Source organism: Stegodyphus dumicola, chromosome 6 (genome assembly GCF_044657685.1).
Source record: "Stegodyphus dumicola isolate Sdum_Otavi_A_Nest chromosome 6, ASM4465768v1".
Classification (NCBI taxonomy): domain Eukaryota; kingdom Metazoa; phylum Arthropoda; class Arachnida; order Araneae; family Eresidae; genus Stegodyphus; species Stegodyphus dumicola.
Genome location: NC_140773.1, coordinates 71,387,166 through 71,531,344, shown reverse-complemented (window position 1 = coordinate 71,531,344; position 144,179 = coordinate 71,387,166). Strand labels below are relative to the sequence as shown.

At 33.0% G+C, this 144,179-nt stretch overlaps 2 protein-coding genes across 4 annotated transcripts in view; one reads left to right on the top strand and one right to left on the bottom strand.

Moving 5' to 3' along the window:
* The window catches only part of LOC118196558 (calcium-activated chloride channel regulator 1-like), a 66,192-nt gene extending 8,452 nt beyond the window's left edge, over nucleotides 1–57,740 (bottom strand). The window contains exons 1-11 of one of the 2 annotated variants that reach the window (XM_035368020.2): nucleotides 57,323–57,740; nucleotides 47,684–47,966; nucleotides 44,331–44,490; nucleotides 39,225–39,372; nucleotides 37,267–37,385; nucleotides 27,090–27,192; nucleotides 22,388–22,588; nucleotides 20,393–20,686; nucleotides 17,786–17,968; nucleotides 6,181–6,318; nucleotides 4,737–4,866 (exon numbers count right to left, since the gene is read on the bottom strand). In XM_035368020.2, coding sequence (XP_035223911.1) covers nucleotides 4,737–4,866; nucleotides 6,181–6,318; nucleotides 17,786–17,968; nucleotides 20,393–20,686; nucleotides 22,388–22,588; nucleotides 27,090–27,192; nucleotides 37,267–37,385; nucleotides 39,225–39,372; nucleotides 44,331–44,490; nucleotides 47,684–47,966; nucleotides 57,323–57,511 — 1,948 coding nt within the window. In that variant the 5' untranslated portion in view covers nucleotides 57,512–57,740. The remainder of the gene's footprint in view (nucleotides 1–4,736; nucleotides 4,867–6,180; nucleotides 6,319–17,785; nucleotides 17,969–20,392; nucleotides 20,687–22,387; nucleotides 22,589–27,089; nucleotides 27,193–37,266; nucleotides 37,386–39,224; nucleotides 39,373–44,330; nucleotides 44,491–47,683; nucleotides 47,967–57,322) is intronic. The other variant, XM_035368025.2, reaches the window with a different exon arrangement.
* Nucleotides 57,741–61,125: 3,385 nt separating this feature from the next.
* LOC118196560 (calcium-activated chloride channel regulator 2-like) lies at nucleotides 61,126–121,015 on the top strand. Of its 2 annotated transcripts, none has more exons than XM_035368029.2 (14): nucleotides 61,126–61,759; nucleotides 70,451–70,727; nucleotides 72,893–73,067; nucleotides 75,007–75,121; nucleotides 80,565–80,692; nucleotides 85,731–85,830; nucleotides 87,215–87,436; nucleotides 92,753–93,052; nucleotides 96,021–96,260; nucleotides 96,377–96,514; nucleotides 102,856–103,006; nucleotides 106,322–106,453; nucleotides 107,021–107,263; nucleotides 113,627–121,015. In XM_035368029.2, exons 1-14 carry the CDS (start codon nucleotides 61,604–61,606, stop codon nucleotides 114,583–114,585), a joined length of 3,336 nt encoding a protein of 1,111 aa, XP_035223920.2. In that variant the 5' UTR covers nucleotides 61,126–61,603; the 3' UTR covers nucleotides 114,586–121,015. The 2 variants fall into 2 exon arrangements, with proteins under 2 accessions (XP_035223920.2, XP_035223921.2); XM_035368030.2 differs by having other exon boundaries at nucleotides 61,133–61,759; nucleotides 72,893–73,052.
* The last annotated feature ends 23,164 nt before the right edge of the window (nucleotides 121,016–144,179 follow it).

Here is a 144,179-nt window from a genome sequence, read left to right as displayed (position 1 = left end):
ATTATGCCTAAGAAGAGTAAAGAACTTTCTAAGGCAAGTTGATTTTTACTAAAATGACACATGAAGAAATCTGTGATTCGTATCCAACTCGTATTAACTTTAATTAGCCCGATGAACCAACTTATTCATCGAGAATACTAATACTGTTAAGAATCGCTGTTAGAATAGGTCTTAGCAGGTCTTAAAAAGTGTGATGTACCATCAAATGACCTTATTTTCAATAGCAACGAGCTTTAAGTGAAGTATCACTTTCGGTCGATTCTTTGTAAGTAAAACCTAATTTGTTGTTCTAGTAAACAGAAAAATCTGTAATACGAAATTTCGAATTATATTATTATATTTTATCAGTTTTAACTGATGATGTGTAAAAATTGGTATTTTTCTAAATTTATATCAACATAATCAAATGTTTACACCTTTGTTTCTTTTTTATTAAAAATTACATTTTATTGCGCAGTGGAATTCTAAGGTCAGTACGCTCGGCGTGTATTTGAGTGGTCCGAGGTTCGAGTCCCGGCGACGGCATTGCTCATTTTTCCTCTATCCTGCTGTCAAAAAGCTTCTAATATCTCTACAGTGGCGCGCGAACTAAAAACGGTGGTGGATGATGATTCTCCACCACCAAGATTTGGCGATTGGGTGCTCTAATTTCCAATCGCCCTTTAAAAGGGGGGATATATAAGGTGAGTGAGTGAGCGCCACCAATGAAGACCACTGACCTGGCCTTAGCCTCACAATGTGTTATCTTTCTGGCAGAAACCATCTACTCTCTGCTCCACCCTGCTCCGGGAACGCAGCCGAATAGACAGCTAAGAGCCTCATAAAGTCTACATGTAAGCTTGGATGTCGTTGTTGGGAGAAAGAGTATTCTGTTAGGAGCTACTTAAAATTAAGCAAAGAAGTAATCAAAAGACTTTTAAGAATCGCTGTTAGAATAAACAGAAACTTGTGTTAGATAAAGCAAAGAAAGGAGGACTCTGCCTGAAAAATTAACTATCGTGGATTTTCTGGACTTGCCAAATGTCTACATGCGGATGCTAATCCTGACACAACTGTCATATATTTATTGGGCTTTTGTAAAATCGTTGGGCTTGCATGAAAGAAAGACGTAACCTATTAAACTATTGCACATAGTAAGTAATTGAAAAAAAAAAAGATTTAAAAAAAATTCCTAGCGCCAAAACGTAATTTAACGCAGATTACTTTCCATGTGCCTGACTCTTATGTAAAAACATTTAAAAAATTGTGTACCTCTTATCACTAAGATAATATATTCCTGCATAATTTAGTTCTTTGCGCAAACTTAAAATGGAGTTGTTTTACAAATTGAACCATGCATCGACATTTTCTTTCGTACCACTTGCAGACAGGATAATAATACATACATAAGTACAAAACTGAATATTAAAGTGAAAAACTAACATGATACTGAGTACAGAAATACAGAAAGCTGCCTAATACAGAATACCTAATACCTGCATACATAACACTTAAAAAATGCATACGTAATATATGTAAAACTGATGAACATAATACATAAAACTGGTTATTAAATATTGCTATGTAGTCTAAATCCTAGTCAAGTACGAATTAACCTTCATAGTACATGCCCAGAAGTAATAAATACAAACTTGAGTACGTTAAATTGAACATTTAACTGCAGCACCATACTCAGTAAAACTGATATCTGATTCCAAATACTTAAATACATAATGCTGATGCAAAATTACAAAGAAAATGCTACCTAAATTAATTCCATAGTTACTTTTATCACCTTAGAACATGCACATAATTTATAAAAAACGTAATTAAGCATTAAATGCTGATCACTAGGGAGAGATTCAAATATACAGCTGATCACATAAATACAGATATCTGTTCCCTGACATTTACATAAAAAGTTGAACATTTATTAAAACTAAGAAGGCAAAAATGCCATACCAAGAATAATATCATTCACATACTTAAGTTGAGGTGATAACATAAGTTTACCTTGTTCTTCTTGAACCTACTTATCACAAACTTGTAATTTAAATATACAATTAGTAACTGTGGGAAAAACTCATTGCAGTTGAAGATTTTACTGGCCCAATCTGTTCTTTCGAGTCCTAGACCTCTAAGTAAGCATTAATTCCAAAAGTAAAATTTTTAAAAGAATATAGGCAGGTTGTTGCCATAGTCCTAATTATCTAAGTTACTCTTCGGCTGAAAGGTCCGAGGTGTGTGTGCCACGCATAATTAATAGATTGATTTAGTGTGTCTTGTTCATTTTATTATTCAGAGCGCTAGGCGCTTGATTCCTTTTGTTTTGGGGAAACTTATCGTCGTATTAGAGAATACTTTCTCTGATAATGGCTGATTATCGCTTGTAGCTTTTTATTTGCTGTTTTGTTTGTTCTCATATTTGCCGCCCATTGTGGCCAGTAAGCTTGACTTGGCTTTCTTATATGGTATTGCGCCGTGTTTGTGCAGTGGAAGACGTAGTGGTCTGGATCCCCCACCTTTCCCCATTGACATCTTTCTGTGTCACTCAGGTTGAATCTATGCAGATAGGTCAGGAAAGGGTCATGACTTGTAAAAAACTGTGCCTGACTGCCACTATTGCAATTTAACTCTAGCGTTGTTTTGGGGAAGAAGATATATGTTCTCCTTCCTGTATCCGCTGTGTCCAATCTGGCTTGCCATCTGTCTATCAGTTGTTTCAGAATGATCTTTTTGAGATAAGACCTGATGAGATTTGAATATATAAGGTATTTATCCAGCCTTCTTAGCATGCCTTCGTGGTGTAATGATCAGCACGCTCGGCGCGTATTCGAGAGGTCCGAGATTCGAGTCCCGTCGAGGGCGTTGCTCATTTTTCATCTCTCCTGCTTAAAAAAAAATCCTAATATCTCTACAGAATAACATATAATTTAATTGGTTTTCATCCAAAAAGAATTAAGTGTTTAAAAGATATTTAAAATAAATACTTTTAAACAAATAGCGTAACTTAAATTTCTTGTTGTTGCTATGATATCAACAAATCTAAATTCATTTTGATTTGCAAGTATATCCCCGCGATATTTAGGTATCAGCAAACAATGCTTGTTAGTTTCTGAATAGTGACTACCGTGCGTTCCAAGATCAGTAAGAAGTAAAGCTATAGCTTTTTTTCCAATTTGTTATTTCCTCTTGTACTTCGGTTCACCAACGGCCGAGCGGTAAAGTCGCTGAACACTGGTAGTTCGGTCCGAGGTTCGAATTCCGCGAACGGGCTGGCTGCATGGTGTTTTCGTGGTTTTCCCCGTGTGTAACGTGTATACGAGCCAGTTTCCCTTAGAAAGTCCTCCACGAAGGCATCCCTCCCCTTAGGCAGATAGCCCTCGAGGCTTTGCCATGATTAAATAACCTAACCTCTTTTACTTCGTCATCATCAACTGTGCAAAAAAATAACAAGCACATTCTTTGGTAACATGTCTGATTTCAAGTGTTTTGAAGTTTCGCAAATGAAATGCTGTTATAAAAAATCATTCTCTTCTACAACTTGATATAAAGAAATGTCATGTCTGAGAAATAGCCTTAGTACTTGCTGCAGTATTTTGGATTAAGCTTTTACTGTAGTGATTGTATAATTTTCCATGTATAAAGAAAATAAATCCGTTAAAAGTTCCAAGTAAAATACCACTTTCAACTTATACATAGGAACAAACTATCATGACTGTATGTGCATTTTATATGCCCATACGAGTTCTATATAAAAAATTTGAGAACTTTTGGATTAGATCAGAACATATTTTTGCATGGAAATATTTTAAGAGTTTTAATAAACTGTTACTTCCGGTTCATCAGTTGTAGCCAAAATCTAATACGTTATTCCCATTGATATAAAAGTCTTAAATACTAAATGTGAAACGTTTTGGATTATATTTTAATATAACGTTTAATGAAAAGTTATATTAAAATATAATCCAAAACGTTTCACATTTAGTAATAATAAGAGGTTTTAATGAACTTATTGGCTTCACGTAAAGTGCTATTTCGGGTTCTTCATTAAAAACGGTTATAGGCTTCAAGTAAAGTACCACTTCCGGTTATCCAGCTTTACCCCAAAATTTATGGGAACTCATAAACTCTACGTAAATGCAAAAAGCTTCAGTACGGAAAACAGAAATTTTTGGAAGTTTGATGTAATAATTATTGTGCACGAAATAATCGTCACATACATGCAGACACACAGCCAGAGGCACATTATTATAAAAATAGTAAAAACGCGTTGTGGGGACCCAGATTCATGCTTATTCACGGAAAACTTACGATCGAATTTTTAGACAGAAAGCATTACGTTCTTATCTATGTATAAGCTGGCGAGAGATAAAATTAGAAAAGCTTCAAGGGATCTAATTCACAAACCGAGGTGTCGCGTATCCATCGAAATTCATGTACTGTATCTACAAAATTAATATCAGTCTCAGACTGTCGTTGGTAAAGACGGACAGAAATAAGAGCGTTTTACGAAATGGTGAAAGCAGGAATCGTATCAATGCTAGTATCCTAAAGTAGCGATACCTCCGTACGGTCGGGAAGCTGAGTCAGTGTTATTGTTACCAAATGCCGAAAATGCTTATTTTCTATGTTCTAAAATGAATAAATTTAGGAAAATTCAATTTTCAATTGCTGCATATAATTCTATAAACTATTTTAAGATTTTTTTTAAATAGTTAACTTGGAAAATAATAATAATATAACTCAGCGCTCACCCCCTAATCCGTCATCCAGAAGATCAAGAATACTTTTATGTCCACTCGGTCTAATCACTTCAGCCTTTACACCAGCACTTTGCACAGGTTGACCTCCACACATAATCTGAGCATATATTATCACAGGCATCTGTAAAAAAGTAAATAACCACATTTTTCTTTCAAAAAAGTGTAAGACTTGAACAAAATTACTTTTAAAGGGAAAAAATTCTCTAAATTTCATTTTTCATTCTCTACATCCCGAACATTATGGGATATGTTACAACTGAAGTCACCTATCTAAGATATATATTTAAGGAAATAAAGTCTGTAGCCACCACTCATGAATACTCAGTATACTCTATCATGATATGCATAAACAGAAATTACAATCGTACCCTTGTATCCGGGATTAATAAGGAAGGAACCGATTTCTTCGAAATTTCAAAATGCACGCCAAGTGATGAACAACCTTTGTCAAATGTGAAGCAAGCTAGTGAAACAAGCCAAGCACTATAGTCCCGTTATAGTCACACTAAATGCGCGTGGACACACTTTCCTATCGGATATAACTAAATTCGAGGGGGACTGAAAATGATCAAATGGTCGTTTTCAGAACCTTTTATACATTCTCAGGTTACAGGTCGAGCTTCAGAATTGCTCTTTCCGACAATGATCTTTCCCCTCTAACGGTTGTAAAAACTGTCGGTAGGCTAATCGCGACTATCAGTGATCAAAACATCTGACTCCTTTCTCTCTGCCTTGTACACATATTTTCTCTCATTTAAAATTTATGTTAGTTCTACTTTAAACTATCTCACTGTTCTCACAGGCGACATTCTGTCGCAGATCTCAGACTCAGAAATTTTTTATTTACTTTACGATGGCTTCCAAACATAAAAGTAGTGATGATAAAAATACTCCTAAGACTTAAGTCGTGATGTTTTAATACAAAATTATTATATAGAGTAAATTTTGCATTACTGTATTAATATTTCAATTTAAGTAGTGATACAGTACCTAGCATATTTCATTAATATTTATTAATATTAATAATAGTTTACTGTGCCAAATTTATCAATTACCAAATTTATATATGTTAAATGTATAACCTTTTTTAACATAGCTTTCGCTATTATCCACAGTATATCCCGGAACAAATTACGCGCGGATACAGAGGAACTACTATAATTCCACTTGGAGAATATGAATTATAAAATAAAGTATGTATTTATATTTTCTCTTTCTTCAAATAGGTTTAGATGACAGAAATCTCTCACCAAAATTCATCTCTAACGATTATTTAACTTAAAATGAATACCAGAAATGTTAAAAAGCATTGTAACAATTAGAAAAAATGAGTCGACATAGTAAGAAGAATTATGCAGATGAAGTTTTCTCGTTTTGGCCAAATATTTAATTATTTTCCATGCGTTTAAGCTTGACATGACAAATTAGTACTTACTTGAATACTAGAGTCTGAAAGTGTCGTATCTCGTATCCATACAAAGTTTTCAAAGTACTCATTAGGATCTGATATCATCTGAATTTGTGTCAATACAGGTTCAAGCTTCTCGCTCTGTAATGTACACACTACCTCATCCTACAGAAAAAACGCATTTTTCAATTTGAATCCATATAGCATATATAAAAAAGAGTCTTTGCTAATCTTCTAAAGTTATTATATGCTTAAATCACAAATATTTCTCTAATGCAAGAATTCATTATACAGTGTTCCAGCTGTCGGTTCTTCGCCTAATAAAACTGCTTAATATTTTAACTACTGGGCTCTTAGGACAAGACAGATCCCTTTTCAGTAACGACAGATTATCCCCTTTTCTGTTACGTATTCACCAATTTCAAATATGACGTAAAACAACGTACATATAAAAACTAAATTTCAACTTCTGTTTAACAACCTTTTGCAACATAACTGAAACTGTGTTTTAAAATTATTTCTGTGACAGACAGTGACAATTCCCAATAACTTGAGACAAATCAGAATTTTTGCTGCAAATATTTGCTTAAACGTGAGCAACGATAACGATCTCTAACTAGCCGTCTTCGTTCTAAATTAACTATCAAATAAAAGTGTACTATTATCACTTGATTTTATTATTTTATGTTAAATGACTCGAACTAGCATCTGAGTTACGAAGACCAGATCTAGCAGAAACGACGCCAACAACACAGTTGCAAATCATCCAAAATTAAGGCTACTTTTGTTTTTAAACATAATTTACCAGATTCAGATATATGGAACATTTTCAGACACATAATTTCATTGAATTTTTAATAATAATTCTATAGAAGTACTTTAAAGGGACTCGTACACCTTAAAACCCGTAAGACCTTCAACTATGTTACTGTTGCAAGAATTGGAATAACCTATTTATTTTAAAAGCAATTACTTCCAACTTTTTACGGCTGACTACATAATATAGCTGCTTTCTGAACTAGTAACCACAAAGTTTGTGTTACAAAAATATTTTCATAATTTGATCTGCTTTGTGACAAAATTTTTAACCCTTAGCCTGTCGAGTTATTTTCTACAAATACCTTTAAAACTGTCACTAATTTTGGACCGAGCTTCCCTTAAAATGTCGGGAAAATAACCCTAAACCTCTGAAAAATGCCAGCTACTGCTATTGTTATTTCTTTCCCCTCCCTGAATACTAGATCAAGGGTTCCGACTGTAAGTAAGATGGATTACTACCATAAATATTAGTACCTGTAGATGCGAGTTGTCAAGAAAGTTGCAAATGACTATAATAGCTTCTCCGTGATGACCGTCCGAATGCCGCAGGCTACAGGTGCGAATACTATCTTAAAGGTTTTTCTTTCCTAAAAGACTCTTATTTTGAAATAACTTGATTTTAAAATTTACCCGCTTTTCTTTTATTATTATTTTTCATGTTTAATCTAAGTTACCTAAATCGCTGGGTCATTGATTATCATCAGAATTTCAACGCAGATTGGTTAAACTGCTATTAATAAAATCCATATTAAAAAATATCTGGTGCAATATTCATTCCTTCTGTGAGATTGCTGAAATATTTGAAAAGCAATGTTTATAGTTCGATTGCATTTGATATTATTTCTGATTTTCCATGTTTTTGTCATAAATTAGAAATGCATTTACATGCAGATAATAATTATTTTAAATTTCGTTTTACTTAAATATTACCTATAATTTAAGATATTTAGCATAATATTTGAATAATTACTATGAAAAATATCTGTTTTATTATTTCTGGCAAATTTAATCAACTTAACTTGATGTGACTTTTAAACTTGCTTTTAGAGAAACTATAGTTAAATATTAAGGAGATTTCAAAATTTAAACTTTTAAAGCATATTTAATGCTGAAATTAGTTTTTAAAACGGATGTTATTTTCTGAAAAGATTTCGTTTTTTGAATGAACAATATATACTTAATGTATACCAAATATGTTAAGTAAAGTTAATTATTCAGCGAGCTAAGATTTGGTAACTGAATATCTTAATTTCAAGAGCGGAACAAGATTTTCATGATTATACCTGGATAGCTAGCTGATTTGAAAAAGGGATGGGTTTCAAATGCGACTTTTTCATCTGATTTATGAGAACAAAAAATTAGGTGATTTCAGGATATAACATAAACATTTGCTTTAAAATATCTTCTCGATCTCAAAGAAATTAAATTTGCCTAGGTATAAATAAATAATAATGCCTTTGTTTTGGCTTTTTCTTTAGCAATAATTTCGAGATCTTTTTTAATACAAAAAATTATGGTATTAACTTTTAAACACCTGATCTGTTTTTAAGAGCAATAAACAAAACATTTAGGAATTATTTAAGGGCTGAAACAGTGATAATATCAGTGTCAAATTTTCATTTCACTTTTTTATATACGTTCAAGGTATTCTGAAATTGAATTTTAATCTGAAATAGTTTTTCTTTATGAATTTTCAGGTGATCATAAATTTATTGACTAAATTTAAAAATTCTTGCCTTCCCGTCCTTGAAACACCAGTACACGTTGTCTGAAATAGGATTAAAAACATTATCCTATAACAGAAAGCTGAAAAGGAAAGATGACACATAGTTAATAAGAAACAATACAATGTTGTTATTTTATTGGCTTATAATATAATTGTTCAGTATGGCCTTTTTGTAAATAAAGGGTATTATTACTGTACATTTTGTAAAAAATAAGTAAGCTTTATATTTAATAATTATAACAATTATTAATTATTTAATATGTAGGGTTTATATTTATTTTAACTAACATTTATTTTAAGTTTAAACTATCTTTTCTGTCAAGCCTTACTTTCCCCTGGAACTGCCAATGCCAGAATATGTAAATTTGAGTAGAACGCGCAAGCATTCAAATTATCAGCGGAAGTAGTATGATTTAAATAGAAGGAAACGAGTTCGGAGAGAGAGTTATTCTTACTTCGCGAGCGCGGAGGTAGAAATCGAGAATTAAAGAACCCCGCGTTGCGGCCTATGTGCTTGGCGGGAAGTAGTTGCAATTGTTCCAGTGAGCTTCAAGTCTGCTGAATTAGCTGCGGTATTTGTAAAACGCGGTGAGTTAGTTATTTTAGAGAGCCTCGTAGTTAGAATCTTGTCTTTATTTTCTTTTCAGGTTATTATTTTATTTTGACTGCCTAGTTGGCAAAGTTTGTAAGCGTCAAGAGAACGCAATTGTAAATTAGTACGTTGAATAAAAAGGGACTTAAACCCTTTATAAGACTCTGTGGTTTATACAAGCTTTCACAGTCACCTCTTGGTTGCGTGCTAGTTAGAGGCGCGCAACGTTATAAATAAGTCATTATAAGATTATAATTCAATATATTTTGTGGAATATACTTTTTGAGGATATTTTCCTCCCTAGGAATCCCAGCATTCAATTGTTTGAAGCATTAAGTTCTAAGAAATTGTCTTGCTTCAACGTAGAATTAATTATTCACATGAAGTCCCTTAACCAAAGAAAATGCCTTACAAGGGTGTATTTTTGAACAACAGCTTTTATTAGAATAAATATATTTATTTTAATACTATTACTAATATACAAACAAATATTTACGTTCACTAGAGTGAATAAGAGTACTGGATGTTGATGTTTGTTCTGGATTTGTCGCTAGCAACCAAACAAGTTAGCGGCTTGGTGTCTTTATAATTTTTCCCATGCGTTATGCGAGTTCAAGACAATTTCAATTTGAAAATTTTCCAAGAAGGTATTCTCTTAAAACAGATAGTCCAGGACTATTTTAATAACTGTAAAAAATAATCTATGAATATTTTTTGTTATACGACAGCACGAGCAAAATGATTTTCTCTGCAAAAACATATGCACCAGCACTGATTATCGGCCGCTGTTAAGTTAACTATATCTCTTATTCTTTGCAATACTTTTATTTTTTTTTTCAAAGAAAGTTTTGTCAGTAAAATGCACTATTTATAATCTGTATTTTGTTCTTCTGTTATGTAAATAACCAACTTAAAATATATATTTCGTAAGCTGAGAAAGGCCCAATAGCGCGCGAGCGGTTTCTTTCTATTCAAAACTGTTTAGCGCATGTTACCTTATTATAAAAATCTGATGTATACACCACATGACTTCCTTGTACAGAATATTAAATTATACGCATTTTTTCTTGCATTTCTTTTAAACTTATTGGATTGAATTAAATCTACTTCGCCGACAGCGCATAAACCACAATAGAAAAAATGCATTCTTTAAAATTCACTCTATTTGTTTACCATAGCGACACTCTGGCGCTAAATTCACTTAAGTATTATATTTCGTTCATATTATAACACAGAATGCACAAAATTTATATCATTTAAAGAATTATCTAATCGTTGCCTCATGTTCTATTCAAATCCTATAATAAAGCTAGAACGTTGTATAAAAGCAATTAAGCAAACAAAACAAAAAAGGAAACAGTTTTTCACAGGCGATTGAGTATTTCTCATTCGATTAATTCAGTTCTCACTTCGCGACAATGCAAAAACACATAAAAACTCAAAATATCTGTATTAAAATTTACTAATTATTAAAAATTAAATTATAAAAAATTAAGTAAATCTTAAACACTTATTTCCTCGAAAAAATTCCAGAAAGGATTAAGCATGATTTAATTCGCAATAATAAATGAAGGCGTTATCTTTGTTGTTGCGAAGCTACGTTTCTCTAGATTGGCAACAAATCCACTACTCTGCTGTTTCAAACGTAAACAAGCAATGGCCGCCATCAAAAAAATTATTAGGCTAAGCGGCACTTAAAAGAACTTTAAATTTGTTGATAATTCTAAAAACATTGCATAGAGATTTACTAAAGGCATAAAAACCTTAACCGGAAGATAAGAACAACATAAGTCAATCATTTTTAAAGCAAAAAATGTACAATTTACAAACATATAAGTGTAAAGAAACTGAGATCACTGAGCCGGGTAACAGAGTGGATATATATAAAATATGTTACGGTGAAACACCGAAATCTGGAGAATGTCGACTTTCACAGGTGAATATCAACATTCACATAGTCTGTTGGTGTATGTCCGAAATATTTTTCAAATACTCTTATTTCTGACTTAACCGGTCAATGTCGACATTCACCATGTACTAATGGTGAATGTTGAACATATAACAATATTATATTTTCTTCTCCGTAATTCAGTCGCGAATAAACGCACTTGAGACTTGAAATAAGAACTTAAGAACATGAGAACCTAAAACACACAATACATTCAAAATGAGAAAGGAAAATAATAGACGTTAAAAACTTACTTAATTATACAGTACGTTCTAAATGAGAAAATAAAATAACAGTAATAAAAAAACTTACTAAATTATGTGATTCAAATCTTATTTATTGCAACAACTTAAACTATTATGGCACTTTATGATCTCTCTTTTCGACTTTCACCATAGCATATCTGTGATTTTCGACATACACCGGTGATTAGAATTGTTCACAGCACTGGAAGATTATATTCCTAAAAGGAGTTGCGTCTCGTAAAGGACGTTTAAAGGGAAAGAATTCGTATTCATTCACATGAGGAAAAAACGAAGAAACCTCCCCTGCAATAAACCCATTTGCCGAGATTTGAATTCCTTCAAATTACCAGTCTTTAACGAGCTTACCGATCTTAGCGCTCAGGGGTCACGCATATTTATAAAATTGCTTATGTATTATAAGAAAAGGGGAACAGAAAAATTTAGAAAAATGTAATAAGAGTACAATAAGAATTTAATTCACTTAAAAGAGCATCCTTTTTGTTGGGGGGGATTTACAGAAAATAGTAACGTGTTTTCAGCTGAATTCTTCATCAGAGAAAAACTTTGCATGTAAAGCTGTTTTTTGAAATGTTTCACTATACAAGTAATACAAAATGAAGCATAGAAATATTTTTTTTCTCACATGCACCCAAATGCACGCATTACCCTATCCTGGATTTGAAGAACTCACAGAGAGAGAGTAGAAATACGGACAACAGATTTTTATTGGTGTCTGACTAATAGCTTTGGGAATATGTAGTCTTTCAGTCATTCAAGCTCCGACGCATTCAAATGCGAACGGTTCTCAGAAGCTATTCGAACAAACAGGGCCAACGGGTTTAGTTATACTACATTACAAAGAAGATAAAAGTGGCGTCCACTATGTTAGAGAAAAGGCCTTTTGGTGGTGAAATCTGTCAATGCGTACATCAAGGGTTGGCTTCTTATCTGTTGATCTACGTCTGTAAAGAAATACCGCAGAAACATGTGTTCAAAAAGACCACTTTTATACTTCTAAATACTTTCGTTCTAACAGCAAGATTTTTAAAAAAAATCAAGTTGTTTTCAATATAGAAAAAAAAAAGTAATAAGCTAATTTAAATTGTTTTTCACAGAATCAAGTAGGAAGATAAAGTATTATTATATTTTCGCAGAGATTATTTTGCGAGTAATGTTTTTCAAGTTACGAAAATCTCACCTAAGTGCATGTATTTTCAAATCAGATTTATTTAATGCCTAATTTACTAAGTTGTCTTAATTTACTAAACAATCGCACTTTCGAACATATATACATTAATACATACATAAAAATGAAATAAAATTTGAAAATAATGGAATTTAGGAATTAGTGTATTAAAAATAATAAAAAATTTGTTGTGATATCACTTTTTACGTTATATGCATTTATTTTATTTTTGTAATATGCGTTTAAATTTATTTTATTTCGGTATATGTATTTATTAGCCTTTGTTGTCACATTTTGTCAGATTATTTGAATATGGCAAAGCAAACGGGATCTGTCTGTCTAAGGATAGACAAGTCGCCGTGGTAGGCTTTCTAAGTAAAACTCACTCATATCCATGTGACTCATATTCATGGGAAAAACTATGAAACCCAACTATGCAGCCAATGTGTTCGTTTTGGTTTCAGTGCGAGTGGAATTAGTAGTAATCAGCGGTCTTAGCTAGGTGGGCCATTATCGGGCTCTGATAGAATTTGAAAACCTGATAAATCGTATTTAATAAACATAATATCAGTAACGAACCAGATTTATAAAACAAAAATAAAATGCTGGTATAGGACATAACTAAATCTCGATATAACACATAATTACACTGATAAAGTGAGTTGTTATATCACTGAATTCTAATACTAAGCGGAATATACATTAATTCTACATATAGAAAATTTTAGCAAATTTCGCGGGGAATGTCTGTCGGCAAAATCCTTATTATATACATCGTTATTTTAAATTCATTGCATATCTCGTATTTTTACTCTTGCCTCAAAACACATTTAATTTACAAATAACTTTATTTTTTATTTAAAATTAATAACTTTATTTCCCTGTAGAAATTTCTCATGATCTTTTCAGTTATAGGATAACACGCGCGAAACAATTTTCTCTTTACAAATATATGCGCTAGTACGAAAATGCACTTCGACAGCAACTCATTTCGATAATGGTAAAATTTTTCTAAACATAAGAAATTTGTTACTTAAATTCATTTTTTCATTAAACAAAAAACAAAACAGAATGAGACATTATTAAAAATGTTTCATTGACATTTCATATTCTGAAAGCAAGAACATTGCTATAAAAGCAAAGAAAAAAAAACAGCATATTTCATTTAACGGGGACCAACTTTGACGCATAAAATTTTCAATACAAAATATTTTAAGCATGTTTATTTAATTATGGCAAAGCACTCCAGAGTTATTTACATAAGAGGAAGGATGCCTTCGTGGAGGACTATCTAAGGGGAGCCGGCTTGTGTACACGTTACACATGAGAAAGACACGAAAGCATCCACGTAGCCGGGATTCGAACCCCGGATAGAACTACCAGTATTCCATTATGGGCTAGCTTGGATAACGGAAAAGATCAAAATCTCATAACAAAGGCAAAATGATAGCCTGTATAATACAAAGTTATTGCCATTTCAATAGCATAAAGTGACTTTCGCGATATTGTATTTTATTTTACTTAGCTCATGACAAAATATACGAGGACTATTTGGTAGTTTGACTTGGATTGAAACCTCTGTGAACTGGCTCACCACATCTGCGTTTTCGTGAATTTTACCTATAACACCGGTACGAGATAGTTTCCATTAGAAGGTCTTTCACGAAAGCATACCCTCTTTAAACAGATTGCCCTTTGAGAGCTTTGTCATTAATCTAACAGTCCAAACGTAATCCCAGCGAGGACTCGTAGTCAGAGCACGTCTTCGTGAAGGACTTTTTAAATGAGATTGGCTTATATTCGCGTTAAAAATAGGCAGCAAAAATCCACGAAAACTGCCATGTAGCCTAGCATCGCGAACACACAGTTATTGGTTTTTAATTTGGTTTGGTTTTATGTGATTACGGCAAAGCCTCGAGGGCTATCTGCCTAAGAGGAGGGATGCCTTCGTGGAGAACTTTCTAAGGGATACTGGCTCGTATACACGTTACACGTGGGAAAAATCACGAAAACGCCCTTGCAGCCAACCCGTTCGCGGATTCGAACCTCAGACCGAATTATCAGTGTTCAGCGACGTTTACTGACCAGCCTCTGGTAGGTGACAATTATTGAGTACCAACGGATTAATTAAGTTAGGGATTTAATAACTTTCATTCGTAGTGCTGCTATCAGCACTGATATTTGGAGACGTTATTTTCTAACGAAATTCTTTTAATGTAATTAATTTAATTCGTTAGCTAATTGTTCCTCTGCCTAATTTTTGTGCGCAGTATATGTAACTCTTCCATACATTAACTGTTTCACTTAACTTACACTCCATTGATTTTAAGCGATTTTCTACCGGTAGATTTCTTTCCAAAAAAGTTCCAAGAAATGCATACTCTTCCCCTAGATTTTAAAACTAATTTGTATTTCAAATCTTAATAATACAATTTTTAAAAACAAATATTTCTAGAAATTCCTGCGGCATATGAATTTATTCGATTTAATTGAAGTTTTCGAGTAGAATATCTTCCTTTCGACATCCAAGAAATTTTTATATGTCAGTTCGCGTTTACAAGGAACACACAGCCACATATTCGAATTCAAAAATCAGGCATACTGAAAGCACATTTTTAACATTTCAAAATGTAAAAAGGAAAAATATACTATTAGAAATACCCGCACTTGAAATACGAGGACAAACAAGATAGTTTGCAGCATTTTATATTTTATCCTGTTCTTGATGTTGTAGTCAACTTTTAATGCATTGTATAATATATGGTTTATTTAAAAGTACGTCTTACGTTACAATTGTTACTTTTTCCTGTTTCTTCTAAATTTCGGTAATGTATTATAACAACGAGCGATTCTGTTTAACTTTCATTTGTATAAATAACCACAAGACAAACTGTTGTAAAACGATTTATCTTCATTCACAAGCTTGCAGTCGTTGTAAAGATAATGCACACCTGCTCTCTGACAATGATTCTTCATTCTCAGGACCCATCCGTAAAGTGTTCTTTTCAAACAGACTTCACACCCTATTAAGACCTTTGTGTCAACTGACAGCCGCCTGCAGAAAGGTAGGGGAAGGAAGACCAGATCGCCTCGTCTAAACACGTCTTAAGCAATCTTCGCGAAATTCGGGCTTCGTGTATACACGTCTTAAGCATTTTTCGTGAGATTTGAAATTCGTGTAAAGACGTCTTAAGCATTTTTAAAGAAACTCCAAAAACGTTTAAACACGTCTTAAGCAGTTAAAGGGTTAATGCGTTCACATCATGTTTCCACCTTGCGCGCACAGTTTAAAATATTCTGTTGCACAGTTTAATTCCATATTTAATATATAGCTTTTATGACATTTGGAAACTACTGTTAACCAAAAATCATAAAGAATTTCCAGTTAATTTTTTATTTTATTTGGAGTTGAGTTTATATAATATATTTTATTAAAAAAATCTGTAATATTTTCGTGGATAAAATCTTTTAATATTAAAATATTCATCAGATTTTTGGTTCAGTTAAAAGATAGTGCCCATATAAAGAATTCTATCAAATTTCAATTATGCATCGTTAGCCATTTTTAAAATATCATGCTCGCAAGGTGGATACAAGACGTGAACGCATAAAAAATTTTGCCGCAAAGCAGATTAAATTATAAAAATATTTGTGGCACCACAAAATTTCTGGTTACTAGTTCACAAAGCGGCTATATTATGTAGTCAGCTGTAAAACGTTGGAAGTATTTGCTGCTAAAATAAATAAAATATCTCAATTCTTGCAACAGTCACATATTCGAAGATCTTAGGGGTTTTAATGTGTACGAGTCCTCTAATAAGCATTTAAAACAGTGTAGGTTTATTTAAATTAAACATGAGATTTTTGCCCTAATAAAACCTACTATTCGAAAGTGAGAGATTGAAGCAATACTGGCACTTTAGGTTTTTTCCCAGATATACAAAACTTTCCTTCCCGGGGTTTCTGGAAATATTTTTGGAGGTCACGAGAGCTATACAAAGTTGGAAAAGTTGAAAACTTAAGTTTATATAGTTAAAAGATAGGCACTTTACAGAGAAAGAACATTATTTATCCATTTCTAAAATTGAGATAATTATGTAAGGTACTAACACAAAATTAATCATCTCTTAAGCAGAAAGCAGAAAACCTTTTTGTGTAAAATTCCAATACTTATAAATTTTCATGCATTTCGGTAATTACTCCCGATAAATCCAAATGCTACTGCTTTTGTAACACACATTAGCTTTTAGTTTCGTAATAAAAATAACTTTAGAAATGCTGAGAAGGAATGAACCACGTTAAACAGACTAGAAGAAATAAAACTTAAATAGTGATAGTAACCCTCTGGAATTCGACATCTGAACGCTTGAATTTATTTTTGAAAACTCAGATTCAAGTGATCGCAACACAGCGCTTCGTCAAAAAGTTTTTCATCATTATCAAATTATCTGAATTCAGTCATATATGATCGGTCACCGTGTAGATGGTCCGCTTAATGCCTAAGTCTGTTACATATACATTTTCTTCCCCTTCTGTAAGAGGGCAATAGATACAAAACTCGTAAGGGGATAGCAGTTAGAATTAGCTTAAATATTTCTCACCCGTTGCCCTCTTTATAGACATCATAAGGTGTCTGGCGTAGAAGGACGCTTTTATACTGTTTGAAAGGAAGAAAGTTATCGAATGAAGGTTTTTTTCTTTAGTGTTTGAAAAACTTTATACACAATCTATTACTTTAAAAAACGTCCTTCAATGTCGTAACAATTCCTCCTCACATATACGATTATAACATGTGTCGTCGTTACCGTATATAGAAGGTTAGGAGATTTTTCACAAATTATATGACACGAATTTTTCTGTAGCAGTCGTTACTGTGGTTGCGAAGCAAAGAAGAAGTTGAAAAATGACTCTGAAGCGCCAGTTCTAAAGCAATAGACTCTATAAACAGAGAAAAGTTATCAAAGAGTTATTTCATATCATTATACAAAATCAATTAATTTAAGCTAATCTAATTATTCCTGTGAAACCTGGGGGAAACACTAAAATCTCCCAAGAACTGGAAGATATTAAAAATACTAGAATTCTGTTTCCTCTAAAAATTAGAAGGAATACATACCGCTTGAGCTTCAAAACTGAAAGATGAAGATGTTTCCGGTTTCAGCAGTACTGTAGTATCATGAACCTTGCACGACAAGGACTGGAGTTCAACGGGTCTGCTCAATCGAAGAGTAAAACTTGCTGCATTATCATGTCTTCGAATTTTCAAAAGTTTCCCATATTCCAGATATTGTGTATCAGTCTACATGCCGCGCACACACACAAAAAAAAGTTAATTATGGATGCCGAATATATAATCATAAAATACTAGAGTAGTTTGCAGTAAATAAAAAAAATACTGGAAACTGCGATGCTTTATAAAATCATGAAAAAATAGATAAAATATATTTTAAAATAGCACATTTTTAATTAATTGCACTAAAATTAAACCTAAGAATCATCAAAAGAATGTAATCATTCCTTATGTACGTTATTCTTATATACTGTCACTTTTATTATTGTTTGAAACTCTGTGATGTCCCAGTATAGTTCTTCACGAGATCCCACAATTTTTTTTTTTTAGTTGCATATGGTCAAGAAAACTAATGTAGCTAAAAAATTATTTTTTACAATTTAGCGCATTTTATTAAAGCCTTAGTTTTGAAAAAGATTTTTTTCATAGTTTATTTTATATTTTTTTGTCTAAAGAATGCGGGAAGTTAATAAAAAAAGATAAATCGCTACTTTTGAACGTAGGATTGTTGGCAACTGCATAATATTAAAGTTCTTTGCTAGCAGCTGCACGATATCTAAAAAATGACGGCAGTGTTTTAAAAACTGCCAAATATGGGAAAATAACGTTAGAATTTTTGAAAATTAACTTTCGATTGATTCGACAACAAGACTAGTTGAAAAAAATCAGTATGCAACCATTTCGTAACGGTAATATAAAGCTGGGCATCAAGGAAATTTTTATGAAACATATGTAATGTTTACAAAATGTTTTCCGTAAAATAGCTTATAAATAAATAAATAAATAAAGATCACTAATCTATTAATCATACTGCCAAAATTTTCACAGCCTCTCTTCTCTAAGTGAAAAGTTGGCTGAGGAACTTTATTATTTTCCTGAGCTTTCATCAGCAAAATGCAACAGAATGACAAATACAGTATTAAGAGTGCTCTTCTTCTTGCTGTTACTAGCAGTGAAACACTATAATGCTAGCAGGAAGTGTGATCTTAAAAATCCGGAAAATCCGGTTATAGTAAAACAAAAGTAAAAAACTCTAATTATTTGAGATGTTTATCTCATTTAAGCAACAAATGTAATAAAACATTTATACATACATAGATCAAAAGCACTCTTGACGTTCGCATGGCTTTCATAAAATGCGTGAGTTGAAAATTATTTCTTCAATAGTCACAACATTCTTGACAATATGCAAATAAATATAATATTATTGGGCTTCAGAAAATAACGGATTTCTGTAAGTATTAAGAGGTATTAAAATAAAAACTTTAGACTGGTATTTATTATTTTCACTAATTTTAAATTTTACAGTGGGAGTGTTTCTCTTCCAATTTCTCAAACAGTATTTAAAAATGCAGTAAATGTAGTCATTCTTGGATAGGTACTTTTCATGTTTACACTTATTGCTAAAAATTCCACTAATATTTTACCATAGTTCTTTTTATGATGGTTTTGTTTTTAAGCAGTTCGAAAGCACAGCAGTTGCACCTAAGAAGGTAATTTACTGATATAGCATTACAGTTCAAAAACAGAAAGAAAAAAAAAAGAAAAACAAAATCTCAAAGGTTTCAGATTTTAAATTACGTCCAAAGGGGCATTTTTTAACATTTTGTGTGTTACCTTTATTTATTAAATATCACGTATATGTATACACCCTCAGTAAGAGTAAATAATAGCGTATTTTATATCTTTCGCTCGTTTACAAATGGAAGATACCAGTGGAACACAACAACAAGTAGCTATTTGTGCTAAAACTTACGATATGATTTTATGTATTACAGTGACGACTGATGATCAGTAACTTACAAAACGAATTTATGGCACATCATTAAGTAGGCTATTACCGAAAGCACTCCAAGAAAAGAATACCCCTCACCATCAGTCTCTTCGAAGAACTTTTAAAGAGACAAATTTTAGATAACCCTCTTTCAAAAGACATGACACTCGCAAAGTTTCTAGCCTTATACTGAATATGAAACCAATTTAACGGCGTATGCAATTAGCCCTTGCTAAACGTCGTGTTCTTGGAGCTGGATACGCATGAGAAAAAGTATATCTGTAAATTAGAGAGCAAACGGTAATGCGTGATAGATTATTACGCAGAATTTTTTCCGTAATCATTTTTGTATTTCCCCCCTAACTATAAGAAAATAAAAATGTATAAAAATTTATTATTTAATTACGGTCGCAAATTCGAGGTGCAAATACGAGACTTATTAATGACAACCTCACAATTTTTTCTTTAATTTTTTAAACGCGTGAATGGCTTTTAGGCTTTAATGAAGGTTTTGCGTTGTTTCAGATGGCGATTCGCTGCAAAAACAGGAACATACTCTATACTTCAATAACCAGCCTTGTTTATGATTGTTTCAGTCAGGAATAATAACATTGGTAAAACTCTTATTGTTTCATCGGAATTATTGGAAATGTTCTTACTATTATAGTTTCATAATTAAGGTCATTAGGTGGCAGAATCGTAGCCATTGCATTATACAGCCTGGAAAATGACTTAAGATTGTCTTCTTCGATCGGTGCTTCGTAAAATGACCCACAATTCGAAGCAGATATCAAATCTTTGAACCCATCTCTGGTAGCTCCACGAAATCCTATTACAATGAGACAGAGATCTGACGAATTTATATTCTTGAGGACTTCTTCATAGTTTGATGGATTTGCTCCAGCTATCATAGCAATGAATCCTCTTCTGTCATTCATGTCGGTTGTGAGTGCCTGTAAAAATTAAATTTATTATTTACCGGCAATATATAAAAAAAGGCAGTCTGGAAAACTTCTACACAAGATATAGAATGCCTACTACAACCATATTGCTTTTAGGCTAGTACGCCCCTTGGCCATTTCTTATAATTGTCACATCTTTTAGGTTTTTCCGAGTCAGCCTAAGTTAGCCATACTTTAGCGTGCTAATTGTTATAATAGATGGTGTATTGCGCTGCTAAATGTAAAAAATGAAATAGAATTAAGTGTAGTGAATTAGAATTACTTTAGCACCAAAAATAGTCACTTGGCGTTTTTTGAACTAAAGGATAAGCAGACGTAAATCAAATGAATTGCTTACTTAGTAAATCGTATTTTGTAGCAATAACCCATAAATACTTACTAACTTGCAGATCAAAATGTGTGATCTAGAAGGAAATACGAAAGTACTTACCCCAAAGTATGACAACTGTATGTTACCAAATCAATTATATTTTATTCTTCATCTTTGATATTGAAATAAGCATTGATATAAATAAAATTATCAACCAGACAGACGAATAAATTTTAACATCAAGCACGAGTGATGCGCATCACCAGAATTAACGTTACACTCAGAATAAAGTCAATATTTCTCCATCCGCTCGAAACTTCTTCTTGTCTTGGTGTAAAACTTCTAGGTGTAAAAAAAACAATCAAATATTGATGGCAGTCATTAAGCGTACTTGATTAATCCTGGTATTTCTGCTTTTTCTTCTTTAAATCAGGAAGTTTCAGATCTCACAAACACGTGTGCGCGAAGAGTTCTCGAAAGGAGGAAGAAGCTGATCAAAAATTATTTTCTGCAACAATGTACAGGAAACAGGAGTAATTATTTTCTTGAATCTTCATGTAAAAATCTCGCTAAAAAGGATTTTCTTGTATAGCAGACAGCATCGAAGGAACAGCAAAGAGAAGCAGGAAAATGACACATAGCATCGGCCAGGGAGAGGACAGACCGAAGCGCGTCCTACACTCTCGAACGCCAGCAGCAGAAGAGCGAGAAACCCGTTGTTGCAATCTTTTTCGTATTGTCCTTGAGCGGTTGCGGTTAGCACACCATCTATTATAACACTAATCCAGCACTATTCTAATTAGTCTTTGAATTGATTTATATTCTACGTTTAAGTTTCACCGCAAGTTGACGGTCTTATTGTAGAGTACGAAGATCGTGCCTTTCTGTTATTAGTTGGAATTAATAAAGGGTTATTTTTCACCCTTCTTCTGTGCTGGTATTTCATTCACGCCTGTGCGAGAATTCGCCAGGTTCATTGTAGGATCTATTTTAGTTTTATGTGGAGTAGAAGAGACAGATCTTACACATGTTTCTTTTTTGCCTGAAGAAAATAGGGAACTAAGTTATGGTTAGCTGATTACTGCAAAGTGCTACCTGATTTACAGAAAATATTTTTAAGGAGGACTTTCTAAGAGAAACTGGCTCGTTTTCCTGCAGCACACTGGGGAAAAATGAAAACCCCATGCAGTCAATCTGTACGTCGAAAACCAAACCTGAAAATTCGGTGATTTAATCCAATCTGCTGCTGGCGAATCATAAGTAGGTGAATAACAAGCAGTTAAACACAAAAACAAGAAACTTGCATAAATTTATATAACGTCTAGCATTGCAAATAAACATCTTCATGCAGAAAATGATTGATAAAATTCATTTGTACTTACATTTACGACGTCATTTAAAGCACAAGTAATGCAAGGTGTTTCTTCGGAGATAAAATTAGAAGAAATAGTACTAGGCCAAGGAGAACTGTCATTTAAATATCTTTCAATATGGACTGTATTGGTAAACCAATAGAGTCCAGCTTTACTACGTTTCGGAAGATCATTCAGTAGTCTCAAAACTGAACCTGTGATAGCTTCTTTCTGTAAATAATCCATACCTGCCAGTTATTTTCGCTATGGATAAATAAAACAAAAGCAGAAACAATAAAATTTTGTATTAGTAAAACAAAAAAGAAGCCGCTTCTTTCAAATATTTTTGTTTCAAATGTACGATCATAACGCAAGTTTTATTTCTTTGAAGTATTAATCCAGAAAGTTTAAAATTTTGTTTTACGTCGCGTCCATACAAGTCCTTCTTCAGCCTTCATTTTCACGAATATTGGTCATAGGTCACAAACATATACAGTAGACTCACGACTAACCGGGGTAATACCGTAATTAAAGGAAAGAGGAAAACCCATATTATAATTAACAGAAAAATATTATTAACAGTTTACGTGTATTCTGCAAATTAACTTTGTAGAGACATCAGGTTAATTGGAAGCAAGAGAGATTAAATTCGCCGGGAATCGAACCATGGACCCCTGGAATACGCGCCCAGTGAATACGCTCCATGAAGGCATGCTAGAAAGGCGGGAGAAGTACCTTATATACCCCCCCTTTTAAAGGGCGACTGGAATTTTTAGGAAACCCAGTTGCCAAATCCTGGATCGGGAGAATCATCATCCACCACTCTTTTAGTTCAGGCGCCACTGTAGAGACATTAGGTTAATTGGAAGCAAGAGAAAGTGAAAAATGAGCAAAGCCTTCCCCGGAAATCGAACCAGGGACCTCTGGAATATGCACCCAGCGTGCAGACCACCACACCACGAAGGCATGCTAGGAAGGAGAGAGAAATACCTTATAACTTGAAGAATAAGTTGGTTTAGTTACATGAATGAAATCAGCATTAAAATTGTATTTTAAAACAGAAAAATTATAATTTTGTCGACATCACGCTTAAAACTATGTAATAGTCAACGGGAAACATAATACTTAATGGTTGTACACTTAATTTGTTTTTACGAATATTTAACAATTTATTTTTACAAATGATTTATTAGCGTTTATGTAATACGTAAAATTAAATTATGTATTGTTATGGATAAACTATGACTTTCAGTCCATCTCTGTTGTTATTCCACGCGTTATTTTTCGTAGAAATTTTTATTTATTCCAATGGTTGTGATACTAATTTTTCCTTCATTCTGCATGCAACACATAAACTTTATTTTTCCTAGACAAAAATTGGTTTATTTGTAATAAGACTAACCAGTCCCAGGATAATTGGGAATTACCTGTATTTCCAGTTACAAAATAAGTTAAAATAAGCCAAATACTTATATTTTTGTGCTTTTTAAGTTTAAAAATTTAAATTAATGATTGCTAGCCCTACGTAATTGCTCGCTGAATCTATTAATTATTTGTTATACATTTATTTACCACTTGATTTTGCTATTAAGAGCGAAAGTTGTTTCAGATATACAAAACAGAAAGTCAGTTTCTTTTGGAATTTCACTTAATATGATTAAGAAAGAGAAGGAATGATGTGGACGAAATCCATTTTCTAGCAAGAATGTAAATAATCTAGAACTGTCTGATTTGAATTTTGAAAAATTAATGTTTCTGCTAATATTATATTCATAGCATTTGCACCTTTCTTTGGAGCTAAAGCCCTGTTCCTGTAGATTACTGTAGAAAAATTCTGCATGTTTCGCGAATATTTTGATTTATGAAACTAAACCACTATGCTTGCAATTTGTATGATTATCAGCTAAAAAGGAATCATAAAAAGTTAAACGGAAAAGCTATCGAAGTTTATTATCTAAGGTAATATATTTTACGTAATCTATATAAACTATAAGCACAAACTGTATACGAAAACAAAGCACAAACACAAATTTTATAATATTGAATAGTATCTGTATAACAAAATATTTAATATCAATATAATCCATTGCAAGATAGTTATCGATATGTATTAAATGAGGAAATCGAATATTTCAAATTAGACAAGTTAGTAAAAGAAAGTGACTAAGAAAATTTTATTTCACCGCATATAATGGTAATGATGAGGCATGCGATCTACCGCTTTTAATTAGTTTGTGAAGTTCTTTTAATTTGAATAACCAATTATTTTATGACTGACTTTTGATGAAGTTTGAGGAAATTGTAAAATAACTTTGAACAACTCCGATACATGTGATATAAAATGTAACCTGAATGGATTTTTTTTTAATGAAAATGTACTATAATTGTTTCATGATATATATTTGCTATGTTAGTTTGTAAAAGTTCTAAAAAATAGAATACTTGGAAAAGTTGAACTATTAATGTGTGAATAAAATGCTTAAGTGCAAGTTAGCAAAGTAAGATAAAATAAATTAAAGCACAAGCTAGCAGTAGACATGAAACTAAAAGTTAAGCTCTCCAGCCAACACAAAAAGTTTAAGGATCTGTTTTGATTAGCACATTAGATACAGCTTTGAATTTAAGATGTTTTTTAAGTGCGTTTAAGTCTCTAACACCTAGGATTCCGGTTAGATGGTAGTGTTGAAATACTTGTACATTTTACTGGAAAGCAGAAAAATTAATTCTAGAATAGTTACAAAATATATGAAGGATTCTGATAAAATTGAATTAAAAAAAGGAAAATTATGTAAAATGATTTGGATTTGTCCCTACTGATAATATCAAAATGTAATATGAAGAAATTGTCTTTCGGAGACCCAGCTGTATGTAATTAATTTTAAGCTTAGTTTATCCGTTTTCTAACTTGTAAAACGTTGACTCTTGGTTAGTTAAAGATCTTACCAAGGTCATCAAAGACCTTCGTACTTTACTTAAATTTTCGTGAAGAAAGATGTGAGGTTTTTTTAATTTGTATAACCAGTTATTTTATGTTTATAATCCTTATTTCACTTCTCTCTTTTCGTTTTCCCCGACAAAATACAAATTAAAATTTCACGTGTATTTAAGTGAGAGTTTGAGATTGTTAATCCTCTAACCGGCACGGGGTTTCGCTAAGAAAGTCCAAATTTCCAAAATCTTCTGCGAGGAAGTATTTTCTAGATTTAAATTCCAAAATGAGCCTGGTACTTTGTACCTAAGATAGAGCGTGTTCTGCCACCCATGGCCACTTAGATAAGAGCTCCTGTCTTCGGCTTTACATTATAATTGTTGATAGCTGAACTCGCGTCGATGAATTTCTGAGTCAACTTTGCTTTAATTGCTCTGCGTATCCTTTAGCTATTAGTTTATTTAAATTTAAGCTTTACGTTTGACTAATTGGCTTTGAGTTTCTCCTCATTAATGCTGGTAGGAATTGCAAGCATCACGAATCCTTCTATTCATTTTACTTATTTCTAAATAAAGGCCTTTTACACCCATTTCAAGTCTCTGTGATACTGCTAGATTTAGTGAGCCTGCGTAGAGCTTAACAATGAATGTTACCCAAAAGAATTAAACTTTACAAGTTATTTAATTCTTAGACGCGCCTTTAAAATTGGGTATTGTTTTAATAATTCCTCTTTTCCCCACATTTTTATTGCAAGTTCGAATTTCGAATATGAAAGCTACTGAATTTTTTATCTTATGAAACTATTATTGAATTATGGAAATACTGAAATTTAAATTTAATGGAAAAAAACTGAATGGGTGTAGCAAAATTTTAGGAAGTAAATCACTAACTAAAAGCGGTAGATCGCATACTGTATCATTACCGATGTAACTATCATTTCGATGCAAAATAATGTGATAAATTAATAATATTGCATTTACTGTATGGTAAGTCTCACAACTGTTAAAAAACTTTTATAACATGATTTTCCCAGTTAAAAGATATTAATTTTAAAATTCTATTTCTATGTTTTAGGCAAAAAAAGTGCTAGCATAAAAATGTTTCATACATTTACTAGCAAAAATTTCCTGACATGTTCAAGAATGAATTCACTAACTTAGATCACTCTTCGATTCCTATTTCAAGAATTTTCTATCAAATTCAGGAAGAAATTAAACAACGGTGTAAGCTATTTTATTCCTCCTAACTGCGTATCTTCAAGGCGTAACTGGAAACGTATCCGGCTAGCAGTGGGGAAGATCAAAGTTCGAATCCTAGCGTGCACGTTGCTTATTTTTCATGTTTCCCGAAAGTCTTAATGGCTCTACTATGGTACTGCTCGTTGTATTTAAACATAATGAATATTTTACATACTGAAATATGTCCATGTTTGTCCAGAAACTAAAATAAAATTAGGATTAGCAGATTGGAAGATTCTTTGTTCGAGTCACGGCGAGAGCAGAGCTGATTTTTCATAATCCCTTCTCAATAAACTAACAGTCTCCACAGCTCGAACTAAAAACTGTAGAGGACAGTATCCCGCTGCTACTGGATTTGGTAGTGTCTCTCCTGAGTCGCCTTTTAAGTGGAGGGAGAATGCAAAAAATTATCTCCTTCTCCTTGTGTTCTTCTTGGCGTAAATAGTTAATGCATTCAGCTAGCAATTATGAAATAGATGGCTGGAATTAAAGCGGTGACACAATTGATTTTGCATGCTTTTTGCACTAAAAGGCTTGATGGTCTTCCACTAAGTGCAAAACTTACCTTTTCATACAGATTACCAGTATTCTGCCACACGATAATAACTGTAGGATCTTCTTCTTGGACGTAAGCGAAGGTGATTTCCTCAGTACTTTGTTCTGTTAACCTGAATATAACACGAAAGTATTATTAACAAAATTTCTGTAGTGATTAATGATAATTTTAAATTTCATACATGGCTAATGCATATACCTCAAAATTTCTTAGAATTCTTGGCAACATTTTGTTTGTTTGAAATGCAGAATTGTGGTGGGTGCTTGAAATACTCCTTCAATCGATGTACTCGTATTTCTTTGAACTCTATAACTGCTTCGTGAGCATTTTATTAGTCTCAATTTGCGATAGATCCCCACACGAAGAAATCACAAAGCTTCAAATTAGCGAATATGGAACCCCATTCACTGATCGAGATAGTGATGCGAATGATCGTAAGTTCAACTGAGCAATGAGTTAAAAACATTCTTGGAATAGGTGTTAATTGGCGAATCGACATATATGTTGAAACGATTAATAACATGTTTGTTTGTTTATAACTGTTGAATTAAATTTTCTAACATGGAACAAGATGATCATAATCTATTTTTTATATGCTAGTTCACAATTTTCGTTGACATTTTCTGATTTAAATTCACGACAAGAATTATGTAGTTTAGTTGAAACTTTTGAATAACCAAAGAATAACTTATTTTTAAGTTATGGAAAACTTGCATTAAAACTGTAGTATATTTCAACAGCGTGCGGTTCCGCCCAAGGAAAACACCGACGTCGAAAGAACGTGACTCAAATTTAAAAACATAATCTTGTAAAATCGAAGAACCTGCGCTTTATTAGCTAACTTCTCCTTCCAGTTTGAAAACATCTCTTTAATCCAACATTTTAACCCAACATTAAAATTTTCATAGCTGACTATTGGATGTATAAGAAGGTAAGATAATCTCTTTTGCTCTTTCATTTAGGTAGATATTTTGACAAAAAAAATGCTCCCATTATCAGGTTCAATGTTTCTTCTAACCTTCTTCGGAAACATACAATGACCTGACTAGGAACAGAGAGCTTACTAAAGCTATGTTCACTAATTGTAGTAAGTAGACAGGATACAGACGAAGGGTATACAAAACCCTTTATTTTTCTTTATATACAATGACTTCCGTACTTCGGAATACAATGACCCTCCACTCGGGGTCTAACGTAAAAGGTATAAAAAATAAAACTAAACTCTAATTTAACTTTAGAATAACACACGTGGAAGATTGGCCTTATAATAACAGGAAGCGTATGTAGCACAGAGACTGTGAACACTACAATACGTTTAATTTATTAAGAGGATTAAAACCTCTGGCCTGGAAGGCAAATAGCAACTGCGTAACTTCTAAGGTAAGCGGCCTGCTTCGAACTCACTGCTTCCTCTCTCTCGCTCGGCAAAAAGGCCACACTTAAATACTTGGCGTTCGCCAGACAAACTTTGCATAAAATCCTTAACGCTTATAATTCTGGCCGGAAGTAGAAAATAAGAAGTGATAGTAAAGATTTAAAATAAAATAAACGTTAGTAAAACTTAAGATCCTTACATACTTCCCACCAGAGTTAATTAGTTTGAAACTGAGGTCTAAAACGACCTTGTTGAAAACTTTTAGCTCTAGAATATAACGCGAGGCCAACCTTTTACAATCATAACTTCGTTAGAAACTAGAAAATTTAAAAGAAAGAAATTTGTTACAATAGCAGCTCCCAGGATCTACAACAATCTTTTTTTTTCATCTGTACTGCATCTAAACAGGAGCTTTATTCAATTCTGGTTCCTTCCAGAGATCTGGAAGGAAAACTAGTTTAATGAAATGTTACACAATGACATTGCAAATAACATATACAATATACTTCTCTTAACATTCTTATTTAATTCATGACTATTTTAATTATCTCTCCCCGTGCTCTCTGACATGTGTTGTAAAAGAACACCAAACACGAATGTGTTTCTGTCTACGTGTGCCACACTTCCTCCTACAATCAAAACACTAACGTGTTAAAATTCAACATAACGAGACCTCTTAACACACCCTACTTTCAACTCTAAACCCTGAGGTACTATTCTAAAAGTGGCTAACTCTAAAGTGTAGCGTCAGAGAGCCTAACTACATCATTCAACCTTTACCACATATTCGCCATGATTTAATCTTTACAGTCACACGAATAACAAATTTTTAACATTACTTTCACTTTTACCATATCACGGTATTTTTTAACATTTAAAATAACAGTTCACATGTATATAAGAACATATCAACATGCCGTTAATTTTACACATTTGAAAACATACGTTAGTAGTACATTGTTAACTTCTATTCTTTTGAAAGCAAGTGCCAATTCTTTCTACATTGAAATAATACTACATTTCAAAAAGTCTTTCAGACTAAAACTTCTTTCTTGCTAGAATGTTTTAAATAAAATTTATACAATAACTTTTTGCAAGATTTAAGTCTTTACACAACGCTATTATACATCAACTTTAGTTTTACGCACGAGTAATTTAAAAACATAATAAGAAAATCGGTCACAACTCATTTCTCGCCCTTTTGGCGATAAAGGTAGACCTCGCATGAGGTAAAACTTCTTGAAATCTGCCACTTGCAGTAAGAATGAAAGATTAACTTAAGTTTGCAACGTAACATAAAATTTTACTTATCTTTGTAATATTCGGACATCCTTTTCTGGGCCCAGTCTTTAAAGGTATAGCAGATAGTAGCTTGGTTGATCCTCCTTCTTGTACGGGCTCGCCCTTCAGTGCTTTCCTCTGGAAGCTTCCGTTTGTCACCAGTACGGCCACCCTTGAACACCTTCCTTTTGTCCTCTGCTTGTGGTCTTGGCCGTTTGAAGGCAGCTGGTCTTGGTGGAACCGGGAAACTTCTGTCGTGATCCTGCTTGGACCTCGTTGTTGGCCGTTCAAATTTTTCTTGTACTTTTTCCTCCTCCGCTGATGGCCCTTCCGCAGTTCGGCGACTTTTGCTGCGGAGAGTTCTGTCGGATGAGTCGATCTTCCGTTTTAAAGCCGGGTTATAGTTGCCGTCATTTCTCCTGGTCCTCTTCACATACGTCGTCCTTCTCCCTTCTTCATTCTGGGGGTGTTCGTGAACTCTGTTTTCTGGACGGTGGAACGGCTTCTTTTTCTTTTTACCTTCAATTTTTCCGCGGGGCAATTTTCTTTTCACTTGCTTCTGTCTCTCATTGGCTTGCCGTTGTACTTGTCGTTTTCCCACCTCTGGAACTTGTACCTGCGGTGTCTGCCGTGCCGGATCCTGCAAAAGATCTGAAAAGATTTGCATTTTATTACGATCGAAGTAGGGCTTAATTTGATCAATATTTGCGGAACAGATTTCACCATTTCTGGCCTTTAACACTACAACAGCGTGAGTTATTTTTTCTATAACATATGGTCCTTCAAATCGTGGAAAAAATTTGGCAGTTTTATCTTCTGGTGCTGAAGAAAGTGAATGCTTAATTTTTAGTACTTCATCCCCTACTTTATAAGTTACTCCCCGTCGTTTCAAGTCATAATACAATTTTTGTTTTCTCTGTGCTACTTCAGTATTCTTCTTTGCCTCCTTAATTAGTTTTTCTATATCACCCATTTTAAATTCTGGGGCTCTTTGTTGCACATAAAATAATTTATCTAACGGTGTTATAATCTTTCTGCCTAGAAATAACTCAGCAGGAGTTTTTCCCGTTGTATCATGTTTTGCGGTCCTAAGGGCGAAAGCAAATTCATTGACATAGTTATCCCAGCTTTTATGAAAATTTTTAACATAACTACGGATAATTTTCACTATATTTCTGTTGACCCGTTCCGCTATATTTGATTGCGGCCGATACGGGACCATTTTTAAATGACGTATGCCCAGTTTTTTGCACATGTCTTCAAATATATTACTTACAAATTGAGGACCATTATCCGATATAACTTTTAGGGGCGCCCCGTATTTTAAAATATATTTATTTAAAATAGAATCGGTAACTAATTTCGTGGAGGCTCGTTTTAAGGGAACAATTTCGGTCCATTTACTAAAATGATCAGCCATAACAAGGAGATAGCGACTTTTGTTTAACTGACTTTTTGGGAAAGGGCCCAATAAATCGATGCCGATTATTTCATTTGGAAATTCGGATTTAATACTATTTAGAAACCCGGCCGGGCGGAAATTAATATAATTAACGGCTTGACATGTTGGGCAGGACTGGACATACGCCCTTGTTAACTTTTGCAGTTCAGGAAAGTAGACTGCCTCGCGTACGCGTTGGATAGTTTTTCGAATACCAGCATGAGAAGCTAAAGGGCTGTCATGGAGCTCTTGCAGGATATTTAATCTAAGACTAGCTGGGATAACAGGTCGAAATTCGTTGTTGGAATTCGTAGTTTTTGTATAAAATAATAGACCATCTATTAGTTCGTAATGGGCCGCCCTATTTCTTATCGCCACAATATCTTGGTGGCTAAAATTTTCAGGATCCTTCAAATACTCATAAATACTTCCAAACTCAGGATCCTTACCCAGTTCGGCTATTACAGTTTCTCGGGAATTTATTGTACACGCTGTGAGCATTGCCACCTTTACGGCATTGCCTTGTTCGTCTATTTTAATCCTTGATAGGGCATCTGCTACGATATTTTCCTTTCCAGGGGTATGCTTGATTACCAGATTATATTCTTGCAGCTTGAGTGCCCATCTTATTAACCTTGGGGATAAATTTTTCCCTGAGTACAATCTAGTTACCGCCGCATGATCAGAATATACTGTTATCGGCGCCTTTCCAAAATAGACTCGGAACTTTTGCACTGCTAACAGAACTGCAAGTGCCTCTCTCTCGGTCGCGGAATAGTTTCTTTGTGTTTGATTTAAAGTTCGGCTAAAAAATGCCACGAGCTGCTGATTTTGCGAAAGTACCGCTCCTACCGCATAATCCGAAGCATCCGCTGAAATTTCTAAATTTTCATCCTTTTCAGGAAATTTCAACACAGGGGCTTGCGTTAATGCTTGTTTTAATTTTTCGAAAGCACTATTGGCTTCGGCCGTCCACGAGAATCTTGCCTTTTTCCTTTTTAATTTTAACAATGGCTCAGCGATAGCCGCAAAATCTTTTATAAAGGACCTATAATATGAACAAAGTCCTAGAAAAGAAGAGAGCTTCTTTGCCGTGTTTGGAGTCGGATACTTTTGTACAGCGATTATTTTTGATTCATCTGTCTCGATCCCTTTTTGCGATATTTTGTAACCTAAATATTTTAATTCAGGGGCTGCAAATTTGCACTTTTCGACATTAACTTTTAGACCGGCCTCATTTAATAAAGAAAACACCTGTCTTAAATCCTGTATATGTTGGTCGAGATTATCACTAGTAATAATGATATCGTCTAAATAGATAAATGTGGACTTTCCAAGAACAGGTCTTAACACAATGTCCATGCATCGCTGAAATGTTGCTGGGGCGCCTGAAAGGCCAAACGGCATACGCAAAAATGCATAAGTGCCAGACTTGGTTATAAAAGCAGTCTTAGGCACGTCCTCAGGCCTGACCCCTATTTGAAAATAACCATTCGTTAAGTCTAAAGTCGTCATAAATTTGGTTGATTTTATGTTCCTTAAAATTTCTTCTATGATCGGTAACGGATATACCGGATATTTCGTTATGGAATTTAATTTACGGTAATCAATAGCGAATCTCCACCTTTTTGGATGCTCCAAAGGATAATCATTATTTTTCTTACATAAAACCACCGGGCTAGCATAACTACTTGAGATGGGCGTTATGATCGTTTTACGTAGCATATCGGTAATATGCCATTCTATAATTTTTTCCTTATTCTTATCATACCGGTATGGTTTTTGACGAACCGGCAATGCATCTCCGGTGTCAATACTATGGTTAGTAACCTGAGTAAATCCTGGAATATCACTAAATAAGGAAGCAAATTCACTTACCACTTGTCGGATTCTATCTTGCTCGTCATTAGGCAGGTGGTCAAGATTTAACCTTGGCCGTTCAACCTTTTCTACACGCACTGGTTTCATTGTCAGCCTAAGGGACGCTTCATTAAAATCCAGTGTAGCTTGTGCGTCTGAAAGAAAGTCTATTCCTAGGATTAAATGTGCTTGCAAATTCTTTACTATAAAAAACATCACCTTTACTTGTTCGTCCTTGATACGGATATATAAAGGTACTTTACCTACGCACTTACATTCTTCTCCTTGCGCCGCTAATACTGTCGTATTATCCGCATTATATATGCGGTATTTGCGAAAATACTTTCTAAAAAAGACTTCTGCCACACAGGAACACTGCGCGCCGGTATCCAGGAGTGCGGTGGCCGGGATATTATTTACCAAGACTTCAATCTTCGGAAGAGTTAAATTTTTCACCATTACTGTATTTAACTTGTAGGAAGAGGGATTTTCGTGGCCTTCGGATTTCCGCACCCTCTCGTCAGCAGAAATCCGTTTTAGTTTAAATTATTTTTCCTTTCCGTGCTTTCCTTCTTTCTCCACTGGCCTTGAGACTTTTTTCCTGGGTTGCTATTGAACTGTCGACGTTCGCCGGCTGTTTTTGAATGCTCGGGTTTCCTTGCCCACTGATTCGCTTTTTCTCCGTAGCCATGTGCTTGAGTTTGCTGTAGTCTTGGCGTACCAAATTGGTTGCGCTGTTGATATTGGCGTCTTCTTTCGACGTCCGCCGTTCTTCTACTTTCAAACTGGATTGCTAGCTCAAATAACTTTTCCAGTGTAGTCGGATTTCGTAATTCAATAAAGTCTTGCACTTGGGGTAGTAACCTCGGCAAAATCACTTGAATTATTTCAGGATCCGGACGGTTTCCATACAAGAGCTTGAAAACGTGAATTTTTCTTAAAATAAAGCTCGACAGGTTTTCGATTCTTTGTTGATATATGCTAAAAAGTTCCGTTTCTAATTTCGCACGATCCCTTACAACAGGGAAGGCTTTTAGTAGGGCAGTCTTGAAATTTTCATAAGTATAGGTGGGACTTCCTGCTTGACCCAAGAGACTTCTGCCGATACATTTGAACCAGTTAAGCGCTTGGCCCCTCAAAGCGCTGGTAGCTAAGGTAACATTTTGAAACTCGTGCACGGGGTAGAGCATGAAGTGGTCATCCAATTTTTCCAAAAAACTGGTTACCGGTGAGTTTCCATTAAACGTTGCTTCTGGTTTCATCGAAGCGCGCATGGTCTGGACGATGTACCCAAATCCTTCCAGGGCGGCAGCTGGCATTTCTGGATTCTGAGCCGTTTCTGCAGGCAGCACAGGTTCTTCTTGAAATTCGGCCATGGTTATTCTTCGTCGGGCGCCACTATCAGGTTCAATGTTTCTTCTAACCTTCTTCGGAAACATACAATGACCTGACTAGGAACAGAGAGCTTACTAAAGCTATGTTCACTAATTGTAGTAAGTAGACAGGATACAGACGAAGGGTATACAAAACCCTTTATTTTTCTTTATATACAATGACTTCCGTACTTCGGAATACAATGACCCTCCACTCGGGGTCTAACGTAAAAGGTATTAAAAATAAAACTAAACTCTAATTTAACTTTAGAATAACACACGTGGAAGATTGGCCTTATAATAACAGGAAGCGTATGTAGCACAGAGACTGTGAACACTACAATACGTTTAATTTATTAAGAGGATTAAAACCTCTGGCCTGGAAGGCAAATAGCAACTGCGTAACTTCTAAGGTAAGCGGCCTGCTTCGAACTCACTGCTTCCTCTCTCTCGCTCGGCAAAAAGGCCACACTTAAATACTTGGCGTTCGCCAGACAAACTTTGCATAAAATCCTTAACGCTTATAATTCTGGCCGGAAGTAGAAAATAAGAAGTGATAGTAAAGATTTAAAATAAAATAAACGTTAGTAAAACTTAAGATCCTTACACCATAAACTCTATATTCATTGAAAAAGAATCTCAATAAATTCCATACCTATATTTCATTCTTTTGGTTTTTAATTGCCTAAATTGAAGCCAGGATCTTACGACAAAGCGCACGTTAAACTCAACAAGTTTAAACATTAAATGCAAAATAAATTAATTAACTCTGAAATAATTTCAAGCCTAACCTTAAAAAAAACTTTTATTCTATTCAACAATTTTATCATAACCGGTGTTAAACTACCTTATAAGCAAACAGGAAATATCACTAAATATTTACAGTGATAGTCTCAAAAATTTCTATGAAAGATATAATAAAATTTGTTTCAATAGTGAATAATAAATATTCACAAAAGCTTACTTCCAAGATTAGATATTTACTATTTACTAATCATTTAAACTAAATTATGCTTGTTTCGTTAAAATCTAGCATGTCAAACATATTCACGAAATTAGCAACAACAACCAAAAAAAAAAAGTGTCCAAAAATGAAGTTAATACTGTAGAATGTTACATTTTAATACAAAATTTTATCAATAGATAGCCCTGTACAATTAATATCGCAGAAATGAGCAGATTAAAATTCTTTAAACAAACATTATTAATTGAGAGCTCATGATATGCTAGCTAGTACCGCAATATGCTCGCAAGTAAAAGCGAATCATTTGTCGTTTAAATTTTAAATTTTCTTATTCTACTCTTACAGTATGATAGTAATAGCGTCATCTATAAGTGAAAACTTAAATTAAAAATTATTCATCAAAATCGGTCTCTGTGCTAAATCTTGACAAGTAAACCGCATTCTTGTACGCCATTTCGTTGATTTCATATGGTTTTTGTTTTAGAGCTCACATTTATGGAACATCTATATTTTGTACTTCAGCTCAGATAATCATTTGTTTGTCATTTAACAATGAGTTTACTGTGAAGGAATGCAAAATAGAAAACATTTTGATAAGAGAATATGCAATTTAATATTTGGTAAATGTATATTTGAGGGTACCCCTTGGCGAAACTTGGCGATACATGGATACCGGGTTTGTGCAACTCTTTGACTTGTTATTTTGGCTTGCGTAGCGGCGATTTTTGGCGCAAAAATCACCAAAATACGCAAGCCAAAATAACAAGACAAAGAATTGCACAAACTCGGTATCCATGTACCCATCGACCTATTTTCACTTAAAACAAAATTTCCACAATTGCTCAAAAATGGCATTGCGCACTCCCTTGACTTTACCCATGTACACATCGACCTATTTTCACTTAAAAAAACATCAGAGAATTGCACAAACTACGCTAAATCGCCGCTACACAAAGCCAAAATAAAAAGACAGAGAATTGCACAAACTCGGTATCCATGTACGCATCGACCTATTTTCACTTAATAAAATATCCCAGAATCGCACAAAAATGGCATTGTGCACTCCCTTGCCTTTATCCATGTACACATCGACCTATTTTCACTTTAAAAATATCAGAGAATTGCACAAACTAAGCTTTGCGCACTCCCTTGAGTTTGTCCATGTACACATCGAACTATATGCACTTCAGAAGTCAAAGGAGCAGCCAATAAAAAATATATATAATCTCAATAAACTACATTTTAAATCAAACACTGAAATAAGATGAAAAAGGAAATTCATCTTTGCACTACACAAAGGAAATATCCACTTACCTTATTTACGAATTCACACCTCTTCAGTCAAAGAAAACTCCTTAACAGCATCCAAAAACTTCCTATATTCCTTCCTTTCATCAAAATCTGTATACTGGCGTCGCCACGTAAATTCACTAAATAAGAGTCAAAAATATCCTTCGTAACGACGTTCGATCATATGCATTTCCTTCCTACAAACAAGACACTTTATAATAGCTACTAAGTAAACCTTCATTTACACACTAGTCAAGTAATGCTCTTTTCCCCTTTCTTTCCAAATCGTACAGAAACTTAAAATGAATCTTACCACATTTGGCCATTTTACCGTCTAAACCACGAAACAAGCAATATACTTCCTAACCAACACACACAACCACAAGCCCTTACGAATTTACCACAATGATTACGTCATAATATTCCAGAATATTCAACTACTCAGGCTACCATAAATGAAACAACAACTTGGCGATAAATGAAACAGCAACTTCGCGATAATACAAGGGGTACCCTAAAGTCAACTCTAACCTAATATTTTTATACTTCGAGAATAGAGAATTTTCGTCATCATTTAGAGAACAACTACTTGAGTAACTTACTGGAAATCAGAAGAAAGCTGAACGATTTCATTGCTGCTTCTTCCGTTGCAAAGAGTGTTCTGCTTGTTAGGAGCTCTCGAATTGTAGGGATGATTTTCATCCCCACAAATTTTGCTGACCTGAGAAGCATATTGGAAAAAGCATATCACCACTTGGTTAAAAAAGTTACAGATCAGATCGTCTTAAATATTACTTAAAATTTTCATTTTTTTCTTGCACAAGTTAATGATTTTAGTGCTTCGAAGAATTATTATTTCTCCTATCCCTATGTAAATTTCCACATTCCCTGGTTTATAAGAGAAATCTGAAGAAGCTTTTCAGTTTTACGAAAACATGGAATATATCCTTCAACTTTTGTTCTGCATAATAATTCATAAAAATAGGAATTTGATTATGAAAGGGAAGGTAGGTTTAGAACAGCTTTACACTAGGGTTTAATTGCTTTTCAAGAACTATGTGGTACAAAATACAGTCAGTCTAAACAACCAAGCACAGTTTCCTATTTTTAGCCACAGAAACTGACTTCATCTCTCCAATAACTCAGTTCGATATACCGTCGTTATTGTCTTCACTTCTTGTGCATTCCCGATATGATCGACCTCTTTCCAATTTTACCCTACACTATATATGATTTTTCAGTGTAAAGCTCTCACGATTCTTGTTTTTAATGTTGTTTTAGTTTGCTTTTTCTTAGGGAAGGAAACCTTTTTTGTTGATCCTTCCTTCGTTTTAACTTATTTTTTTATGATGAAAGATTTCACAAGAACTCTTTGCTTTTGTGAAGCGGAAAAACTTGGTTTTGATATGCGATATGTTAAATTATCAAAACATTATACTTGCATGAGTAACTGATAAAAAGTACCGTTGCTTTGAATTATATATGCTGTATTACTTGTTACCATACTTTTAACGAAGATTTTATTTGGGCAATTTGTTAACATTTAATTTTAGTTGGCTTAATATATCATTTATATGGTCCTAATTACCATAAATATTTATTTTACGGAACTCATCTGGAATTTTTTATATGCGTCTTGGAAAAAATATATTTCAATCCGAAACTTTTCATTCTTTTGCCTTCATATTACTAATAAATATGAGCAATTATATTTTAAAAGCATTATTTTTTAACTAAATATGTGCATTCATAGTCGAAACTCCCCTTACAGACACTCCCTAACTGCCATTCCTCAAAGAGACGGGTTCTGAATATTCAAATTCTCAAAGATAGACTAGTGTTTATTACAGAAGATGTAATAAAGAGTCTTTCATACACATTATTATAAGAATGTTGATATAAATATTACAACTGCATTTAGGATACTAAAGGCTTAAATTAAAACTAATATCAATTGCACTTTATACTAGATTTTTAAATTAACAAGAAAATATATTGTTACGGATTTGGTATTTAATTTTAGTTAATGTTAGTAGAATTATAAATAAAATTGTTTTATTCCCCGTGCAGTGCAGCGCGTGAAGAATATTAAAAGCAAGCTAAGCCGGAAAATTAAAAATACAAGAGCACGTGCATTTAACATGTAATAAAAAAATATCTCTTTTTGATTTCGAGAAAATAACAGAAAATTCTCGCGCATTTAAAAAGCTTATATAAGCGGCATGAAAACCTCTCAGTTCGTTATTTAGTTAGTTGTTGTTTTAAGAGTTTGTTTAGAAAACTGCTCTTGTTGACTGTAGCGAATTCGCGGATTAACTTTTTGAAGCTGTTTTGAATCAAGTTCTGTTCAACGTTTAAGTAGTTAAAGGATAACTTCTGTGAGATATTGTAATCTGCACGAATATCTGAAGAAATTGAAGCATTTTGTTTTATATTTGTTGTGATAATAATAAATTTTGTTCATTTTTCATCGGACTTGTGGATTCAATTCTAACGAACCCGTACGCGTTCAACAATATTATTAATAATATAGAACAAAAGGTATCATTTGCATGATTACTTGAGTCAAATTCGTATGAAAATACATCAAGGACGATGTAACAAGATTAGCACTCTTTTCTTCAATCAAAATTCGACATTCCGAAGGAAGCATGTCTGGCAAACCAGTCTGCTCATCCACTGATAAAATACAGTCTTCATTACCCTTCCTAAATCAATAGAATATGTTTCAACGCAAGTATATGTAAGTCAAGTATTAAGTGCAATAGGCAGATCACAATAAGTAAATTTGTCTCTAAAAATATATCATATATTAATCCAAGATAATTTCATAATAATTAAAGACAAAGAAACAGCAGTTACATCCTTAGATATGTACTTTTCGAGAAACATTAAGATCTGACTGATTTAATTTTATTTTCGATTTAATGTAAATCAATAAATCACTTAATATCGCGAACTCTTAAATTGTAAGAATAATACAGCTTGTAACCTACTCTGTTTAAAAAGTAAATTAATAAATAAATTTAGCATATACAGTGGGAATTGTTTGTACGCCTTTTATATTTATACGTCGTTTCAACTTGGTTCCGATTCAATACTATTTATTTTAGTATTAAAATACTTCTTTTATACGTCGTATAACTTCACTAATAAGTCGTTTTTGCTTAACTTGCTGCGTTCGTTCTACATTTCGCAGTCCCGTGATCAAGTTACGATGTTCCTCAATACTTTGTTTTCCCTGTTAAAATGTAGAGGAACCTATGGAACTAAGTAGCGACTTATCGCTGAGTTCAGTATTTACGACAGAGTCTGAAGAAGGGTTAAAATAACCTTTTATTCACTCAAAGAAATAATAACAGGTGGTCCCTTCTCGGGCTTACAGGAAAGCCTCAACTCGGGCTTTTAACTCAAGATAAGAAAATAAGAAACTAATCTACTACTAAATTAAACAGACTTTGCCAAAACTAGACACAAATGCTTAACGTAGTTGACCCTTAATTTAACCTAGCCGGCGATTATCACCAGGCACGTACAACACAGCCGAGCGCAGTAGATTTAAGAAGAATGAAGTAGTCAGACGGCTAACACAAGCCAATAAAGACTCCTAAGCTTTCTCTCTCTCAAATTAAGTTCAGCCTTTCTTAAATACTACTTCTAATTTATTTGTATAAAACGCCATATTAAAAACCATTCTGGTAAGGAATAGTAGATGGCAAACGAGGATAGACAGTAAAGTATGTTTAAACTTAAAATAACTGTTAGAAACTTAAAGCAATCTCTACAAAGCACTTTTTCAAGAAATGGAGCTAGGAGAAGGAAACAAAGGCACGACATAACTCAGTCTGGTACAGGAGTTGTAAAACAAGTTCATAAATAGCGAGGATACTTAAAAGAAAAAATAGAAACGGTTTTTTTTTTTTTTTCTTCAGAACAGGACGTTGTGTTAAGTAAAGAAGGTGGATCAGAATTATCTGGTACAAAATGTCACTAAAGCGGAGGACTCTCAAAAAGTAAAGATATAAAATTCAAATCTTTACAGAATTTGATGAAAATACTGGTTTGAAGAATGTTGAGTTAGCAGAGAAACTGGATATTAATGTGACCACACAAAAAATAGTTTTTCACATTAGAAAAAAAGTTGGAGAAAGAGCAAAAATTTGTGGGCAGTGCGCTTCAGAGAAATTAAGTGTTCAAGATAGAATTCCTGAGGTCGAAGCCATTTTGCTAAATTTTATAATTCAGTGTCGTGCATTAGATATTCTATTCAATGGCCACATGTTAATCAAGAAGTCAAATTAAATAGTACTTCGAATAAATGTGAAAGAAGCTTGTTTTTCAACTGGATGGCTGAATAAATTGAAACTATGGAATGGAATCTCATTTCATATTATATAAGGGGAATATGGGGAATCAAAAAGCGTTCCTGCTGAGTCTGTTAAATAGTGGTTCAAGAATTTAAGCATTAAAATAAATGGATGTGAATTAAAAGGAAAGAAGTCAAAAGAAATAGCACTTATAATGAATATGAGGAAGCCTGCGTTTCAAGTGGATGGCTGAATAAATTTAAACTGTGGCATGGAGTCACTTGTTATAGTATAATAGGTGTGTAGGGTTTATATTTATTTTAACTAACATTTATTTTAAGTTTAAACTATCTTTCCTGTCAAGCCTTACTTTCCCCTGGAACTGCCAATGCCAGAGTATGTAAATTTTAGTAGAACGCGCAAGGATTCAAATTATCAGCGGAAGTATTCTGAGTTAAATAGAATGGAAACGAGTTCGAGGTGTGCTGTTCTTACTTCACGAGCGCGGAGGTAGTTAGCCAGAAATTGAAGAACCCCGCGTTTCGGCCTGTGTGCTTGCCTAGGAGAATTGTTAATCGTTCAACGTGATATTCAAAGTTTGCTGAATTAGCAGCGGTATTGTAAAACGCGGTGAGGTTAGTTACGTTTAGAGAGCCTCGTAGTTAGAGTCTTGTTATTATTTCTTTTCAGGTTCTTATTTTTATTTTACCGCCGGGTCGGCGTAGTTTGTGAGCGTCAAGAGCACGCAATTGTAATTTCTTAAGTTGAATAAAAAGGGATTTAAACCCTTAGCAAGACTCTGTCTATTTTCCAGTTTCAACAGTCACCTTGGTTGCGTGCAGGTTGGAGGCGTGCAACTCTACAGGTGAAAAATCAAAAAGCGCTCCTGCTGAGTCGGTTGAAGATTGATTCAAGAAATTATGCACCAAAGTAGGTGGAAATGAATTAAAAGACATTTTCCATATTGATGAAACTACTGTTTTCTTTAAAATTATACCTGCAAGAACCTTACTGTTGTACTTCGTGTAAATGCTGACGGTACATGACTCCTTTAGTTATAAGAAAGCCGCAAAAACCAAGGTGCTTCAAGCATGTTAAAACTCTGCTGTTGGAATGTAAAGCAAATAAGAAAGCATGGATGACTACGGACATTTTTACAAAATTGGGGGGGGGGAGGGTTCAATAGACAAAACCGCAAAGTTTTACTATTCATGGATTAGTAAATAGCCCATCTTCAAACGACAGATTTCCTGCAAAGTGTGAAATTTGGTCTAGTGTAGTATCACCTTTAGAATTAATTCAAGAAGCTTTGAGAATGTGTCATTAAGAATTGTAAAATGTTTACAGGCAAAGTTTGATTCAAATAGCCTTTGCTTGTTTGTAAACCCTTTGCTTTTCTTATAGATTGCAATTTAAGGAAAGCAAAGCGCCTTTTTTATTTATGATTAAGAAAATTTCTATCTCAGGACATAGGTTCATCTTCTTTCCATCCTTAAACCTGAAATCTATCAAAATTTCATATGAGAACGAAACATTTCTATCTTTTAATACCACCATTTACCTTTATTTCCGATCAGTAGAACTTCTGTTTCCTTTGCCAGTGGAAGCATTCTTGAATCGTTCAGAATAAACGGCGTGTTAGTTGATACATAAGCTCTAGAAGGTATCTTTCCTTTCACGTATATTCTGCCATGTTTCTTTTAATATTAGTTTCTCACATATTGTTTAATAGACCAGTCTATTATTAGTAGCTTACCGGATTTCTAATTCATACAATGGGGAAAAAAAGCAGGTCATCACAAAATTACGCCTTCCTTTAACATATGGATATCCAAACTTTCAAAGATTCTGGATCGCATGACTCGACAAAGATAGCAAACAACTAGATGGCCGAAATGCCCAACAAAAATAATCCAAGCTCCACATACAGAATGAAATTTCTAATAATAACCGCAATATCACACACATTACTTCTGCAATAAAAACCACTTTTTCTCTTTATTTACGTAAAAAACGTGATAAAGAGAGAAAGATAATCGATTGTTTCCTGATGGCTATAAATTACATTCCAAAAAAGCATTTTATTATTTAATTAATGATTAAGCGTTGGAGTGGCAGGAAACAGTACACAAGGCAAGCTATTTCAGTTACGTAATGGCACGTGACCTATCAGCAGTTCCGTAAGACATAAGGTCTTTAATCGATGATCTGTGCGACCTAGAGAATTAGCAGCTGTCAGCGGCATCTCCTTCCGATATGACTTAAAATGTTTAACATATATTTCAAATCAGAATTATATACGTTGCTTAGCAAACTGAAATATAAGAAGCAATAGAAGCAATTTTTATTATATTTTTGTTTTATTTTTCAAATTTCCAATTAATGTTATAAGGTATTTCTGCCACCTCCCTAGTGTGCCTTCGTGGTGTAGTGGCTCTGCACGCTGGGCCGGTATTCCAAAGGTCCGTGGTTCGATTCCCGGCGAAGGCGTTTGCTATTTTTTATCTTTCCGACTTCCAAAATCCTAATGTCTCTACAATGTTGTTAATGACTCATCTAATTAATATAGTTCGCAACGCATCTCATTAAAGACATTTTAAACCCTTCTACTTTCATTATAATTAATAGAATGTATTCTAATACGATATACGAGTATAATAAAGTTACTCTAAGCTCATGTGCAGAGTAATCGCTGACTTGCTGTCCAACAAACATTTTGAAAGGATTGGTAGTCGCTAGTCTGTGTATTACGGCAATTACAGTGGAGACTAAGAGGCGAAATTAAGAATTATTTAAATTACATTTTGATAATTGGACTTTCAAATGCCAACGATTAATAGAAAATTCTTCTTATATAGGCGAAAAAAACTCCGAAAAAATTTTTCTATGTGATAATGAATATATGCTGCATAAATGCCTTGCTGTAATCTAAATTAAACAAAAACAAACAAACAAACAAACAAAAAAAACCATGAACTTCTTCCCATTGTGTGAATTCTTTGTAAATAATTTTTCAAGGAATGTAGAAGGTATATTTTATGAAATGTAACAATGTATAGTAGGTGCGAGCGAAATGGCTACGAAGTAACCAGTTCACACTTATGTTCATTTACATAAACACTGCGAGTGATTTATTATGTCTAGTGTAAAGCATATTTAATAAATCCCTCGAAATGTTTATGTAAATAATAAGATAAAATACTGAAATAAGTATATTTTGAACTATATTCGAAAAACTGCTTCTTTTTAGTCAAAACCACTCTATAATAATGCCAATTCAAATTTCTATACTGTTAAATTTCTTAAGGCCAGGTGGTATTTCGTTGAATAAGAATAATAGTACTATTTCATGATCTTACTTGAAGTAATATTCTGCAGGTGGATGAATGCAGTTCGTAATTTGTATATCTGGTTCGCCCGCAACTTTGTAGTACAAAGGATACATTTTATCTGCCTCAAATCCATGTTCATCAAACACCCCATAACGAAATTTCAGCCACTCTCTCGCAAAAAGTTTACCTGAGAAAATTATAAACATTCTAAATATGATGATAAAGCATATAATATGTGAACTGTATTTGCAATTATTACCAGTTTATTTTATAATTTGTAACATTTCTTCGAGAATAAAAAGTTAAAATGGAACTGAAAGTTTTAAATAAAATTTTCAATTCTATTTCTAAATTTTCAGTTAAAATAGAACTGAAAAAAAAAAGCGCTTTTAGAATATGTCTTAAATATGTTAACTATGCATAAAAAAGTTCTTGGCCGATATAATCTTCAAAGGAATACCAAACATTTAAGGAACATTAACATGAATAAATCAAATTCTAGTGAATAACCTTCAGTGCATAATCATTCATGCAAGCAAAATATGTCAAGTAGCAATATATATTTGACTTGTATAAATCATATCTATACAAACTTGATTAAAATATAATTGCTTTCTACTCTTAAGGCCTCAGATAATCCATACATAATTATAGAAGATGAATCTGCAACTGACTGAATGTCAGTTCGCGTTTGCTTCGTTGTGATTGGTTGGGTCTTGTATTTTGTTGGAATAAAGTTCAATACTTAGAACGGAATGAACATTCTTAGGTGGGTTTTTTCTTTTTCCTTCATGAATGAAATTCTTCCCTTTCTTTACATTTTGCAATTTTCCTTGTCCACGTTTAACATCACTTTTCTCTTCCTGAGACACACCTTCCTTTAATTCATCTTCAACTACATCTGTTTCTTCTATACGGTTTTCAGTTTTATTAAGAATATAGCATTAAGTCGTTTACTTTGGATTTATATGCTTTATTAATATCTGAACAATTATCTAACGCATCTTCTTGATCTACATTTACATACATTAAATTCCATTCATTTTCGTCTTTCTTTTCATCATCTGCTACTTTCATAGATATGCCGTTCTTGTTTATAATAATTTCCATTTGCGAAAGCAATTCATTTCCAAGAACAGCATTTTCTTTCATTGTTTCTTGAGGCACAACATAAATATTTGATTTAATTTCGCAATCATCGATTCGTATGGAACCTTTAAAATAACCAATAGGTTTTACTTTATTGTTACCAAAGGCTACTAGAATCAAACTGGAAGAATTAATATTAGGTGAACCAATTATTTTGTAAATGTTTTCGGATACTATATTTATATCACTTCCTGTATCAATGAGAGCTTTTACTTCTACATTATCTATCGATACAATTTTATGCATATCATTTAACTGCTTCTTTACAAATATATGATTCACTCTGGCAAGGTCTTTTATATGTGTCTTATTTTTTATACATTCTACGGCTACGTGACCAAATAAATTACAATGAAAGCATTTTTTTCCCTTGCTCTTATTTTTGCAAAAATTCTCCGCGTGACCAAGATTTCCGCAATTATAGCAACGAATATTTGTTTTTATTTTACTTTCAAAATGATCGCGTCTGGTTTTAGAATTAGGCTTAATGGATTTGTTTTTATTATTATCAAATTTAATTTTTTCATATATCTTAAGTTTTTCCTGAAATTCTGCCAACGTTTTACAACCATAAAGAATAGCTTTATTAAATGTAGAATCATTTATACCTTTAATAACATATTCAAATAAAGCGGCGTTTTCAATATTACCTTTGGAACATAGATTTTTAATTACCAAAAAATATTCATATAGAGATTCTTTTTCCTGCATTTTACGTTTCGATATTAATTCATGTAACTGAGCAGAGTTATACTGAACACCATATTCATTTACTAATAAAGCCTTAACTGCATTCCACGAATTAATTTTCGTTTCACTTTCAATAAATAATTTTGCTTTGCCAGTTAAAGATCTTTTGGCGAATATCAGTTTCTGTAATTCATTTAGTTTTAACAAATTAGATACATCCTCAAAGTTTTCAATGAATTTGTAAACCGAATTATAAGCATTACCATCAAATTTAGAAATCAAGCTTTCAATATCATTAAAATTTATATACATATTTGAAAACTGTGAAAACGGAAATTGAACTGACGACTTACTAATATTTTGTTTTACCTCATGATCTTCATCAATAACAGCAAAAGAAGAGTCGTTGAAAATTCGAGCAGTTGATGCATCGATTTCACTATTAACAGAAATATTCCTTCTTTCATCCAATATTGCTTCATATTCCTCCATTTGTTGTTTGTAATTTGATCCCGATTCTGACACCAATTTTGTGGGTTCTTTAGTTTCAAAATCACAATTCATATTCAAACAAAACACATTTAATAAAACATTAATACATCTATAAGATCGTTCATCTATTAATACAGCATATATATCATCTTACATCTATAAAACAACATCTATATCATCGTATATATATTAAACGCAACATCCATAACATCTTATAGCTCTTAATAAAACAAAGTGGCTAGAGTTCTATCAATTTCACTCGTGCTAACAGCTAAAATTTAGACAGCGCGCGAGGAAAAATATTAAGGATTTAAAATTATGGATTTAAAATCCCATATATATATATATATATATGTAAGGAAGAATGTATATTTGTACGTTTGTTTGTTTGTTCGCGTTATTGATTTTTGATTAATTATGATAAATGTTTTGCCACATTTAATCGACTAAAACTGAATATAAGTGAAATATTGGATGGAACTTGAGCTTTTATGACCATTTGATTAGAAAGACCAAAATCATTTAAAATGCGTTCCATTGTTGCTGATATAATGAGAGAGTTATTTTTCTATCGAAATTTTTTATGTTTATTTTTCTATCGAAACTTCTACTAAGAATAAGAATTAGGCAATATTAATACCTATTCTTATAGCAAGTTAATGCATGTAGATTATTCGTTCTCCCCCTCCAACTCTTTTTGCAATTGACAAAAACCGCATTATTTAGAGGATGATCCAATACTAATTTTACTGGCTAATATCTTAGCTCAAAACAATTAATACCTATAGCGATCAGTTTTCTGTATATATTTTTATCGTAGTTATATCATTCAAAGATTAAAAATTAAAAGTATTGTCTTAGTTAATGCTCCCCAGGTATGGATTCTTTCTGATATACTGTCGTTTCAGATATTACGCGACTATTGACTCAAGCGTCAAAATCTTGCTTTTTGAAGAAAGCAATCTCAAAATAACACGTTTAGTTTCCTACAGACCACATGATAAAAAATTGGAAAATAATGGAAAGAATATAAAATAATTATTAAATACCTTTTGGGAATTCTTCTTTGGCTGTAAGAAAGTTTTCTTGAATAAATATATAACGTCCGGGTACAGAGCATCCTCCATACTGTAATGTAAAAGGGTAGTTCCCATAAGCACTGTTGGGCAGGTTCTCTACAAAAATATCTGGCGGTAAGTGAGTATGTTGTGGAGTTGCTTTCCCGACTGTCCAGTTAGATACATCCCAAATTCTGGGCAGAAGAAAAACTACGTTGGATATCTTCAATCCGATGGATGTATTCAGTACTTCTGATGCATCAGTCAGGACTTTCTAGAATTACAAAACAATAAATATAGCCCATAATTATGCTTATCAAAGAAATAGTAACAGAATTTAGTTCTGTCAAACTTAATTTCATATTATTTCATAAATATTTTAATAACGCTTTTCAGTATGATTATAATTAATATCATTGATAAATCGATTCTTGAACCTTATAATGATTTCTGGACGTGAAATGGGTTTGAAGTTTGCTAAGTTGTCACAAGTGCAACTACAGCTTAGGTTTATGTAACGGATTGGGTTAGGTTCTAGTTATTTGAAAATGAAAAAAACCTAGGTCTATCTGCCTAAACACAGAGATGCTTTCGTGGAGAATTTTATGAGAGAAACTGGCTTGCATTTACATTGTAAGGCGTAAAAGATGAGAACCTACCATGAAGCCAATCTGTTGAGTTCGAACTCCTGGCAAGCTATCACTATTCAGCAGTCTTTGACCGCACGGTGACTGGTGGAATTGTGTCATGAATAAGAAAGAATTAAACCAAGTTTATTTTCACACATTTAGTGTAAAAGCGAAACTTTCTCCACTGCAATCAAGTACTTTTCAGTCTTCAATGAATTTTCAATCTGAAGACTTTTATGTTTTCAGAAAGGGAAAGCTTATTAAAAAATGACAAAAGTATAAAACATAAAAATTCTAAGTTTATTCCACACTAAATGTGATTGCAAGAACAATTTTAGTTATATTTTTAATATTTAACTTAGAAATGCAATGTTAGTTCACTTCACAAAAGAATGATTTATTCAAAGGCAAAATGACCGCATGCGCTGGGCCCCTACTTTCAAAGGGACCTCCAAATCCTTCAAAACTACAGATATGTTTTTAAATCGATGTTAGAAATTTTTTACACTTTTAAAACATCGTAAACATAGCAAGAGGAACAAAATTTTAAACTTTTCCCATGTCTTTATGTGTTTTTACTTTTTTAAAGCAAGAATGGGAGTTTTTCTGCCATCTCTTTGCATTTTACTCATACCCTTTAATCATTCAAATAGAAAAGCTTATATTTTGTGAAATTGCGAAAGCAAAGCGTATAATATGGATGAAATATAATTTTTGTTTAAATAATTTCAAATAAGAATTGTTGAATGTTTAAATTATTTCATAAAATTTATTGCATAATTTGCACCCATAATATCTGCATATGTTAAAAAGAAACTAGAGAAACTAGAAAAAGAAACTAGGCGAGGCTCTCCATAAAAATTTTGCCCCAGACGTCCACTAGTGCAAACTGAGCCTTTCACTTCTTTAGTGATTTAATTTGTGTAACTGATAATTGGTAAAAATTGATAATTACGCTGATATTTTTCCTTCCTTTTCTTAATATGCTCATTTCACAAAATAAAATGAATTTCAACACTGCACGTTTTTGGAAACTAATTATAATTTTACGTTTTCCCTTTTAAAATCTTTACATTATACTGAACAATATTTTCATTCTGTTCTATATTATTCAGATTCTTAATGTTTATTCTTCACAATCTTCTGCTACTCATAAACTCAGCTATTTTAAAATTATTTTTTCTCATAGAGATTTTTTATCCTTGTGCTATTAGCAACACTTTAAAAATATGTTTGTTTTACCATAATAAATAACATTATGCTCTTAAAATCTATATTATCTTAATACCGTACCTAGAAAATTGCATTTTCTTCTTAAGCTCAATTTTTTAATTATTTTGTCTCATGTTAATAGCTTTCATAATTCATTCTGTAATAAACCCATTTTAAATTTTAATTGTTGGAATATTCGTAAGATTTTTTGTCTATGTCACTTAATATGACCAGGTAAAATTAAGCTTTAAACTTTAGCATTTAAAGATCACGAATTTTATACCAATGATTAAATTAATGAATCATCCTAAGAATGCATCCTTCAAGGATCCTTTATTAGTGACAATTATATATTGTTGCGTTCTACGGGTTCATGGATTTGGAGTGATTGATGGCAACACTTGATATAGAATCAAAACACAATTTATTCATTAGTATTACAGAAGGCAGTTCCAAAGACTCGTTACGGTCGTCGAAAAACTATGTTAAACACTCTGAAACAATCAGCAACACAGACTCCAGCCTATCAAGCTATAATGGTGAAGACAGCTTAAGTACGTCAAAGCACTTAAGTACAGCTTAAGTACGGCAAAGCACTTAAGTACAGCTCCCGACTGAGTCGATCATTCTCGGAGCTCAAGACACTACTACTGAACTCAACGTACACTTGATACTCTCTCGAGATACACTGACGATACTCTCGACGATGCAGTCGAGATAGACTTGACGATGCACTGCTACTTCGAGTACAAGCAGGGTTTATATAGCTTTTTGACCTGCCTTCGAGAACACTCTGGAGCAAATTGGTAATAATTCGCTCCAGAAGGTTCTCGCTCCATCTACGGCATATTGCCAAGTGTCGCCAAATTGGCGATCTAGCGCCAAATCTGACAACCCTGCCTCTCCTTGCCATTTTCTGGCAACCCTAATCCCGCTTTGTGGGAAAGCTACTTTACCATGGCTGGGCCTTTCGTAACAGTGTACAAGAGCCGGTTACTATCTGGAACTTTTTTAACGCGCATTTCCAAACATGCAATTCATGAATAGTCGCAGAAGGTCAGCTGAGAATTGAAATTCTCGAAATCTAGTTTTTAGAATATTTAAGAGTAGCTTCCACTGAAACATTCGTGAATTGGCTTTCCATCTATTAACTATAGAACCGTATGCATTCTACAGAAGTTGAACTTTTGTGCCATTTTTTTTTTCCTTCTTTAAATAAAATTTACAGTTTTGTACTTAAAGACCACATTTCGAATATGAACACTTGGGTATATATAGTATTCCTTCCGAATGTGGTTTAATATTCATTGGTCACAAACTACGAAAGCCTAAAAACTTTGCTCTAAATGTATGCTAAAGAAATGTCAAAAAAAAAAATCATAATATCCACTTTTTTGCAGCCAAAATTTTTAAAAAAATCTTCCTTTGCGAACTTGATTTTCTGCAGGCATTTCATGTTTAAAAAAATTCTTTCAGACTCGTTAATCCTCAAACTGCCAATCTGAATTTATCTTAAGCTTTTAAATAAATTATTTCATAGTTGTTTTCAGTTTTCATCAATATATAGTGCTACCAGCTGTGTTGCCGTTAGTTGGTGGAACTTTCTCAAATTTTCTAGTTTATTGTTTTTCATTAATATCTTCTGAGACCTGACTTTGTTTTTCGTCATTTTCACACCTGCAACTGAAGAAGCAGGTTAAATCGCAGAATAGGCTGCATCAGTCGATGCTGTCTTTACTTCTCTTATGCTTGGACACGCCTTTTTATGACGTAATATTGGTTACGCCTCTTCTTAAAAACAAGTATGCTATAGCTTCGTATTTAAAGAAAACTTAAATTATATTTTAACTGAGTTGAAATGGTAGGTTTATAATGTTCTGCGCGAGATTTTTTTAATTATAAATCTACTTTTGTGTGTTGTGTGGTAGTGTTAGCATTTAACGCAACGAATTATCTCTCACAAATGTATTATTAAGATACCAAACGATTGAAAATGATCGTTACCAAACGATTGAAAATATTGAATGCATGAGTTAAAAATTATAACCGTAACTTCTGAAAATACAGAAGAGAATTCAATGTTTTGATTATTGATGAGTGTGTCAAAATCGGTGCTTACTGCAGAATGGATGAGTATCTGAATCTGGATTTTTTTTATCAGTTGGAGCGAAGAGATGAAAAGAACGTTATTGAGTGGTGTATGGAGAAAAGTTTGATTGCAATGTCGTATAAGTGCCCAATTTGTGGAACAAATATGAAACTAGTAGAGCGAAAAAACTGTATAGACGGTTTTGAGTGGTGCACAATGCCGAGTTTGTGCAACTCTGGGATGTTTTTTTAAGTGAAAATAGATAGATGTGCACATGGGCAAAGCCAATAGGGTGCGCAATGCCGAGGTTGTGCGCGATGCCGAGTTTTTCAATTCTGGGATTTTTTTTAAGTGAAAATAGATCGATGTGCACATGGGGAAAGTCAATGTAGTGCGCAATGCCGAGTTTGAGCAATCCTCTGATTTTTCTTTAAGTGAAAATAGATGGATGAGCCCATGGACACCGAGTTTGTGGAATTCTTTGGTGTTTTTCGAGCGAATACTGATCGTTGTGTAAATGGGAAAACGAGGTTGTGTGTGATGCCGAGCAGTAATGTAACTTTATTTATGTGCAATGTTTAACATATCGTTTGTGTATTTTAAATGTGTATTGTTGTTTTAATTGTGAATTATATTTAAGACATCATTTTTCATTTAAATTGTATTTTTAATTTTTTGGCTTGATATGTTCGTAACGCTTTCCGACTTACGATATATATCGATAGCCCGATGATCTACTCAACAGTAGCAAAATTGTTAACTTTAACTCTTGAAGTAACGTTTACCTCATATTTTAATAGGTAGTGTTTGGTATCGTAATTGCTCTTGATAATATGAGTTCATTGATAATATGTGTGTGTGGGCGCATTTGAAGCATTGCTTAGTGTTCCAAGTTTGTAGTATATATTTTATTATATTATTTTCTTTCATTCTGAGAAATTAGATTTTTTTATTTATTAATGCGTAGAATTCTAGCATGCCTACACAGAATATGGCGTGATTTAGGAATTTTAGAAACTGATATGAAAGCTGTGTAGTGATGTTCATATGCAATAAAAAATATTCTTCTTTTTTTATTAAAGTTTAAAATTTTTAGAAATAATGAAAATTGTCTAATTATTGGTATGTAAGGAATTATGTCGTTATGTAGCAAGAAGGTAATTTGTAAAAATGATAAAATTGAAATGTTCTACAATATGAATTTAAATTAATTTTTTTTTTATTTGTATAAATGTTTAATAAAAATCTTTGAAAATATTGAAGCTCTACAAGTATTAGAGACTGTGGCGTTGTTTATCGTTTTAATAATTGGTAGAATTCGCTCACTGTATCATGGTAATTTTAAATATAAACAATTTATTATACTTATTATCAGTAACGCCTAAGCTTAAATGTTATAAATGTAAATTAAAAGTAAAGAATTTGATATTAATTTACAATAATAAACAATTTATTATTGTTATTTTTAAGAGAAAATAAAAAGTACGCGTAGTGTAAATGCGAGACTACATTGTGTCACAAGCTTAGTCCCACCCATTTATGGACGTCACAAGCTTAGTCCCACCCATTTATGGACGTCACACAGTTCTGCCTACTGAACTTTGTTGATGCAGCCTATTCTGCGCTTTTAGCCCTCTTTCAGTAATGTAATCCACTTCCGCATACGGAGAATATCGCCAGGATGTCTCTGCGTACTTTGGACTGGGCCTGCCTAATCTGCAGACCTTTCTACAATTAAACAAGTCTGAAGCACGTTAAGATGCTTCTTACAGCCATCTCGAAACGAGCATAAAGATGGTGAGCAATTACAGAATTTTTAATAAGAAATTCCATAGGACATCGATCGACTTTTGTTCGACATTACATTAGTATGTCATGGACATATGTTTGCTCAATAAATGGATTGAATGTTATCCGGTTTTAAATGGTTCATCACATTTCTTTTCACATTGCTCATGTTATATGTGAACTCGACAGAACAGTTTATAGCGAAATTTTCTACCAAAGAACATTAGGATTTTTGTCGTCATTCACTTTATATTAATGTAAAATCATTCCTTGAAATATAAATCTTATCAGTTTACTTAATACTCGAATCTTTTTTATGGAATGTTCCCCGATGTACATAAATGACATGTCATGTGACATTTTTTTTTCACTTTTCCTTATATTGGCACACGGAAAATATTTAATTTTCGGTTGTCTTGTATTGTTTCAAGATTCATTTTTAAAATATCAGAATTTCATAAAATATAATACTTAAATAGCATATTTTAATGTATCAAACTTATTTTTTCGGTAAAAGCGCAGAATAGGCTGCATCAACAAAGTTCAGTAGGAGGAGCTGTGTGACGTCTATAAATGGGTGGGACTAAGCTTATGACGTCACAATGTAGTCTCTCATTTACACTATGTGAACTTTCTATTTTCTCTTAAAAATAACAATAATAAATTGTTTATTATTGTAAATTAATATCAGATTCTTTATTTTTAATTTACATTTATAACATTTAAGCTTAGGCGTTACTGATAATAAGTATAATAAATTGTTTACAGTACCATGATACAGTGAGCGAATTCTACCAATTATTAAAACGATAAACAACATCGCAGTCTCTAATACTTGTAGAGCTTCAATATTTTCAAAGATTTTTATTAAACTATTATTTTTTTTTATTAATTTTTTTATTCATACAAATAAAATATTTTTTAAAATTTAAATTCATATTGTAGAACATTTCAATTTTATCATTTTTACAAATTACCTTCTTGCTACGTAACGACATAATTCCTTACATACCAATAATTAGACAATTTTCATTATTTCTAAAAATTTTTAAACTTTACATTAATAAAAAAAAGAAGAATATTTTTTATTGCATATAAACATCATTACACAGCTTTCATATCAGTTTCTAAAATTCCTAAATCACGCCATATTCTGTGTAGGCATGCTAGAATTCTACGCATTAATAAATAAAAAAATCTAATTTCTCAGAATGAAAGAAAATAATATAATAAAATAAATACTACAAACTTGGAACACTAAGCAATACTTCACATACGCACACATACACATATTATCAATGAACTCAATGAATCAATGAATGAGTTAACAATTTTGCTACTGTTGAGTAGATCGTCGGGCTATCGATACATGTCGTATGTCGGAAAGCGTTATAAACATATCAAAGCCAAAAAATTAAAAATACAATTTAAATGAAAAATGACGTCTTAAATATAATTCACAATTAAAACAACAATACAAATTTAAAATACACTAACGATATGTTAAACATTGTACATACATAAAGTTACATTACTGCTCGGCATTACACACAACCTCGTTTTCTCTGCTACACAACAATCAGTATTCGCTCGAAACATCAAAGAATTCCACAAACTCGGTGTCCATGTGCTCATCCATCTATTTTCACTTAAAAGAAAAATCAGAGAATTGCTCAAACTCGGAATTGCGCACCACATTGACTTTGACCATATGCACATCGATCTATTGTCACTTAAAAAACATCCCAGAATTGCACAAACTCGGCGTCGCGCACAACCTCGGCATTGCGCACCACATTGGCTTGCCCATGTGCACATCGATCTATTTTCACTTCAAAAAACATCCCAGAATTGCACAAACTCGGCATCGCGCACAACCTCGGCATTGCGCACCACATTGGCTTGCCCATGCGCACATCGATCTATTTTCACTTAAAAAATCCCAGAATTGCACAAACTCGGCATTGCGCACCACACTGGCTTTGCCCATGTACACATCGATTTATTTTGACTTCCAAAAACATCCCAGAATTGCACAAACTCGGCATTGCGCACTACATTGGCTTTGCCCATGTACACATCGATCTATTTTCACTTAAAAAATCCCAGAATTGCAAAAACTAGGCATTGCGCACCACATTGGCTTTGCCCATGTACACATCGATCTATTTTCACTTAAAAAAAATCCCAGAATTGCACAAACTCGGCATCGCGCACAGCATTGGCTTTGCCCATGCGTACATTGATCAATTTTCACTTCAAAAAACCTCCCAGAATTGCACAAACTCGGCATTGCGCACCACATTGGCTTGCCCATGTGCACATCGATCTATTTTCACTTCAAAAAACACCCCAGAATTGCACAAACTCGGCATTGCGCACCACATTGGCTTTGCCCATGTACACATCGATCTATTTTCACTTAAAAAAATCCCAGAATTGCACAAACTCGGCATTGCGCACCACACTGGCTTTGCCCATGCGTACATCGATCAATTTTCACTTCAAAAAACCTCCCAGAATTGCACAAATTCGGCATTGCGCACAGCATAGGCTATGCCCATGTGCACATCGATCAATTTTCACTTAAAAAAACATCCCGGAATTGCACAAACTCGGCATCGCGCACAACCTCGGCATTGTGCACCACATTGACTTGCCCATGTGCACATCGATCTATTTTCACTTAAAAAAATCCCAGAGTTGCACAAACTGGGCATCGCGCACATCGTCGGCATTGCGCACCACATTGGCTTTGCCCATGCACACATCGATCTATTTTCACTTAAAAAATCCCAGAATTGCACAAACTCGGCATTGCGCACCACACTGGCTTTGCCCCGTGTGCACATCGATCTATTTTCACTTAAAAAAAAACACCCCAGAATTGCACAAACTCGGCATCGCGCACTGCATTCGCTTTGCCCATGTGCACATCGATCAATTTTCACTTAAAAAAAATCTCAGAGTTGCACAAACTCGGCATTGCGCACCACTCAAAATCGTCTATACGTCTCAAAACCGTCTCTCTACTAGTTACATATTTGTTCGACAAATTGAGCACTTATACGATATTGCAATCAAGCTTTTCTCCATACACCACTCAATAACGCTCTTTTTGCCTCTTCGCTCCAACTGATTAAAAAAATCCAAATTCAGATACTCATCCATTCTGCAGTAAGCACCGATTTTGTCACACTCATCAATAATGAAAACATTCTTTAAGCAAAAGATTTCTTTTCTGTATTTTCAGAAGTTACGGTTATAATTTTTAACTCATGCATTCAATATTTTCAGTCATTTGGTAATGATTGTTTTCAATCGTTTGGTATCTTAATAATACATTTGTCAGGATAATTCGTTTCGTTAAATGCTAACCCTACCACACACCCCACAAAAGTAAATTTATAATTAAAAAAATCTCGCGCAGAACATTATAAACATACCATTTCAACTCAGTTAAAAGTTCATTTAAGTTTTCTTTAAATACGAAGCTATAGCATACTTATAACTTGTTTTTAAGGAGAGGCGTAACCAATATTACGTCATAAAAAGGCGTGTCCAAGCATAAAATAAGTAAACACAGCATCGACTGATGCAGCCTATTCTGCGATTTAGCCATTTTTTCATTCAGTGTTCACTATTCTATGTTCTTCATAATTATAATATTTTATTCATTAAATATTACTACAACAGATTTTTTTGATGTTATTCATTTTAATATATCAAAAATTCGTTGAAGAGTTTACAAAAATACCAATTTTGGAAGAAAACAAATTTCTTAATATTTATAAAAATGATAAATTCATTAATTCAATTAAATTAAAACTAATCATTATTGTGTAATATTACTGCAGCTTATTATTTACACAGGAGAATAAAATAATATTTTTAGAAATCAGAATTACTTACTTGTATTTCCTTTACTAATGATATTCCGCTTTCAGCTTTAACTCTGGGTGAAAACCGTATCAGAATATCGTTATAAGCTCCATCTTTTGCAGTTACTTTTCCATTTGTAACAGAAGATTTCAGCAAAACCAAAATAATACACAATCTAAGGAAACTGCCATTTTGATACACATTCTTCGTTAAAAACATAGTAATTCAAAAGAAATAAAATAAACAATTTTTAAGGAAGCGTATTTTATTTCTTCATTATTTTAAGGCACAATGAATTTCAGACATGAAAAATTCAAGATTTTCTTTAGTTATGTTATCCTTATAAGAGTGTAGCGTAATTTAGAAAGCTACAAAGACAGCTACAATCGATTTCAATAAAATAATTCAACTTAAGTATCACACTTACATTTATCACGTAACTCAATCCATTCAATTAATATTTTCGGTTTGGCATCAAATTTAATTTTTTTTTTCTTTAGCACGTGTAGTAGTAATAAAAATAACATTTTCATAAAATATATTTCTATTAAGATGGGTTCTTTTGTTAAGGTCTGATATAAACACGTACCATATCAAAGACTGTATGATATTAATTTATGAAGTTGAGGTAAATAACAAAATAAACTTAGCATTATGAACAAATACAGAAGCATTTTACATACATATCATAACCGTAAATGTGAATAAAACTCTAAACATCTAAACATTAACTCTTATGTGCTTATGAGACCGGGCGTGAAAAATTTTGGCGTACGCTTTTGGAATCACTTCTGCTTTCAGTAATTTATATTGCTGTTTTATAAACTACTGCCGCTACGTGGCCAGCCTTCATCTGGCTTTTAAATGTACCAAAAAATGCCTAGAGGGAACACCAAACATTAAATTTAAAAACTGCACAAAATTTTATTCTGCAGATTTTTAAAAAAATGTATTATATAGTATAAAAAATTACAATGAAATAAGCAATATCCCTTAACACAAACATTAATTATCCTAATAAATAAATTAACCAACTTCCCGTTGCAAAATCTTAAGAGTTCAAATGGTGTAAAGGAAGTGCAGAACTTCTAAAAAAATTATGCAAAACTTTTTATATAATTAAAAATATATAATTAAAACATAATATAAAAAAATTGCAATGAAATAAGCAATAAATCTCATATTTCCAAGAGAAAACAGTCAGCAATCCGAAACAATGAATGGAAAACAGTTGCCAAGACCAAATTTCTAAAAGAATGAAACTATCATCAGAAAGCAATAACCAATCAAAATTGTGCTTTGTGGATGACATAATTAAAAATATACAAACTTCTTTGCCATTAGCTAATAAAGAAAGAGAGAGAGAGAGAAAGGAAAATTCTTTCTGTTGTGTCTCGCGAGACACATGCGCGTCAGAATAAGAAGATAGCGATGTGCGTGTTGTGTGTATAATTAATAATATTTTATCTCATATTTTCAACAGTCAGCAGTCCAGTATACAAAGCCCTGAATGAAAAACTGTTACCAAAACTACATTTCTAAAAGAATGAAACTATTCAAAATGGTGCGATATCATCAGAAAAGATGAAATTAAAAAAATCTGATTTGAATTTTGAAAAATTTGCTTCGATGTGGACTGGCTCTTGTCTAGATGCACCTATGTACCAAATTTCGTAAGGTCTATTAGCTTACGCGCAGCACGAACAAAAGACACACGCACAGACAGACTCTTTCTTTTCTATGTAAAGATTTATGATCTATGCAGTGCATCAAAAGACCGAAGGATTAAAATCTTCTGAATAATTGACCTTTAGAGTTAAAAAAACAAAACGAATAAATTCCAGTTATGAATTGGAAGAATTTTGATGATTTCACAGTTTTCATTTAAAATATGCGAAGCCTAGAAACAAATCTGTAAAAGAAAATTTCGGAGACAGAAACTGTTTCCAATCTTTATTATTCCGGTTAGAAAGGAATTTTTTATAACAAGTAGTGTTGAGCTTTATTTCAAGCAGTGTTCAAACTAAGAAATAAAACAATTAATTTCACACAGCATACACATAGCTTTCTTTCAAAACTAACAATTTATGTAGAGCAAACAAACTTCTAACATCTTATAACATTATCTTTAACATTATATTATCTCATCTTTTAACATTCTGTTCAATATTCTAATTAGAACAGTGGTTCTCAAACCCTTCTTTTGTCCCATGCACCGCTTTCACCATTGCTAAACCTTCATTCCTCCCTCCTTCCTTTCTCAAACTCGAAAAATACATATATATTTATTTAAATTAAGATGATTTTTTAATGTCTTTTATAAATTAAACAACAAAAAGTATAGAAAATGCTGATAAATACCAAAATTTGAACAAAAGTAGTTCCCCACACTCATAAACTAAAATTAATACTTAACAGGTAAATAAAAAGCTAACCTCATTTTCTCCTGAAAATAGGAAATTCCCTCCTAGGAGGCATTCCGCTGGTTGAGAACCCCTGAATTGGAAGATATATATATATTATTATTAAACATTATAAAGTATGATATATTTTTAATATTAATAAAAATTTTATTTAATCTTTGAAGACCAAACTAATGTACGTTTGATATTTTGCCTAAAACAGCCTGAATTCATTAGCAGCGCTAAACTAACAAGAATCAGCGTAATAGTTTCGAAGGTTTAAATGTAGAACCTTCATCTTCAGCTGCAGGAGTCAGCTGAATATTAAGCTTAGCACCTCTAATAATTGTTATCTAGTGTGTTATCTTCACTCAGCCTGAATTTAATGTTTAAAAAAGTAATAAAGCTTTTATCTAGTACTGGTGGTTTAAGCATTCTTTTAACTTTAATTCCACTGAAATTTTCAAAATATTCAGTTAATGTACAAGATTTTCTTGAACTTTTTCGTGTTCATGAAAATCTACCAGCTTTAATTAAGGATTTTAAGCTTGTTAGTGCTTGCTGTATCTTTTTAAGAACCTAGTCTTAATTTTTTTTTATTCTTTAATTTATATTTCTCAAAGTAGATGGAGCTATAATATTGCTTCCTTTATTTACATTTTTTATTTCACCCATTCGTCTGTTTCTGACAAAAACTTTATGTTACAGCTTGGCTGTCTTTTCCTTCGTATGCGATTTCAAATAGTGAGAGTAGGTTGGCTGTAATTTATTTAAAATATCTTGTCCCAAAATACTTAAAGAACTGAAAAACTGTTAAACACTTTTGTTTATTTAATTGACTATATATTATTAGAACCGTTGCACAAATTTTATATGCATCTGCATACTGATAAGAAAAAAACAGCAGTAAAAACAAAACTTCTAACAAACTTGTTGTTATTGAAACGAAAAAGAATAAGACAGATACAAGCGGGAGTGTGACTCTGCATAATGAGTCTATCACTATCACAGTGACGCATACCGACGAACGAAGCATACAATGCAAGCGAATTTTTGACCACGTCCTGTCATTTTTCTCCGCCTTCACATGTGTTTCGTTTTTTTTTTTACATACAATCACCAGTTACCCATACTGAAATTTAATATTTGTAGAAACGCTTACTTAGAATGAGTGTTATGGTGCACTTAAAATTATGTATCAATAACAAAACGTTGGATGAAGCTTTTCCCGTGAAATCCTCACCTCTAATGCCATATTTCAAGGTTACTTCCGAAGTTTTTTTGAGAGTTTCCCAGAATCAAAAATTTAGAACAGTTATGAGTTGACATTGGATATGCCCCGGACATTGTATTTTGTACTTGGAAACGGTCAAAAGGAAGCGAGCAGGGCGAACGCATAACGAACTTTTCACAAAAAACCGGAAAGCATCAAACGAACCGTATATGTGAGTTGGTGGCGAAAAAGAGGATTACATTTTATTAAGTTTCAAATCTACACTATTTGCGAGAGTTGTTTACTACGCCATCTTAGTCTCTTACTTTCAGAACAAAAGATAACGTCGTGTGCAAAGTACAATAGATATCGTCAGTGTGACTCACAAAAGAATTTTACGTGGATAATATATTTCAACGGTATATTTAAAAGAATGACATCTGGAAAAATTACTGAAGTAGATTCGGATTAGAGCTTCTTTCATTACCTTCTTTTATGACCAACAGATGACCTCCTCCCCATTAGCCACACATGTCAGTTTTAATTAGAAACAGCTATCCCCCCCCCCGTTTCGTCGCAGTCGGAGCTTATCGCAGTCGATATGTTAAGTCAACAAAAGGAAGGAAAACTCAGCTTATTGCATCGCACAAAACGCTTAGACTGGTAGCGTAGCCCTTGGATTTGTCAAAAAAAACGATGTTTTGTATGTGTTTTACATTTATCTTTTTGATATATTTTGTGACATGCGCAGAAGTAGTGATAGATTTTGACGGTGGTTACAAAAACGTGCTGGTGGCTGTAAATCCCGAAATTTCAGAAACGAAAATACAACAACTTCTACTTGATCTCGAAGTAAGTATTCCTTATTTGGTTTACATCTTAATACAATTAGCTATTACTAACACCATGAAATAGAAAAATCATTCGTCTAACATTTCTCTACATTCTAGAGATCTTTTTTTTAAATTTCATGGGATATCATTTGCCTGACCATGAATTATGATTGAAGCATTTGTGTATTTAAAATTTTAATATCTATTTTGATTCTATTAACCTTTTTTACGACATTTAATCGAAAAAATTAATTTTTCTTTGTTTATTATATTTCACTGTTCATGTAAAATCCATAAATTTGTGTATTTGTTCAATAATGTTTACTTTTTATATATAATCGAAGTAAACCTGAAATTTTGTAATTCCTAAGCAAAGTAATAATTAATTGTTAAACGTTTAAACATGCTTAATTAACTAAACATAGATAACATACCTACAGCATTTAATAAAATATTCATTGATTTGAAAAAGTTTTCATTAAAGTTTGAATATAATTATTGATTTGCGCATCAAGTAGAAATATTATTGAAAGATTAATTGATAGTTAAATTTAAACTTTTCGTAAAATTTTAAGTATATTTTAACTTTAGGCCATGAATGGGTTCGATGAACTTTGGCCCTGAATTTTTCAACGTATTAAATTATTGATTATTGATTTTTCAATTTACCTAACTTCTTTCTGAAGACACTTTTTTGGGAGGAGGGGAATGAGGCTATTTCATACAATTATGTGGGAAGTAAACTGCAATTCCTTTCATAAATTCAACAGTTTATAGCTAGAAATCTTCTGGGCTTTTGTCCTCATAATGCAAGGTAAAAGATTTCAAAATTTTACGTTAAGTGGTCACGAAAACTCAAAATCATTTGTAAATGCTTATTTAGATTTTGAAAAAACTTCTCTAATTTTTAAAATCTTTTATATTTATTGAAAAAAAATTGAAATTTTTATTTCCGGTAATAAATAATTGGTAAAAGTTTACAATTGGGTGCCCCTTGTTTTTTGGCGATTCTTTTTTGATGCCAAGATCAGCGCCAGGAAAGCACAATTTCATAATGGCCGCTACACAAAACCAAAATAAGAAGTCAAAGACTTGCACAAACTCTGTGTCCATGTACACATCGATCTGTTTTCACTTAAAAAAAATCCTAGAATTGCACAAACTAGGCATAGTGCACTGCCTTAAATTTGTGCATGTAAACATCAATCTATTTTCATTTAAATAAAATCAGGAAGCTAAAACAAAGTTAAAACTATCATGGTAACCAGAAATGAGGTTTCGTCGCCAAAATTTTAAAAAAAAAAAATTTTGCTAATCGAAGGGGCACTCAATTCTACACTAGAGCCAAATAATTTTGTCCTGTAGTAAGAATATACCTTTGTGCAAATTTCAAAAGTCGTTCTTGAAATGTTTCAGTGAACTCTTTCAAAAAGTGCGAATGCTGGTTATCTCTGAATTTAGTTTGACTAATTTAATAATTGGCTTCATGTATATCAGCTGAACAGACAAATTTTATTACCAAACAAAGCAATGTAAGTCAAAAGTATTCTTTACAAAACATATTTGTCAAAAGACACAAAATTATGTATAAATGCTTTATTAAAATATAAGATTAAGGAGCATTTTAGTTAATTCTAGTTGAAAAGAAATTCGCATATGCATGGTAGACAAAAAGATGTATATATTTTCAAATACAGTTTAATGGTTTATCAGAATTTTCATAAGAAAATACAACATTTTTTCATGTAGTTGATTTTAAATAACTTCAATTAACTTATAAACAAATTCATTTCAAATTCTGTAAACACAGTTTGAATTAACTTAGTCTATATTAACCTGACACTTACTTCATTAAACAGCGTATGTCGATTATTTAAAATTCTTCTCATGCCATTTATCTAAAGTCCATTTCTAGCAATTATTGAGCCAAAATATGTTGGAAATGCATTTCTGAGACACATGTGACACGATTTCTATTGGCCGAGTGACTCAGGCAGCTGAAAGCGGGATTTAAATCTGGATTCGAATCCAGGCGAAACAGCTGGCTGCGTAATTGGTTTTCGGGATTTTCCTCATGCGCAAAAGGATCACCAGCGATTTCTCTTAGCTAGTTCTCCACAAAGGCATCCCTCTCTTTAAGCAAATAGCCCTCATGTGTTTTACCATTTTGAAATAGCCTAAATTTACACAAAGAAAAATTAAGAAGTAGAATATAAACATCCTGATCATTATTTGCCAGGTAGAGATGTAAAGTTTATTTAAATAATTTTTTTTATTTATGTTACACTCTGTTCTATAATCCTGTTATTTCGTCTACCAAAATGTGTAACTGAGAGGAATTTCGAAGGTAAGTATATAAATTTAAGAGTAAAGATTTTCAGTTTTAGCTTACCACTGTGAAACTTCTATGTTTGTGTCCGAAATTAGCGAATTTTCTACCAGTTGGTGAATCTTCCCTTTGCTTTGAATATTATGCAGTAGTTTGTGAAGTTAGTGGATCCAGATACTATAGCATAACTTGTGAATCGTATATAACTGAATTTTGCTCTGGTGTCTTCTCCGCAAGTAGAAAAAAATAGGTTTGTGTGAATTTCTGTGTACTTCGAGCTGAAGTTAAACAGTAAATTTCAAGATTTTTTTCCCTTCTGTATTCCTTTGACATTTGTATTGTTATTTAAAGCAGACCCCAAAATCCATATGCCATCTAGAAGATCAGAATGATATTTAGAATCCTGCCAAAATGAATTTTAACTTTGCAGAGTGACATATACAATGTTGACTTTGAAGCTGGCTATAAAGATAACATGCATTATGATAATCAGGGATATATGATAAAAACACATACTATTTAATCTACAGTAAATTCTTCATTCATTTCATTCTTTGCGATAACTTGTCACAATTCTTCCACTTGGTGAAAAAATAAAATCAACTTTTTTTTGTTAACTTGTCGTATGAGCAAAGCATAATTTAGATGTTTTTTTACAAATCTACCTTGCAAGTACTGATCTTGAATAAAATTTTACTTCATCCACTTACTTATAGCCTAACTCAAGGGTCGGCAACGTTTTAGTAAGGGCTATATTGTAAAAGATTTAGGCTTGGAAAACCAAGTAGCAAACATGGATATGAATGGGAAATTTTCTCATAAAGCCAAAAAAAGAGATTATTTTTTTAACTATAATACATTTACATAATATTTATGCACATTTTGCTAAGACTTACAAAAAAAAAAGCAAAAGATTTATATTTACATATTGAAAAACGTTATCACTAAATACATTAAAATTTCTAATGCGAACAATGCTTTTGTTTTTTCTGAGATAATATGCCATCAATCGAGGGCTTAATTTCTAAAATAAGAAGTTTCACAGCCCTCTGAAGGACCGTCAAGAAGAAGGGGGAATAAATAAATGAAATAAGTAATAACTCAAATAATTAAATTAAAATTAAATAAAGACATAAATAACAATTTAATAAATTATTAAGTTACTGATAAACGGTTAAATAAAAAAATATATAAAATTAAAGCTTCGTCTTATTTGGGGCTCTGATTGGACTTACAACTTCATACAAAAACTATGAAAAAGTTCAGCCGGCCTCCGGCTGAATTTAGACCCTAAATATACAGTATAGCATACTGTTTCAATGGGGGAAGGAGGGATTATTCTTTTTCCAGCACACCAGTGGAAAAAAGTAAAACTATTAAAACGTTACTAAAAATAGAGAGAATGCTAGAAACAATATGAGAATATGGAAAGAAATTTTAATGGAGAATAGTAGCTTCAAAAATAAACAGAGAAGAGTCCAACGCTTTCTGACCGCGATGCCCTGCCAATATAATTCTAGCTGAAAAGCAGGATACGACTGGGCAAAAAAAACTTTTCCCCCGAATCCGATCTGATGACAACATGAGAGCAAACTAAGGTCTTCATAAGTGACAATATTTGTTACCCTTATCTTTTAATAGTTCAAGTTTGCAGGAGCTCTGCTGTAAGAGATCACTAGCACTGGAGTTGCAAGACCAAGGTAATCACCGTTAATACTTTCGGGAACAAAACATTTTATCCGCTTTCTTAAATTCATTGCACTACCTAGAGAATAAGCCTTTGACATGCAGATGGGGCTTTTCTTTCCTTAAGAGTCTTAACTTCCGTCAAAGTTTTGTTGCCCAGAGAAAGATAGGTATGAATTTGGAAATTATAATAAATTTTAAGTCATAAATGAAGTAGATAAATGACCGCTAGTTTCGGCCTTTCTGGACAACACTTTAACTGGCAGAATGTCCGTCCTTTGACTTTCTGCTTTTCCCGCATTTGTTTGTTTTTTCCACTTTCTTTATCAGCAATTAATTTTTTTCTGATATTTATTTTTAACATATCCTTTTTGAAACTGCTCGAATTTTGACCAGTCCAGGCTAATATAATTTTGTATGATTTGTTTGAAAAGTAGCATTTTTAACGTTGTTGACAATTTGTTTCGTGTTCTAAAATTTAACTGCTGCAAAATCTGGACCAAAAAATACATTTTTTAACTCCATCACTTTATCTGCAACTGTTATTCATCTTTATTAATTTAGACGTCCGTAATAATTTGCTCTAAGAATTGGTAATTTCTCTTGCTCTTAATACTTAATTTCAAGCAATCAAGACTTTAATTTTATTCTTTTAATTTCTTAACTAAGATTTTATTAGACACCAGTTTATTTTCCTAACTCTATCAGGATAATTTCCTTTTCAAATGCGATGGAAGGTTATGCAATTAGAAAAAAGACACAGAATTGAAAGAAGAAGGGAATAAAACTAAAAAATTATTTATTTCATATTACAATGTGTCACCCTTTTGAGAAATGTTGATATTAAAAATCCATTGCTACAAGCTCTAGCATGTGAATAATTTCAACTGCTAATAGAATTCTTTTATAATGTATAGTCGAGTGCGACTGTAATGAACTTCAAAAGACCAGAAGTATTTTCGCTATATGCGATCCGATAAGAAAAATGGATTATCCCACAAAAACGTTTAAAAAATGAATGATGAGTAATAATAATGAAAAAAAAAACTTATTGATAGTGTCATATCTACCATAGACGTGAATAATAAATCTAGTTTAAAAAATCATATTAAAATTTAATTGCAATGATTATTACGTTCAGTCATTAAATTTGTTGATTTTCTTTTCGACTATATTTTAATAATTTTACACGATAACTTACTTCATTCATAACTGTGAATAAAACAATATAAAAATACTAAACTGAATAACAAAAACTATTGACGAATTTATTTTTAACTTTTCCTTAGTTTCATAGGGGAAAAATAGCATGTCATTTTCTTCTCTGGTGATGCAGATTGCATGAAAATTTTATGGAAAGCATGAAAATTTTATGGATATATTTTATGGATTGCATGAAAATTTTATGGATTGCATGAAAATTTCATGGAAAGCTAAGAGTCAATAACCTATGTAAAGTACTATATTCTATATCGTGTAAAAGAGCTAAATAATGCAATACCCTTATTCGAAAGATATAACTTGAAGAGCATTTATACTCAGACAAAAGAAACCGATCAGCATCTAAATTTCATTTTGTAAAAGACGAATCGATTGCATAGCCTAGCTCATCAGATTTACTCCTTCTTTCCCTGAATAGAAAAAATCGCAAAATTTCCATCATAGCATCAGCCTGGAGTAGAGCTCTATCTAATAGTTCAGCAAAGAATTTAAATGGAATCAGAGAACCCACTGAAGCTCTTTGGATCAGTGCTCAATACTCGTTTCCTAAGTCATGCATATTTGCTCTCTCCTAGACTTGGTTTCACACTTGTCCTGTAAAGTCTTTTTTAGAACACAGAGAAAATTGGAGATGAAGATAAAAGAAAAGTAACGTAAAGGATGGAATTGTTGATCCTAACACCCTAACGTGAATCGCTTTAAAATTTAGCAAATTTTTTATTCATTATATCCGATTTTCATACTTTTTAATGTCCGCTATAGCGGCATAAAATAACGTTAAATATACAGGAAGTTGGCCGAGACCAAGCGGTTCCTTCGTTATCTCCTGAGGCTGATTAGCGGGATTCAACTGAATCTACCTAATCAATCAGATAACTGGAAATCTCTAGTTTTATCCACAAAAGTTCTATAATTTCAAGGTTTAGCGGATCAGTCATTAGTCTGTGGTCAGTCAGCAGCGCATAGCAGGCGACAGACGCTTAATTAGTGCAGGAAACAATCTTAATTAAAAACAAATGCAGTTAAGAAATCACATCTGTGTTTAAAGTCACTCTCATGTCGCTGACATTTTTACATAACTTCTGATTTGAGCAAAATATTTTGATAAAGGGCAAAAACAGTAAAAATTTTAATTTAAGTGTTATGAAAATTAATCGAATTGGCATAGCTGCCGGAATGTTTTGACTGAGTGCAACGCAATTAAAGAAGCCTTCAAAATGTAAATAAAAAAATTAATCTTAGCTTAATGATAAAAGACCCGTTTACAAACGTTTTTCTTCTAAAAAAAAGTTGCGTTTTCTAATAAGAAAATTCTTAGTCCGTTAAAATATTTCACTAAATTTAAGTTCATTTTTTAATTATTATCATTAATTCGTACATTTATGTATTACGGTACCGCCTTGCATATTAAGTATGTATTAAGAGCTTGGTCTAGCATGTGAATTTCATCATACTATTACCGATTTTGTTATGTATGTAAACCATCGCAGAGAAATTTTATGCAAATTGTAGTATCTCTTGTACAATGCAACACGTAAGGTCTCAGAAAGCGAAGATCCCCCTGAAAAATAAGGTTACAAATGTAAGTCCGTTTAACATTGAGGTTGTCCTTATACGGCTACGTTAAGGTAGCGATTATTTTGACCAAGTGTCACTAAACTTGGCTACAATTTAGCGACATTTTGGTCCGATACTTATGTAAGTGTAATTATATATGCCTTTCAGCCGTTTCGAGAAATCGAAGTTAACGGAATTTCTCGGCAACTTAACTCGACGGGGGAAAACTATGTAACACCGGAGAGAGCATCAATTTTTCACTTTCGCTCAGAGTATGAAGAGATCACCGTGTGAGCTTTCGAATTTGGAGACCCTTTGTAGTGTCTTATGTTCAGCTTGTTTAGTAGTTTGAAGAGGTAATCACTTACTGTGCTGTCATATAGAGGACAGTTGTACGAGTACTTTTGTGTGCGTTTTTGGAAAAATTAATTTCATCAAGCTTTCATTGTTTGTGGTGCATTCATTCCATTACGAACCCGTATGCACGTAACAATACATTAATCTCGGGAATAAATGTAAACAAAGACCACGAATAAACGTGCGGCAATAACATATTTCTTAATATTATATTTTCACGGAAGAACTACAAGCCATCTTTGACCAAAAAAGTCTGGAAACTCTTTGAGGATAATACCACAGCAGTCCTAATGAATACAAAGCATGATCTTTTTTTTAGTGAAATTTTACGCTTTGCGACGCTGTCGACGGTATAACCGGGCGCAGACCAACCCCCTTTTCGGCCTGTACTGTTGAAGTAAATTCACTTTTCATCACAAGTGACGATCCGGATCAAAACTGTGTCCATGCGCTAATATTCGAGCCGATTAGTGCAGGTCCGAACACGTCTGTCCTTATCTGTTTAAGTCAGCTCATACGGCATCCAGCCATTGAACTTGTACGTCAAGTTTCTGCGATGCATAATGCGACTAATGGACATGGCACTAACATCTAACGCTTTAGCAAGCTCTCCGAGTGGTTATATGCTGATCTTCTTCCACAAGTTCTCGCAGGCGGGTCTAATCTGGTAGCGTCATTGCTCCATTTCAGACACCTTGTCCTTAAGGATAGCGATATTTTTTTACAAAGTTCACAACACAGAGTTCTAAAGCAAGTCTCTTTCTTTCAAATGCCAAAAATCGTTTGACCAAATATGATTAAACACGCCAACGCAAACTGTTTGCGCACACGATATTTCCGGTAGCGGAAAACTTTCCTACAGTTTCCTACAAAAAGCGTATACTTCCCTACAGGTCACATAGAATTTAAGAATCAATAATACCAAGTTGTTGTTTACAAAAACGTCGATAAGCTCCTTGATAACTTTGCTTCTGAACATCGATTGTTCCAGCTGGGTTCAAATTCTTTTCGTTGACTTGGCTGCTGGAGTATTTTCGTGGTTTTCTTCATGTGTAATACAAATATGTGCAAGTTTCCTTTAGAAACTCCTCCCTTTGAACCTACGCATAACTTCCCTCACGCAGATAACCCTCATATGTTTTGCCTAAATCAATTCACTTAACCTAATTTCTGTTGTAGCAAAGCAGAGAATCTGACATTCCATTTGACTAGCAGGGAAACACGCCATGTTAAATATAATACTAAGCAATAACCGTAACTGACATAAATTTTAAATAAGATTCTATCAATTTCGAGCGTGATTAAATCTTTAATCTTCTTAGAAAATATTCATTATTATAACTTATAAGGTATTTCTCCAGCCTTCTTAGCATGCCCTCATGGTGTAATGGTCAGCATGCTCAGCGCATATTCGAGAGATCCATGGTTCAAGTCCCGGCGAGGGCATTGCTCATTTTTCACGTTTTCTGCTTCCAAAAATTCCTAATGTCTCTACAAACTGATTTTTGGTGTTTAATTAATATTAAGCTGTTAAATTCCTTTTTTTTTCTAATATTTTAGAGAACATTCAAAGAAGCTTCCGATATTCTTCAGTCAGCAACTCGTGGACAGGTGTTCTTTAAAGAAGTAATTTTCCTCATTCCGAAAAGGTATTCTTCAATTTCACCTAGCCGGAAATGGATAAAGTACAACCAAGAATCAAAACATCCAGATATATTCATTACTAATAATGATCTTTTTGACAATCCATATACAATTCAACATGCCGGATGCGGAAAGCAAGGTCTTCGAATACATATTCCTAGTAAATTTTTAACCAGCGCCAAAAGCAGTAAAGGTATGTTTCTTAAATATTAATTTACATTCTCTTGTTTATGATTATTTAATATGGTAAGATACACGTTTTAAATTTTAAGAAACCAAAAAAATTATTAAATTACTATTTTTATGTTCCTACTGTGCAAATTTTGTTCCAGTTTCTTTCTTTTATTTCTCTTTTGAACTTAGTATTGTCCAAAATAGGAAAATATAGACAATATGCTAACTTCATCGCTGCATGAATACGGACTTCGCCGACATGCATTTCATCTATGAGGCTGCGGCTGAAATGAGCAAGCAGCTGACCCCCCCCCGCCAAAAAAAAAAGAGAGCCTCCTTTGAGATTACTTTCTTTGAGCTATTATTGCTCTATTTCTGTTCGAAGCTTCACACACATTAAAATATATATATATATATATATATCGGCAAGCTACGTTTTCGTGTAACTATGTATCAAAATCCGCACGGAGAAACGGAGAATGACGATTTATGTCTGATTTTTTTTCTACCGCTTAGCACCGTTTTATATCTCCTCTATCTGCCATTTACACATACATATTCTATTACAAATCTGCTTTTATCTGTGTCTTCTAAATATTTTTACATTTTTGCCAGAAATTTTTGAATCACTATATGTGTGAATCTTTTTGTGGAAAATTGTTTGCGGTGTGTTGTTCTAGAGCGTAAAATACCAAAATCTTTTCATTATTTTCACAACTAAAAATTCTTTAACTTCATTTTGAGTCACATTTCTGTCTGTTGTTTTTCTGATTTCTAAATTATTGCAGTCGACTTTTGATAAGCTCAAATTTAAGGACAAGGAGAAAACCTTAATCGAAAATACAAGGTTTCAGTGGATCCACACACGCTGGCAGTTCAACGAAGAACAGGGACAAAGGTTCTGGAGCTGAGTGTGCACAGCAATTTTTTTTTCTAACATCTAGGTGTTAACACCGCGGTTAACTGGAAGCAAATCATTTTTTTTTTCCAACGCAATCATCCTTTTGGATTCTAGATCTGTCATTTCGTTTCTTAACAATAGCAGAACTTGCGACTCGAAACATAATTATGAGGGCCGATATCTCTGAAATACTCTTCAGTGTGTACCAACGCATTATGGAGTACCAGAGAAATGAAAGTGAAGATAATGATAAATGTAGAATTTAGTAAGATCCATTATCCAGATTTGTGCATAGAAACTACGGGAAAGTCTTGGCATTATCTTCTGGACAAAAGCGTATAATATCCCTTCTCTTCGTGCTACAGCTATGGTGCTACAGCCGTCTTTTGATCTTTTGATTTGACGCGATTGCCTCAGTGCTTATTGCTTTTACATTAGACTCGGAAATTCTCCAGTGTGTTCCTTTTGTGACTCTGGATAACCTATTGCCAGAGAACATTTTAAACGTGCTCTGTATTAAACAGTTTTAATTCTGGCACCTGGATGTGCTGAGAAGAGAGATGACTATAAAGGCTAAGTGCCAAAAGCCAGGCATTTGTAAATAAATACGTAATAAAATAGTTATTTTCGTTAATGCTTCGTTTTTTGGTTTACCCTCGAATTGTTAATGCAAATCGTTGATCGCGATATGGTTAGTGTAAATCCCAGACTTCGAAAACTTCGCAAACGTTTTATTGCTCACCCAGCAAATTTTGTTTTTTATTCTTACGACGAAATTCAAGCTTTATAATTAATTAGCAGAACTTTGTACTAAGAGAATGGCGTAAGAACCTTTTTTGAGGGGAGGAGGACTTTCTTCTCTTTGATAAATGCTTCTATTTTATTGAAATTTTTTTGTGTTAATTTCGATTTTATTACCATTCTGAGTGTCGGCTGTGCAAGCTGCAGTAGTCATTATTGAGCTGTGAAGTTGTTTAATTTTATAATTCTACGAGGAAATCTGCATTCTCATTTCTTTCTACTCCACAATGAGCCGGCACACACTATAATGCTGCAGAGGTCGCAAGAGATTTTTTTTAAATTTTTTTATTTATTTATTTTTTTAGCCAGGTAAAGGCCACCGGTATTCCACTCGAATTCCAGAAAATGTTTAATGCTGTTAACTCGCCATTAGCTAAAGAAAAATACTATTAAATATTAAAAGTTTATTGCCTTCTTGCATAAAAATTAAATTATGAAATATCTGTTAATTATTAAGAATATGTTCCCATTTTTTGTTTCAGCTAAAGCTCTGGTTCGTGAATGGGCTCATTATAGGTACGGAGTATTCGATGAAAATGGCTATCCAGGCGACGAACTCTTTCCTTCTTGTTACAAGATACCGGGATCAGATATCACCCATGTCACCAGCTGTACGAATGAGAAAGCTATTTACGAGTTCAGGTACAACAGAAATCAGTACGAAAACATTCTATTTTTCGAAAGCTTAATGGAAATATTTTCATTACTAAGTTTGTGTCTCTACTCAGAATCGAAACGGGAATTTTGTAGATTACATGTAAGCCTCAGCGCTTAATAGATTGAAATATGGCTGAACTAAAAAGTAGAAAAAATAATCTGAAAATTCAAAAGTGAATACATAATATAAAATATAAATTAATAACTATTAATAGTGTTTTGAAATAAAACGAGATTCAAATTCTTATCATCTGAAATCTTTATATGAAAATGGAATTAAAATCCATTTTTTTTTATCTGTCTCTTCCGGAAGAGATTTACTGAGTTAAAGCTGAATTTATCTTGCAGATTGTAATAATATAAAAAGTATTTAAAAGCAATTATTTTACCAAAAGAAATAAATAAGAATATTTGTAAAGTAAAAATTTAGAGGGTTAATTTAAACAAAATATAAAATTTGTTTCAGAAAATAATATTACCTCTACATAGATAGGATTCGATTATTCAGTAATGACCAAGTACATTGCAGTATGCAAATTCATAATGAAATTGTTATTTTATTATTTAATACCAGTTCTCTATAAATGAGTTAAGTTTCACAAAACCTTATCGTTAATTAACTAATTAATTAAGTTAATGAACGGAATTAGTTGAAAAAATTGAAATGAAATTAACTAACATTTATTGAAAAAAATATACACAAAGGCATCTTGTAACAGCATTAAGCTGTCAAACGAATATATGTAACCTTAGCCTTGCAAAACAGCTGATATTTTAATTAATTTTGGTATTGGACTAGCTCGTGTCAAGGACATGGGACTTCAAGATATAAACTTCTAAGCGTATATGAGAGAATACGTTAACTGCTATTCAAGCTATTCAGCGTGTGATTTTTGACTGCTGGCGACATTAACGGACGAGTAAATGAACAACGCCGATCACTAAAATAGCTTAAAAGTGTTATTTTGAGAGAAATACTTATTATTCAAACCTCAGGAGCAAGAAATCCAATGAAATAAATGCATAGCTACGGCTTGATTAATTATTTTCTTTATTAAATAAGTCTTCACGTTGCGTCAGTTAAAGATGGATTTAATAATGTAGCAATTTTTTCAACAATGATTTCGCATTTTGTTTTCAACAAGTTATTTTAAATATATAATTTTCTGTTCTGTAGATCTCCTCGAAAATGCACCTGAAAACTGTATGTGCTTATTGTAACTGCTTGGCTTAAAACTGTTTCACGTGTTAAACTGAAATACGCTTATGAGGATCAGATTGCAATTTCTTTCTAATCTTATAATTTTTTCATTTCTCATTATCTTTCTTTTAACTTTTTGAATTTCTAATGTAAACATTTCGAGGTGTAAGATCATAATCTAGACTGCAGTATTTCATTTTCGTTTTTAATGCAAATTTATTGAAGCTGATGTGATTACTTCAAAACATGAATAATCTAGGAAAATGATAGATACCCTAATGAGATAGCTATACCACGTTATGAGAAATAAAGGAAACGAATAAATACCATGATAAGTCCATTCAGTTTTCAAAAATTTTACTTTGCTTCTCTGTTATTTTAGGATTTGAAAGTATTTCTAGATTTCTAGGCAAATAAATATGAGAGTTGGAAAATTTCTTTAAAAAATATAACGTCTAGATTTACTAATAATCACACACAAACTTACGAAACAAAGATGAATTTTATGACGAAAATAAGCACGAAAAAGTAGACGATGAACATGCTTTCCCAAGACATACAGTACCATGGTGGAGATTTAAAAAACTGAAATACTTATTAACAAACGCATTTTAAGAGAGTCTATTCCAACTTTCGCCTCATATGACCAACTGAAATTTTCATTATTTTTGCTTTTTAATAGGATTTTCTCCATTACAAAACTTCTTCATTTTTATTATTACTTATTTTTCCCCCTAGGATAAACTCTGAAGTAAAAGAGGATAACATTTCTGCTACTTGTAATCCGATTCCTGTACGTGGAAAAAATGATCGCATTCAGTCATCCCTAATGGATAAAGTGGAATTCCCTAAGGTATTTGCAATAAATGAAATAAGTGTATTTGTACAGATTATCATTAGAGTTAACTAGCCCATTGTCTTGCCTTCCTCTGAAGCTTATTTAAATAAATTGATTGTAACATTTTTAATACATTTAAATAAGCTGCTTAGATTTAAAAAATGTCATGTTCAGCTTTAATGCATTTTCTCCCTCCTTTTCGCGTGCCTTCGCTGTGTAACTGGAAGCACGTCCGACGCGTACACGGGAGGTCAGGAGCTCGAATTCCGGCGACGGCATTGCGGATTTCTTCAGTTTCCTGATATTGAAAAATTCTAATGACTACTCAGCATCTGCATGTAAATCGTCACAAGAACAGTTACAGTTTTTTTACATTCAAACATCTGTAGTACATCAGAAAATGACAGTGGATAGTGTACATTTGATGACAGAACTTATTACCACTGCATCATTGAATATCTACTTTTGGATTAAACAAAACATTTTATACTCCTCTTTCTTCATTGCCCCCTCTATTTTGGCAGTGAAATAAAACTTTTCGTTTAATGTATCATTAAATGCATTATATGTGGAGGGGGTACGTTAATATCACTCATACCTTTTCCTGGTTGCTATCATAATTAGAATAAATATCATTTCACATGTCAACTCATTTCGATATCCCCTCCCCACACAAAAATGTATTTTACAAATATATTTAAGATCTACTGAATCAAATCTATTTTTTGCAATATTTGGGGGCCTGTTCTTTTTTAATCCATAATTTTACAAAGAGTTTGTATTCAAAACATAAGCCATCATGTCAACGTCTTAAGAGTTTTTTAAGGTGAGTTGTATGTGAGATTTTTCGATGACGCGGCTGTACTAGTTTTTGCCCTCGAACATAAGCACGCCTTCATCCTAGTTCCCCCATTTTTCAGATTGCTAAAGTACCATGCATAAGGAAAGAAGACTACACAGTAAACATTCCCTGACTAAAAAGTTTGGATTATATATTGGATAAGGCATAAGCTCAAATCTATCAAATTTATGAAGGTCTTTGCGATCGGGCTACCAAAAAGACATTTATTGTTATCGTGCTGTAGAAGATTTCGCTTTCTGTTCATTAGTGCTAGGGATTTCTGTTTACAAAACTGTATTCGTCTGCGCTAGTTGTTCAAACTAAAAGTTGGCTTAAAAAGGAATGTTTGCAATAAAATCGTAGATGGTTATACATTTGAAGTTCCATATGACACTGTGACAACACGTGTCTGTGATTAGTGAACTTTCTATTCTCTTTGGAACGAACCCCAGTATACACTTAAGCTCTGATGTGGGGCCGCTGAAAGTGATCAAGAAAGATTCCTTAAGGACACCTTTTGCAGTATCTGTTTCTCATTTTACAAGACTAATAAAATAAGGCTTTTGTGTGAGGAATACTGCAAAAGAAAAACGCGCTCAGGCGTCGGGAAAGCTATGAAACTGGTTAAGTTTTTAAAGATAACATAAGTTATTTCCATTCTGGAAGTTCGGCGACGTTACACCTTAACTTTATTGGTGGCAGCGGGGAGATATGAATTCCACGGAGGCATTTTTAGTAGTCGTGAAACGTTTAGTTTGGTCATAAGAGTATATTAGTATTGTGTAAAGTATATTAGTATTATCATAAATCCTCAATTTGACCAGTTATAACTAATTGCATCATGGGCATGTAATAGTGCAAATTGTCTTGAGTTTATGTTTTAAATCAGTCGACTTTGTTGCAAAAAAATTAAGGGTAAATTTGACTCCTAATAGCTGAAATTGCTATTTATTTTTTAAAAGTAGGAATCGTTAGATTTTGATTGTACTGATATCATGGCGTTCTTAGCAAAAGTTAGAAAAGAGGATCTTAAAACTTTGTATGGAGAGTTAGGGGAAAATTCGGACCTGAGTTTAGGATAATGGAGCTAAGACAGCGGATTATGATAATAAATCCTACGAGGAGGAACTTGGAAAAAATCTCTTGGACAATTCACTTCAATGAGGCTTGAGAGGGAAGAAGAGGGACAGAATAGAATTAAAAGAGAAGCGGAAGAGAGACAACATAGAATTAGGAGAGAAAGAGAAGGCAGCCAGGATAGAACTAGAAGAGAAGAAGATGAGAAGCAAGATAAAATTAGGAGAGTAGAAAGATAATTCGAACTGAAATTGCAGATGGCAGTCGTTCGAAAAGATCTGGACACCGGACGCTATTTACTAGGGAACCAGATTGCTAAAAAATTAGCAGAAAATCAAAATGATAGAGTCTTTTGTCAAGAACCGATGTACCGGGTTCGATGTCAAAGAAACCGCAAAACTGTCAATACCGAAATTGAAAACCCTCAAAGTTGTCCTTCAGAAAATAATTAAGTAAAAGAAACGGAATGTTATTTAAATACCAGGAAGACCTGGAAAATGATCGGAAACTATGGGTCAGGAAAGCAGTTCAGAAAATGAATATAGATACGTGTAAACTTTTAATGCACACACCTAGTGAAAAAAAAAAGGTACTAAGATCGGACTTTGTTTAGCATCCCAGTACCCGGCTGCTGTTCCGGTAACAGATACAACTTCTATTATTGTGGTGGATACACTTAAATTTTTCCACCAGAATAGGATTTCCTAAAGGAATTTGGTGCACTCAAGGATTTTAGTTATGTCAGTTTTGGCCTCTTATAAGCAAGTCAAATTCTCGGTCCATTCGACAGGGACTGGGAAACTCGGAAGTGGGTTGTCTGAAAAAAATTGTATTGTAAATTTAACAGAGAATTAAAGAAGATGCACAGATGGTCATCTCATTATGTTAAAGCCTAAAGGGAATAATTACGTTTATTTCATAGATAATGTTAATGAAATTGTCTTCTTATGTTGATGACAATTCATATATTTATGATTATTTTGATGTCATTAAGTTTCAGTAATTCAGGATAAGTTTCGGGTCTCCTCAAAGATATTTCTAAAAACTGATAAATAAATATCGCAAGGACTAGATAAATGTATAAGTCAATACAAGGTTTTAAAAATTTATATTATTGCATAACACTTGCTTGCAGAAGAAAACTGTATACTTTATATGTGTAATCAATAGTAATTGTACTGTAATTTTTTTTTTTTTTTTTTTTTTTTTTGTACTCTAGCCTCAAAGTTTCATTTTTAATCTTTGGTATTTAATCCAGAGTAGTGTAAATATTTGTGTTTCAGATTTTTTTATTGAGTTTATGCGTCTCTAACAGTGATAATTAAGCAAAGATATGTTGAACTTCTACGACAGTCTTCCCTGTGAGGGAAGAAGTTGTGACAGCATGTGTGTGTCATTATTGAACGTCGTATTCTTTTGAAAACGAACCCCTGTATCCACTTAAGCCCTGATATGTGAATGATTAAAGTCCCAGTTACATCATGTTTCGGCTACGCGGGACTTGACGTCGAAACGGACAATTCTCAGTACCCACACAATTCCAGGAAATCCACGTAGCTAGGTTACCGTTTCCACTTACTACAAAGACTTGAACGCCAAACACTAATCGATTATCGCTCAGATTGGGATCATGTGAGGCTTCAGAAGCAGAACTTTCGTCTGATTGGTTGTCTCTACCCGGGACTAAGATCGAGCCGAGACATTTTCGGCGAGGTTTGAAAAAAATCCCGCGTAGCCGCAACATTGCTAGGCGGGACTTCGCTTCAGGCGGGGCTCATTTTCTAGGAATCCTCCCGTTTAAACCAGTGCTACCAGAATCTCGTTTCTCAGAAAAGTTCCGTCTAGCAGGAACTGCAGCCATGTGTGATAACCTCTTAAGAAAGACCTTGTTAACGACGCCCCTCTTTGGCGGTATATCCGTTTCTTATTTTGTAAGAGTTAAAAAACGAGTCATTTGTCTGCGAAATGCCAACACAGGAAGACGTGCCCGGGCATCGGAAAAACTGTTGTCCTTTTCCCCTTCTCTAATAATGCTAGAATGTTATTTTGTATACTATAGAAATGATCCTATGAAGTACGATCTTATTCCAACTCTGTGATTACCCAAAAATGAAAATGTTAAGTTTTTAAATAAATCTAAAAAGAAAACCTGTCTTAGTTATTTCCATACCAGAAGTTCGGCGATGTTATAATGTAAATCATCATCTTGCTTTTGAAGCATCCTGGTTTGGCAACAGGTTCAGAAAGCTGCCCCAAGATTAACCGCTACCACTGCGTTTGCACATTATGCTTTGAAGAACGGATAGCTTTGAAGTAACTCACTTACTTATGATTAGCAGGTACAATAGCATTATTAGCAATTATCGCCTTTAAGGTATTTTCAAAAATATGTTTAAGACACAAACTTAAAAATAAATACCCTTAAAATACATAAATATCGTTTGAGACATTCCAACATAAAGTTTTATGAACGGCTTCGAATTAATTTATAATTTATTATAATCTAATTCATTAGCCGCCCAGACGGTGTAGTAGTTTGCGGAGCCTACTGCGGCACCGAAGGGCCCGGGTTCGAATTTCTGAGAAGGCATGGATGTTTGTAAATGTATAGTGTCTTTGCGGTATGGGAATACCCTAAATATTTAACGAGCCGAAAGTCCTTTCGTGGGGCTCGGTGATAGGGGAGTGGGGTGCGACCCATCCCCGAGGTGCTCTCCTTCAAAATTGGAGTGGAAATACAAGTCCAAACTCCTTGAGATTCCAGCAACTGCTTTTCCGTGAAATTCATGGACAAGAAAAATACACCATCTAGTTCATTGAGCTTAGATGACTGGGCTTATATTTTTCAGGTAAAAGCATAGAGAGAAAAGACTCATTGATTAAAATTTTATACATATGTGTGCAGTTACCAGCTTAACACATCGCACTTACCATTTAAAAGTATTATTATAACAAAGCCTGTTTAAAATCACTTTGTCTATAAACTAATTATAATATTGCTGATATTTATTATAGCAACCTTTCCATTACAACGACAGGTACAAAAGTCTCCATCGGTGAGAATCTATTAAACTCTTTCCGTTCTAAGGGCCATTTGTTATGACGTCATTTTTCTTTAAGACACAAGGAATCGTTATAACAAACGACAAATAAAGTTCATTTCTCCTTTCAAGTAATGGTTACATCGCCATAAATAAAAGCACAATTTATAAACGGATCATAAAATTTTCTAAAAATGCGAAACATCGATTTCTTAATGGACCAGGATTGTACAGTGCAAAGTCAAATTAGCGAGTAAACCTGCTGCTTTTAACTTCGTAATCTCTTGTTAATAATTAGAAAATTTCTTTAAAATTCTTACTCACTTTGTAAGTGAGTAAAAAATTAAAATTCGTAATAAATAATTTTGCGCATAAATTTTGTACAAAGTTCTCTAAATTACAAATTTTGTCTGTTTCATTGCATTGTAAATTAAAAATTTCTCTCTACTATTTAATTAAACTTAGTTTTGATTTTTAAAATCTATTTTATTTGTTATAGGCGACTCATTTTTGCGACGATGAAGGTTACCCTCACAATAGAAATGCCCTATCAAAGCATAATGCATTTTGCAAGGAACAAAGTACATGGAAAGTTATTTCCCAGCATGATGACTTCCGATCTAAAAGGTAAATTTTCATGTTCTACTAGTATATCTTTATGAAAGCTCATTATTTATATCCCGAAATAAGTGAACTTTCTATGTTCATACTGCACACGCTTTTTACCAGCTTTAATGAAATTTTTCGACCATTAAATTGAATTTCGAATACCTATCCTAGAATGTAATCGTAAAAATTTGAAGCTAATTCAGAAAAGAAAAAAAAAATTCTTCATATGATCAAAAGCATAAAAGGATATTCTATTTATATTCATTTGTAAGTCCACCATAAAGTGAGTGGATAAAACCTTTTGCACATTTATATATCCACTCGAGTTTGAACCCTGGCGAACGTGGTATTGTCTGGATATTTTCTTGATTTTTTCCACGTGCAGCATAAATACGAGGCACTTTCCCTTTGAAGAGGGCTTCTATGAAGGCAATTCTCTCTTATCGAGTGCCCTTGTAATCAATTTCATTAACTTCTATAGCAATACAGTAGACTGAATTTATTAGTTTCATCAAAAAAATAAGATTTCTAATCAAATAAAGTATACCAGATTGCGATAATTTTAGCCAACTAATACTTTTTAACACTTACATTTTCTAAAGGAATGAGTACTTGAGGCTGCTTCCTTGTGTAATGTGAAAACGAATTCCTTCCGCTTAGAAAGTTCTTCTCGAAGACATCTCTTTAGGAATAGAGCCCTCGCATACTTTGTGTTAAACAGTCAAACGTAATTGTTTTTAAAATTTAAGCTTTTACGTGGATTTATTAATATTAGTTTCATTTGGTATGCCGCTCCATATTCTATCAGGATTTTTAGAGGAGTTCAAGGCAAACCGTTTCTCTAACGTACAAAATAGGCTCTCGTTTAAAAGAAAATCAAAATGAGTTAAACCACTTTGGATTGACAATAAGAATGACGAAATCTTGAGTCATGTAAATATTAGATATTAAATCTCATGAAACCAAATACATAAAATTTCATGGGACTAAATTCATAATATTTAGATTACTGAAAACCGTTGGATAAAATTTGTCAAGAATCCTTCGCGAGTTTTTTCAAGAGACTGCCGGTCTAAATATCTTATCAACATTTGGCTGTAAATCTATCGATGCAGTTTAAGAAATTAATCAAATAGGATAGATTTTTCGTACTAGTACAATTTTGATCAAAAACATCTTTCAGTAAATATATGTAAAAGTAATAAAATTTAAATATGTCCCTATAAATAAAAAAAGTGAGTAAGAAAATTGGTTTTCAAACCCGAATTAGTCGAATTAAAAATACCATATCACATAATAAGAGTTACGAAGTTATCATTAATTAACATATTTTTAGACAGTACACAAATATTGCTCAAATATAGCTACGTATGCAAGTTTTAATACAAATATCCATGTTATACTATTTAAGCCTAAAATCATGAAAGTATAGGTATAGATTTCTAATTCATACTTGTAGATATGCTAAAATTTAGTTTCTTCCTCCAATAAAATTTAATATAAATAATTTTATATGATTTTTTTTTATCTTGATAAGTAGTTTTTTCCGCCGAGAGAAAGTAAAGCAACTCCTGTAATTTTTATAATTCTTGTTAACATTGGTTTTGCATTAACAGAATCTAATTTTTCTAAAATTTTCTTCAGTAATATAAAGAGCAACTTAAGAACTATAATTTTGTTTGTTGAGTAGAAAAATTTAAGTCTTGTATATTTGTGCTGAAAAGAAACACGTGATCGTAGTCGGAAAATACGGTCCTTTTTCTATTACTTTCTTAAACTGAAACACACTGTATTAATAATGTGTACTTGCATTTGAAATAATTTGACTAATAAAATGTAGTTCAAATTAGTACTTGCATTTGAAAGCCAAAAGCGTTAATGTAGTACCTAATTTCCTAACTAAGCGATTTGAAGTGATGCTGCTGAGGAAAATTCCGAATCACAGCGAAGTTCCTAAATATCTGCAGTAAATTGTCAAATGTACAGATGGTGAGCTGTCCTTTGTTAATAGTGAGAAAAATAGTTGAAACACACATATATAAATTTGATATTAATTGGAACAACCTTTATTTAAAACAGAATTTCAAAAAGAAAGGAAAAAAAGTTAAATTATCTTCTGCTTAGATATTGCAGAATTTGCCGTATAACTGAACTGTTTGCTAGAGCAGGAAAATACCTCTCACTGAGCTTTTGGTGGTTTCGATGTTTATAAAAATCATTTTTTTTTAAATAAATAATTTTCACTTCCTTGAAAACGATATCTTAGTTTCATAACTTATGAGGTAAACATTTGTGAAAAGCGCTGCTTTTTTTATAAAACTAAATTTAAGACAACATTTATTTAAGGATGGCCTCTGGCCGAAATTTTCCTTGACGTACTTTGTGGCAGATTAGGGTAACGAATTGCTGGTATATTATTTGCTTCTTCCTATAGTATAGGCAGTACTAGGTAAAACAGAAATGTTGTGTTAGGTATCCTTATGCATTGCTAATCTCACGTAGTATGCGTATGACACAGCTTTCATCCAGGAGTCGGTATTCGCGATTTGCTCATCTAAGCCAGATTTCAGGTTGGCTGGCACTTAAGTTGAACGTATTGTTTTATTTCTAAACCAGCATTGAGTTTCATCTTTGCCGTCTGTGAGATTACGAATGGAGCACTGATCTCGCTATTTCAATTTCTACAAATCTAAAGATCAAATCCATACACAGCGCGCGTTATTATCTGCTGATACAAGCATGAAACATTTGCATCAAACTAATAAAATGTAGGCAGGATATGACTGTCTAGATGATCAAGATTTTTAAGGTAGAAATTTCGGCTTATTTGGAGTTCCACCAAAGTACTGGGGCTCTTTTTTTTTAATGTGCGTATGTGAATAATAATGTACTTAGAATACTAATAGCAAGTAAACATAAGTAGAATAATAAGTAAACATACAATAGAATAATTAACTACATAAATAAATAAATATACAATGTACTTTTTTGTATATATGTGTGAGAAAGGGATTTTGTATCGATGAGTAAACCATTTTTAGTCCAAAGGGGCTTTGTCCCTGAGGGACTCTTGTTTTCGTTTTGGCATTTTGAGTTGAAATCTTTAAAAGGCTGTATCACTTTTCAAACTGTTTCCACCAAATATTATCGCCCTGTAATATATTTGAAGAAATTAAATAGTGAAGGATCTGCATAAATGTATGTATGTTTCTCGCATTGTGAAAAAACAATGGTACCTAGAGCCATCAAATTTTGAATGACGTAATCCTACTGCGAATATCGGCATCTGGAAGCCCAAATTTAAAATTTGGAATTTGTTTTATTATCGGTTTCATATTTTGTAAAACTTTGACGAATTTTTGATTAACAAACTCAAGGATTTCAGAGCGAGTAATGGCAACGTTGTACAGAAAAAACATTTTTATCTCCAGCGCGTGAGACTGTGTATCGGAAATTCTAAAGAGATGCTCAATGTAAAATTATTTTGCGATATTGCTCTTGAACTGAATTTTATGGTTTAAGTGCGAAGAACCTGATATTTAATAAATAAAGGTAACACGCAAAATGTTAAACGCCCCTTTGAAGTAATTTAAAATCTGAAACCAGATTTTTTTTTTTTTTTTTTTAAATTTTTATTTTTAGTTTTGCGCCTGCAATGCATTTTGAAAGGTATTTTTTCATTTTCATAAAAAAGTCATTAAATATATCGTGATTTTGCACAAATTGTGTTATTACCCAAGTGAGTGATTGGCGGAAACAAATCGTTCGGATCACTAGAAATTTCTCATAACCTAAGTATTAAGTGAAAACGTTAGTAGAGTCATTAAGTAATTTTAAAGCAGGAAACATGAAAAATGAGTTATGCCCTCGCCGGGACTCGACACTGGACCTCTCGAATACGCGCCGAGTGTGCTACCGTTACACCACGAAGGCGTGCTGGGAGGAGGGAGAAAATACCCTATATACTTCCCCTTTTAAAGGGCGACTGGGAATTAGGGCGTTATCATCCATGAGAATTAATCCATTCACGATTGCTGCAGCGTAAAGAACCACAGTAGGTCTGAGGATCTCATCTCTGTATCGCTGAGTCTTTATTGTTCCATTCCTGATAATGTGCAGGTCGATGCGGCCATTGATGGAAATACAGGCCCAGACCATCACTCCATCTCTGCCAAATCAAACTCTGATGCACAAATTCAGAAGAATTTCGTATACCAGGTTCTTTCCAAATGAGAACCCGCCTATTGTCAGGTTGTACAATAAAGCGGGACTCGCCGGTGAAGAGCACGTTACTTCACTCATCTCATTCCTATCTGAGATGCTCCAGCTCCCACCTCCTGCGGAAGCACTGTAGTCCTATGTCTATGAAACACTAACCGTAGATCTACAAGCATACAGTAGAGTATAGCATACATACAGTAGAGTCGGTTTGAAACAGTTCGAAGCTCTGGTACCAGTAGCCCTCTGGAGATGCTGTTGCAAGAAAGTGGCGTTCATAGCGCTGTTTCTTCTGGTCGTTAGTGTTAAATACCAACCCTCATTTTGTGTTGTTGCAGTTGTACGACCTTGTCCCTATCTTCAGCAGACATTTTTAGTTTCCAAAAACGGATTCCATAGTCTGGAAATGACACTGTGAGAAAATCCTAACGCTTCCGCTACAGTGGACTGCGTTTGACTCTCCTATAAACGACCAATGGTCCTCTAGGCTACTGATTTAGCTAAGTCATTTTGCTGAGACATCGTATTCATTGTTGCCAAAACATTCAACGAGTGTCAATTATCCTTAATCGCTTCCTACAGAAGGAATGCTGAAGGTAGTTTTTCACGCTGTATCTAAAACCCGTAGTTTTTCAAGGTCACAGACAAAATTTGCATATTTCCAACTTTAATAAACGTTATAATTTTCCTTTTTAACCTCTCCTATTCCATTTTTGTTAAAAAGGCTGTTAATTACATGGTTATTTCATACCAAACTCACAATATCCCCTAATTGTTTTGAGCAGTGTACATACAGTTCATCTTGGTCATTTATCTAACAAATACTTTTTTGTCTTAGGAAAGGAAAGCATAATAATGTTGTATCTTTCAAGTACGTGATGGAATCAGAGCCTCGATTTATTGTAGCAGTAGATTCATCTAAAAATATGACGTTATATGTAAGTACGATATCATTAGCTCAATTTAAAATGAATGCAGTTTCAGATTGTTTATGATTTCTTATAGACGAACGTTACGTTTTGAATTTTTATTAGATTTTTACTAATATTTCATTTACCTAATAGTCAATGAGTTATTTTACCAGCAAAGACCTGATCATAATAAAGCTTATATAAATAAAAGGTTAAATTTCAAATATATATATTTGATTCGCGCCAGTTGTTAACATCTAAAGAGATGATGCAGAAACTAAAAATAAATCTTTGTCGACGCTAACAGGCTGCAGACAGGCGACTGGACTCTCGTAATTTACAAAAGCCAAAAACCGTATCTTCTAATAATTTAGATTGAAAATTCTTTGTAAACTGGGAAAAGGTTTCACTTACCGCACAGCATGGGCACGGACAGCAGCGATGAGCTCAAGACGACCGAAGTTGCTCTCGAGAAATATATATATAGAATTGCACCTGATCGATATTAGCAGGGAGGCGTTTTTGCTATACAGCCAGCATAATTTACAACTAGCATTCGCTCTTTTCTAACTATCTTGCAAGTGACTTACATAACTTTCTGGTTTGAGCCAAAATTAGAGTCTAGAGCTAAGAGAAGGTAGAACAGTATGCAGTTAAGCAGTTAATCTTGCAAGATAGAATTTTTTTTTTTTTTTTTTTTTTTTTTTTTTTTTTTAAATGGTATCGCAACATAAAGCTAATATCGAAGACGAGAAATACAGCAAAAAATTATTCCTAGAAATACGTTTTTCCGAAACTAGTGCAATATGACAATATCGAAACGATTCCATTCAGCACTAGATTTCGTATACGCCAACCAACAGAAAGGAAGCAAGGATCAGTGGACCAAATTTACGCAGCCTGTAACGTTCTTAGAAACAAGGATTCGAAAGGTTCATTGGACGAGGCATATAGGTGAAGCCGTTGGCCGTTTTGATACCATATAGCTTAGTGAAATACTGAATGCAAACATTTTACATACACAGATACAGTAGATGCTAGATTTTACAAAAGTGCATAGATCGTGAGCTCGTAGTTCTTTAAATTTTAACGGCATTAATAAAAAAACATAAGCTTTTCTGAATTAACGTTTGTAAAAGTGCTTAACTTGCGAATTAGAAGTGCGTAAAAATGCAAGACCAGTGTATACTTCTCTGGTCTATTTTCTGCAGTTAGTCTTTCTGAGATTTATTTGTCCGTTATAATGTCTTTTAGACATATTGTGTTTGGTATTATGCAAACCAAATTAGAAAGCTAACATTAGTATCCCACCACTAATAGATGAAATGTTTACTACGTTATTGTCGGAACAAAATTTCAGCGTATAATATTATTTAATCCCTCGTGTTTTAATTATTCACGTTTATTTTAGGACAGATTAGATCTTTTGCGAAATGCATTTTCCTATTTTTTGCTGTACAGTATGCCAGAAAATTCAACTGCTGGACTTATCAATCTACGAAACACAAGCGACAATCCTTTGCTCATCAATTTACAAAACCAGGCTGACGCTGAAAGACTTATTGATGCCTTTCCAGAAGCTTCAGGAGAAGATAGTGTGTGCGTGGAATGTGGAATATCCAAAGGACTGAAGGTACTTAAATGATAAAATTTGAGTTATTAGTTACGTAAAAGATGTAAAATATACTATATGCGCATTATAAAAAGAAGCTATACATTTCCGAAGCTTTTATTCAAATAAAAGATAATATATTCAAATTAAATCTAGCTAAGTCCTTTATTTTCTATCCTGATTATTTCAAAATACTTTGCACCAATAGAGGTTGCCTATTTAACATTTGATAAATTTGCATTTTAGTATGATAATGCCCTAAAGCTATATAACGTCGATTTAGCAAAATGCTGAAGATCTGCAGTCATGCATACTGCAAGGTATTCAACTAGAGGTAGATGCAGTGTCCAGTTGTCTTGTTTGGCATTTCAGTTTTGATTAGTTTGATTCCCTTTAAATGTAAGTTAAATATCAAGTTTAACTTGCAACCTAATCGATTAAGTGAATGCCAAACAGAACACGTAGACGCTGTATAAACCCAGTATGTATAGCTTGCAGTATGCATGGCTGCTGATCTTCTTCATCATTTTTCTAAATCAACATTTTATAGCTTTAGGGTGTTATCATATTAAAATACAGACCAATCAAAAGTTCAAAGTTTAGTATGAGTTGATTCTAGAGGCATTTCATATGCTTTATGTTTTAGCACTATATCTGATACAGTGTCAATCAAACGCGTTTTCAGTTACACAAATTGGTCCACCAACCCAGCATCGAACGAGTGGTTAAAATCGCTAATCACTGGCAGTTCGACCCATGTTCACATCACAAGCTGACTGTATGAGTTCCTTCTGTTTCGCCTCGAGTACAACGTAAATGCAAGCCAGTTTCCCTAAAATGCCCTTTACGAAGTCAGCCCTTCTTTTAGGTACATAAGCCTTCACGTGCTTTGCGTTATTAAAATAACCAAACCATTGCATTATATTGCTCGTAGTAGTATATTGGGCTGCACACGCTCAACAAGCACATCGTAATATTTCATTGTACTCAACATCTGTCCAGGACTGGCTCTGAACATTTATTTTATCACCCGCTACAATTTCTGGGGCTTATAAATTTTACCTCCAGGGTTCTTCCTAAATTCTGCCTTCCGGTGTGGTCACCTGTCCTGAATGCGGATCATTTGCAGTCAAATCGCAAATTATAAAGAAAGAAAAGCACGGGGTGCTAGAAACAGAGGGATCTGCGGACTTCGGAATTGTACAAAAATGTGGGGGCCGTTTGAAGATCTAACATCTGTGCATTCAGTATGCTTCGCTGCACAGTCATGAGTCATTTATGTCATCATTATTTGAGAATACGCACATTTGTGAACAACTGTTTTCAAAAGTGAAACACACTAAGAGTAAAATTAGAATCAGAATGTCAGATGAACACATTGAGAACTCACTGAAAACTGCAACCATTTCCATCGAATCAGATAATTACTCATTAGTTTCTCATATCCAAGGTCAAATATTACATTAATATTAAGATTTCTTGTTATATTTGTAATCTTATTTAATTTATTTTAATTTTTACAATATTTTTTTATTTTTAAATTATTACAAAATTTATTACGAAATTTTATGTATAATATGCTAACACAGTTTCAATACAATTAATATTAAAATAATTCTCTGTTGCTGTCATTATATTAAAAAATCACAAATGAATAAGTATTAAATTTCTTAAATATATTTTTACATTGGGAGGGGGGATAATTAGCCATCTTTGGTGTTAGGCAATGGCAGCTCGGCATATTAATCAAATGAATCATTGCTTCACTTTAAATTTTTCTGTATAGGCGCTTTCTTATGTATAGCACACACTGAGCAAATTTGAAACTAACGCCGTCAGACCCGCACATTTCTCTCCTAGAGGTGAAATGCAAAAAATTCTTTCAGTGTTCAAACCCCAGCAAACCTGAAAATTTTTAATGAAACCTACGCTTATTTGGGAGTGGTGTGATTCGCTTATTTGGGATTTCACGAGCTGCCACTGGTATTAAAAATAATTTGAGTGACCCAAAATGTCTCCCTTCTTACAACGTCGCCCAGAGAAGCTAATCTACAAGGTTGGACACTTCTGATCTTGACGATGGTTTCGGAAGACCGAAATGAACAGCGATTGCTGTCCAAATGTGTGTGTTTCGAAATACGCCTTATCCGGTAGATCTGGTACAGACGCACAACGGCTCATTACAGTCAGCATCTCAACATGCTAGGAGCATAGTTGCTAACTTCGCCCTTGGAAAAACGTCCATTCTACTACCTCTACAAACGTCTTCCACAGGTTATAGTATTTAACGACGTTGATTGCCGTATTAATGAGCCCGGATTCGAAACCCGGAGAAAGCATTGCTATTTGTATGTCCATAGTATTTATACGGCCTCAGAGACAAGAGGTCTCTGAAAATACAGAGCGAGCCGAAAATTCTTTCAAGTGGTTAGTAGTAGGAAAAGAGGCGTAGGCAATCCTCGAACCGCCCCCCCCCCGTGGTGTTCTCCCTCAAAAGTGGGGCAGAAGTTTAACAGTTAGCAAGGCCCGGCAATACCAAATATATACTTGAAGTCATGCACAGGTAAGGGTCTTGCTTCAGCTTTTATCTGTAAGTCTGTGGGCGTTTGGCGAATGACAATTTTCTGCACGAACGTCTTACCGGTTCTTCAACAATTCCCTCTATCGCATTACTCAAGGTTCTTTAATATACTAAGGTTAGGCCAGGAACAGAAAAAGCGTGCCATTGGTTGCTGGTAGTGACGTCACCCGGGAGACAAGACGCATCGGCCGACGCGTCTGCTACATGATTTTGGTAATGGAAAAAATGTAAACTAAAGCAAAATAATCATTTTATATGTGGTAGATATACCGGAAATACGGGGTATATACTTTCCGATTAAGTATTTTGTTAAAGAAAATGTTTATTTTATGCACAGAATTCGTACGAATGCTGAAAATAATTGTAAACATTAAATTCTTTTCGTAAAGGAAAGCATTAGAAAATGAAAAACGATATTTAAGTTAATTAAGGGAAATAAATATTGTAAAACAAGGTATTTTTCAATATTTTTTCGTAGTATTGTTTGCACTAAATAAATCTTGTTGAACAGAACACATGATGGCATAACTGCTAAGACCATGGTAAAAACATAATCAAAAAGTATTATTCTATTTATTTTCATTGCTCATGCACTTTCCATGAGAAATATATGATCGTGATTTTCAGTTTAAATTACATATCTCAAGCAAAAGTATATATAAAAAGATTTGACTTAACAAATTCATATTTAAATACCATAAAATTCTACAAATTTCTTAATATCCGTCATTATACTTTTAAATAGTATACTTATCACATTCTTTTTAAAGTGAAAAGTCACTTCATACTGATTCACTTCAGATTATTGCAGAAGTGCGTATATTTTCATTATAATCTAAAAGTACTCTTATAATCCCTTACACTCCCAAGATTTCTATATAACATTTATCCTGACGTGATTATTTGCTATAGTAAATAATCTTCGATATTGGCATCCTATTCTTCCTTTCATACATTAAAAATGGAACAATTGAGTGGTAAAGTCGCTGAACACTGGGTAGTTCGGTTCGAATCCCGCGAACGGGCTGGCTGCATGGGTGTTTTCGTGGTTTTCCTCATGCGTAACGTGTATACGAGCCAGTTTCCCTGAGAAAGTCCTCCACGAAGGCATCACACCTATTACGCAGATAGCCCTAGTGTGCTTTGCTATAATTAAATACACCACCACATCTTAATTTCAATTCAGTCTGTACACAAATTAAATATTTTTAATCACTAATGTATTTTTATTAGCTTGTTTCTTAAAATACTTTTGTTATACTCGAAATATGTGTTCAATATTGAATTATTTTTCTTTCTCTTATAATTAAAAACAAGTTATATGGAATCAAAATTAAAACATATGCAGCAGTTAAATAACACTGAACAGAATATCTTACTTTCTCTTTCGCTATTTGTATTCTAGCATTATACACAGATTTGTTTTCCTTCAGGTTCAAGCATGTGTAAGTTATATCAATTAAATTACATCACACATACCTGTATGCATCAGTTAAATAACACTGAAGGAAATATGTCACTCACTCATTCGATGTTTGCAGCATAGTGTGGTCGAGAAATTGTCCTTTCCTCACGGTGAGGCATGTATCAGTTTACTTAGTTCGCAAAGCTTAACCCAGACGCTGCTTCAATACATAGAGTTACGTTTGGGATGTAAAGAAAGTAACCAAAACATGTGAATGAAGTTGGATACGCAAATTTATTAACTAATCATTTAGGTACTCAGTATTGGTAAACATGACACTGAGTTTAAATATCTCACTACGATGTAAGTCTCATACACAAAATGAAGATTATGATAAAAAATGATTTAAAATGAGAAATTTTTCAATTTAAATGTAAAATAGCAGTAAAATGAAAAATAAATGTAAAATTACGTCACAGTTATGTATGAAAACTACATAAATTCATTAAAAAAATAGTTATTTTATCTGATTGTAAAAAGTGTTTTCCGCCAAAAAACGTATTAACGTGTATAATTCTGACACAACGCTATAGCACAATTTACCACTTCCGCTTAGGTATAATAGCAAATTAACAACACAAATCAAATCAAACTGTTGATGCAACGAAAGTAAACAAATGCCAAGAACTAACGCTGTCACCCACATGACGTCATGCGTATGTGGCATAACTTTCTCCCTGCACTGCGCATCGCTCTTGGGCCCCCCTGGCATTACTGTTGTGTTTCCGGAACTGCATGTAGTAACTATTTTCATTAACCATACTTTGGATCATTACATTATCAATCATCGAGCCTAAAATCCAGATGCAAGTGATTATTCCGTTTGATATTAACACACACAAATTTATTTACATATAACACAATGGTTAAAAGCATTATTATTAAGCGCATACCTTCGTTGCTATTAGGTTTAACACCCTAGCTCTTCCAAGAAACTGAAGTTCTAGAATAACATCAGAGACAGGACGTTCGGAGCGCCACCTAACGGCGGGAGCTATCAATTCATAACACTGCGTTACTATTTGATTCCGATTCGTTCTGTGAGTAACCTACACCTCACAAAAGTTTGCGTACGCTGTTGAGAATCACTTTGCATAAGATGTCTCTTTATATATATATTGATTAAGAGAAATAGATTTATTTCTTAATTAAGTATATATTAAGTATTTTTAATGCGTACATATTGTATGTAGAAAAGCGATGAAGTCATAGAAAAATATTTATGTAAATATAAATACTAGCAATACATTCACTGATTTGTTAATATTTATCCATGTATGCTCTTTTTTAGGCATTTCAACAATATGGAGAGATAGTGATTGCAACTGCCACCGACATAACAGAAGAAACTTACAAAAATGTGGCGAGAATGTTAGACTCAAAAAAACTTCCAATTCATATTCTCTTTTTCAAGAAAAGACTGAAGGAACCTCCTTTGTTGCAAAAACTATCTATTCACTCTGGTGGAAAATTCTTCTACATCGTAGAAGATTTTAGTTCTGAATACCCTGTCTCAAGCTTAACGTTGCTCTACGAAGCTTTCAGATCGATCTATCAAGGATTTTCGTGGATGAATCACAACCATGTTTTGGTAAGTTACAGAATATATATATATATATATATATATATATATATATATATATATATGTCACCACAGGCTTGTATACTACATATATACCGTATAAGTCTGTTCTTTCAATTCAGATCTCATTAATTTCTGAATAGTTCAAAGCGTGATAAAAAAAGAAATTTTTTATTATGCTGAATACATTTTGATTATAAAAATGAGAATTATACAATAATCGTATTATAATAATGACTATATTATAACAATGAATAATAATTACATAATGAAAAATTTCATATATCATAGCAGAGTTTAAGAAAGGCTGAAGAATTATGGGCCTGTACTGGAAAAGGCGTCCACGGCTAAGTTCTTATATGCACGTTTTCTGTATTTCCTAAATGGCAAGCTAATATATTAGTGTTGAGAGGCAGGAAAGAAATTTGGTCATTGGTCATACGGAATGTTCAAGCTCCTAAGCTAAAGAGAGAGCCTCTACTTCTTCATCATAATTCACTTTTCCTAGAGAGAAACTTTGCTTAAAAGTTATTAAAAGGCAGTTAACTGATTAAAGCTATGTGATGGCATTTACCATGCATTGATGAAAAAAAAAACTTATCCTTGGTTTTCTGTATCTGTAACTTTTGCTAAGAGCATAATTACTTAGGTTACGTATAAACTTATACTGGATTTTGTCTTCTGACAGGAAAGCGTTATATGCAATCCTTAGGCTGTTTTAAGTTTGAGATCGTCCTCCATCTGCTGGTTTCTAACAAATCATAGGGCGTAATGGATTATATGTAGGACCTTATTGCCCAGTCGCTGGCCAGGATTAAAACAAAGCGTTCCGAGCGTATAAATAGTACACTGGTGTGCAAAAATTAAGGACGAGACGGTTTTTTCAATATAACTTTGTACAAAAGCTTTCCAAATCAACACATTTAATACCATAACATCCCCAATATGTAAGGACATGAGTAATGTAAGCAACACTTACTAAAAGAGAAATCAGAGGGATAAAATGAAGCTTTATTGAAAAAGTAGCATGGAGCGCAATGCGACTAAGGGGCGGAACATCCTTGTGATGGGTGTTCAGCAAGAAACATCCGGTCTTTAATAGGGGATATGATATTCCCTGACTGCTAGGCAGGTTTCACAGCGTCTGCCCATGCTGAGAATGAGGGTGTCAATGAGTTGTTGAGGCATTGCTGCCCATTCGTCTTGCACCGCCAATCGAAGCTCCGGAATCGTTACTGGTGGTAAGGTACTAGCTGCCAAGCGTCAGCCTAGAAAATCCCATACATGCTCGATAGGATTGAGATCCGGAGATCGTGCCGGCCAATCCATATGTTCAATATCCTCACTCTCTAAGAGCTGTTCGGCAGCTACTGTGCGATGACATGGTGCATTGTCGTCCATGAAAAGGAACTGCGGACCCATAGCGCCTCTAAAAAGACTCACATATGGAAGAAGAATCTCGTTACAGTAACGGGTCCCGTTGACTGAACCTGCGTCGAAGATGTGAAGGTCTATACGACTACCAAGCATGATGCCTCCCCAAACGAGAACACCGCCACCTCCATACCTGTCCCTTTCAATGATGTTCGAGGGATGATTGCGGCTTCCCCGCTCTCTCCAGATGAGTATGCGATGAGAATCGCTACTCAGACTGAATCTGCTCTCATCTTTAAAGAGTACTCGTCCCCATTCATTGTCTCTCCAATTCCGGTGTTCCCGGCACCACAGAGAACGCCTTCTCCGATGGGCAGGCGTTAGAGGTACACACCGTACAGGGCGTCGTACAAACAGACCACCACCGTGCAGTCTTCTGGCCACTGTAAAACACGATATCGGTCGTCCAGTCGCCTGTGTCGTGTGTCTAGCGATTTCTCCCGCTGTCTGCCGCCTGTTTCTTCTGGCCTGTAAGGCAATATACCGGTCATCTGCTAGTGTGGTTCCTTGTGGACAACCACTACTAAACCCCGGATAGCTGTTCCTGTAGTTTGAAATTGTCTCCAAAGTCGTGAAACGATGCTGTGAGCAATTCCGAACTCTGCAGCCACACTTGTCACACTGCTTCCTTCCTCCAACTTCCCATTGATTAGACCTCGGGTAAAAGCATCCAGATGTCGTCTAACAGAGCAGCAACTCGGTGTGATTTTAACTGCTATACGGCGTGCAATCTCTTTGCCAGAAATACTGATCTTACACCGACAACATGCTTTATACTACTCAGACACTCCCCCATTACGTCTACCTGCATATCTGCGCATGTGCTACCGTACATCACCTTACTTAATCTCCTGATTGGTCTTTCTGTCCGCTCTGCCTCTTCGTTCAGCTGATATGCTAATTTTTTGACTTCGTCCTTAATTTTTGCACACCAGTGTACTGCAACTAACTACGCATCGCATTTCACCACTTCACCTTTCTGTTGTCAACGTGTCGCTTAGCTTCTGATAGCTATTCTCCCTCATGTAAGATGTAATTGCGTATCTAAAAATTGTGGAGAGCTTTTGGCACCCCTAGTTTTCTACCTATTAAGAAGATATATGCTGAGAAATTCGTCATCCAAAAATAAATTATGTTTAACAGCCAAGCTAGTCGTGCTTCTTCCAAAATTACCTTCGATCATCCACTACGCCGCAGTTTTTAGTGATCTACGCATCAGTTTTCTTCGGCCGTGATGAAAAAGTGAACTGATGACTTTCCTATTCAAGCTGTCATCTGATTTCAAGTTACCTACAACAAAATAATTCCTCATATATATATATATATATAAAATATTCATCCGGATATATATCCGAATTAATGTTACACATTAAAAATAAAAATTTCAATTATTTGTTTGCATTTTTCGGAAGCGAAGATATATGTTTTAATCAGCTGTCAGGTGAATAGAGTGAAATTTAAAAGTCAGATTTTAAGCTTCTCTTTATTACTCTGCCAATTTAAATCTAATTCTAGCGTATATTGTTTGAACTTCTCTTTCCAGGTAGACAAAATGACGTTTTACAATGGTAATTCTCCCAGATATTCTATGTCTTTCACCAGTGACAAGAGCATGAAGAATTTTCAGGTTCTGCTCACAGGTCCTCATTTCATTATGGGACCACCTGTCATTAAAGATAAAATCCTCCTCAGTTATGGAAATGAGAGCTACGCGCCGGGACATCCTTCATTTGTATATAAAATCAAAATACCAGCCTATGTATTCCGTATCAAAGATCCGCAGGTATAAAGTATAGTGAAATTAGCGATTTACTTTTAATCACTCACCTATATTGTTGCATTTCACACAAGAAAGTACTGATTTAAATGTATGTTATTTTAAACTGTCTGCCATTTCAGCCTGGCACTTGGACTCTGTCTTTCGAAAGAAAACCTGGTTACGACAACCCGTTAGTCGTCATGATCAGATCATCAACCAAACGTTATAATGAAATTATTAACCTTCAGCCTTGGCTTGCAGTAGAAGATACAATAAAAGTAAGCATCTGTATACAATATGAACACCATTTAAGTTGTTTTTGTATGTGTATGAGGTAAACTTTCAAGTGCTTGTGATGATTGCTTATAAGTTATGCAAGTTTTATCGACGTTGAACTACAAATATGTTACAAAGTCAAACATTTGATAAAAGTACATTTAAATGTGAAGTTTTAATAATACTTACAGAGTATCTAATCGAATACTTAGAACTAGACACAGTGTGAAGCTTTAGAAATAAAAGAAAGAGGAAACGAATTTAAAATGATTATTATATTACGATTATTTAAGTTATGGGAAAGTACACGAGGGCTATCAACGCGTCTTTTCTAAGGGTTTGGTTTTCGTTTAATTTATTCGATTAGGACAAAGCACGCGAGAGTTATCTACCTAAGGGAAGGGATGCATTCGTGGAGGACTTTCTAAGGGAAATTGTCTCTTATCGTTACAAACGGGGAGATCACGAAAACGCCCGTATAAACAACCCATTCACCAGGGTTCGAATCCAGATCGAATTACCAATGTTTAGCGCTTTTAGCAATCGGCTGCTAGTGGAAAATTCTTATTATACAACGTAACATTTAATTTATTGAAAATTTCCAATACATTAAAATTTTACTTGAAAACCAAATACAATACTTGCAATGCAATACAAAATGAAAAATCTCCTTATCCTCTCTTCAAATTTTCTGCTGTGAAACTTGATTCAGATATTCCTCATTACCATGTGAAATACGAAATAATTCGCAAAATGTGTCAATGTTGTCGCAAAAAAATTAACTGACGAAAGAATTTAAAACATACTCCAACGGCCGTTTTTTTCATATTGGCATCAATTTCAACACGCACTTCTAAGGCAGAAAAGTTACTCTCATACTATTGTTCTCATATTATTGAAATATTCTCTTATACTATTGCAAATGCTCATACTATTGTCCTACAAATATTACTAGGCTTCCATTCATATTTATCGCACTTTCTTTACTATGTTTATTAATAGGAAATTCAATTAAAATACTACATGAAATTTTTCGAACTTGATCGATTTAACTTTATTAAGCGTGAGTATTCCAAAAAAAATTTTTTTTTTTTTTAAATAAAAGAATATTGAATAACTACTAGTATTTGAAAAAAATCAAACCGATAACATTACAAAACATAATTAATTCTCTTGTTTGCTGCAGAAAATCAAAATATTAATGAATTAACTTTCTCACTCTGATTGCTTTCATGGTTTATCTTTTCCTCAGGAAGCACTCTACTTCTGATAGATAGAAAGCAGTACTGAAATTTGCGATAATTAATAATTTCTAATGATTTTCAGAAATCCAATACATTTAAATTTAAACACAGTTTTCCAGTAAAATGCTGAAAAAAAAAACACGTATTTGAAAAGTGTCTTTTAATCCATATAAATACTGTTTATGATTAATTGTCAATTTATTCTGACACTTGTGGGGCTAAAGAAGTCAAATATAAGAAATGAAGAATTTCACACCTCTTTTGGCTGTCCTATCAGTTAAAAAGGATTATATTCCAAATGACAGAAGAAAATTGTATTCTTATGATTTAATTGGAATTTGCGTATTAGGATTTGTTTGAAAGTAGTAGTTGCCCATAATGGTTAACCCTATTAATGCAGCTGACTGTATTTTTAAAGTTATATTTTATACTCCGCTCCATATAGAAAATTAACTGACATACAAAAGCGTTTCAAATGAAACTTGTCTTACACATAGAAAAGCATATTCTTAAAAAAATTAGCTTAAAAAAATTACACGATCTCAGTAGTTAAATATATACAGGGAATTTAGTAAGTATTACGACTACAGTTTCCGCTAATATAAACGCTACCTATACAGGGCATTGATGCAGCAGTTACTCCAAGAATACTGTATATCATGTGTTATTCACGGAAGTTTCCAAATCATTATAACTTTAAAGGGTTTCAAGCATTTATATGCCACATATTCTCAAGTAAAACTCATGTATTCATGTAAAACTAATTTCAGGCAAGAAATCCTGGGATCAAAACTGCCAAGGAATGAATACTTGGTAAATCGTAAACGATGCCTGATGCTCTCATCTGAATATGACAGATGTAGGCAGAGGCAAGACTGGCACCTGTGCATCCATCTAGACACATTAATTGTGGCTGGACTTGCTAACTGCTAAATTTCCATTATGGATGGAATTCTGGAGAAGAACATCCCGGGAAGCAGTACGAGTGTCTTCTACCCTTCTTACCCAACTATAAACCTCTCGAGAGATTTCGGCTTGCCGTGCATTTTGAGTGACATCTTGCCACACAGACAATATACGCTTACAGATATCCATGCTTCAGGATTTAAGTTCGGCCCTTCGGTATGGCAGCCAATAACGTTAACCACTATCTCGCCTGGGGCGGGCATTTGATTATGAAAATGTATTATTTTACTGAAAAATGCCCCTTGTTATACCTCGAAAATATGTTATGAATCTTATCAGCAAGTCCTTGTGTATAATTGTATCGTGCGTACATTATTCAAAATAAAATAAAATTATTTGGCTGTTAATACTGATGGCAACCCAAAACCATGACTTCAGACTAACAAAGCACGTGGATTCATTAGTAACAGATGGATCAGCAAGACTGCCACGTTGCCTTCACATTCTCGTTCAGAGACGTATTTGCTGAGATAGAAGCTAGATGACCCCCCTGAATACTATATCATACTAGTATCCTGAGGTGACTCTGGTACGACAGCACTGCGAGCATTCTTGCTATGGTTCGGTAACATTGAATTTTTTTTAAAAGATGGTTTAAATGACTCAACCAATTAACGAGAAACTGTTTGCTTCGATATTTTGTCTTCGAAATTTCTCAATATGCAACTCAAATTGTAGTCCTGGTGGAATATGAGGTAGCTACTGTTTGAGGTCAGTCACATTAATTTGTTGACGAGATTAATCATGTCACATTGATGATGAATCTGAAATATGACTGTTTTCAAGAAAAAACATTTGAACAGTAAATGAAGTTTAAGGACCAAAGTCTGATTTCTGAATTTCTATTTAAAACTGTAAGGATATACCTGTTAATATTTTTGGTGACAATAGGAAAGGATTCACTCATTGCTCTTCCATGATACATGCTTCGACTCTGACGGTGGACACTGATATCTTCTCTTTATGTTTAGCCTCACTCAATGGACTTTTTGCTATCACTCTGAGAACTTTGCTATGTATCTGATGAAATATGTAGTTCCTTCATCTGAAACTATATTCTTACGTTATGCTGTACAATATCTTGTTAGTCTGGGATAGGATTTCGGCCCAGAAACCCATGCTTCGTGGCCTTCGACCTCCTAAGAATAGAAAATGGGAAAGGATTCCGTTTTCGACATATTTCTATAACCTAAAAATTCCGGTAAGGAGTGGCGTAGCCAGAGCTTTTGGATCCCAGTAACGCATCTGGTTACTAATGAAGAAAAGGAAATTTGAGCTCTGAGTGTACTGTATAATTTACAACACTTAGGAAGAAAATAAAAAGGGAAAACAATTTTTCAAATAATGGTAATTTTTTTCAGGGCTGGATTAATAGTTAAACAATATAAACACGCTCTTGTAGTGCTTCAAGGTGAAAGGCGACTACAGAAATTTTTACTAGAAAAATTGGTAAGTCAAGATTTTCCTTCACCTTCTTTTCCCCCTACTTTTAACTTAACAGAGTTTAGAAGAGAAATTAACAGAGTTTTATTTCAAGCATGGCTTGAAATAAAGCATAAGCTTGTCTTCAAGCTTTGCTTTTTTAGGATTAGTTTGTACAGACATTTTTTTAAGGCATAAAACGGGAAAAATACGAAACAGTTTTATACGAAATTACACATACATACGTATACATTATACGAAATTCAAACCATAAATCTCTTGCTCAAACGTGCTAGCAAATCACAAGAGCCGTTAAAGAGTAAAGAAATAATTCCTTATTTCACCGGGCTTTGTATTGTTGATTCAGTAAATAAATTTATACAAAAAAGAAATATACCATGTAAGATACAGGGTTAAGAAGAAATGCGTAAAATATAGAGCTAAGGAAAGAAGCTCTAGATTGATGGACAATATATATATAATTGTGCTTTGTTACTTTTATCTGTCAGACTGCACAATAAGTGAATATATAGAAAGATGTTATAACAATATACTATTATTTACTGAAATAAAAAATATGAATTATTGAAAAATTTGAAAAAAAAATTACAATTCTTTCATAAAATGTATCTTTATAATCTTAAAACATTGACTTACATGAAAGCCTTAAAACATAATCTTAAAAACATATTTATATCGAAACCTTCTTAACCAAAATTATTTAAATGTGTGATTTTTATGAAATGTTATTACCTACTAAATTTCTTAATCACTTTGCTTTTAATTTCTCTTTATTTCTGCATCTCTTTTTTTCTACGTTCTTTAATTTTTTTATAATTATCCTTAATACTGTAGCCAAGCAATATGGCTTTTAAAATTAATGGATCCATTTTTTTCGGCCATTTGACTTCAGTGCCTTATTATGACAAGATTGAATAAAATTAAATGTAGAGAAAATTGAAATTAATACGCATTTTTTATAATTTATAAACAAGTACTAGCATAACATCCGATGGCTGAGAAATAACCGATTGCTGTGAAAATTCCTTGTTACATCCTGGGTTCGATTTCCGGAAAAAATATATATATATTTGAATGCATCGGTAATTTGTTATTTACATATGCAGCCAATTTTTCTAAAAACGTTTTTCACAGACTTCTCTTTTCAAAGCTTAGGAATCTTGAAAAATAAAGCATAAGCTTGTCTTCAAGCTTTGCTTTTTTAGGATTAGTTTACACAGGCATTTTTTTAAGGCATAAAACGTGAAAAATACGAAACAGTTTTATACGAAATTACACATACATACATATACATTATACGAAATTCAAACCATATTTGAAAAAGGAAAATCAATTTTCAACTCATACAGAGTTTTGTCTTAAACTTTGAAGAAGGGTTTAGAAAGAAGGGCAATTTATTTTAATGCGTTTGCTTAGATTTAAAGTGTGCTCGAGAAAAAGGTACGTAAGGTGTATTTCCTTAAATAGTAATTTTAGAAGCAATATGCATTCAATTAAAAAATGTTTCAGAAAAGGCATGAAATTTTATGAAAACAACTTTTGCCTGGTGGGTGGGATGGGCTGAGCAAGTAATAAAATGTAACTTTCCATAGAGCGTTTTTTTCCATCGCACCAAATTTCTAATTAATGAAATATTTATTATACTTTAATAAGTTAAATATAAAGTTCTTTACCCTTAAGAGTGCAAAATTCCCGAATTTATTAACATTATGACTTACTTATGATATTGACTGAGGACTTACATATGATATGACAGAATTCCTTAGTTTTGAATGGAAATTTTTATTCTTTTTAACCCTTTCCGGCAAAATAAAACATGCAAGTGGAATAAGTTTTATCTCAAGACAGGAACAGAAACCTGGTCGACATCCAGGTTTGCTTAGAACAGTGAAAGCATTCTCCTCTTTTGATAATAGATCCTTCGTAAGGCATGAGGTAGGACACTTAAAAGACTCTAACGGGTCCTTATATGTCAGCATATTTTTTATACCCCTATTAACGCCACTGGCGATATCCTTAAGCTCTCTCTAGCTCTGACAAAGAGAAGTAATCAAGGATTACTGTATTCCAGACCAGAAGAAAGGACAGCAGTTATTACTGCACGTCTGCCTAACAGATAATTACATACAGCCACATTGTCATGGCTTTTGGTGATTTACAATTTTGATTTCGGCTAATGCTTGTTATATAGTGGTAAAAGTCCATTGTCATTCACCTTTCATTTCCGACACATAGCCGTAATGTAATTTGTAATAGGTATTGTACATATTTGCAGTAAATGTACGAAACATTATCTAATGAGCAAACAACTTGTGGTGTTCCTCTGAAGTTTGGGAGCCCGCAACTGCGAGGCCCCTAAATCGGTCCTGCTACCACTAATCGTTCATGATTTAAACTTACAACACCTGTAATGAACTCCTCAATTAGACAAATATACGTTGCGAATGGCTTAACAAAGCCATTTTTCTCTCTTAATTTCTGTCCTGGAATATAGGAAACAATGTAAAAACTAAGTATCCATATGTCTGAGAAAGTTTTTAAAATTAATTTTTTCTTTTTAGAACACTTTTCAAAAGACTTCTTTGTTTCCTTAGTCATATCCTGAAACATATATTTTTTTCTATAAACATACCTAAATTAGCTCGCAATAATCTTTTAAATTATTTTTTATTCTTTACTATTTGTTACAGAGCAGCAAACCAAAGCATCCTCCAGTCGCAATGTATGTCGATGTAAGAAAGGGTAATCAACCCATCACCAATGTTAAAGTTACAGCTCATATTTCCCAACCGAACACTAACAAGGAAATTCTCTTAGAATTATACGATGGTGGAGAAGGAGGTATGTCTGAAGTTATGAATTGTCCTTTAATTATTTTAAAACATTGAAAGATGTACTTTCTGTCGCAAAACGTATTTAGTATGGTTGTCCAGTTTGCTGTTACATCTTGAAAAAATAAATTAGAATTTCGCACTTAAAAGTTTCCTAAAAATTATCGAGGATGTATGTTTAAAATAATGAAATAATCGAAAGTAAAGTTATAGAATTTTTGTTAATTAACCGGTTATCTTTTGATTTTGACTGTATTTCTACTTTCGCCGGCCCCCAGCAGCCTACAAATGAGTTAAAGCATACAAGCATAGAGTTCTTGAGTTCGAGAAAGAGACAGCCACCAGGAGCCATCGCTTACTTCTCATTCTAATATTTCACCCCGCTGCTATGGTGCTTAACATGCTTTAGCTTTGCTAATCGCAATTGCTTTGTGAAAGACTGAGGGACAGAGGAATTTAATATTTTATATGTATTTAATATTTTAATTTGACCGGAACATTTATTTAATGTTATCCTGCAAGTAACGGTTTTTCCTTTTATGTTATTGGATAACTTGTGTCACCGTTAGGTTGATAAGTAAATAAAAAAATATGTTAGTCATTCATCTGAGTTTGTTTTCTGTACTATAGGAATTATAATGGGACGCTAAGTCATCTATCTATCTTTGTGGTTTAACATGTCAACAATCAAGGTAGTGTGGAACCATAGAAAGCATTACCGTCTTATTTGCACACCAGTGGCTTCACTACAAGGACATGCATATTATAGAGCATGCCAAAGAAGAAGAGCAACAATATTACTTAGTATTCTGGAGGTTAGAAGAAGCAAAGCGTCGTTGGAATGATTTTAGTATAATGCTTCGTTTTAGAGATTTGCGACTTCAAATTTCCAGAACCTCACTTCCAACCAGACTGCTTGAGGGACACATAGTGATGTGCTCGCAAGGCTACAGTGTCCTGCAAGATGTATTTTCGTGTCCGAAGTGTTCAATTCGCCGACTATTGACATTAAAGTGATTGTGCTGTAGCGTTAGATTATGAACTGTCTGACACAATCGCAGATGCCTGGCGTCTCCGAATGTTGTTGAAAGTTAACTGAATGCGCGCAATGAGTTCTTCTATAACATTCAAGGATTTCTGGTGCGCAAAAGGGGTTTGAAATCCGGCGAACAGACTGGCTGTATGGGTGTTTATGGGTTTCTTCTCATGTGTAACATGTATGCGTGCCAGCTTTCCTTAGAAAATCATTCACAGAGATATCCCTGCAATTAGGCAGACAGCTCTAATCAGATATATCCAAAACCCAAACCTAGCGCACTAATGAATTTACATGGGCTCATGAGACGAAATTGATGAGATTCAAATGTGGCGAACTGCTGACCGTAGGAATATCACCCAAAATAAGTCACAGTGCTCTTTTCTTTGGACAACCAGAAGTGATAGCGGAGCATTTTGAAATCGCAAATAAAAATACCGTAAATATAAGTATTCGTTGCAGAATATGAAAAACAGTACAAAGGCAAGAATGTGGAAGGATCAAAATCATCATTTGATGTTATAATCTTTGGTCATTTTGAGAAATAAATTCTATTTGAGTCATAATAATTATACTGCTGATAAAGTGGTTTATATAAAGAAGTTATTTTCATTGTAATTGCAAATCTGTTTTACATATTCTCTGTGTAAAAACTAATCATTAAGCAAATGCAAAAATATACCTATTAAATAAATATAACTATAATATAATTCGCATAGTACTTATATTATCTATCTGTAAATTAGCAAATGAATTTAAATGAAATGACTTTTGGAATAGTTAATAAATATATTCATAATTTTTTGCCTCAGTTTCAAAATATAAATATTAAGTTTCGGAATGGCAGCAGCTCTTTTTCTTATTTTTTTTGTGATTCTTTCAGTCAAATATTTCTTTAGTGAGTTTGAGAAATTTCCTTTATTTTTATCCTAACTGAAATCTTTAAACAATCCTAACTAGTTAAATTAGTACGATTCTATGACTGTTTAATGTCTAACGTTCTAATAAAAAACTTCTATTTCTACAGTATATTATGTTAACTATTTACTATCTCATAGTTATGCGTAAAAGATGTGTGATTATATATTAATGATTTAAATTTAAGAATTTGCATCAATCTCTCATTTATAGCAGTTTAATTGCCTTACCTTCTCAGAAAAAAATCCTTTTTTTTACAGTATATTATGTTAACTGTTTCTCTTAAAAGACTGTAGAGTTATGCATAAAAGAATTGAAACAGCTTTAGTATAGCCCACCCAGAATTTTAACCAAAAAATATTGCCAAGAATGGCGATAAATGATATGATGTGGCAACTCATATCGGTTTATAAGCATGTGGTAACCCATGCTATTTTGCAACCGCAATGTAAACAACAATAAATTTCTGATTTCTAAAGGGGATGGAATTATGGTTACAGCTAACATAGTGGTCAATTACATTTTTTTCAATTTCAATTCTAATTACCGAGATATCCATTTACTCAGAGTTAAATGCACATGGCCCTGTATTCTTACTTTTCCGGCATAGCTTTCTCTTAGAATTTGTCTCGCGCTGCATTGCACGGAGAAATACAACATTTTTAATTAGAATTCTACTAAAATTAATTATCTAAATACAAAATTCTTAACACTCTTTCCGGCGATTGTTTAACGCTTAGATATTGTGCAGAATACTGTTTTGGAGAAAAGATTTTTGCATTTAGTTAATGATTGATCTAAACCTATTGTGGATTATTGAAGGATAAAATTTGTTGTGAAAAATGTAACATACCATGCAAAGCCATCTTATATTTGAGAAAGCCAAGCAAAGGTGAGATTTTCCGGCATTGTTTTTAAAATTGCGTCCTTTTAACCTTAATAATTTTCATTAATCGTTCCTTAATATTTTTTCTTTTAAAATTGTGTATAATAGCCAAAAATTTATTTTTATTATCCATAATTTCTAGTGAAATCAAGATGGGCGCGATTTTTGAAACACGAAGTTTCGTCGAAAATCTTGATGGTAACCAATTTTCAAAACAACATATTTCATGCGCTTTGGCGCCAAAAAAACAAATTTGCCAAACTTTGAAGGTGGGCTATACTGAAGCTGTTCCAAATAATTTTCAATTTATGTGATTATAAATGATTTAAGATTTAAGAATCTGCTACGTTATCTTATTTGTCGCAGTTTAATTGATGAAATATAATAACGCACAATAATGGGATAAGATCGTGCCATAGCAGTTTCCTGTATACAGAATACTTTGTGTGCAAATGCTTATTAAAAATTTTCATGTTCATTTTCAGATCCGGATATTACGAAAAATGACGGGATTTTTTCCAGGTACTTTAGAAATACATTAGATACTGGATATTATTTTTTCACTTTTGTTGTGGAGAGCTGGAATACTTCGATGAAGCATCAGACTCAACCACAAGGTAACTTAGCCTTCTTCAAAGTACACAGTTGTTTTATATCTCATTGATTTAACTAAAATACGGTAATAAAATAGTAAAATAGTATATCATTTTAAAAACCTTAATTTAATAATTCATGCAGACCAGTTTTCACTTGTGCTTTAACACAAAAAAATTTTATAAACGCTCATATTACATGTATTATAGATGATATATAGTATTTCTTTATTTTACCGGCATGGTTTTCCCGCTGTAACTACAAAATGTTAATTTTTGAAGGGAATATTTTATTGTCGAAATAATGTTTCTTGTAAAAGAAAATCTAGATAAGCTCTTTAAAAAAAATCTCATTTTGTAATTCAAGTTCAATATTTGTTAAAACTGTTTCTAAAAGTTTTGTCATTATTTTCAAAAATCATAAATGTTTCATCACTTTTGAGGAATATTGCAAACTAATTGTTTTTAAATTAAGTATTTCATGTGATTTGATACTATGTTATTTTCATATTATTTTGAATATCTTAATATTAAAATTATTGAAACAATCATTTTAATGTTCCTACGTATTCATTTTTGTTTATCCTTCAGCAATAAAAAATTCTCATTGCTGTGGTAGTTCTATTCCCGTGAATTTGGCTTATGACTCCGGATCGTTCAAGAGAGTTGCTTCATATAGAAGTTTCTATTTAAACAAGGAAAAATTAGAAACGCATTTTCCACCAAGAAGGATAAACGACCTTAGGGTGGATTCAATTCAGATTTCTGAAAACAATGTCACATTCTATGTCTTAAATTGGACTGCGCCAGGAGATAATTATGACACTGGCACTGGTAAGTTACTGGATCAATTAGTTTAAAGTGTCATTTGTGATATTTTATGTTTAGTTTCACTTATTATAAGTGTTTTGTTTGCAATACGTTTCACTCCTTCTTTACAAAAATTAAAATAATAATAATTTAAAAAAGTCTGAAGAAGTTTTAAAGCACGTCCAACCCCCAAAAAATAATAATAAATAAATAAATAATAAAAAAAGACAGAGAGCAAACGAATTAAACAACTTATAAAGTATTATTTTATACATTGCTACCGTGCGTTTCAGACCATAAGTAAGTGTTCAGACGGTGGTATAGCTGTCACTATTATCTTAGCCATAAGTCGTTGTGAAAGTCGTTACATTCACACATGTGAAACAGGGTTTAAGCCGTAGCTAACAAAGATAATTAAAGTTCCGCATATGTGAGTGGTTGAATGCAGTTCGTATTTGCCTCACTGTGACTGGTCTACCAGGGTGACATAAAGTTCAAAAGTGTAAACATTTAGACAAAATCCTAGTACTATTTTCCAAGATGAAGCAATGTTTGGCTACCTAGCAACGGAAATTCGGCTTGTGTTAAATTGTGACAGCTATACCATGACCTGAAAAGAGACAATTCACACAGTTGTCTAGACGTCATTATTGACATAGGTTTATGACGTAACAGTCAGTCCCATAATACCTGCTAAAGGAGGTTTAATTCGTAGCCAAACAGGGAACGGAAAGTTGCGAATACTTAAATATGCAGCTGACTCAGCAATACCATTGACCGAATCAATTCGTGTTTATTTCGCTGTGAATTGTCGGTTCTTATACCAACTTGACATAAAGTGAACAAGTTGAAACATTTGGGCAAACTTATTATTCTAGCTTTCACATGACGACTTAAAAGATCCCATTTCCCATAGTCATAATGCGTAAAAGTCATTAGCTAAGCTTCAAACCTATCAATGCATAAATTTACGCGTAGGACGTTAGAATGAGAAGGAGGGAGAGTTCGCAGTTTGCTCCACTAATCGGAAAACGAAACTTGCCTAACAAGTAACGACCATATTTTTGAGATCAAAACATTGCTCTATGGTAACGAAATATACTTATTTCTAGGATGCACCATGCATGTGTTTTTAAATAAATATACAATGAAATGCCTCGCTGTTGTTAAGTTTTTGCTCTAGAATAATAAAGATAATATCTAAAATTGGTACTTTTTCGTTTTGCACCTGTCACGCATTTTGGAGAGTTTATTAATTGTAACCAGTCAATGAAATGTATTAAATTAAAGTTTTATAGTAAAAGAGTTATTTAAAATTTTATACTTTAAAGTTTTAATAGTTTGGTTCTCAGATGGTGCTTTCACTGGATCTCGGCGCTTGTTTGGTTTCTCTTTCACGGGCACCAAAATGCGTAGCACGTGCATAACGGAAAAGTACCCTAAAATTTATACAAAATTATGAAGAAAAAGAGTGAAATCTAAATGCTTATATGTAGTATAAGACATTAAAATCATGTTTATGCATATTTTAAGCACTCGCTTAGATTTTGTTAATTATCTGTTAAATGTTACTTACTTTCCAGTTTCTCCTTTAAAAATAGATATTTTTCATTCAAAATGTTATCGCAATTTAATACTGAATCAATGTTTCAGGAATTTAATGCAAAAATGTTTCAGGAACTTATTTTATTTCAGCATGCTTTATAGTTTAATTTTCAGCTCTATATACTAAAGCCGGAAATTTAGTAACTTTATTTTACACTTGCTACATATTTATGAATATCGATTAAAGAAATTAATTAGAATTCAAGCTCTGTTAAAGAAATCAAATATATAAATTTTTGGATATGCCGTTTTGAAAATGCATTTGATGTCATTTGTTTACAAATACGTTCTTTCTTTTTTTTAAATTTATTTATTGTTAAAAATTATATTTTATTGTGCAGTTAAATAACATATAATTCAATTGGTTTTTAAATAAGGAAAACTAATAGTTTCTAACGCATTTTAAATAAATACTTTGAAACGAACAAAATAGCTTTTTTCTTCTATATTATTTCTAAAATATCAACAAATTTAAATCCATTTTGATGTGCACGTATATTCCTGCGATATTTAGGTATCAGTAAACATCGTTCATTCAAGTGCATAATCGTTCATTCAAGTGCATGCGTTCATAAAGGGCATTGTTGAGGAACACATAAAACACCTAAATACTACATGGGTGACTCATCTGTCCCTCGCATTAGCGTAGCTAGCGCGATCATCGGGGAGACCAATGGTATATTCCAAAACGTCCGCAATTCTCTGCTGCCACAGTTTCAGCCTTGTATCATTGATGGCGGCTGTAACTTCGCCCAGCCGTGAAAGAAATAATAAGAGATAATAGTCTATCGCACACAATTTTACACTCTCGCATTCTTTGCCGTGTACATGGATAAAATTATATCATTAGATATATCTTTTAAATGCACTAATTTTGATACTAGTTACAAATCTGTATGATTAGTTAGTTAATTGCTAATTAGTATTTGATTTTTCAAAGTTGTGCTATTGTGCATTTCAATAAGATATGAAAAGTGCCTAATCACAGTGGAAGTCTGCATAATATGAAGATCAATTTTATACACCTCGAAGCAGCAAGATGCAGGCTGATAAATATCTTGCGATAATTAAAACAACAGATCGTGAGAAATTTATTTTTCCGATTTTTGCACGTGGTCAATCAGGCCAAGCGTATAATCGACAGCATTTCGCCAACCATAAATTCCTCTTAGCAAAAGACAATACAGAAATTTGAAGGAAAGTGTACCTTACAAGATTATAATTTAAAAGTTTAGAATGTGGTATCACGCGAATCAGCAAAACGGGACGGGCAAAAGTTTCTAAACAATTTTCAAATCGGCTAATTAGAAACCAGAAATGTATCTAAGGTTTTTCAGCGCCCGTGGACAAAGATTTTGCGTCCTTTTCTGTGTTCCAAGAATGGAAAGCATATCATTCTGAAATGTGTGTCATCAATTTGGCGCCCACCGGATGCTACGCCCGGGGACGTATGTACCCCCCTTGTCCCACCATAGCTACGCCACTGTTAGAAACATAATTTATAAATTCTCAGGTAACCTTGGATCCAGTTGATATCTTGGATTTCTCCTTATCCTTCATCCCGGATTTAGGGGCAGTCCGTCTTTGAAACTCCCCAGCACAAGTATCAATAATAGAGCAAAAGGAATTGCCGAATTTTCTAATGATCATTATTTCAGCATCTAATTAAAGGATCTTGATAATTTTTTTCACATTATTATCAGCGGTAAAAGGAATACCAAAGATTCTAATTTAAGAAAAATCAACTTACTTTTTCAAGAGTTATTGGGTTGTTCCCCCCTCCACCGAATTTCAGACATCATATTAGACTTAATTTCCCAAAGAATGCAATGTTTAAGTGTGTGTAATACAAAAAATTCAAGAGCCACTGTGATTATTAAGTAATATTAAATCATGTTATTTCATTCTTGTCGCGTTATTTTTTAGAACTTACTATTCACTTCAAAGCACAGAAGAACGGATGAAGTATAGTATTTAAGGTAGATCTGAAATCTTATGTTAATATCACAAAGGAGACTCAGCTGGAAGTTATTGTAACGTTAATTAACCAACTAAATACGTCTCCATGTTCTATCTGATGAACCATTAATATAATCAAAAATCGGCAAATGTCTATGGTATTAGATAAAGCTTTCATTATTATGAGCAAACTAATTAATAGGTGTAATTTACTACAAATTATAAAATTTTCTATCACAGTATAAAAGTAGTTATTTGTAGTTTAAGATGCAAAATTTCTAACTGATATCTTATAGCCTACATTCAACAATATTCATGTATTAAGCTCCACACACACGTTTCAAATACTGTTTAAGAAGTGTAACTAGCACCTTAAGTATTTAATATCGGTGACAGTTGTTTAGCGATCTAATTCTGTGTACTGAATGATTTGAACGTGTCTTATATGTGTTGGTTGTGAACTATAGTATTCAAGTTAAAAGGTCTGGTCTTCTTGGGTAGTATATAATTAGATCAGGACTCTAGAAGACAACTTGTGACTTTTCCCTGTGTCTCATAAATAAGACAAAGCAAGGGTGTAAAGGACCTTTACATTAATCAAAATAAAGTTTAACAGATGACACCAACTCGTGTTCACAGAAGCCAACACTTTTGGCTTTAAATAAGAGATAATGGATAAACTAAAGTCTAGCCTAACGTCTTTACAGTTTAACTAGCGCGCTAGTTGGCTCTGACCAAAATCGGCGTATACAAGTCTAATGGCAAGAATAACTCAACGCCGCAGACTTCTAATCGAGAAAATCAAAGTTAGCAACGTCGCCTTCAAGCAGGCAGAACACGCTCTGATTTCGCCCTCCAAAAACTTCCTTTGAGTACTTCTTTCCTTTTACCTAATTCTGAACATCACGCGCGCTCAAAATTTACATTCTAGCAGGGAAATGAAACGAAGCTTGATAGTAAAAGCTATTAAAGTAAAATAACTGGTTAGCAAATTAAAATTATTAACTTATAAGGTTTTCGTGGTACATTTAACCGGATTGAGATGATATATCAGTATTTCTTTCATTGTTTTCATTCCAATGTATTCCTGATTAGCGAATGTCTCTCATTCTTCCCCTCATCAAGCTGATATTTTTTAACTATTTGTGTTTAGTATCACCCTTTAGAGTTTTTGTGTTCTCATTAACATTATATTATCGTGCTTTTCCACACAACTCTCCACTGCCCTAAACTACTTATTACAAACAGCAATAACAACTGCCATAAAGGAACAAAACAACATGGACCCATTAGATTCATTACAGGATGTAGACAATAATATAAGAGCACCAAGCGAAATGTCCAACAGTTCCGCCATAACCGAAATAACTGTTTCTGTAAAAGGTTATGAAGTACTCCATATAGCAAACCAAGCATCCCAGAATGATACCACTCGAAACATAGAAGATTATGTGACCTTCCTGGAACATGTCGCAATTCCAGTTTCCCAGGAAAAGGAAGTTAAAAGTCAAAACCCTGAACACGCTACTTCGATTTATAACAAATGTATCGAAATCTTAACAAAAAGAACAAACAGCCCATAAGGAATTTGCATTATCCAATAAGCCGGCTCTGAACCTGCATGCCTTTTTAAGATATGAAACAGCAAATAAACACCTTCGAAGGAAAAGTTTTAAAATAATCGAAAACTTAGCAGCAAATGGATAAGAATTACGTGCGCCCATGTAACATAAGCACCCTCACTCTGTTCCACAACTAACCATACTAAAACTAGCGAAAAGTATGATAGCGCATATCATCAACAGAATTTTATATAATACTTTATTACTTGTACAGTCTTAAAATATATAAAATTGCAAATCAATGTATAATCACTATTGCATATATGTATATCTATAATAGTGACATGTAAAATTTAGTTAATTACATTATAATTGCAATAATATGGACTTTAATAACTACGTGAATACATATGACGTGTAATCTGCCAACATGTTAAGTAATACAAGTGTTAACAAATAAGTATCAGGTATCTTGAAACAAAACGTACGCAAAAACGAGCTGTATGTAAAATTGTACTATATGAAAAAAGGATATTTTACAGGAAACATATGTAAAACAGAACTGGCTGAAAGAACTGTAGAACTTCAATCCACAAAATATTGCATCAAACAAAATTGTGCAAACAATCGTAATTCAAGTGGCATAATAATAGTGCGTAACAAATATATAACAATTATGTAATGACTCATGTACCACTAAGCTATAATAAAGTACTCCGGACAAGCGGATGAGTCCTCAGATGTGCTGCTGCCAGTTGTACTGCCCGCTGTATGACGTTAGCTGGCTGCCTTCTCTCACAAGCCTAGTTTGTTCGGGATAATTAGTATGAAAGGGCAACACCTGAATCACCTGTTGGTATATATCTGGTGTTCCCCTTACTTGTGCCTCTAACATCGAATACAAATTATGACCTTTGAATATCGCAAATGTAAAGATTAGCTGATTAAAATATCATTATTAACATTACCCAATTTTACTCAGAAACTCTTTATAGTAATGCAGAAAGCTTAAATACGGAAAACAAACTTTTGGAAGTTTGATGTAAGAATTATCGTGGACGAAAAATTGTCACCCACATACACACAGACAGACATCACTGTAAAAATAGTAAAAACGTGTCGCGAAGACCCTAAATCGTGCTTATTCATTGAAAGCTCATTTTAAAATATTTTAAACGGAAACACTATGAATATATTTACTTAAAACAACTTGATATACATCTGTCTTGTCATCTAACAAAGCCTTCTTTTTTCTTTACAGCTGCCAATTACGAACTAAGAGTATTTCGCAGCCGAGATGATACCTACAGTGGTTTCGATACGCATTACGTACAGTATATTGATATGTGGAGTGTTCACGGCTCCGTATTTATACCTGCAGTAGCGGGAACGATTCAGAGTGCGATTGTAGAACTGAAGAATCTTTCCAGCGGAATTTACTACTTAGCCATGCGAGCTGTTGCTTTCACGGGTGCTAAAGGAGATATTTCGAACATTGTAGAGATAATGTACACTAAGCCTGACATCATGGATCCTTCGATTAATCCTACAGGAATTGAGCCAATTACAGGAGATCCCAATGGAATCACAGAGTCAAATGAAAGCAGTCGATACATGCTTTCGGACAACACACGATTAGCCATCGGACTATCTTGTGGCATTCTTTTCATATTTCTGATAACAGGCTTGATTCTTTATTTTTATTTAGCGCGCTATCGTAAACATAAAAAGGAGCCCCAAACTGCTTTAAGTCAGAATACACAGAAGATCGAGTCGAATGATACTTTATGCAGAAGTACAGGTAATGGAAATATATCTATCATCAGTCCAGTGAATTCGTGGGCAGCGGATTCTCTACTAACTCATTACGAAACTCTGAAGAAAGATAAAAATTCTGGTTTTAAAGGCAAAATGGTGGCACCTTCGGCAAATGCATCCGATAGTACTTCCATAGCTTCAAGTAAATATTCTTATAATGAAAAAATGAATTCTCCAGCTTCATTCTATGACTCTGTGTATTTCAACCAATATGAAGACCGTGATGATGTTAATTACCCTTACAATCCACGCTTTGTGCCATTTAATCCTACTTATACTTCTTCTTTAAGAAGACCGCCTACTGTAAATACGCTTCAACAGTATCCTCCAAACAATGTAAACTTTTACGATAGTGCAACTCTTAATGGAAGGCGAACATATCAACTCAAAACTGATGTTTGATTAATAATTAAAAGACTGATGAAAGTAACATTTCATTTTTATGTGTAAATGAATACATTTTTATGAACTGAAGAATTTCATTTTTATCATATTCACATATTATCACGCTTATTTCTGGATTCAACAGTCAAGAATCAAACTTATGTGAAATAACAGAAAAGAATATTCGAGTATAACGGAACAGAATTAGTCACTTACTCAAGAACTAATATCAAAATTATAAAAATTCTACTCTAAGAAAGTTCAAAGTGACTTATTAAGCATTATTTCATAACTTTAAATGATAAGGATTGCTCGAGTAAAAATTACTTCTCTTAAACAAAAATCAGTTCAATTATAATGTTATTTTAGTTGAAAAGATGAAGCTATACATTCACTCAGTGGTTAAATCATTTTCATCTATGTTTAAGCCATCTTCATTTGGTCTTCATCTTTATATCCAGATTTCAACCAGTGTTCACATTAATTTATAAATAGATAAATATATGGGTAAGTAAATAGAAAAGTGTATTAACGTTGAAAAAATAAGTTGTTTTAGATTAGTAATGAGTTCAACTTGTAAAATTAAGAAACAATTTTCCCAATAAATAGCTATAAATAGATAAAATAAAACTTCTAAGTAGTAAAGATATAAGTAATAATAATCATGAAATTCAGAATTAAATTAAAAAACCAATAGATTATTAGAATTTTGAAAAAATTTCGGAACTAAAATAAGTAGCATGTGTCCCATACCATAGGACACACGACAAATCCTTCAAAATGTTGATTTTTATTACATTAAAATCAAAATTCAACTTGTAAAATTAAGAAACAATATTCCCAATAAATAGCTTTAAACAAATAAAATAAAACTTCTAAGTAGTAAAGATGTGAGTATTAATAGTCGCGAAACTCAAAAAATTAAACTATAAGTCCAATAGATTATTAGAATTTTGAAAACATTTCGGAAGTAAAATCAGCAGCACATGTCCCATACTATAGGACAGGCGGCAAATCCTTCACAATGCTGATTTTAATTGCATTAAAATCAAAATTATGTCGAATCTGTCGTGTCTTCTATAGCATCGGAGATACGCTGCTCATTATAAACATTTTATCCGTTTTACAAATTTTAAAACACTCTCAAAATTTAATTTTAAATTTTTGTTCATTTTTATATAAAAACAATAAAAAAATAGAAAAAGTATTAAAATAGTTACAAAAAAACAAATTATATAAATTGTTATAAAATCAGGACAATTTTTAAATATTTTTATCTTAAAAAAATATCAAAAGTGACACTAAAATGATTAAATATAGTATGATTTCTATCATGACTCGTATTCACAGGGGCATAAATTTCAATATAAAACATTCCAAAAATAATATATATTTTGTAAAGGATTCAGACCGCATATTCTAAAGTTTTTCCAAATCATATAAATATTCTTCATCTATTCTTACCTTTATAGTTGAATATGTAATTTCTTTTATTAATTTTTTGAGTGCATTATTAGAAATTTTTCCTTGACATTTAAAAAAAAATACTCTTTTATTTCCATCATCTACTTCTATTTTTACAATACACGTATCTCCATATTTAGTTTGATTTTTTCTCAATATTAGAATATATAAGTTTAAAACATCATCTGATGTCGATGTTATTTTAGAAGTACCAGATGCAGATGAAAATGGGGGGCATTTTAACATTCTCAGTTGATTCCATTCTATATTTATTTTCTTTTCCATTTTAAAATATTCAAATGTAATCTTTGCTTCATTTTAAAATTTATAATGACTTAACATCACTTTGAAATCTTCAACAACTGCTTTCTAATTTTTTTTTTTCATTAGCATGAATCATGTTTTCACTTTTATTTCTCTGAAATTGAAGTTGAATTTAAAAATTTGTACGTGCTTTTTTATATTCTCTGAAGAAAGCATATTTATATATTATAAAGAAATCCCTATTTTTACAATATTTCTATTTTTCGAAATTTATTCATTACATCAGATAATTTAGGTGCTTGAGTATCATTTTCTTTATAAGTAATAAAATTTTTTTAAGGTTTATCCAAAATTTTTTTAAGGTTGGATGGAGAAACATATTTGTACCTTCGGGTGTAAAATAATCAGGAGTATCGGGTGTAAAATAATCAGGAGTACAGTCAAAAGTCGTTAATTCGGACACCCATAATTCGGAAGGATCTATAATCCGGACCTCAAAACTAAAAACTTTCTGCGCATGCGCCGCGTTGACACATGCTCACAGGCGTTTACGCGTGCGCGTAAGACCTTTTACGACTGCGCATGTGAGTGTGCGCAAGTGCAGAATACGTTTTCGCGTGCGCGTTTTATGTATAATGGACGTATAAACTAAAATTATATAATTATCTATTTCAGTTAATGTTGATGATTGCATTGTTCCTTAATTTTCGAATTGGTTCCGGCTTATTATTTTTTGAAGACTGTGTAAGAGCAATTTTATAAAAGTAAGTTTAAACTTTCGATTATATCAAATAGAATTTCCGATATATATTTGTTAATATGTAAAGGATCTAAAGCGAAAGTATGTTTTGAAATCCGAAATCTGTTTATCAATTTCACGCTGCTGTGCGGGGGGGGGATGTCTCGCAGCGGGCAATGAACTGGAAGTTATCTTCAGCGCAGATGTTTTTATTTTATTTGGCTTATAATTCCTTACCAAATGTAGTATTTCATCTCGATATGCTCCCTCTTTGATATGATTTAAAACAAGTTCCTCGTCATTATAATTCGCTTCCGATAGCGAAGAAAAGTGACAGAGGTTATTGAAAACGAAAAAATTTCGATTGACAAATTAGTCGGTGTTCTCGACACAGCAGTTATAGGACTTGAACAGCGGAACTTTGTAACTGAACAAGAAATTATGTCTGTTCAATAGAATTAAAGAGAAAGTATTATCACATGAAACGAAGCAAAACTTAAACAACTTACATTGAAAGAAATGTTTAATAAAGTAAACAAATAAATATTAAGCTTTTTCTTTTTGCAAATTTTGATACCCTTTAGATCATAACTGTTCTTTATTTCATAAATTACGGTTTCATATTTTTAATTTTAGAATTTCTGCATGCCATCTTACGAGATTTAAACTGATGATCTATAATCCGGAAAAATCGATAATCCGGAATCGCCGAAGTCCCGACGAGTCCGGATTAACGACTTTTGACTGTACAATGAATCATTAATGAAGAATCAACATCAGGGGTAACTCTTTTCGTCATCGGGCCAAATGAGAATTTTCGTATCCTGACGCGAGCCAGATTAGATTAAAGAATTTAATCTTTTAGGCATGTGCCGCCATTAGATGATAATAATAAAAAGAATTAAAAATTTTATAAAAGAGAATAAAAACCGAAAAAATTAATTTATGCCGTACCAAATTCTCAATGTATTTAAAATTTTTTTAAAAAAAATATGTATTAGAAATCTGTTATTGGTGGTATATTTCAGGTAACAGAAGTACAGTTTGGAACAAATATTTTTAATGTGATAACATCAAAATAAATACGAGAAACAAGAGAAAAATTTAAGAAAAATCAAACGAGAAATGAAAACTCTAATGCGAAGGATTAAAATTAGTATATTCGTGATTCATAATTCCTTCGAAATATGGATTCAAATCACTCGTGGCTATTCATAAAATAGCTCCTAAATTTGAATCCGTAATTCGTGATCTTGTCCTGCTTTTTGTATTTTTCATTAAAGAGACTCTAACTTCACATAGGTTATAAGGTATTTCTCCCGCTTCCCTAGCGTGCCTTCGTGGTGTAACGGTAGCACGCTGGGCCGGTATTCAAGAGGTCCGTGGTTCGATTCCCGGCGAAGGCGGTTGCATATTTTTCATCTTTCCTACTTCCAATTAACCTAATGATTCTACAAGTGGCGCCCGAACTAAAAGGGTTGTGGATGATGATTCTCCGCACCCAGGATTTGCCGACTAGGTCCCCTAAAACCCTAGTCGCCCTTTAAAAAGGGGAGTATATAAGGTATTTCTCCCACTTCCCTAGCGTGCCTTCGTGGTGTAACGGTAGCACGCTGGGCCGGTATTCCAGAGGTCCGTGGTTCGATTCCCGGCGAAGGCGGTTGCATATTTTTCATCTTTTCTACTTCCAGTTAACCTAATGACTCTACAAGGTAGGTAGATCCGAAAAATGCAAAATATTTTTGAGCATCATGAAGCGTACTTTTGAACACTTCTGGATTTAAAGAAGAATAAAATTCTGTTACCGTTTTTATCTGCAAATTGGCTTTTAAGTATCCGATTTGATTCTAAATTTATCAGTTCCAACTGAATGCAAGGTAGTGCGTCGGCGACATTAAAATTAAACGGTTGGCTTACTAGCGATAAATCTTTGGAAGCCTTTTGAAAATCATCAAATCTTCTAATAAATATCAACGGAGAAGGAAAAGTCGTTCAGCCAATATTCATTTTGTAGTTCAGAAAATTCATTCAGTTTGTCCTTAGCACTTAATAATTTCATCTAACACGTCATAGAATCACTTTACCACTTTTTCAAGATTAAGCCACCCTATTTTCGTGTGGTAAGGAATATCTGTAAATTCAGAGTCAATGTCTTGCAAACATGTTACGAACTGCCGGTGGTTTCGAGCTCTTCCGCAAATAAAATTAACCACCTTCGTTACAACCGATGTTACATGTTTAAGTTTTAACTCTTGCACAAAGGGTTTCCTGGTGAATAATACAGTGTAGAAAATTTTTTTCTTTTCCTGGAATCTCCTTTATTTCGTCGCTTATTCTTTTTAATAATCCGATGTTTTTCCTCGTCAAGCTAGGACATCCATCGGTTGTGATGTTAAAAAGTGTTCTCCCATTTTATACTTTGTTTCTTCAACACTTCTTGAAGAACAATAAAAAAAACTTCGCCAGTCATTGTGTCTTTCATAGGATATCTAGAAAGTAAAGTTTCTGTTATTTCTAATTTATGATTTATAGCTCGAATAAAAATTTAAAGTTGACTAGTATTGTTAATGTCACATTAAAGCCCGTGCATGGTAAGAACAATTTACTTTTAATTGGCCACGTAAATTATTCGAAATATTACCAATTCGTCTCAAGAGTTCTTTGTGACAAAGAAATTTTTTCAAATGTTTGTTTCTTATCAGGCCATAATGTTTCAACAATATCTATCAAACATTCCTTCACAAATTTCCCCTCACAAAAAAGATTTGCACTGCTTTGCACCGTTTCGTGCATCAATGTATCTCGCTCTTATAAGAGCTCTCTCTATCTCTGTCTGACATATTTTTCAAAGTATTTTGTTGTTTTCGTAAAGGTAATTTTGGTTTTTCTGCTTCAATTTCCATTTGCTCTGGAGAAAAAAATTTATATTTAACGAAATGTTTTGTGAAAAAATGCCTTTTTTAGATTATATTCTTTAAAAATGGAATAGTTTCATTACATACTAAACAAACAGCTTTATCGTCTATATTTGCAATTAAATAATTAAATATCCAATTATCGTTAACAATGCAGCATTCCGTATCAATTTTCTTTTTTTTAATCGCTCAGCTTATGGGCTACAAATTATATTTTAAATTAAAAATTAAAATAATAATTAAAATGATTTAGTTGTACAATATTTTTAATAAAAATTTATCCTTAACTAAACTTAGTTTGATCAATGGTTTAATAATAATTAAGAAACAATCGATAATCTTTGATAACCAATCGCACTGAACGCAGCTATTAGTTTCGTAACCACGTCGGCCATTATTTTATTATTTAAGCAATCAAAGCTCGACAATGAAATAACGCAGAGAATGCTTTTCTCCCATAACGTCATTCTGACGCGCACTAAATGTGCGTATTTGTGTTTTCTAATGTCAAAGGAAATCATAAACTGAAATATAAAACTTGTCAGGATAAAGTTAATTGCAAAATGTTTGCATTCATACGCAAAATTTTACATCACTCTCATTTCAATTCACTTCAGTGATAATACAGTAGACATCCAACTACTAAGGGTTTTAACATGCAGATAACAATTTCAAAATTATTAAAATATGCTACTTTTTATAGCGGGTCGGATCTGAAAACTTCGCAGGCCAGTGGCTACCCATCCCTGACCTACATTATGATGTTCAATTTGTTTACTTCTTATAGATAGTTGTACTGTATAAATAAATCTTCCCAAACTATTTAAAGTTACATTTTCTTCTCTAATATTAACATTATTAATTTTTATAGAGTTTAGTTCTAATTGAAGAGACCTTCTTGAAAATAAAATATTATTTATTTTTTTCTTCTGTAGTAAAATTATAACTAGTATTTTCAATCTAATCAGTTGTCTTGAAAGTTCTTAATTTTAAGTTTCATTACTATGATGGTATTTCGTTAAATCAGTCATTAATTTAAATAAAAATAAAATTTCTTTAAATATTGGCAATGAATCTTTATTCACAAAATCTGTAAAACATCCTCTTCCTCTAATTTTTTTTTTACTTTTCTCTATAACTTATGATTATTCTTTAACATTTCCTAAACAATAAAATTACATTCAACTTCTTAATTATTTAAACCCACGAGGTTTTGATTAGTTATCCACATGTGAATACTACTAATTTCATTTAATTTAACTAGAAAAATGGCGGTTTATCAAATGTTTATGAAATCATACTACTTGGTACATTTAAATTAATAAATGCATAAATAACTTAAGTGGATTTTTCACTTAGATAAGCTTCTTTTATTATATCACAATGAATATAAATATTATTATCTTTTTGATGATATGTATATCATCTTTTTTATCATATTTTACCATTTCATTGTCATAAATTATTCGTCAAATTTATTCACCATTTAAATCTTTGATTCTAGTACTGTATGCATATGGAAATATTCCATAATGTTTGAAACAATAGAAATCTCTTCCGTAAATATTGGTCTTTTAGAAAATTTTTTTTTTAATTTAATGGGTTTTTCTAATGGGATGTCCTATTTTATATTTAGGCCTTTTTAAAGGTGTTTTGGCTAGAGGATCTATGTATAAATTATAATAAGCTTTTATTTCGTTTTTGAGTTTACTAACTTGACCAGGTGTCATCTTTATAGAACTGTGATATGGATTGCTATAATTTTTAAGCATTTTAGGTAATACATCGATATATCTTTGTTTGCAAGCATGCATTTCAGATTTTTTTTCCTGATAGTTTTAATAAAACACTTTGCTATAACAGATTTTACTTCTTCATTTTGAGTGGTAAACCTTTTTATATTACAATCTTTAAATAACTTTTGTATAGCTTTTCCTGTAAATTTAGAACCCTCATCCGTCAGTAAAAATTTTGACATATGCTACTAAAATATAAGACCCATAAAGTAAAATAATAAGAATAATCTTAAGCAACAAGTTGTAAATCTGAATATAAGGAATAACAAAAAATTAATACCGAGTAGAAGAGGAATTGTGTGTAAAAACCATAGAAAATAATATCAAATAACTGGTGGGAGTGTTCCATTCTCATTTTTCATTTGTTGCTCAAAAGTATTTCCAAGTTTTTACTTTGTGGGCTCTTTCTCTTTCCTCCTCCTTAATACTAATGTTTTATTGGGTTGCGATTTAATTTCGGACTTTGGGAATACATTCGATATGGTTATTATTCATTCCTCTAAGGAGGTTTTATTTTTAGGCAAACACACGTTTTTCTTTTTTTGCAGATTTAATCTTTTACTGATGCATCCTAACACACTTTGCAATTTTAATTTGTCAGGTATTTCTAAAACTGCTAAAAGCGTTTTGCGCAACTAGAGCACAGCTTGTTACTTTTGATTCATTATATGTTACATTATTATGTGTAGTAAAACTTTTTCTGTGGTGTAGATGATGACGACAATATTGGAGCTGGTGATTTTTTCCTTAAGCATGGATTTTCATAGATCATCTTTGTTTGTGGAAAATGAACATAATAAAGAAATGTAAACTTTGCGATAGGTGTACACGCTGTTAAACATTTTGAAGGGCATGTTTCATTAAATTCATATCATTTATACGGTATCTACCCGCATAATTTTCCTCCTTCGTCTGGTTTTTTCCTTAACGTTTTCCAGTATATGATTTAGAACAGAGATCTCAAACTCAAACTGTATACAGGTCGAATGCCCGATCTGAAAAGAGATAGCAGGCCAATTTTCTTATTTTTTTTTTTTTTTTTTTTAACAAAACGTTCCATGAACAAATTGTAAAAATATTTTGAATAAATTTTAAATTTCGCTTGCTGAATATTTATAAGAGCATACATATATAATAATAATACGTGAAGGAAAAATCGAAATTTATATTTATTTTCTATTTGAAATCTTAAGTTTGGTACCTGCAAGTCCTTTTTGACATTTCTGTTGGTTACAGTTTGTTACAGTTTGTAACTCAAATATACTGAAATCTAAATATTAAATTCTTAGGTTGACATTTCTTCCAAATAATTCTAACATGTTTAATCAATAATTAAATAAATGAATTTTTAAACTAAAAAATGAACAAATTATGAAATCTTTATAAGTTTACCGTTAAATTTCACAAAGTTAGATAAAACTTGAGAATACATAAGGACAATTTATTCTTTTTCTCTTAAATATTAAATTTTTCTTCGACGCATAAATAAAAATACATATGTTCGCACGTAAATGATAGTAGATAGAAAACACGGGTTCACCCACACGCGGTGTGGGCGTGGTCAACGACGTCACACAGAAGGCGGGGCCAAAGGCAACGTCATCACACTAAGAGGCGTGGTCACGAGTGGAGTTGAGGTGTTGGTAGACTACTGATTGAGTTGTAGACCTCCTGCTTTTCATTTAAAGTTAGTTTTTTAAAAATTGGCAACGGGAAATATTTTCTGCATCTTAATTTTGATGATATAGTGATGCTGCCCTCTCTTGACTAAAAAGTGAATTATATGTTTTAGAAATATATTTTATAAGTCTGGTGTTAAAATTATTCAATGCGCGACTCTGAAAACAATGTAAAAGAAACAAATATAAAAAAGACTTTCCTTTAATGATAGTTCATCATGTCATGACAATGAAATTACAAGATAATTTGTTTTTATTACTCAATTTTATTCTGATACTTTTATCCTTTCTAGTTTTAAATGAAACTTTAACTTATTTCTTAGGTTTTCTGTTCATAATAACATATTCATTTACTGTCATATTTTTTAATACTTAACACGTTTCTAATTTGTAATATTTTATTTAATTTCCACATACTATTTTTTTTTCATACCTTTCATAAATTTCAGCATACCCTGATTTTTAACTTATATGTTATATTTCACAAACGTTCCCGCACATGCTGTTTATTTGTTACATTACTTAATTTTAGATGCAATTTAACACTTTTTTTAACGTTATAATGTTCAATATATTCTGAATTTTAACTTCATTTACTTTTTTTAAACCACTCTAGTATTCTATACACACTTTAACTTAGTGGTATGAAATTCTATTTAAAAAGAAACGTTTATTTTTCGTCATCTTAGTTCTTTTACTAAATTTCCTACAGAATTTCTAATTTCTTTCACGTGTTTAACAATATCTTCCTTACATTACCGAATATTTTTTAAAAAAACTTAAGTCTATAACTGCTAATTGCTTTTCTTACGTTCATGATTTCCCTTCTGTGTTTATGTTTCTTAATTCTAGCTTAACTTATTTATTATAATGTTTTTATTTCTGTCTCATCACTCGTAATTCCAACATTTTATCCCTTTTTATTCATTTTAACGATATGGATTGTTTTCATTTACTCCATATTCAAATATTTCCTTACAATTTTTATAATACTTGTTTTATTCCTCGATCATAATAGATCATCTACAGGTTTTACTCAGAAATTTCCATTCACAACTTTACAGTTTAATACCATTTATATCTAATTGTATTTCTTTCTCATATAGTTTTATGGTTTTCAAAGTTTCTAACATCATATTTAGTTTTAAATCCCGATTACCTTTAAGTGTGTTGATAATTTTCATTTCTAATTTTACAACCACGTTCAGTGTTTCATCCACACATACCAAAATATTTCTTACATTTTCTGATATTTAGTCTATGTCATATTTCAGTACATCAAATGAATTTACACTGCTCACATTATTATTTTTTCATGTTTTAGAGACACTAACTATACTAATTTTACTATTTTTCCTGCACTAATTGCATCTATGTCAGCACTCATGCTAAACTAGCAATTGTTTAGCATCACATGCATAAAGAAATTCTTAAAACCAACTTTTTCAATATCGTACTCAAATTACTGTTTTCCAGATGGGAATTACCAGTATTCTTTGGTTTTACTCTGTTACATCTTTTTAAATTTTAACATCTTACTTTTAATTCTAACATACATCTTTTAAACAGTTTTTTCCTTTAATGATAGCCTTACCTTATTTGTTCAAATTAATTCTTTCATTCACCTTCTTTACTACCTTTCAGTACCTTCATAATTCACTATGCAAACGCAATGTCTTTCACTGACATTCTGTTTAATAATACCACAAGTTTCCTTAATTGACAAAAAGCGAATTATTTCTCATTTCAAAATAGAACTACTATATTTTTGCACAAACATTACCTTTATCCATTCAAGCCACCCCTTAACCTGTAACTGACGTAGCGATAGGAAAGGAGATTCTTATCATATGCTCTTTCGACATTTGAGGTTTCTAGAACTTCTTTGACAAGTATATCAATACCATCAGAAAATATACTTAACACTTTTACCCAGTTTAAAGGCAACATACTGTTATAAGAATGGTTTTAGTTAAATTTATAACTCAAATAAACGCATTTTGTGCTAAATAGGCATAAACATTTAGATTCAGAATATTTCTTTTTAATCCGATGTAAGACTTGAATTTCATTCATGATACGGATTGTCTCTTGATTTTCTTTTTGTTTACCTTACACTAATAGAAAATTTTTATTTTACAAGTTCAGCTTTTAATGAAATAGAAATAAAAACTACGATACACCTGCTGTTTTTAAGAAAAGGAACTTTGATATATTTCTGGAAATGTAAATGCTTTTAGAGTTTTCTTTCAATAACGTTGATTTTCATTACTTTACTAACTTCAATAATTCTCTTATTAGCTAATATGAATGAAAGAAGATTGTCAAAAATGTGACACAGTATAATTCTTACGAACATATGTACCTTTACCAGCATACAGATATTACCGATTGAAATGAAGAAAGATACAGATATTTTACTCCAATCTACATTAAATTTAAAAAAAAAAATATTTAAACTTTCATACATTCCAAAGAATAAACGAAAACTCAATAGATATTGTTATGTTTGTATATATGAGATAAAAGTTTTATGAATGGTATCTAAAGTAATGCTTAGAACTTCATAAAAGCGAACATTCACTATGTTAATACACATATCATCAATTATTTACATAATTCAATGTAATATTAATCATTACATGTAATATATACATATGTATTTAAAGTTTAATTGTCTTACAACTGAATAATTAAATATTGAGAAAAAGAGGTTCCTTTCTTGCACTATTTAATTCACATGGAACAAATTTTCCCATCAACCACATTGAACCGCGTTTATTAAATTCGCCAAAGCTCTTTTATTTCTGCATTTTCACACTCACGACACATTTTAAATGAAACTATTGATTACCATTTCAAACACCGATATCATAACTCAGTGTAAAACTAAATCATAACTCATTTTTTCCCTACTAACTACAATTTTATATGTTCAAGAAGTACATCTAAGACATGATCATTTTCTATGTTCTAGCAAATCGATTCAATTGCGAACATACTATTAAGACTTGCGATTTTAGAAGACTTGCATGTATTAACGATGTCAACGTTTCTTCGTTTTTGTAAGATTCGCATCAAATCATGTCGCATTCGAATGTGGTGTAAGAGATCACTTTTTCTTTTAAACACTTGTAAACAATGGATGCAATTTATAAGAAGAGAAGTATCATGCTGTTTCAAAACATCATCATCAGCATATTTCTGTTTCTTTTGACACCGGCAACATTTAAAAAAAAAAAAGTTTCGTGAGATATTCTTCAAATTCTGTTTTACTTGAAAAAATGTCCGAACTTTCAATACGATGTAAAGTTTCATATTGTTTTAAATTCTTATGCTCACTAAATATTTTTTATCATGATTTACTCTTAAAAGTAACTTTATAAGTTTTCATATCCTTTTTACATGAAAAGAACTTGTGATTATTCACTACAAAATTCTAAGACGAGAAGCTTCGCGACTTTTCAAACTACAAACTTAAATTTCTTAGGACATACACTACATCTGATGTTTCTTTCATGAGATTTCAAATATCTCTTCAGATTACTCGTATTCAAGAAACCTTACAAATATATCACATAAGTTCAGCGAATAATCGCTTCATAAACTCTTAAATTTTCAACACGAGTGAATCACTTGAAGCATATACTGCACTGTAAACATACAATACTTAAAAAAATTGTTATAAAAAATAAAAATACATTCATTTCACCAAGAAGCTTTTCTATTTAAATACATTTATTTATTTCCAAAGAACAAGTTTCTGTATTATACATAAAATATACTTAGAATTTTTTTTCATTAGTTAATATCAAATTAACAACAATATCCATTTACTGATATTTGATATACATGTTTGCTTTAAAATTAAAACTAAAATTTCAATATATTTCTATTAAAAAAACATAATGAAAAAAAAAATACTCATAACATCAACCAAAGACAGAAATTTAAATAGAATAGTTGTACTTATATTAGTGCATTTTTATAATCTTCATAACATTTCGATTCAAAAAACCTATTACAAAATAAATGAAACATTTTTTTCTGCCTTAAAGAATCTCTTATATTTTTAAAATTAATACATAAAAATATATCTTCACCAATATATTTAATTCTGTCCTCAACACTTATTATAATGCAATCATGTCTTGTTTGTGAAGGATGATTTACAATGCAACCTTCGCATTTATATAGCTTTTTTATCACTGAATTTAATTCAGTTTTGATAGAGTTTATGAGTTCTTTAAAACGTTCATCATCATCACTTACCATATCCGAACAATTATTTTTACATTTGATTTGCAACGGTAAAATAATTTCAAAAATACTTTTATATAAAGTATTAGATACATCAGGAATAATTTCTTTCAATTTTTTTAAAATATCACAGTTTACTTTTAGGTATGTAGGTTTTAGTTTAAAAGAATTTTCATCTTGTTTAAAAACTTGTTGAAAAATACACTCACCTTCTTTGTTGAAAACTACCAACTCATTATTGCAAATGATGCTGGCACTCATATAGATAAGATTAAATTCATATATTTTTGAGGAAAATTCTTGCCATGTTGCAGGAGTTATAACAACACCGCGTGTAGTAGGGTATAATATTTTATTTTGTTCCACACATTCACGTAGATGAATGTTCATTCTGTTTTCAAACTGATTTATGGACACAAAATATCCCCAACCAAGAGTCCACTGTGCAATCAACTTCGAACTTTCTTTTTTCTGTTCTCGATTATTCGGCATGAAGATATTTTCAGGAACAGACTTCATATAGTGGGCAAACCAGTCATCCTCTGGAAGTTCATCCTCATTATCTTCCAAGCGTCGTTTTTTAATTTTCGAAATTTTTATGTTTCGGAATGTGATACTAATTCTAGGATCTTTAACGTCAGGTTGAGAGGGTATTCCGTGCATCCAAAATTGATTCGTTGGGTGTTTCATTACAAGGAGAGTTCCATGAGTTAAGTCCACGCTTCGAGATGTGAAATTTCGCCTGGTAAATACCATTTGACGTTTTGCACCTAAACTGATGATAGGTATATCACTTTCAGGTTCGAGACAAGTTTCATTGTCTTTATGCGTTGAAATTTTCGCCACTCCGTCAGGATAATAGTTCAATAAAGCAAAATTATATTTTTTGCCAGTTATCGTTTCAACATAATCTTTTACATTTAGAAGAGTTTGAGTCCATGGTTGTGCACAAATGCTCGTTCCAGAGAATTCGTAACTAAGTCCTTCATCACCAAAACCGAGTACTTTTCTTCGTGGAACATACTGAGTCCCATTAATTTCAAAACTAATATTTTTAAAATCATAATTTGATAGTTCATCTAGCAAAATATCAGCTTCATTTCGTGAATAAAATTCTTCGTATAATTCCACATTTAACTCTGTATCACATATATTCTTCATATTCGCTTTTGAATCTAACGACAATTCTGAATGATATAGAAATACGTAGCATTCTTAAATAGCAAAAATTATCTAAAACATACATTAACGAAATGATTTCATCAACACTTATCGTAATACATTCTTGTCATGTCTTGTTTGTGAAGCCAGTCTTTCCGGCGTCATATGTGTAAAAATAATCATGATAGGATAGTGGGAAAGAGTTATAGTGTCCTAATGTTGTTATTCTGAACCTCGATATTACATATATGCATAAGGAAAATCTTAAAAGCATCATCCACTTATCATGATAGAGTAATGGAAAATTTCTAAAACTCTGATAATCATACGCGAAAGAATGTATTATCTTAAGGTTGTTGTTGCTATTCCAAGTTTGACAATACATACAGAAGTGAAGGAAGACGCTTGATAAGCGCTGCACGTTATCATGATAACGTGAAGTCTACAGCACTTAGTAGACTTCGTTTTCGTTTATTCTTTGGAATGTATGAAAGTTTAAATATTTTTTTTTAAAATTTAATGTAGATTGGAGTAAAATATCTGTATCTTTCTTCATTTCAATCGGTAATATCTGTATGCTGGTAAAGGTACATATGTTCGTAAGAATTATACTGTGTCACATTTTTGACAATCTTCTTTCATTCATATTAGCTAATAAGAGAATTATTGAAGTTAGTAAAGTAATGAAAATCAACGTTATTGAAAGAAAACTCTAAAAGCATTTACATTTCCAGAAATATATCAAAGTTCCTTTTCTTAAAAACAGCAGGTGTATCGTAGTTTTTATTTCTATTTCATTAAAAGCTGAACTTGTAAAATAAAAATTTTCTATTAGTGTAAGGTAAACAAAAAGAAAATCAAGAGACAATCCGTATCATGAATGAAATTCAAGTCTTACATCGGATTAAAAAGAAATATTCTGAATCTAAATGTTTATGCCTATTTAGCACAAAATGCGTTTATTTGAGTTATAAATTTAACTAAAACCATTCTTATAACAGTATGTTGCCTTTAAACTGGGTAAAAGTGTTAAGTATATTTTCTGATGGTATTGATATACTTGTCAAAGAAGTTCTAGAAACCTCAAATGTCGAAAGAGCATATGATAAGAATCTCCTTTCCTATCGCTACGTCAGTTACAGGTTAAGGGGTGGCTTGAATGGATAAAGGTAATGTTTGTGCAAAAATATAGTAGTTTTATTTTGAAATGAGAAATAATTCGCTTTTTGTCAATTAAGGAAACTTGTGGTATTATTAAACAGAATGTCAGTGAAAGACATTGCGTTTGCATAGTGAATTATGAAGGTACTGAAAGGTAGTAAAGAAGGTGAATGAAAGAATTAATTTGAACAAATAAGGTAAGGCTATCATTAAAAGAAAAAACTGTTTAAAAGATGTATGTTAGAATTAAAAGTAAGATGTTAAAATTTAAAAAGATGTAACAGAGTAAAACCAAAGAATACTGGTAATTCCCATCTGGAAAACAGTAATTTGAGTACGATATTGAAAAAGTTGGTTTTAAGAATTTCTTTATGCATGTGATGCTAAACAATTGCTAGTTTAGCATGAGTGCTGACATAGATGCAATTAGTGCAGGAAAAATAGTAAAATTAGTATAGTTAGTGTCTCTAAAACATGAAAAAATAATAATGTGAGCAGTGTAAATTCATTTGATGTACTGAAATATGACATAGACTAAATATCAGAAAATGTAAGAAATATTTTGGTATGTGTGGATGAAACACTGAACGTGGTTGTAAAATTAGAAATGAAAATTATCAACACACTTAAAGGTAATCGGGATTTAAAACTAAATATGATGTTAGAAACTTTGAAAACCATAAAACTATATGAGAAAGAAATACAATTAGATATAAATGGTATTAAACTGTAAAGTTGTGAATGGAAATTTCTGAGTAAAACCTGTAGATGATCTATTATGATCGAGGAATAAAACAAGTATTATAAAAATTGTAAGGAAATATTTGAATATGGAGTAAATGAAAACAATCCATATCGTTAAAATGAATAAAAAGGGATAAAATGTTGGAATTACGAGTGATGAGACAGAAATAAAAACATTATAATAAATAAGTTAAGCTAGAATTAAGAAATATAAACACAGAAGGGAAATCATGAACGTAACAAAAGCAATTAGCAGTTATAGACTTAAGTTTTTTTAAAAAATATTCGGTAATGTAAGGAAGATATTGTTAAACACGTGAAAGAAATTAGAAATTCTGTAGGAAATTTAGTAAAAGAACTAAGATGACGAAAAATAAACGTTTCTTTTTAAATAGAATTTCATACCACTAAGTTAAAGTGTGTATAGAATACTAGAGTGGTTTAAAAAAAGTAAATGAAGTTAAAATTCAGAATATATTGAACATTATAACGTTAAAAAAAGTGTTAAATTGCATCTAAAATTAAGTAATGTAACAAATAAACAGCATGTGCGGGAACGTTTGTGAAATATAACATATAAGTTAAAAATCAGGGTATGCTGAAATTTATGAAACGTATGAAAAAAAAATAGTATGTGGAAATTAAATAAAATATTACAAATTAGAAACGTGTAAAGAAAGGTAGTAAAGAAGGTGAATGAAAGAATTAATTTGAACAAATAAGGTAAGGCTATCATTAAAAGAAAAAACTGTTTAAAAGATGTATGTTAGAATTAAAAGTAAGATGTTAAAATTTAAAAAGATGTAACAGAGTAAAACCAAAGAATACTGGTAATTCCCATCTGGAAAACAGTAATTTGAGTACGATATTGAAAAAGTTGGTTTTAAGAATTTCTTTATGCATGTGATGCTAAACAATTGCTAGTTTAGCATGAGTGCTGACATAGATGCAATTAGTGCAGGAAAAATAGTAAAATTAGTATAGTTAGTGTCTCTAAAACATGAAAAAATAATAATGTGAGCAGTGTAAATTCATTTGAAGTACTGAAATATGACATAGACTAAATATCAGAAAATGTAAGAAATATTTTGGTATGTGTGGATGAAACACTGAACGTGGTTGTAAAATTAGAAATGAAAATTATCAACACACTTAAAGGTAATTGGGATTTAAAACTAAATATGATGTTAGAAACTTTGAAAACCATAAAACTATATGAGAAAGAAATACAATTAGATATAAATGGTATTAAACTGTAAAGTTGTGAATGGAAATTTCTGAGTAAAACCTGTAGATGATCTATTATGATCGAGGAATAAAACAAGTATTATAAAAATTGTAAGGAAATATTTGAATATGGAGTAAATGAAAACAATCCATATCGTTAAAATGAATAAAAAGGGATAAAATGTTGGAATTACGAGTGATGAGACAGAAATAAAAACATTATAATAAATAAGTTAAGCTAGAATTAAGAAAAATAAACACAGAAGGGAAATCATGAACGTAACAAAAGCAATTAGCAGTTATAGACTTAAGTTTTTTTAAAAAATATTCGGTAATGTAAGGAAGATATTGTTAAACACGTGAAAGAAATTAGAAATTCTGTAGGAAATTTAGTAAAAGAACTAAGATGACGAAAAATAAACGTTTCTTTTTAAATAGAATTTCATACCACTTAGTTAAAGTGTGTATAGAATACTAGAGTGGTTTAAAAAAGTAAATGAAGTTAAAATTCAGAATATATTGAACATTATAACGTTAAAAAAAGTGTTAAATTGCATCTAAAATTAAGTAATGTAACAAATAAACAGCATGTGCGGGAACGTTTGTGAAATATAACATATAAGTTAAAAATCAGGGTATGCTGAAATTTATGAAAGGTATGAAAAAAAAATAGTATGTGGAAATTAAATAAAATATTACAAATTAGAAACGTGTTAAGTATTAAAAAATATGACAGTAAATGGATATGTTATTATGAACAGAAAACCTAAGAAATAAGTTAAAGTTTCATTTAAAACTAGAAAGGATAAAAGTATCAGAATAAAATTGAGTAATAAAAACAAATTATCTTGTAATTTCATTTTCATGACATGATGAACTATCATTAAAGGAAAGTCTTTTTTATATTTGTTTCTTTTACATTGTTTTCAGAGTCGCGCATTGAATAATTTTAACACCAGACTTATAAAATATATTTCTAAAACATATAATTCACTTTTTAGTCAAGAGAGGGCAGCATCACTATATCATCAAAATTAAGATGCAGAAAATATTTCCCGTTGCCAATTTTTAAAAAACTAACTTTAAATGAAAAGCAGGAGGTCTACAACTCAATCAGCAGTCTACCAACACCTCAACTCCACTCGTGACCACGCCTCTTAGTGTGATGACGTTGCCTTTGGCCCCGCCTTCTGTGTGACGTCGTTGACCACGCCCACACCGCACACCGCGTGTGGGTGAACCCGTGTTTTCTATCTACTAATGATTATAAACTTTTTTATTTCTTATTACAGATTGGCACTCGATGGTATTTGGATTCTGATTAAGTTTGTAGATTTGTAGAGAAATTACGTTCATCACACACTATAGACGTTTATCGGTCGATAGCGTTCTTTTCTCATCAATTTTCAACTGTAAAGAAAAAGCTCTTCAGGTATAAATATATCCCTAAACGAAACGATTATTCTTACAGCAAAATTTTATAACTGAGCCAATTTATTTTTTTACAAGTAAGAGTAAAAGTTAATTTATAGATAGATTATTATCATTTGTAGATTTTTTCGTGTGTTTGAAAATAAGATACGTCTGTTCATATCTGCTTTGTAATGCACTATGACTCTCTTTTAAAATCATCCCTTCAAAAATAATTTACATCGTATAATATTCCTCTCTCATATTCAAAAGTTAAAATTAGTTATGAAAGAAAGGGATACTTAAGTATACACAATAGCTGGCAACTAGCTAGCCATAATGTCACGAGCGTAGTAGGAAAGTTATATTCAGTCATTTTTTTTTATGAGGTTGCATGCCATATCTTGTCGAAGGTTTTTTCAAGGTCCAGAAAGGAAGCAGCTGTGCCATTTTATTACTTAGACCTTCGCAGATAATTTCTACGACTCTGGTACGAGTATCTGGTGTGTGGTCGAATGACCACATCTAAATCCAAACTGATGAGAGGTTATAATGTTACTATCCACAATAAAATTATTTAAATGGCCGAGGATTATTTTCTTGGAGAACTTGGTCACTGTAGATAATAAGCTTAATTTCAGGAAGGCAGGGGCTAGAAGAGCGGAGATTATGTTACTAATTAGTTTCAGTACAGTGAAGTTGCATTAATTCTCAGCAGATGACCATTGCATCGCTTTATTACCAATGGTCGATAAAAGTTTCGATTTGCTTATGATTCGGCAAAAACATCAGTTTTATTTTTCGCATAATAGTAGTAGTAAGTTCAGCAAAGTACTGCAAACTCGACGTAATATGAATGAAATACCAAAATATCATGTTTTACGGAAGAAGGTGTGGGTTACTCATAAGTCATAACATTTCTTTTAAAACCTAAATCCATAGCAATTTTATTAATTCTTTTCGCTTTTTCCAGTCTCTTAAGCATCTAATTTCACTTCCATTTCGTGCTAATTTGTTTTTCTTTTTTCTCTTTCAACATTTTCACTTGCACAGATAACATGACAATTGTAACCTGGATATAAACTCAGAAACTCTGCATAGATGAACTGAAAGTTTAGCTTACAATAGAATACAGCAATAAACCTTCAGGCAAGGTAACGGCTTGTAACAAAAAAAAAGCAGATTATGAATGGTAATCAGCAGTGGCTGTATGACTTTCGTTAGCCACATTTTTACTGTGAGGAGGAATGGGGTAGATTGGAATATCTACGAAAAGTCCAAAAACATATCATGAAATTCGCTATACAGGTGAAAGAAGCAAAACTAGAATACCATAACAAATCTTTGAAAAGAACAGGAAAACATGCGGTTATTCATACGCTTTAATATGTATTATAATTACAATATACAGTAATTAAAATGTACTTATACTATTTGAACAGTACAGGTGATGCTAGAAATTAAATAATAAACTCCTATATTATTTCAAAGGTAATGCTCTGCTTGATCAGCAGAAAACATGCAACGATTTAAAAAAAAAAAAAAAAAAAAAAAGCGATCGCCGGGTAATCGAGAGTCGACTTCGCGGGATGCTACTGAATGTGCAGCTGGCTCTTTATATATCAAAGTACATTCACGTCAAAATTCACCTTTACGTTCACAAAAAATAATGATATTCCATGAAATATCCAATCGATGTAATCTATTTCTGCAGGAAATGCGTGAAAAACAACCCTAATTAGAATTATCCAATAAAAAGTGATCAAATGGTTTCTAATATGCAAATCATGGAATTACGTCATCTGACGGTGAATCAAGAATTTTGCGCAAAGTGAATATCTTCTATGTGTAAGGACTCCAAATGGTTTGTTATGGCTCCGAAATATCTTTCAGAAGAATCTGTGAAGTTGCGAACCATGGGCCGTTTAGAAGCAGGGCAGACAATCATGGAAACAATGAAATGAGTGAATATGTCGAGACAGACAGTCTCTACGTTATGGAAACAATTTCAGAGCTTTGGAGCTGTTGTAAGGAGGTTTGGACAAGGTCGTAAACGAATAACAGTTGCTTCTCAAAATCGATATCTGGCAGTAACTGCCCGGCGTAACACGAAATCTACTGCTCGGAAGTTAAGTTCAGAGCCCTGCAGCCCTCACTGCCACTGGAACTGTGGTATATTATATATTACAAAATATTACTGAGCGAGCAAACACCTGATACGCGAAAAAAGAGGGGAGTTAATGTTAGAAGCGTGCCAAGAAAGTTCGGTTTCCATTTTAGGGGACGAAAAGAAAAGGTTATCATTCCATGTTAAAGTTAGTTCATTATTTCCCCAACTTGTAAAAAAATTATTCTGAAATTTTATTTAAATTATTTTATTTAAATTATCTGAAATTTTATTTAAATTTTATTTAATAATTAAAATCCTCTCTAACCGCTCTTGATTCCCCCGTCGTTCCGAATATTTTCCGTCAATGTTATTGTTAGAGAGCGGCAAGTCGTAAGAAAAAAATCATTCATTTCAGTAAGTGAACGATTTAGGTCCGACCCCGTGAAAGAACTGTTTCGCCCATCCCCAAACTGTACACAATTTAGTGAAAAAAGGCCTTTATGCCAGAAAGCTAGAGTGCTTTTGCTGTGACGACAGTGTTTATTTGTCTCACTGTCACAGCAAAAAAAATGTGTCTTTCTAATTCGTGCAAAGATCATCAGAACTGGAGTAAACACTAATGGTTTCACGTGCTCTTTACTGATGATTCGAGGTTTAGTTTAACATCTGATTCTAAACATGTTTACATCTGAAAGACGTCAACAACGCGAAATCTTCTTTCGAACATGCAATGTGACTGTTCTGGTAATGTAGGTATATATGGTATTAGGAGAAATAATAATCGATGGACGTACACCTCTATACGTTTTAAACGGCGGATATGTGATCAGCCAGAGATACTGGAATGAGGAATTAAAACCTTATATGAGACCTTTGTGCAAATGGATCTGAATTTTAATTTATGAACGATAAATGCACATCCACATCCAGCAAAACACGTTGACTCATTTTGTGATACAGAGGGTGTTTACGCATTTTTAGGACGATTCTGAAGACTTGAAAGTGCAGGTACAGGGCCATGAAAAAGCAATTGCGCACTACCATGAAATTGGGACTACCATGAAAAAGCAATTGCGCGGAGACATCTTTTTTCTAGAGATCTAAATGTCCTGAAGACCTCATTGCTTGAGAAGTAAAACTTCATCCCCCAAACGATGATTAACAACGTTGTTACCAGCATTAAAATACTTAGTGATACATAGGGTGTTAAACATTTTTAGAACGCCTTTGATAACCGTTTAATTAATGTCTCAAATGTAAAGAGTAGTTTTTTTAAATATTCCACCTCAAACCTTTGTTTTTGGACTATGAGTACTTATCATGATTTTCAAGATAAAAGCGCATTTCGAATAATCTCCAGTGGTAGTGATTTCCGTTATCTTATATGACTTTCCAGAACCCATCAAACTTGATCGGTTTGCGTTTAAGAAGAGCGCTTTTCAAAGGCGCAACACTCCAAAGAAAGGCGTAATAGGTCATAGCCAAAACGTCAGAGGACTTCGAATGTGCTCAAAAGGTATATACAGTCGATTCCGGTTAATCGGACCACATCGGGAAGCGATCGTTTTAGTCTAATAACCGGCTGGTCCGATTACATGAACATGTCCTATGTTGTAAGACAGGGCGTGCCGTATGTAGCAAACAGCGCACGTACATGTAAATCATATACTAAACTGTAATTATGACCTTTATTGTGCGGTACACAAGTATGACGAATATACATGTACAAACAAGAACTACATTCGAACTTTTTTCATTGAAAAAATTAATTTAGAAACAAAGTCTAAGAAACGATCTCCACGATACTCAGCATGCGAAGCACAATAAAAACAAGCTCTTAGTTCCAGTCAACATTTCAAGAACTTATCCAATGTGATCTAACGCATTCTCTTGACGGATTGCACATGAACGAAATCGCCACAAACATCTAACGCAGCAATGGGACTTATTTCATTTCCCTCCTGCATGAAATACCGACGCAAAGTTTCAATGCATTTCCTCGCATCTTGTGTTGTCACTTGCACCAACTTATTAACGGCATCATCATCATCACTTTCTTGGTCTTTCGATACAGATACAGCCTTGTGTTTTGCTGCAACGCGAACAACGATTGCAGCGTCGTAATCTTCATTTTCATCGTAGCATTGAAACTCGTTGTCGATGGATAAAAATTGTTCGCAATTCTGTTCCTGTTGAAGTTCCACATGTTCATCATCATTTTCACTTTCAATGAGCATGTCCACATCCATCTCCAAAACCAAGTGCTTAAAGCCAAAGTGAGAAAAACAGTTCTGAATTGTCTCACTGCTCACTTTTCGTCAGCTGTCCGCCACAAATGTAACTGCTTGCAACGTTCTTGTTGTAAATGTTGACGTCTTCAAATTTTTTATGATGCCCATGTCCATTGGCTGGACCAAAGCTGTTGTCCTGGGAGGTAGAAATTCTAGTTAGATGTTCTTCAAGCAATCTAAATGAGGATGTGCTGCACAATTGTCAAGAAGAAGCAACACTTTTCTCGACTGGCGTTGCAGCTCTCTGTTCCAGTCCTTCAATCATTCTTTAAAATGTTTAGAGGTCATCCACGCATTTCTGTTCGCACAATACACAACTGGTAAATTGTCCATCCTAAGTCCTTTAAAGCAGCGAGGCTTAGTGCTTTTTCCTATAACCAACACCTTCCTCTTGTTCTCTCCTGACATGTTAGAGCAGCACAAGGCAGTTACGCAATTCATCGCTTTTTTGGAGCCAGAGAATGCAACATGTTTGTAACTTAACGAGCCGTCCGGTGTAACACGATAATACATCACAGTTTCATCAGCATTGTAGATGTCATCTGCTGAAAAATTTTCAAGAAGCTCAGGCAGTTTTGTTGATTTCCATTCTTCAGTATCTGCACTATCAACACTTTCTTTCTCTCCATGTGCTTTCTTGAATTTCATGTCATGTCTAGATTTCTATTGATACAACCAATGTCCGTAGCTTTAAAGTCATCGTGGCCCAGCTTTTTAGCGAGTTCTGCTTTGCATTTTAACATTGGGTCGCTTACTCGCACAACTCGTCCAGTAACAATGGCAAACCATTCATTAAGGGTCTCATCGACGTCTGGATCCTTGCCTTCACTCTTCCGTTTTTGAATGTTCCTACTCGTCCTTCACATTGTGCACATTCTTCTGGCAGCTCATTCTCTTGTTTTATCAAGCGCGAAATCGTAGTCTTTGCCAATCCGGTAATTTCCACCAACCGACGCTGACTAGTGTTTCGTGGTTGTTGCTTGATCTTATCCAGGAAACCAATTTTTTCAGCTAACGTCAAGTTCCATCGTGGTATTTTGGCAGGGGAGACAAGATACGAACACAGTTCACTGACTAAAGTGGTCTGAAGGAACCTTAGTGTTTCGGGGTCAAGAGGGAGATAAAATGCTCGCCATTCAAAGCTTTCGCACTAAAATCATCCCAAAAGTGTGGTGAAATGATAGCTTTCTCGTGTAAACTTTAATCATGATTCACAGGCGGGAATTTCTTTCAGGGGAAGCCGGATACTCTATTGTTCATTTCATCAAAAATCGAAGACGCAGTGTCCCAATAACCTCACTGACGGCTACTGGTGGCTCTGTTTTAAGAAAGGTCAAAGAAAATAGTGCGCGTGTTCACCTCCCACTGGTTTTTCTCTTGTCATGCACTTTAAGGAATTCTTAACCTTTGATAAAGCTCTTGGAGAGCGCAGCTACAGATCCTCCCATATGTCGCGGACCACCTGTACATCCGTTGTTCGCGGCCGACTTGTGGCTTCTGTTTCTTATTCGCTCTCGTTTTTTTTTTTTTTTTTTTTTTTTTTTTTTGTTAGATTAAACGGAATTTTGGTACAAATAAGCGAATAATATTAGGCTTTATGTACATAGGATTTGTTTCAGTTCTTTAGGATTCGGTCCGAAAAAGCGGCTGGTCCGATTATCCGATGGTCCAATTAACCGGATTCGACTGTATATGCAATACCTGTACCAGTCTTCATCTTTGCAAAGAATGTAGTGATACTTTTCGAAGTATTACTTATTGCTTTTTCACTTTTAGAAAATCACTGGAATAAAGAAATGGAAGTCTTGTAAATATCAGATGTAAAACGTGCTCTTGATAATATGCTGAGTTGATTTTAGCATTTTTTCCTACTTTTCTTATTTTTAATTTCCTGTTGTAAAGAATCCTGCGACCATCATTAACCGCTTAATGAAACTTTCTTCGCACTGACGGAACCCGGTTTCTATATTTTTTTTTTTTGTTGCAGTCATTTAGGTAAATCCATGCTTCATCAAGGGTCACTGTGTATTTCCCTTTGTCTCCTGTTAACTAGTTTTCGTTCAGGGTTCTACGAGTTCTTCTGCGTTGAGCTACATGCCTCGGCAAAAGCTGCTGATTATTATTATTATTACTATTTTTTACATTAGGATTTTATCTTTTTTAAGTTGTAAATCTTGGTTTATTATTTATTTATTGCTGCTACAGATGTATTTAAAAGTGGATTTTGTCGTTACTAAAGATTTAAATTTAGGAACATTAGAAACAGTACGTATTTTTTTTCTTTTGCACTTAAGGGTTCTGATGTTACGTATCATTCCGCCCAAATTCATAAAATTGTAGATCACAGTTTCTGAGAAATTCGTGATTTCAAACACGTAAAGGTAATTTTAGACATGAGTGTAATTTAATAACCATTACTTTTGGAATTTCAGGAAGCTCGATTGATACATTTTGCTGTTTATATGATAGAAAGGAGAAAGGCCAGATTAAAAAGATTTTAAAAGCTGTTATAAACTAAAATTCTATATTACATATCACTTTAAAAATTAGAATTTTTCATCAAAACAATGTTCATAGCTTCAACCACCGGTTTTTCGTCACATCTTCTAGTAGACCATTGAATCTCCCGGTTTTTGATTTTTAACCATTTATCAATAAATAAAGTTTATCAAATTAATGAAACTTAAATCATGCAAATTATTCCCCACGCCTCGCAATTTTATTTGTAGAATTATAAGTATTTGTAGAATTTTTTTTATGAAGATTCAACCAATGTGTAAGCAGTTAAGATTTACATTTAATTTTCTTTTACATCAAGCAAGTTTTTTTAGCAAGTTTATGCACACAATACTATGCATCTATTATTCATTTTACTTTTATCGTGTTTAAAATGATTGCAAGAGTTGCGGATGTGGCTTGGTGATAGTTCCTACTAAACATGACTCCATCTCGCTAAAACAATCAACTTTATTTACACCTCATTCATAAAAACGCAGAAGCTTTACAAACTGATGGTAAAGGCAATATGTGGTGTTACTTATCCCTCACTGTCTGAGCATTTAACCTCCGAAAATCTTCCTCAGGTCTCCATTCGTTAGTGCCTTTCTTTAATACCATGTGTAGATGAAAGAAATAATTACTTTCGAAGGGTCACATGCGACCTAAATTGATAATTTTTTAATCACATTTTTAGCAATTTTTACAGTATTTGACGGCATATAAGACGCACTTTTTTTCCTAAATTTTCTCTCAGAAACGTTACCTGCGTCTTTTCGTGAAGGACACAGGTTAACTTTCAATACTGAATGCTATTTTTAGCTCGGATAAAGGTCTAGACACACATAACTTTTTCTACATCTGCCATAATTGTTTTGCGCATGCGTGAAATATCTGTCACCATAAAACGCCAAAGCTCGAAGCTGATGTCGAAGTTCGAACAGGCTCGACGGTCACATTACGTCTATGGAGCCTTTCCTTCTTTACATAGACTTTCTTTGAATCAGCCGACACACGTGTCGGTATCAGTGCTTTTCTGTATAAACGCGTCGGTATCGGTGCTTAAAACTATTTGTTTAAAAAAAATACCCTGGAAAATATGACTACAGGAAACAAGAGATTAAGCTATACAATTCCGTATAAACTAGGAGTGTTAAACTACGCCAAAGTGCATGGAAACAGAGCAGCAGAAGGCATTTCGGTCCACCACCTACCGAAAAAATGATACGTACTTGGCGAATGCAGGAAGATCAACTGAAAACTGCTAAAAAACAAAAACATAACCTTCGAAGCCCAGCTCCATTTTGACCTGAACTTGAAAATGCCGTAAAAATGTGGGTGATAGATTTACAGTATTTCACGGCATGTGAGGATAGCTGTCATTCCTGGTGGACTGACTAGCCAATTGCAGCCTCTAGATGTATAGGGTGAATAAGCCATTTAAGGAAAAAGTGCGAGAACGATGGAACACGTGGATAGGAGAGCCACATCACGCCCTCACACCCTCAGGTAGAATGAAGCGGCCCTCTATTTCACGAGTGTGCGTGTGGGTAAAAAGATCTTGGGAGGCCGTAAAGGCTGAAGTAATTGTTAAGTCCTTTAAGAAGTGCGAAATCAGTAATACTCTTGACGGAACAGAAGACGAGGCATTATTCGAAGAAGGTGATACTAGCGATGACGAAAACAGCAGTGATGATATTCTCGTTTTCGATGATGATGATAGTGAAAAGGATTTTTATGGTTTTGAAAGTGATTAAAGTCTAATTTCATGATAGGCAACGTTTTCCTTGAATTTGTGTTTTTGTTGTTTCTGCTTTATTTTGTATTAAGTGTGATTGCTTGCCGTTCATTCATTTATTCATTATTGAAATGTACATATCATGTTCAAAATAGCTTGCCGTTTGTTAATTTTCCTTAATAAAAGTATGTTTGGTAATTGCATTCAATGAATGTTTATTTGGCTTTTACGAAACGTGAGAACTAAAAGAAACCACATTTTAAGTTATTGTGCTATCGCGCGGACTATTGAAACTTTTTTCCCTTGTGTGTGGCCTTCTAAATAAGGGTGCGTCTTATATGCCGTCAAACACGGTATCTATCTAGAGCTAATACACTAAGCTTACATGATACAGGACGACCTACAGTTTCAATGAAATGCACAGTATTATGCTTACCATTCTCATTACGATCAGGAAGCTTCAACAGTGAAGGATAGATAGACTAATTTATCATATACACCATTTGCAACTATTGCTTTGAAAGAATAGAAATGTGCGTTAATGATACTGCAATTAATTTTTTAGTGAGTTTTTATATCAAAAAGTTTTCTATTCCTTAAGACAGGTAGTAAATCAAACGAATGCCGAAAATCAGATCCAATAATATTCGTGGAAATTTTACATACATAAAAAGGAACATTAAAATTGCGAAGATGTCCGAAGTCAAGTCTTAAAGATTTTAATGTCTACTAACCGAGATTGCAATACCGTTAGCAGCAGAAAACGTCAGAATAGATATCTGACGCGTTTCGTCTTTGATTGCCGAGAGAAGAATGACCTGTGAGCCAATATTGCACAAAAATATTTTATTTTTAAGGTGACGACACTCAGTGGAAAAAGCACAAGTCGCCATTACATTTTCCCTGGAACAAACATGGAGGAACACAGCTTTAGCTGTAGGGCTTCGCTTTCTGTTGAACCGGCTTTTAGAAGCACTGCGTGATCGTTGTATAGACAATTACCTCACCACATAACTTGCAAACCTCATCCAGCAGGAAAATCCTATTTAGAATTATTTGACACAATGACGGATACAGGTAAAGATTTGGTTTGGTTTGGTTTATTAGATTACGGCAAAGCACTCGAGGGCTATCTGCCTTAAGGGAGGGATGCCTTCGTGGAGGACTGGCTCGTATACACGTTACACATGGGGAAAACCACGAAAACACCCATGCAGCCAGCCCGTTCGCGGGGTTCGAACATCAGAAAGAACTACCAGTGTTCAGCGACGTTACCGCTCGGCCGCTGGTGGGCGATACAGGTAAAGAAACGGCGCTTAGCTGAGCGGGTGTGACTTCCAGTATCAATTCGCAATGCTCGCAGCTTTCGAAGAGTCCAACGGCTCAACAGAAGCGAGAGTCGGATATATCATACTTTTTCAGTATTCCTTTTCATGACACGATGGCAGCTTTCAGGTTTTGATAAAAAGCATCAGTGCGCTCTCGAAGTACGATGTCTTGAACCAAAGAATCAATCTCCAACGGCAAATCAGCGACGCAATAGTTAAATTTCGTCTTGGAAACCATTACGGGCTTTCGTACTGCTAAAGCAAAAGTTGATTTACACACAGCAAACCATAACATGATTGTAAATCGTGTAAAATAACATGAAGCATAACATGATTGTAAATCGGTATCTTTACCGCTACTGTTTCCTCCATGGTGGTGGTTAAAACGGAGAAAACTAAATCTTGAAATAACTAAGCTTTAACTTGAATGTGAAACTTCATGCGTGTAAGATGGGTCGCCGTCGTAACATATGTGGTTCGGTGATGGTTCCTGCAAGAAATGACTTCACGTCGCTAAAACAATCAACTTAATCAACCTTATTAATATCTTATGAAAAACACAGACGCTGCTACACGATACTCTAACTTTACAGAACTGGTGGTAGAAGCAATGTGTGATGTCAGCTAGTGGAGCGGGCAGCTATTATGAAATGCGTCGTCAGTTGGCGGCGCGCGCAGCTGAACATAAGACAACCACATGCCTTACATAAATTAAGCTTTCTTTCTCTACTTAGAATTTTTTCACTACAGAAGTGTAAGAAAATTACAAAATGAAATTAGCCAAAAAACATAAAATTTAAAATACTTGACTTAATTTTAATGTATTTTT

Bases quoted from the DNA above. Each gene is read 5' to 3' on its own strand.
- LOC118196560 (XM_035368029.2), top strand. From the start codon at position 61,604: ATGTTTTGTATGTGTTTTACATTTATCTTTTTGATATATTTTGTGACA. The intron at 93,053-96,020 runs GTAAGTTACAGA...TTCTCTTTCCAG, and splicing joins TGAATCACAACCATGTTTTG to GTAGACAAAATGACGTTTTA. The intron at 96,515-102,855 runs GTAAGCATCTGT...TATTTGTTACAG, and splicing joins CAGTAGAAGATACAATAAAA to AGCAGCAAACCAAAGCATCC.